At 38.0% G+C, this 126536-nt stretch overlaps 1 protein-coding gene across 2 annotated transcripts; it reads right to left on the reverse strand.

Moving 5' to 3' along the window:
- Positions 1–3870: 3870 nt before the first annotated feature.
- On the reverse strand, positions 3871–86303 carry FBLN1 (fibulin 1). Of its 2 annotated transcripts, XM_040564728.1 has the most exons (17): positions 85584–86286; positions 71292–71391; positions 63338–63473; positions 56637–56808; positions 54190–54249; positions 51829–51930; positions 50413–50550; positions 47934–48071; positions 45485–45628; positions 44434–44562; positions 43812–43937; positions 43113–43232; positions 42103–42234; positions 41434–41557; positions 28315–28457; positions 26188–26319; positions 3871–4718 (listed from the first exon to the last, which is right to left on the reverse strand). In XM_040564728.1, the coding sequence occupies exons 1-17, from the start codon at positions 85660–85662 to the stop codon at positions 4579–4581; spliced, it is 2115 nt and encodes a 704-aa protein (XP_040420662.1). In that variant the 5' UTR covers positions 85663–86286; the 3' UTR covers positions 3871–4578. The 2 variants fall into 2 exon arrangements, with proteins under 2 accessions (XP_040420662.1, XP_040420672.1); XM_040564738.1 differs by lacking the exons at positions 3871–4718; positions 26188–26319; positions 28315–28457 and adding an exon at positions 33494–33938 and having other exon boundaries at positions 85584–86303.
- Positions 86304–126536: the final 40233 nt, after the last annotated feature.

A 126536-nucleotide genomic window follows, 5' to 3' on the forward strand; every position in this document is an offset into this window, starting at 1 on the left:
CGCAAGGGGAGGTTTAGGTTGGATATTAGGAAGAACTTCTTTACTGAAAGGGTTGTTAGGCATTGGAATGGGCTGCCCAGGGAAGTGGTTGAGTCACCATCCCTGGAGGTCTTTAAAGGACATCTAGATTTAGAGCTTAGTGATATGGTTTAGTGGAGGACTTGTTAGTGTTAGGTCAGAGTTTGGACAAGGTGATCTTGGAGGTCTCTTCCAACCTAGACGATTCTGTGATTCTGTGATTCTATGCCATAGAAATACATGCATGCCAGGTGAAACCCATCAGGACAAATGCCAGGGACATCCCCGCAGGACACTTAGCATTCAACTTCACATGGAAGTAACTTAAAATATTTTTCTTTCTCAAAAGCCTTGTAGTGCTATTAACTGGTCACTCATGCCCGGTGAAACAAATTGTATTTAAACATCTTCTGATGCTCGCTTCTGGAAGGAGCTGTATTCAGAGGTATACCTACATATCAGCTGATTTAAGGCAGCCACTGCAGAACTGGTGGCTTTGTGCCACTCTTCAGAATTATATATTAACTGAATTCACTTTTCAGTGTGTATGCTTTTTTACCTGGCTTGATAGTCAATATTTTAGTATTGACTGTCATCTACATACACCTGCTACAGATCATTACAGAGTCACTGGATTAAATCTGGAAACAACTCTATTTTAATTCCTTTATACCAGCATGGATGTGAGAACACAACTGCACTGAACCTGCTTCCCTAAGAAGTGCCACAGTCTGCCACATGCTGGTGATGCTGATATGACTCAGTCTGCCAAAAATTCTTGTGCCATGTTTTTCACTCCACCCTGCATTGCACAAGGCAAGCCTTCTAACGGGGGATTTCACATAGGTCATGTTTGCAGCACTGATTGAATGCATGTGTTCAGTCCATGAAGCAGTCCTGAGCAGAATAGGCAAAATGGATGCTGTAATATTTTTCATGGGCCAAAAACAGGCGTAGTGTGATTTTGTGGCTGAGACAGGAACACATCAATGCTGCACTAGCTTGAAGTAATGCATATAGTCACAGTTATGACAAGCTATTTACCATGCTGCAGTGTTGCAGTCAGTCACCAATGGCTTCCAAGAGTTAACATACGTTAAAGTTAGGAAAGTTAATCTGGAATGACACACAGGATTTCTGTCCAGATCATGAAATAGCTTTTGTCATCACTACACCAGCTATTAGTACATGGAATGTACTGATTCAAGCATTATTATGAAACATGTTTGTTCTTCATTGCCAGTGTCCTTGGCTTTCATATCCTTTGTAAAAGGAATAAATATGCTAGGATTACATATACTATGATATTTTGCTTTCCCTATCTGCTAATAAATTACAGATCTATCAGGAAGTGATTTTTAAACTGAAGAAGAAAAAGTAGACTAGCCTATAAGCAAACTGACCTCAAATATTCCCATTTTGTTACTCATCATTTTATCTATTTGAATAAGACAAAGGCTGTGGCCCTGCTTTCAGGACCATCTATGTACACTGAATGCCTTCTCAGGCAAATCGTCCTAATCCCACTAGAAATAACTCTGAGGCAATTTTTTTCTGCCATAACACTTCTCCCAGAAGCAGCCCCTGTACCAGACTAAAAAGTCTTCCCATTTATGCAGGATGCCCAGCTCTGGGGAGAGGAACCTAACACCCGCTGCACTCCTGTTGGGAATCTGGTTAGCACCAGTGAATTTTTAAATGCTTTTGTCTCTCCGTATTCATATTGCATCAAATAAGACAGTTTATCAGGCAATTTTATTGTATGTAGTATCTGTACTTGTTTGTTATTACTAACAACACTCATTCTTTTAGTGGTGTGCGCTTGTTTTTCCAAGGCACGTGATATCATTCAGTGTATGACTGAGCAGATGACTCTTAAAAAGCAGACTAATGAACAATCGGCAGTGTATACTTGTTGTTTTCTGCTAAAAGCTCATTTACATGTGATTCTCAGAGTCTTCACAAGTAAAATGTTTTCAGTTTGTATCTAATCAATCCAAACAGAGAAGAGCATACGAAAAGCCCTCAAAGTGTGTGGATCTGTGATAATTTCTAAGAACGTTCTCCCACTGAAACAGTTTTCATGGTTTGCCAATGAAAACTACAAATAGTTTTATTTTGTCTCATTTCCAACACATTAAGATTTGTTGTTTTTTGTTTGTTTGTTTTTCTAAACCTGTTTTAAATGAGACAAATATTTAACCTAGTGTTATTTAATTTTTCTATCCTGTTTTTCTATGCTGGTCTATTAAAAGTTAGGACATGTCAGAGTGACCATGGCACTAAGCACTCACTCCATTTTTGATTATACACAAAACATAGAATCATCTGCTGGATGAAAGATCTCATAAGACATCAGGACTATTTAAAAAGCAATTCTCAAATGTTATTTGGAACAATGCAGGAAAACAATTTTCCAGGAGGTAGCAGTAATCATTTTTCTATCCTATTTTTACTCAAAAATGCAGACAGAAGAAGGGAAGAGGTGTACGTGTTGGGTGGTGTGTGGTTTCTCCTTTACAGGAAAAAAAAAAAAAGTAAATTATTTTGTTCATCAGATTGACCCTAAAATTAGATTTCTGTTGTCCCAAAGTTCTTTCCACTGCAACTAAATACCACTTACAGGGGAAATAAAGGATCACAAATTACAGTCTAGAAAATCAGATGGAAAGAGTTTTTATATTTTTGGTACTAGGGCTACCTAGTTTTCCTATACTGGCAAGAAAAAGAACTTGACAATTTAATGGGAATCTTCCATCCTCCTTTTCCTGTAGTCTGTTAGCATAACATAATAAAATATTGGCTTTTATTTCCAGTCTAAATCAAATCTACCTAGGCTATTAATCCCTGAAGTCAACAGTACCTCTTATAATTTGGAGATTTCCAAAATTTCCATGTCGAATGATGAAGGTCACCTGCTACAATGTATTGGCTTCACAGTATTTTTCTACTCAAATATGGTAAATATTTAGTGAAATCACATGGACTGTAGAGTCAGACACTGAAAAACACTTGAAACATTTTAAGCTGATATTCTAAAAACCAGGCTATGTATGGGTTTGGGATGCTCTGTAAGTGGGGAACCAAATACTGTCAAGAGGGTATTTTTTAGTTAACATTTAGTTATGAGAATGTGTTACCATAAAATCTTAATTTATAGAACGAGAAAGCTGAAGGCAAGGAATTTTCCCTGCCACAGAGAACTGCATGAAGAAGTCTGTATGTATACAGTAAAGTTGCTATGTCCTTTTATTTGCAATGGATCAGAGTGGATGGTCTTTTTTAGTCTAACTCAATGTCACTCAGGTCAATGGAAAGACTCCCTTTAGCTTCAGGGGCTTTTGTATAAAGGAAAGAAGCAAATGCCTAGTGCCACTAATGACCAAACTAGCAAACTATTTTGAGTGGGGAGTGCGTAATATACACATATAATTCATTTGCTTATAGGATATATATTTTTGTATATTATACTATTTTTTGTCTTAAGCAGAAGCTATAGCATACTTCTGATCTGGCTTTATTTCCTCGTATCTTAACAAACACAGCAAACAGAAACATAAAGCTATTTATTTTCTGTTCTGTACTAAAAAGATGCATTACTTTGATGCCCAAAAAATACATTAAAAAAATCATTTATTTGTGAGAGTTTCATTATCTTATTACATATGCCTTGGTTTGGTGCATAGGAAGTGTATAGCTTAACATGCTAATCTTATTACCAATTTTAAAAAGGTGTCAAGCTTTCCTCTACAATAGACGGGAGATACAGGTTTGAGTTTCCCATGTAATGCTGAATACAGATGAGCCTGGAATTTAAACAATATTCCTTACACTCATAACAGGTTAATTTCAGAGAGAGTTATTTGTTTAATTAGAATCAAACATAATTTTACAATCAAATAACAAGTACAAAAAATGAGTAATTTTTTAATATGTGCAACAGCTTGTTAGTCTCCTCCTATTTCTAATTTCTTTTGTACTTCCTATTGTAGCCATTACTGGATGGCGCTTTTTTTAAATATCAAGGCTAAACTTTTCAGAAATGATTAGTAATTATGGGTGCCTATTCAGAGTTATGTTACTGGAGCCTAAAAGTGAATATTCAGCACTTTCTGACAATCTAACTCCTTTAAGGTAACTCACATTGTGGTGAAATAACTAGCCCTTACCAAACTTCTTCCATCCAAAGATACCATATATTCATCCCAGTGAATTCTGACATATTTTGTTCCACATCCTCAGTCGCTTTGTTTATCAGGCCAAGGAGCAATAGTTAAGATCTGCCTAAACATTTAGAAAAGTTTTAAATTTCTCTAGGCAGTTGAACACTTTTACACACTACTTATTTATACACACAACTAAATCAGCTCACTTAATTTGCCCCACCCTATGTTTAATCAACATAATAGCTTGTTATTTGTCTTAAACTATAAAACAAATATTTAAAAATAAAACAAAAAAGAACCACTATTGGGTTTTACAAACAAGTATATGACATAATAGTTTGTGGTAATGACATAGGTTGGAGCAGCTTCCTTGTCTGGGATTTTAAAAGCTCTCTCAGAACCAGTACTCAGAGACAAAGATGTGAACATTGACAATATTACGATGAGATACCACCCCACCCATGACGTAGTTCATCTCCAGTTTCAGGATGGCATGGAAAGGTCCAACAATGGGCCGCACCTGGCGCACGACACCTGTTGGGATAGAAAGAGGTTGCTGACATTAATAAGAAAATCAAATAGTTTTGGATGAGCTATAGCCTGTTTCACTTCAGCAAGAGAAAAATTCCCTTTCATTTTCAGTATAGCTGAAGGAATGTTACTTTATCTATTGAATCAGTAAATAGCATGCAAGAAAGCTTGTGAAATAAAACTAGATATAACTTTTGAATCAAAATACCTTGCTGAAGATCTAGAAATAGCACTAAAATGCTGTTAATGTCAGGAAATTAGTATTTATTTATTTTTAACCCTTAATTCAGAGAAGCAAAGTCTGTAAGCTTTCTTCAGCCAGCATCCACATTGTCCTGAGGAGTACAACACCACCCACATCTGGGAATGCCATGCAATTTTTGGTATCGTGTTGTGAACCTCATTCCACTTGGAAAAGTAGAAATCAGTTGTAATGGTAATTACAATGGAACAATACAATCAACATGCTCTACGTAAACAACAGATGACACTAATTTGTAAATTGTTAGTGTCATATTGTTGGTGCAAAACTCCACAGGAAACACTGGAAATAAAAGCAGGCCAGTTTAATGAGGAAAGGGGGAGTATCACAGCATCATTCCACACATGGATGGTGGCTGCTTCCTCACCAACATCAGGGCTTGATAATAAGGAAGGAAGAAAGTGGTAAAGAAGAAGTGAACTGCATGTTTTAGAGCTCCAGTCCTTTGGGTTGTTTTACCCGGAGGAGCCCCTGTGCTGGCATGCAGCAGGAGAGGGACCACTGGGGCTGGGAGAGGTGGGGGCTCCACAGGGCCCGCAGGAGAGGTCCTCTCCAGCCAGGCCTTGTCCCACTCCCACACCCAGGCAGCAAGGCAGGCCAGGGGGCAACCAGCTTCAAACAAAAGTCCAGATCACCGGGCCAGTTCATGGTGATGACACAGGGCCAAAGTCAAGGCAGGGAGTCAACACATGGGTCAGAGTTGAGGACAAGAGGACCCATGGCTGTGATGAAGCTGAAGACCAGCAGGCACTGAAGCTGAAATGGGGCTCCTCAGCTCTGGGCAGGGTGTGGGGGAAGCCTGTCTGGGCCACAGAGACTTCAATAAGTCCTCGGGCTCTTGACAAGATGTGGCTAAAAAGAACAGCATTAAAACTTCAGACCTACACAAAAGAAAGTCAATGGGAATTTTGCCATGGACTCCAATAGGCTCAGGATCAAACTGTAAACACTTTCTCACTTCACATTCATTTTTGATGCCCAGTGTTATGAGAGTATGAAGCTACCAAATTGCTCACATTCAAAAGGGTGTATTTGAAAAGGCTGAAATCCCCGTGAACCCATAGTCAGCCAGCAAGCACAGGGAGTCTAGCTGAGATCTCCCTCCTTGGATGCTTCCTTCTGAGAACTGATGCGGCGTTTGATTCAGAAGGAAATACACAGTTTAAGAAAGGATTGTTTAAGACATATTCCTTCTGCATGCTGAGGGTTATGCTTCACAAGCAGGCAGCACACCAGTGTCTTTGTGGAGTCCCAGCCAAACTCCTGCAGCAGTCCCCTACAAACACATTCTCTTAAGATCTGTTGGGAGGGAGAAACATTTGCTTATTCAGGTTGTCAGCACCTTTTTCCAAGGCTGGGATGACATTAGGTTTGTCCTGTTTAAATACCAACTAATATCTTCAGCATGCAGTAAAATTGCAAACTTTTCACCACATTCACTTTGCTTGCCATATTCGATGAATACACTTTCTAAGCATTTTTTCCTCTGCAATTTATATGTACATGCATATACACACACATACACACATATATATATACTTTTATATGTATACATTTTTTAGTTTTCTTGGCCACTCTCCTGTACCTTATAAAAAATACCGGGCTTTGCAGACGATATATTGAAAAAGAAAAGCCTCACTTAAATTGCCCTCCCTTTAGGGTAGTGTTTAAAGCATTTTGCTAACAACACATCGCATTGTTGCAGGCACTGCTTTAACTGACAACCACGGAAACACACAGCATTGGAATCGCTCAGTACTGGCAAGTTGTTTAACCCACCCTGTTACGGTATCACGTAGTGATCACCAAGCCTCAGATGGCAAAGGTTGCTGGTTCCATTTAGCAATCTTTTTATAATGCTCTACATTTTCTTGCTCTACTCTGTCTAGAAGTGAGATTACAAATTGTGTTTTTTTTCTGATGTGATACAGTTCTACTCGGGCTGGTACAGCGTAAGCAGGTGTTACAGTGCAGCATTTATCCATACACTATTGACATAGCCTTCAAAGCAATTAGTAACTTTCTCATTCTTATTTGCATGCACTCTGCTAGTAGGAAAAAAAATGGAATTTCTATTGTGAAGGTGGAACAATTTTGTTTCATGGGGCAGTGTTTTTCTACCCAATTCTTTTTGCTGCAGTTTCAAAATCAAGCTTACTGCTCGTCTAGGAAGCAAATGCATGTTAAGACAGCTACATTGAAGCAATGAATTGAAGGAATGTGTAAGGAAACAAAATACTGTCACAATATTGATTTATGCAGTTTGTTCTGCCAATGTCCTAGATTGTCCTGAAATGAATTTCAAAACACCATTCCAGAAGGATTCTTTCCTCTCTCCTAATAAACAAATAGGATGATGCAGTCATATGGGTGTGTGCTACAGCATGTATATAAAGCTGCTGTTATTCTAAATGTGCAGCAATTTCCTCTTCTAATATGTTCAGAAATGATGTCAGGCATGCAGAAAAAGGAAGGAAGGAAGGAAGGAAGGAAGGAAGGAAGGAGGGAAGGAAGGAAGGAAGGAAGGAAGGAAGGAAGGAAGGAAGGAAGGAAGGAAGGAAGGAAGGAAGGGAGGGAAGAGGGGAGGAGGGGAGGAGGGAGGGAAGGAGGGAGAGAGGGAAGGAGGGAGGGAGGGAGGGAGGGAGGGAGGGAGGGAGGGAGGAAGGAAGGAAGGAAGGAAGGAAGGAAGGAAGGAAGGAAGGAAGGAAGGAAGGAAGGAAGAAAAACCCTGAAATGTTCTGTGGGACAAATGCATATGACAGGAACACATGATTTTCAGCTCTTCAAGACTGACTCATTGAGAGCTTCCAATTCTATATTTTTGGTGATGAATGCCAGAATGTAAAACCTGAGCTTTTTTTCTCAGCCAAACTCAAGGACAAACACAGATGGAAGCCATGCAACAACAAAGCTGCTCAGAGCCTGAAACCTGGCTGCATATTTATGTAGTTTCCAGTGATCCTGTTACAATGGTCCTAGGTCTCAGTAATGCCATTAAAGGTCACCTGCTGTAATGTGCCGCTGCCTTTTAATGCTACCTGTTCTTCTCTAATGCCTCTGATTCTCTAATGTCTTGTGCCACTTGTCAGATACTAGGGAGGCATAACTAGTCCAGACCCAGAAAAGGCCAGTAGTGCTTTGTGCCTTCTCTCACAAAAACAGGAGTTTTAAAGCATTTCACTCAGGCCCAGTACATGAAGTACGGCTGAATGAATCAGTGAGTATCTATAAAGCATTTAACAGAGGATCCATTTGAAGATGGCACATGTAATAAACCTGGATGTTTTTAAATGAAGTGGATTTTTCAGTTACTGCAACATTTGCATAAACATGCTGTTCTACTATGCCTTTTGTCAGATGAATGCTGGGTCCTGATTTGTGCTCCTTCAGCATTTTTAGCTGAACTTTAAGTACAAAAACATAACTTTATAGTAATAGGAAGGTTACAGCTTTTAAATGTACTGAAAAGAAAATCATCAGGAGTAGTCAGCACAATTTAACCGAGGGGAAGTCATGCTTGACCAGCTTGATAAGTTTCTATGGTGAAATGACTGGCCTGGTGGATGAGGGAAGAGCAGTATATATTGTCTACCTGGACGTCAGTAAAGCTTTTGATGCTGTCTTCCTTAGGAACCTCACAGAAAGCCCGTGAAGTATGGACTGGATGAGCAGACAGTGAGGTGGATTGAAAACTGACTGAATGGGCAGGCCCAGAGGGTGGTGATCAGTGGCCCAAAGTCCAGTTGGAGGCCAGTAATTAGCAAGGTACCCCAGGGGTCAATACTGGGCCAATAGGAACCTCATGAAGTTCAATAAGAAGAGCAACATCCTGCCCCCTGGGAGGAACAACCCCAGGCACTAGTACATGCTGGCAGCCGACCAGCTGGAAAGCAGCCAGGCAGGGAAAGACATGGAGGTCCTGGTAGACATCAAGTTGAACATGAGCCAGCAACGTGCCCCTGCTGCAAAGAAGGCCAATGGTATCCTGGGCTGCATTAAGCAAAGCATCGCCAGCAGGTCAAGGGAGGTGATCCCCTCTATCCAGCACTGCTGAGGCCACATAGATGAGGCTGTGACCAGGCCTGGGCTCCCCAGTACAGGATAGACATCGAGCTACTGGAGAGAGTCCAACATAGGGTCACAAAGATGATTAAGGGACTGAAGAATCTCTCCTACTAGGAAAGGCTGACTGATATGGGACTGTTCAGTCTTTTTTTTACCAGTCTAAAACCAAAGTAGCCAGATGGAGCCAGTCAGAGGTGACATGGGGATACCCGCAGAGGGGCATATGGTCCTGGATTACTGTAGCACTGCACACTATCCTATGAGTCATTCTCTGTAGAATGCCAGACAAATAATGGTGATGCTCATTAAGTGACCTGAAAACAGGGTGCTCTCAAGCATCAAGATCAGCTGGTGTTCTCTGGGAGCAAAGCTGCAGACTCTACAGTTGGTAAACAGGGTGAGTTTATTTAAGCGAGTTCACCCACACTTTTCCAACACAATTAGTTTTCAACTAGATTGGTGTTTTGCACAAAAAAAAAAAAAAAAAAAAAAAAAAAAAAAAAAAAACTTTGCCTATAGAAGAAAAAGATTATATATAAAACTGGGTAAATAACTGCTAATAAATGAACAAAACGGCTCTGATGATATGGGAATGGTGAAGGTTCAGGTGTGTTATTCAGTGCAGCCAATGGTATTGCAAAGTTTTCACAGCTAACATAGGTGGTCACTATATGTGCATGCACCTCCTGAGCTACATATAACATATACATATACTACTAGTACACCATTGTGCTTTTACAGACCAAACTATCATGGGATGCCACTGCTAATGTCTCTATGGCTCAATGACAAAAGTCAAAGGAGATTCTCACTGCTGCTGAATCCCATGTGCCATAAATCTTGAGTATCTGTCTACAGGCACACTTAAGAGAGTGCTGTTACACTCAAGTCTGATGTGCTGCTGTTGCTGTTTATCCTCTTCAGTTCAAAATCTGTGACCCAAACACAGACTCAACCTACAGAAAAGCCTAAATGCCACAGGCCAGGCAGATTATTTTCCATCAGCTCCAGCTTATTTGTTTTGCTTTTTTGTTAACTGAGCAGAGATGTTATTATCCATACCAAATCTGTTTGGGTATTTTCATGGTTTGCTGACCTTCTCCGTTTAGAAAACAACAATAAATCTTCTTTTTCTTGCTCACTTTGCCTGTATTGGAAATAGGATCTACACCAATCCTTTCCATCTGCTGACCTGTCTGAGCAACAACCTCAGCTTGAAATGCAGTATGTTTTTGGATGTCACAGTTATTTCTGCAGTGATTGTCTGACCATTGCCCAGAACTTCTAAAGCTCTGTAATTAACACATTGAGCTGTTCTCTTACTCTGTTTCTTCTCCTTTCATGTTGCATTTCAACCTTGTCTAAGGTAAAAGTATGTCACTTTTAATGAAGGTATTCTTCTTGCAAAGCGTCATATACAGTGAAGACATTAACCTAAATAATATGTAATATTTTTTTTTCAAGTGAAAATAACAATAACCAGTATCTTAGAGACACCATCACTGGATTACTGAGGCTCTGCTTATCAAAGAATACAGGATAAATAAGACAGCAAGGTTAATATTGTTAATCTTCCTAAGCCTTTCAGCAGAATTTCTATTATTGTAATCAGATGCCACAGGTATTCTTTGGCTTGTCCATACCCCCTTAAGATATCATTACGTTTTTCTGCTTTGAAATATGTGGCACCCTCAGGCAATTCACCTCTGTGTCTGGTTTCTGCTTGTATTTTTGCATTATGCAGCCAATTCGCTAATAAGCTCCATTTTGAACTCAGGAGAAGCACTTCTGTTTTGTTAGCACATTAACCCATTCTGGATGACAAGTCCCTGCAGTATCATGGATTAGTGTCTGGTTTCCAGAAATCCAGACTCCTGATTCTGATTTCTGTGCTAAGCTCACTGCCCAATATGCCAAAAGAGCACTTGCAATACTCTTTAAAATACTTCGTTTTAGAACTTTTTTTTTCACTGCTAACCACAAAATCTGCAGAAATTATGCGTGCACTGAATCTGGGTCATTGTGTTCCTTACACCACTTGCAGAACACTGCATTTGCATTTTCTCCAGAGAAAGTTCCTCTAGCAGGGATCTCCATACTTTGCCAGAAAGCAAAACAGAACCAGCGAGCATGAAGCTTATTTTCACATTGCCACTAGAAAGGGCTGTTTTAGGAGAGAATGCATCATGGTATGTTTTCTGTTCCAGAGGTGAAGGCTGAAAGATTTTCCATGGGGAAAGATTTGTGATTCTATTCAAATGTTTAAATCTGTAGCATCACAAGAACAGAGTACAGAAAGAAGTTGCACCCCTTTAAAAGTGTTGCTCCTCAAAAAGAAATTCTCAGATAAACTTTTAAGGACACTCACAAAATCAAGCAGAGAAGTGTTAGTGGGGGGGCAAGAGATCAGAAGCTGGAGGGAGAGGCACTAGGGACAGCTGATTACTGGGGAGCTGTACCTGATGACTGCTGGAAGAGGGGATGTGCTGAAGTAAACCTCTTGCCTTACCTGCTTATGCATATGCAGGCATATGTATCTGTGTATATATAATCAAAACTACTGCCAAATCAAAAGCTGTTCTTCCAAATAACCCGTGGGCTACGCTTAGGAATGTACATAAACACAGTTACCAAAAATGTGACCAATCCCCTCAACCACATTGCAAGCTTTGTATTAAGTAACAAGCACAAGACCTCTTTTCCTTTTACCATCTTCCCAAGCTTTTTCCCATACACAGGGTAACGGCTACATTGTTTTGTTCTGGTCATCACATGCCAAAGGATAGTGACAAAACTACCTTCTTTTTTTTTGTTTTTCTTTCCTCTTTGTGCTCATAACAAGCATACAGCCTCCTTTCTGTGATTCTTCTCAGGTGGCAAATTAACACAGAAATGCAGCTGTTTACTGTCGGTTGAACCCAACAACATTACCACATTTTCATTAAAACAAGACTTCACACTTGACATTATAGGCAACTACTAATTTAGCCAATTTTTCTGAGAATAAATGATTTATTCAGGAAAATTTGCTAATATATATATATTAAATGTAAATCTCTATAAACATTTATTTTATATATATAAATAAATAAAATAGTAGCAAAACAAACTATAATATAAATACATATATATAAATAAAATATATATTAAATATATATAACTATATATATATATATTTACATTGTTTACTTCTATGATTTGTGGTCAGCTAAAAACTGACCACAAACTGACTAAACTTTATATGGATTGTGTGGAATTACTGAGGGAGCATGAACTAGTGAAAAAAAGAACAATTCACTTTTCTGAATCATTATTCTACAGTGAACACATTAATCCAACCCTCAATGGAATGAAACACATCTTTTTTTGAGATCTATTTAAAAAGAAACAAAGTGTAAGAGTTATCTAAAATAAAAAGGATGGGATGTATATTTGAAATACCAAAGGCAGACAAACAAGTCTGAGCATATCTCATTGTTCACTTTTCCTTCAAAATAACCACTCACAGCTAGTATTTGTGTGTGTGTGTTTGCAACCTGTCCATGCATTATTAAAATTAACTTCCATGAAGCAGAAAATGAAACGACAGTCGAGAGTTAGTCTTCATTCACTCTACTGGAAGTGGAACTACTGACCATATTAAAAATATATTTATTTTTTGCATTAGTTAGAATAAAGTGCAATTTAGTATATGAAATATGATGTGAATTATTGTGTGGAATATGGTTCCATAAGAATGTTAATATCATCTGCTTTGTAAAACAGTCATAGATGGCAAAGGGTCTAAGGACTGAGGTAAGCTAAAGAATCTCATAAGATCCTCTTGGTAATTCTTATGTGTGATGATGTTTCTTTGTCCCTGCTGCACGGCCTGTTTCACTGGCTCCCTAGCTCTGAGATCCCCAGAAATTCCTAGTCAAGTATAAGCCAGCGAGGCAGGCAGGAGAGCATGGCTGAAAAGCTGAGCAGGGTATGAGGCTTAACAGGTGAGAGGTAGGAATACATACTAGGACTGAAAAATGTATAGCTTTCTCATGCAGAATGCATGGTGTTTTGGTAGCAATACACACATTTCTATTCCTGAGATTATCTGTGAGATAAATAAAATCCTGTGTAAGATGCTTAAGAGCACAAGCTAATTATTTTTTCCCCTATATTTCCTAATCCTCAGGGTACGAGTCTACAGATGTGATTGTAAGTGAAAGCTGAAGTCCATCACAATATGTGTCCCCTTTGAAAAAAATACAGTAAGGTTCTTCAAGAAAATATGCTATTATACGGTGAGAGTTAGTGCTATCACTTTTCTGAGCGAACGTTTGGGATGAGCTGCTAGTAACACCTATAAGAGAGAGTTTTCAATGATGCATAAAACACCTTACCATTTTTCCTCTACCTATTTTCCATGTGATTGAAATGGACACTTGGAACATTAAATGACTAATTTGGAAAAACTCAAGTACAAGAGAGAGAATGTGAAGAATACGGGAAATGAGAGCTGTCAAGCTGGAGCCTAACCTCAACTGAAACTCAGCTTACCTATTGGGCTTTATAAGAATTTCCAAATTATCTCAGCCTGTGTTCTGAAGTGCTACGTTTGGCTACTCCTAGATCTCTAACTCTTTTTTCCTCACAAAAACCCCTCTGGTCCTTTGTACAGACTTGTCAGAGATGAACAGCCCTAGCTGCCACGACACAACAGTCCCTTTTCTAAGGAATGGATCTTTTGAAATCACAAAAATAGCCTTTAAATAGTCTGCTAGCCTGTGTCAAGCCACAGGTGTATAAGATTAAATACATAGCCTCTCCCTTAATGTTAGAAAACTTATTTAAGCCCTTGTGGATGTTGCAGGAGTGAAGCAGAAAGGTTATCTCAGCCTCCTGGAACCTAAAGTCATTGCGTGGCTGTTAAAGGAAACTAGCCCCAAACATCTGTGAATTAGTGTTAATGTGCAATGAACAACTTCTTGTAGGGGAAAAGCACGCTTATGAGTTTCCCTTAAGCAATACAAGAACACTGATCTCCTCATGTTAATGCAAGATCCTGAACTATAATTTTAAATTTGCTTTTCTCCTCAAGGCCTCTTGCTTTATACTGCTGTCCAAGATTTTTGAAATTAAGAGAAACATCTCAGATGCATCCACGTATGACTCTAGTCATAGCTTCAAAAGAGATGTTCAGGCAATTAGGAAGTTTAGGGCTAAGGAAATGAACATTGCAGTGGCTATTTTAAAAGGCAGTGTTGATAGGATCATTCCAGAAATGAGCAAGAAAAAAACAGTCCAGCCATAAATAAATGCTTCCTTGGATCAAACCATAGACAGTGAGTTGCAGGTTAGGCTTGAATACCAGACTATATCAGTCTACAACATGTAAATACATATCTATAGTGTGAAGCCAAAACTATACAGCCAAATTGGTTTTTTGGCTCTGTAGACTTCATTTCAAAGTCATGTTGAGATCTGTAAGGAAAAAAAAAGTTATTTCTTATTCATTACAAATATGCAAACTTCATCAATAAGGTTGAAAACCAATTGACAGCCTGGTCACAAACAGAAAATAAATAGTTTAGGCTATATTATCCAGTTTGTTTGTTTTTCCGTCAAAATCTTTGGGGCTCTGCATAAGTTAAGGTATAATTAAATTCCTTTCCTAGAAGCATCTCTTTATTCCAAAAGGTTATGCCAAAGTAATGATTTTCAGTGCTTAAATTACTTCTGTCAACATAGTTACTACAATACTTACTGACCTATACCATGTCAGGGGAGAAGGCAAGTGAATCATCTGTCGGATAATTCGTTTACGTATCCAATCCTTGAAAATATAATGCTTTAAACATTGCACATTAGGGAATATCTTACTGCATTTGGTAGAGTAAAAACTGCAAAACATTTCCTTTCATAGCAATCCAGTCATGTCATGGTTTCAACATCACCACTATCAGAATCAAAGAGTAGCTGAGAATGGAAGGCACCTCTGAAGATTTTCTAGTACAAGTCTTTGCTCAAAGCACATTCACCTACAGCATGTTACTCTGGGCTGTATTCGGTCAGTTTTTGAATACTTCCAAGTATGGGGACTCCAAAACTCTGTGCAACTTGTTCCAGTGTTCAACCACCTTCACAGTAAAAAAAAAAAAAAAAAAAAAAAAAAAGCCTTTTTATCTTATGTTTAAGTGGAATTTGTTGTATTTCAGTTTGTGCCCTTTGACTCTTGCCATTTCACCCAACACCACTGAGAAGACTCTGGATCTATCTTCTTTATTGCTTACCACCACATCAATCAGATTCTCTACGAGCCTCCTCTTCTCCAGGCCAGACAGTTCCATTCCAGCTCTCAGCCTTTCCTCATATGGCAGATGCTCCAGTGCCTTAATCCTCTTCAGCACCTTCTCTTGGACTCTCTCTAATATGTCCATGTCTTTCTTGCACCAGGAAGCCCAGAACAGGACACAGCACTTCAGATGTGCCTTACTAGAGCGGAGGGGAAGGATCACCTCCTTCAACCTGCTGACAACAGGATTCTAATGCATCCCAGGAAGCCATTGGCTGCCTTTGGCTCATGATCAACTCTGTGTCCACCAGGACACACAGGTCTTTCTCACAGAGCTTTCCATCTGGTCAGCCTCCAGCATGTACTGGTGCATGGGGTTATTCCAGCCCAGGGGTAGGACTTTGCACTTCCCTTTGCTGAACTTCATGAGATTTCTGTCAGCCCATTTCCACAGCCTGACAAGGTCCCTCTGCATGGCAACCCAACCCTGTGGCCTATCAGCCACTCCTCACAGTTTTGTGTCCTCTTCAGACCTCTTAAGGAGCACTCTTGTCCCACCATCCAATTGATTAATGAAGATGTTAAACAGTATTGGCCCCAGTTATTGATCCCTCAGACACACCACTGGTAACTGGCTACCAGCTGGACTTTGTGTTGCTGAACGCAACCTTTCAAGCCTGGTGGTGCAGCTGTCTTTCAGATCACCTCATTGTCTACTTATCTAGTCCACACTACCTCAGGTTGCCTATGAGGATGTTAAAGGAGACAAGAGTTGAAAGCCTTACTAAAGACAAGATAAGCAACATGTACTCTTTTCCTCTCATGCATTAATCCAGTAATCTCTTCATAGACAGCAGGTTGTTAGGCATGATTTGCCCTTCATAAACCCTTGCTGACTTCTTCCAGTCACCTTCTTGTCCTTAATACGTTTGGAAATGTTTTCCAGGTGGACTTGCTCCACCTCCTTCCCAGGGATTAAGGTGACTGACCTGTGGTTTCACAGAACCTTCTTCTTGCCCTTCTCTTATAGAAGAGAAAGAGTGACATTTGCTCTCTTTCAGTCTTCAAGAATTTTCCTTGATCACCAAAGTCTTTCAAAGATAACTGAGAGTGGCTTCACAATGCCATCAGTTCCTTCAGCACTAGTAGCTGCAGCCCATCAACTCCCATGGACTTGTGTATGTCCAGTTAGTTTGAACATTCCCTAACTTAATCCTCCTTCAAAAACGGTGAGTTTTTCTTGATTCAGACCTTCCAGTTGTTCTGAGGGTCCTGGGACCCCTAAAAGTGAGTCTTATAATTAAAGAATAAGGCAAAGAAGGCACTGAATATTTAGGCTTTCTCCATGTCCTTTGTCACCAGGTCTTCTGCCCCATTCAGCAGGTGGCCCACATTTTTCCTAGTCTTCCTTTTGTTGTTGATGTACTTGTAGAAGCCCTGCTCGTTGCCCTTCACAGCAGGAGGCTGTGCCTCTATAGACAGTCTCACAGGCAGTATGTTCCTCCACTCCTCTCTAGTTCATGACTGTGCCTAAAGGCACAATCTAGCTGTCAAATTGCAGGTATTTCCCAGACCAACAGATGTCTGCTGACTTCAGATAGTTAATGCACACCTTAGATTCCTCCATCTTTCAAAAGCTTAACAGCCCTTTTTATTTTTTCTCTCTTTTTTTTTTTTTTCTTTTTGTGAAAGCTATCTATATTTCTCTCAATTATTTGTGACAATAACAATGTAGACTCCTGCTATGTGGTGCTCTATAGTTTCAGATATAACCTGCTTTATTAATAAGTGGCTGTTCTTTGGAAAATGAAATACTTCTTGGTAATCATCACTGCAGGCATCAAACCATATACAGAAAAATAGCTCTGAAGATATCATTAATCCTGGAACTGCCACACCTGACAAACATAAATATGGTTAAAGGATTCAGAAAACTCATTAATCAAAATACAAGTACTGAAAAAGATTTCCTCTTGCTTTGAAGTGTATAGCCCTCATAGCATTGTGAGTTAGACCTTCATTCAAGTTCGATGGTGAGCATTTCATAAAATAATAGATTTAGAGAATTAAGTTTAGAGTTGGATGTTAACAAGGTTTCCATGCTGATGCAGAACTGCTTCACAGGAGTGAAGCTATACAAATCTTTGCTGAAGTATCTGGAGCCAAGATTTTGAAAAACATGCTTTTCAAACCTTAACATTCCAGATCTTTATTCAATTTCCTAAGAAAATGGACTAATTTTCAACTGTTGAGCAAACAAGTGCTTATAAAATGCTTTAAAAGTGAGTTTGGACACATACAATTACACATACATAAGTCATATGACACTCATGGCAATTTCACTGTTGGTTTAAGGTGATCAAAAAATAGTGGTCCTGCTATATCCTCCACCCTGAAAAATAAAACAGAAGATTGCCATACAAGCTCTAATGCAGACAACAGGGAAAATGCTGAAGTGTTTTTTTTGGTTGTTTTTTCGTTTTTTCAGATGTGGAAAGGAGAAGATTTTCCTTTTGAGCATCAACAGAACTCCGGATCACCTAATACAACTCCAATACTCCCTATTATGGAACAGAAAGGCAATGGCAATTTAGGTACCAGAACAGTGAATATTGCACCAATGGCATAAACAGGACTCCTAATGACTCGAGTCCAGTTGGTGCAGTGTTCACTGTATCAGCATGTCATCTCCAGGTCCAGCAAAATGTCTATGTTCACAAATCAATTCAACATCTGCTACTTAACAGCAGAGCTCAGAGATATACCATATCAATTTCCAAGAGGTGTAAAGAAGGATCAGATGTAGGGCAAGACACCCTTCAGAAAAAGAGAGCAGTATAACTACGAGAGCTTGTGCCTGTGACCACAAGCAATGCCTGTTGCTCACGTATCTAACATGTTCATAGTATCTATTGATCACACTAATCATTTATAAAACATGTAAACACAAAGTTCTAATTTAAAGTCTGCCCGAATAATTGTGCCTAAATATAATAATTGTGTGTGTAATTGTGTCCAGGTACTCATGATCTCTGAACTTTTCACCGAGGGTACAGGTCATCATTTAGTTTAGCTAAAACTGTTTAAATCCACTTCTTTTTCAGCCTTTCGTTCCACCTCTGAAGAAAGGAAAAATGAAGAAGGAAACTACATCACAGGAGTTACGTTTCAGCAGGTACCTAAGGAAACAGGATCTTTTTGATTAGCCTTACTCAACAGATTAGAAATTTAGGATTCAATTTATTATAAATGTTATCCTTAAACCACTCAAAAAAGTTGAATTTCATTAACACTTGGGCTTCTCTAGAATGCTTTGATTGCTGAAATGCGTCAAATAAAAAGGCAATAAAGAGGCCTCATGGTATTAATACATTTTTGGCCAGAAACAAATGGTAAATATTTTCAAAGCTATTATCTGTCATGTTGGATCATAGGGAGCCTTGGTATTACGAAAGAATTAAAAACAACCTTTGATTTTACTGAGGTTTGGCTAGTTTACAAATACTATGATCTTTATTAAGGATACCAAATAACTTCAGAGAGATGTGCTCTTATCTTGGTTTGGCCAACTTGAAGTGCTTTTAGATCTCTGGCTTGCCTTCCAGCCAAACCTCGCAATGGGTTTTAATGTTGACAATGCTGCAAAATCACTCATGCCTAAAATGCAATAACTGTACTTGAAGTAGCCTCATTAAAAAATAGTTTCCACCATAGATATTTTAATCCTTCCTATTCCACCTCTGAGAATGCAACACGCTTTGCATACTATAAGAATCTTATGTATTACAAAAACAGGTGGAAAATCTTCCATGCTGAATGTGCAAAACATTCAAAATCACATATATCAGCTTTCTGATACTTTATTTCCACAATCCTATTTATGCAGGGTTTAGTGCCCATCACAGTAATACCTGAGTGCTTAACATACATACAGTTCCTCCATTTAGGGAGGGTGGCTGAGTTTACCCTACCTTGTCCCACTACCATGTTATTCAGTTTCAGCCAAGCTTTGATACAGTAGCATATCCATGACACCTGGGCAATTAATTACTGTAACCCTAAGCACTTCTTGGCAAAGAGCCACATTATGGCACCCAGCATAATATGGTTCTGTGATTCAATTTACCAAGGAAGAAAAAGTACCTAATCCTGAGGATTTGACATGAAAGCCTTTAGACAGCCGCTCAGTCATCACCTAGAGGCAACAGCTCTGCTGGTGTTGTTTGCAGAATTTCTGCTGAAGGAAGCTTTCTGAATCTTAATGTGTGTTAAACCCTGACTAAATTCTCAAAATAAGGCTGAAATAAGGGGTCATTTCACCACATTTGACCCTTTTAAAAATAAAGGCGTTCTTTTTAAGTGAGCCATGCATCTGTGCATCATACAGGGAAAGATTTACAATATGTTTCGAGTTTCTTACCTTCTGTCTTCAGCTTTTATAGGGTGTAGGCACTACTGCAGGAATGAGATGCCTGCTATCAACACACAAACTCAGGAGCAGCCGCAGAAGAAGCTGAATGAGTCACACATATTTCACACTTGGAGCTCCTCAGAAAAACAGGTCTCTGACTCCTGACTTCATGATACAGCTCACAAAACTTCCTCAGAGTTGCAGTATGATTTATTTGTCTGCTGGCTTTATGGAAACTGTAACCGAACATGGTGTGGATGAATGTTTTTGTAATAGTTACATCTTCCTACCCGAGGGGTGAAATGAATATTGATCAGGGAAGAAAATGTGATTAACTAGATACTTGCAATGTGATAGAGTGAAATCTGGCACTTGGAAGGTTATTTTGCTCAAGCATGAGACTCATTCTCACCAGAAAAGCACCTTCATTGTTTCTCAGATGCAAAATGAAAATTCACCTCCTGGTTTGCCTCCAGAAGAGCTCTTCAGCCTGACATTTTTTCTGGAAGGGAGGGAGAGCGTTGAGAGATTTGACTACAGCACAGTGCAGTCAGCAGCATCCCAAAAGGGCAGGTTCAGGCAATAAATCTAGGTTTCCCTTTACCACATGGCTTCTGGGCACCCTAGTCGCAAATGCGTAGCTACTAATTTCAACAGGGCAACCTGGCATAGAAAAAAAATCAAAAGATATCCTTCACTGAGGGGCTCCTCTTGTGAAAGGGGCAAGCCTGGCTGAAACCAGAACAAAGATACTGAAAGGGACTGTCTTTTTTAATGTAAGGCTGCAAGAGCCTGTCTAAAAACCTGCTGAATTATGTCACTGCTCTGTGTGCTCGCTGTAAATGACTGGACAACGTTGGTTTTGTATTGCCAGACACCATTGTTGTTTCATGCTAATGACATTATAGTCAGACAAAAGGTGGCTATTGTTGCTTGCTTTCTAGTAAGAGTATCCACAAGGGGAGATAACTAATGTGCTGAAATCCTCGCCCCTGCAAACAGTGGAGCTCTCTCGGGTGCCCCTGCTCTGCCTTTAGCCAGGCTCCATTTTAGCACAGAAAAGCAGCTGTAGGTGAACCGCTACTTTCAGCATCACTGCCACATGAGAAAGCCCAAATCAGTCTGAAGATCTCATTATGCTAAATGCTGTACAAATGCACAGTATGAGCCAGTCAGCTTCTGGCCCACAGGTAAAGAGACTAGAGAAACAGAGCATACAGGAGAATTGGAGAGAAATATGAAGGTACTTGCCCAGCACTGCAGAGTGGGCCCACCGACTAAGTTTAGAACATATCTTTTGCAACCCAGAGACTCCGAATTTAACATTAGGCCACACAAACGTGTGTGGCAGACTCTGAAAAGACTTTGCTGTGTCTGGGAATGGCCAGATTGCTTGCAAGTTATGGAACTATCCCTGTGCTAAGGGCAGGTTTGCCTAAAAGTCAAATAAGCCTTCAGTTTCCTTCTCCCACCCCCAACCAGTATAGGATCCTGCAAGCACAGTTTCTTTTGCCATCTGTTTTGGTTTACCTTCTGCTCATTTTTTAAAGTCTCTGTCCAGCCTCTGGAATATAGTAAATGATCATGATACCACAGTAAAAATAAGACTACTAATAAATCCGGCGTTGCAACAACAGCAGTTCAGACACTTTCTGTAATGGTTCAAAAGTAACATCATGAATTAATATGCATGGAAAAGAGCCTAGGAAGACAGCACAGAGCTAGTGGTGGAATCCTTGCAACTGTAACTGAAATCATTGCCACTTACAATGATTTCAGTTTTCTTTTCTTTCTGAGTGGCAGAAGAAGCATTTAAATGATAGGCACTATGATAAATTCAACTTCCTCAAATGATAACTTCAAGCAAACAATAAGTTATATACATACAGGGCACAACACAAACCCTAGATCTGTTTGGAAGATGAAAAACTAATTCATTAACAAAATGCATGAGTTATACCTGCTGCAACAGAATGATTTGAAAAATATGAATGCCTGTATATAACAATAGCAATGGAGAGCAGTAGTGCATATCTGTAAAATTATAAGTAACTGTGGATACCAACATATTCAAGCTCTGGCACAACACCCCTGAGAACCTCTACAGGTACAACTGAAATTTTCTAATTGTACTGGCTCTGGGTGTTTTTGCTAAGAATAGTATCATTCTGCTTCATAGGCAAGAAGAACATACACTTAAGTTAGTATCAAAAGTGATGGGGAAGATTTCAGTCTATCAGCACTACTTTTAGCTGTATTAAGAAATTTTAAAACCTTCCTGAAGCCTACCGGACTACGAGGTGGTATTACAGTCACCCAAGGAAATGAATGTGTAGCTGAGGGGGAAAATGTTTTATAGTACCTGATAATACCTTAGGCATTAATAGGACATCTTTGTACAGGTTGAAAATGCATTCTTCATTTTTCACTGACAGCTGGTTAAAGGAGGAATGCAGTGAAAAGTCTATAAAAGCTTTAAAAAAAAATGGATAGGTCTGCACTTCTGTTTTTCTCCCGCCTATGCTAATAAGTGATGTGCAGTTGTTAACCTTAAGTTGTATCTATTGGATTCAGTGACATCTTGGCCTGTGACCACACCAGGCAACAGAGTTTACACAACGTTTTGAACAATGGAAGCATGGAGTCCAGCATCTTTAATACAGTTGGGTAGAAATATCGGAGGCTCAGTTCTTTTTTTTCAGCTTGCATGAAGTCTACACACTGCCATTCCAGCAGGCTGGCTTTTGTTCCTTCTCTTCCATTGGAAGACTCTTTCCGTAGGGTGGCATTGTCAGTTTTTTGTAGTCTGTGCTTACTTCTTCTGGCTCCTCCATATCTGATACTGCTGGTCATTGATTCCCATTTGATGTATTTTCTTTCTTTGATTTTGCAGTACTGTCCTTGCCTCTTTCTGCTCCTACCTCAGTGGCTATTCCTTCTACATCTCCTTTGGGAGACCTTGTTCTTTCTTTTTCTAACCCTCCCCTGGGGCAGCTCTTTCCTCCACTGCTAGTGTTCTTTTTCCTTCCTCACAACCTGCTCCTAAACATCCTCATCTTTTTGTATGACCTCAGCTCCCATCTCCTCAGCACCACCAAAAAATCACAAACCAGGCTGACAGACATTCTCCATCCAACCCTACATACTTCTCAATTTCTCTAACATCTTCTCCTTGATGTCTCAGTGTCAGCTTAATGGGATAACAGCTAAAATTGATGAGCTGACTCTCCTCACTCCACGATTCTCTACCAATGCCTAAGTTCTCACTTTCCTTCTGAAACTCCATCTTTAACAGCTCCTCCTCTTCTCTAAACTGTTGCCAAAAGAAATCTGCTGCACCTTTTCACATTTTTTATGTTACACTTTTGAGAGCACCTTGTTCCTTTCCATTCACATAAGCACAGCCTAGGTGCAGTTCCTTCTTAAGCAGTCATCTCTCTCCTTGTTTGTGACAAACTAGCAAAAACATTCTAAAAATGAAAGACTTCTGTAAGAACATCTTCATAGTTGTTTTATCTGTCTTTTCTCCCACTCTTACCAGTGTTCCCTCCTTTCTTTGAATCCCCTCATTGGTTTCCTCTGTTCTAAAATCAAGTCAGAGTTTATTACACTCAGCTCTTTCAGTAAGATTAGTATATATTTGCCTGCTTTTTCCGTATGCTCTTATGCATTTCATCTCTCTCTGAGCTAGTTGATGTCTTTTCTTAAAAAAAAAATACTCCTGTAGAGGCTTTCTGTGTTTACTCTTGTAGAGAATGGTCACCTAATGGTGATCTAATTTCCATTAGCAGATAAAATAGCTTTGTTACACTGGCCTTTTCTCCTGAAATATTACAACAGAATATTAAACATGCTTATTAGTATTTTTACCCATGCATCTGTTTTATTATCAGCAGCAAAAAAAAAAGTCTTAAAAAGAGACTGAACAGATTCAAGAGGAATATATCCATAATGTGTCATTAGGCAGTCCAGATGTGTACTCCCAGAAGCATATAAACTGATGATTGCAGTAGTTGGACCATTATCTTTGGAGAACGATTCCACTATACCTGTCCGTTACTGGCCCATGTTGGACACTGGTTACTGGGCTACCTGGACATTTTCTCTGCTAGAGTTCTTATGTTACATCCCCACAGTTCTTATGTTCTTAAAATTTAATGGTACAACCAATAAATTTTTCTGATATCACCTACGTCCTTCCTCTCATTCCATCCCTATACAAGCCCTTCCCCCTTCTTTATAAAAGGGACTCACTTTGTGAATTCCTGTGGACTAGGATCCCATCTTACCTATTTGTCTTGAAAATTTCCCAGCATTTTTATGGGAACACCTAACATTCTGATTATTAATAAAAAGAAAAACGATATTATGATGGGAGCAGCAGAACTGCTGCTGGCAGAATTATTTGCAATCCTAATTTCACACATACAATGTGCTGTCCTGATCCCCTGCCCCTCCAGGTAATATCAGTTGGGTTTTTGTTTTGTTTTTCCTTTTCCAATTCTGCTGCAGGCAGTTTACTTTGCAACTTCCATCCATTAATCTGAAGGTACTTTTACATAAAGGAATTAATTAAGACTCTTACATACAAGAATTAATTAAGACAGTAGTAGGCATGTTTTATCATCTCCATGTTGCACATGGGGGAACTGAGGTCAAGAAACCATTGCCCAACTCTTTCACAGAGCTGGGAATGTACTTAGGCATATATCATATCCTTTCAACCTGGTACAGAAGAATATTCTTTCTCTCCTAACACTGTGAGGTATATATCCAGTTTACAAAGTAAAATACTATTGACAAGCAGTCCTATTATTCAAAATGGAAACGTTTCCCCCAGGCAAATGCCTTGGCCAGTCAAATTTTGAAACACATTCTTCTTTCTTATATTAGACAGAAAGAAGCACACAGCGTGAAAAGCAAACTAACTACTGTGGGATCTGATAACATTTATACTCTTTTAAAGAGTCAACCCAATACCTGAAATTTGTAATCTTATCATCCTGCTTTAACAGACTCTCCCTCTTTCTCAGCATTCACACGTATACTTCTGTTTGATAAAGAAAGAAATATAAACCTAATGACTTACGATTTTTATCTGTAGTTCATAAAAGCTTTGCACAGCTGACCCTATACGATCACGCTTCCGAAATGCAACAGTGCCACCTTCAGATCGCACTAAATATGGCTTCTTCACAAAACTAAGAAGCACAGCAACGATTTTTCTTTCCATCCAGACAAATCTTGCTAGGAAGCCCAAAAGCACATGTATAAATCTGAGCAGAACCTGCACATTCATGTCATGAAGCACAAGTCTTCACTGGCAACTGCGGTCCTTTATTTTCATAAATAAAATTTCAATAATATTATAAAATTTATATATTATTATATTATTTATTATATATATCATTATATATAATATATATTATATATATTATTATATTATATTATTATTATTATATACTATAAAATTTCAAAAATAAAATTTCATTAATAAAGAGCAATCAAATACTACTATATAATAAGCCAGACCCGGCATATTCATTCTCTGAGCATGAGAATCACAGAATATTCCCCTGCCACTGCACTAGTGATTCACATGGGGCAGAACAGCTGGGACCTGCTCCTGCTCTGTGACCTTCACATCATTTGCCAGCTACAAATGGGTATGTTGGGTCCCAGAGTGAGAGCCAAGCTACATTAAACACTGTAAATATATTTCTGTATGCACATATGTAATATACTAGGATACGATGGATTACATGCTGCTTCATACAGTATGCATTATATCCTGCCAAAGAGCCTTGCTCTGAAAGAAACCTACCAAAGGGTATGACCCCAGGTTGTGTTGCAGCCCCTCCCTCCTATGTGACGAGATGCAGGTCTAGCCGCATGACCCACATACACAGGTAAAACTCCTTTTTAAGTTTCTTCTAAACCACAGTGTGTGACAGATCCCTTTTATCCTCAACAGAAAGATATTTATTTAAAACTGAACAAGGCTGTCATTTAATATCAAAACAGGGAACAGACTCAGTAAATTAGTCTTGCTATAAAGATTTGATTATTATCCAAAAAATTGAAGCCATGCTGTTTAAACATGAAAGAACAGTTAATTAAATTTACAGCGTCTTTGTTGACAGACTACATATTTTATATTTGGTTTGATTATAATGGACAAACACCATAATTTTAAAGCTAAGCCATTTGCATTGGTAATTAGAGTTAATTCTGAAAAAAGTCAAAACGCTTCTCAAATTAAAGTTCGGCCTCTGGTGTTTTGAATTTAAAAAAAAACGTTGATGTAAGTTCAAATTAGGCATATTGGACTGGAGAGGGAGAATTTTAAATCAATAGAGGCTTGAAAATCAAGGTGTAAAAGAATTGCTCAATTTCTTTGACCTTGTTCTATAATACTATTGAGACAAGAAAGTGTACTGTAAGCAGAAAACTGTCTACTCACCCACTGTCATACCATCCATGTAACGCTTGATGATATCAAAGGAATCTCTTAAATTTCCTTCTGTTATGTCAAATATGATATCTGCCTGGTTGGCTGGATATGTAGGTGTGATGGCACGAAGAAAAATAATCTCTGCAAATAAAGGGTATCACAGAGTGTACTGAGAAGTAGTGAAAATATCACTGAAAAAAAACAAAACAAAACAAAACAACATCATTTGACCCAGAATGACTTGTCCTCAAAGCCAGTGGAGGACAAATACTCCCCTGCCTTTCCCTTGGACAGTTTGTCTTTTAGAACAGAAAGAAAGAACTTTTGCAAGAAGAGAACATTCAGATAGATTTATTTTCTCCTCCTGCAGCATCCAAGAAGCCCTGAAGCCAAAACACTGTTACTTTACAGTCCAGAAAGACCACTCAGAAATCAGTCAGACTTCTAGCATGTACATAGAAAGGACAACACTAAGTATTCACAGGGTAGGGAGTGGAGGGGGACGAAACAGATAGACCCTGAACTCTGATTCCCTTAGGCAGTTGCACGAATATTGACACTACAAATTGTAGAGTCCTTTTCAGTGTTGGAGGAGGGATTTAGGTTAGTTTTCAAGCTTCTTGTGAAGGAGGTAAGTATTATTATTCATATTATTATCCTTGCTCTACAGATGATGAAACTAAACCATGGAGCTGTAAGAATTCACCCAAGGCCATGCACTGAATTAAAGAACATCTTCTGGGCTCTGGTATTACTCTCAGATTGCTAAGCCTCATCTCTTTTTATTAAATCACGATGGACTAATGAGGGAACTGTTTGGGAAGCATCCTGGGCCAAATCCTTAGCTCTGCTGCCGGTACACCTGGTAAAGCTGACAGGGTGTGTATGGGAGTAAAAGTGGCTATGGGGCATTCCTCCATTCTCTGTGATGTAGGACCAGCTAAGGCCTGAAACAGGCCTGATGCAATTTACAGCAGCTCTATACATCCATGTTATTGGTGGCTAAATTGTTCCTATATGAACAACAGCTGGGATGCCTCTTGCCCTACTCCTTCAGCCTGGAAGGGGTTGAGAGTGACTGATAGAAAAATGAAGAGTCAGCTTTGGCTCTCATTTAGGACAGCTTCCTGAGGAAGCAAAGCTGAGACTCTGGATGGATCAGAAACAGAGATTTAAGATCTTTAAAAACTTTTCCAAAATAATCTTCCCACCCTCCCTCCTCTTCTTCTCTCCCTGTACCTTCATCATGAAATACGTTGCATTACAGAAGCTGAGGTGAAGGCAGTCATCCCACCTCTGGATATGTAGGCAATCCCCAGAGAAGGCACCAGAAAGTGAATACAAATGCCAAGTAGCAAAAATTGCCTCTCAATCTGTAAATTTATATGTGAACTAGGCAAAGTGAGGACTTGAAGTCTCACAGAGACTGCAGAGGCTGAAGAAGCTGAAGAAATACACAAAAATGTCCATCAAAGTGCACCATGTTGGGTTGGAAAACTCCCTTTGTACAACTGAGCAGCTGCTCACTATGATACCTAAAAGCTTTCTGGCCAGTCCTTCCCTTCCTTTATTTTATAGGAATTTCCCTTCTTTTATTTTATATTTTTAAAAGTAACACTATTTTTTCATAGGTCAAAAGTCAGCAAATCAGAGTACTAGATGTATAAATATATACTGTATTTTGTGATTTACGGCCTACATGGAGATAAAGGCCATACAATTGGAACAAGTCACTTGCCAATAGCAAGCAACAGACCATAAACAGATGAGAGAAATATAAAGAATACCTACTTCCTATAGCAAAATGTGCAAAAGAGGGAAGAGAGAAGTCATGGGGTACACTGTTATTATGTGAGTAAATGTAAAGGGGAATTTAGACTGAGTATTTCCTATTTCCTTATACTGGGAAGCTGTATGAGTTAGAGCTCAGACCTTTTTTTTTTTTTCTTTTTTTTTTTCCCATAAAATTAAAACTCCTAGATATTGAAGGTTTTAATTAAAGGAATAGTACACTGTAATTTTGAACTGTGCAAACATTTTACTGCACTGGTAGCTAGTCTGGCTTTAGGCAAGGATTTCCGGTGGAGGTTTTACATGTTGTAGTCTATTAAATGGAACAAGGAAGAAACCACTTACCTTCAGGTCTTGTAAATTCTCTGAACGTGGGTAGTGAAATGACAGTGTGGGAAATTGTGTGGACTGGATCCAACACACAGCTGACATCGTTTGGTCGACAAGACTTAATGCAACGGATAGTATCTGTCTTTTCAAGTCTGACACTAAGAGAAACAAGAGAGAGATGCATATATATCCTGAAAATAAATCACTTTGTGTTTTGCAGTCTGGGGAGCTAGAAACTGATATAAAACTGATATATAAACTGATATTTTACCTTAAAAAACTTAAGACAGACTTAAGTAGATCACCAGAACTGTTGGACCACAGAAAAATTTGGCTTGGCTAACAGTTGTTGTCAAAATCCCCTCAAACCCAACTTGTCAAGCCAGGCATGCAAAAATAGGGAGAATTGTAGTGCGTAGGATACCAAGTAAAGTCTCCTTACAAGTACAAACAGGACCAAAGGACTAGGCCCAGGTCCTCAGCTGCGGTGCCTTGTCATGGTCTCACCGACTTCAGAAGAGCTACACTTATTCACACAAGCCTCTTTGTATTCCACTTGATATCACTCATATAAAGCAGAAACAATTGTTTCCATTCTGGAAATCTGTCAGGAAGTGTCAGAAGGGCCCACTTTCTTTCACAATTTCCGGTGCAGCAAGAGTCAGAAAAGCCTCTTTTCAGTCTTTTTCACACACACACCCCTTTCCATCTAAACTGAGAAAACACAGAGGAATGGAAACTGGGGGAGGAAAACAGTTAACCACCTTATTTAAAACCTCAAAAGATTGAATTCTGAGTTTGGGGAAGTGGTAAGGGTCATTTCATATTCCATCTCAACCAGCTGCTCATTCGTCCTTGAAAGTCTATTAAAAGTTAAATGACTTCTTCTCACCCTTGTCCACCAGAGTGAATTTAAAGTCACTTACAGTTCAAGAACTTCACACAATACCCGGTCTGTGTTCATGAGAGATGAAAGGGCTGTGCTGGGACTTACAATGTGACTAAGCCCCACAAACGCTCTCAACTTTGACCTGCCCATTTCTTCATATTTCTAAGTGGAAGAAAGAAAAGACTGCAGTGTCAGAGGGAGGGAATTAAAAGATTAAAAGGAAGAAAAATTCACTGATTAAAAGGGAAAAAAAATGGAAGCTTTAGTTTGTAAGATACCTCTAGAAACAAATGGTTCTTACTCTTTTCAAAATGTGTTACCCAACTCCACACCTACAAGCTATCTTTTTTCAAATGTTCAAAGGAACTTTATGGCCCTATTAATAATAAATACATCAGTAACTTCTTATTATATGCTACCCACATTTGCTCATCAAAGAAAGCAAAGCCAAACATGCTGATATTGTATGAAGCTAAAGTAAGGATAAAAGAGAAAACATGAATCAACATTAAGGAAATCATGCTTCAACAGATGTGAACTGGCATAGTCTAAGGGAAGGCAATGTAGCTGGGTTAATTTACACCAGCTGAGTCTGGCTTGTTATTCTCATTCCATAGTTAATGCGTTCAGAGTGAAGCTAAAGAATGGAGATACAGGTCAGGAGAGATCTTTTACTTCTCACCTTCATCTAGATACAAAATTTCATGATTTCCTAGATATCTCATAGGAGACAGAACAGGACTTTCTGCTGAAATGCCTCACGCTGGTCATTTTAGAACAAATTAATTCTGTATATATGGACATAATAGTCTAACCTACGATAACAAATTCCACCCACTTATTTTAAACTCTAGATGCCAAGTTAAGAAAGGACTTCCAGCAAGCTGACTCTTGCATCTTTACAATAAGGATGAGCTAAATTACATAGACCACATCCAGTGTAAAATAGTCTATTTCAAAATGCATAACAAATAGAATTGAGGCAAAATGTGTATCAATCGTGTTTGTTTCTCTCTCTCCCTCTTTTTTTTCTCTACTGTTCATATGGGAGTTTAGTAGATGTTTACATATATACAGACGTACAAACAAAAGCTGAATCTTCCATCTGTGAGCTGCGGTCACAACAGCCAAGTCAGGTTGGTTTTACCTTCAATAACGTGTTTATGAATCCTGAAACACTTCTTTAAAAGTTCTTCTCTTTGCCTTATAGAATAGCAATGGCATCTTCTAAAGGTTTGAGGGACATCAATAATCAGTGGCTTGTGTAATTCGTTTTAGGCCTTCATGACTAATGAAGTAATGGTACAATATGTACAGTGCCCTAGATTTTCAAAGCTGTAGTTAGATAGAAAGATTTGTATGCAAAAACATTCTGGTGGGAGTGTCTTAAATGTTCAGTATGACTCTGCTTTTGTTCCTTCCTGGGAAGGAAAGGGAGCCTTACTTTCGACTTCAGCTGGAACATTTGACAAATACAAACATTTCTGAAATTCTCATCCAACAAAGTAATTAATTTGTTTATGATGAAGTCCTAAGTAAGATTTATGTTCAAAATTCTCCCTTCTGATTCACTGGAATAAAGCATTCTGACATGAATTAGGTACCTTGTGGATAGAAACAGGATCACCACGATCACAAGTGATCTGTGCTAGTTACTAACTAAAGCTAGTTTCTAGATTCAGTCAGCTTGTAACTAGATACATGACAAAATTTTGTGTCAGCTCTATTTCTTTACACTGCTTCTCTCCCCTCTTAAAAATCCCTCAATTTTTGTGTCTGTCCAAACACAAAATACACATTTTTTGTGTGTGTATTTGTGTACACAAAATGTACATTTTGCGTGTACTCTGTCCTCACCATTAAACTTGAGTTTGTGCTTTCATTTTCCACCGCCTGATTCTCTGATCTTTCTTTCGGTATCTCTACAAATTGTTTCAGGTTATCCAGAATGCAGTTAGTAACACTTTTCTCTACCATTGCTTTGACTGCACACCTTTAAACATCTTCTGGAACAATTTGTCAACCAGTATCCATTCCAAATTCTCCATAGTTACTATTAATGATGTGCTCTGCTTTCAACATACATCTTCCTTTATCCTTACACATCATCTTTGCATTTGATCTTTTAGCTAGCCGAGAACTTCCTTTTTGCCCACGTCCTCCAATTGTGGATACTATGATTGACAAAACTTTCTTCCTATGTGCTAAGAACTTTATTTACTCAAATTTTTCTTTGGAGCTGCCTCCTCTATCACAAATTGCAGTTTTGGAGTTGTTACCTCCTGCAGACTTTTTTTCTTTTATAAAAGAAGTAAATTAAGAAACAACTCAGTTGCACTGATTGGTTTGTACATAATGCTTTCCTGAATACATTTTTTTCTTTCTTTTTGGGTTCTGGTGACATTCATTGTCATATTCTCTGTTGGATTCAATAAGTAAGTTCTTTGGACCAGGATCTCTGATTTCATTTTCATTGGAAAGAACCATGCACATAAGTGGTGCTACATAATGACACATTCCCAAAAATTCCAGCTACACTACAGCATTGAAGCATCTAATACTGAGCTCTGTGCTGCTGAGTTACATGCTGAATGCAATAAAATGATAGAATATGGTAGAGTTTTTCAATATTGAGGGCCAAATTCTCACACTTCCTTCTTTTCCTGCCAAACAAATATATATTAATGCTCGCAAAAATGAAGTATATTTTTGAATCTTTGTCCTACTTAATTATGGCCTCATAATGAACTGGTAGCCAGAGGGCAGTTATATACAAGTATCTTCTGTGCCAGTAAGAAACCTCATTAGCTCAAGTCGAATGGGCTTGTGCTTTCAACATTTAAAGTGGGGACTCTATCCGTACTGGCAACTTCTGGCAGCCTTATAAGTATGCATCAACAGACTCATTAAACATTGGCATTCCTCTTGGGACTTGAACTCCTGTCAGCCAGCTGGGATAAACTTTGCCTTAGGGAACATGTAATACTCTGGCAGAGTGCTGCAATTGTCCCAGTCTAGTCCTTGGCTTACAACAAGCCCAAGAGCCCACAGCTTACAGCTAATAAAATAATTGTGTTCAGGTGACTAAGATTTGTGATCTTGGTTTAGATGGCTCCCAGTTTCTAACCTAGTACCTTGCCAGTGCTGTCTGTATTCACATAGGCAGGTGTTTTTAATATGTATTTTCACACGGATTATTCCTCACTCATCTGCGGACTGACTGTTCTGCCTGTGTAGAACAGAGATGTCTGAGCCCAGGATGGTGTCAAAGACCACTAATTTGTAGATCATACCTCTGCAACTGAGCTTTAAATATTTACCAATACAAGGATTGAAGAGTACAGTAAGTCCTCTTCCAGCTTGCGAAACAGAATAATTCCAAAGAAATTCCAGTTGTATAGTCTACATTGTTCTTGACATCATAGAAGTAAGGGAAGAAAGATTTGGATATTGGAATTCTAGCTGACAACTTTAAGGCCTGCTTCTTTGACAGGTGAAGTCTTTATAGTTGCATATTTATGAGGTTTGATATGGAAGTTAGAGAAAGAAAAGCATTATGAGACCAGTATCTTATTCAAATATTCCTGTAGACAATTCTCAGCCTGTGAAATAGACAGGAGCTCTCTGCTACTAACTGAGTGTTGTTAGGAGTCCATTGTTATTTTGCCATCATTAGCTATACAATTCCATGGAAATGTCACAGAAAAGAAGATGAAAAAATCTCTAGAACAAATTTTACAAAAAAGATTCTCTTTTATATCATCCTTGGAAGGTAGAAGTGCAATTTGCACCTGGTGTAAATCAGCACAGGCTCACTGGCTGTAACACAGCAGCAATGTAACTGGTGCAACTTGAGAATCTGGCTCCACATTTTCAGAGCAACTTGTGCACTGGTGCATCTCTGAGATGCCAAAGACCTAAGTTATGACATTTTGATAGACTTTGATTTTCAAAAAATGCATTTGCCACCCATGTGATGAAACTCTCTAATGATGTCTCAGCAAATTATGTATCTATCTTGTTTTGAAAATTTAGTCCTAAATATATGCAGCTGTGTATTATCAGATGAGACCAACTCCACTATTGTGTAAATCAAATTAATAGTTTTAGTCCTCAATATATTCAGATAATAACCTCTTGGACACCTACTTCTGCTTTTTATAATACACAGTATTATAAAATATATTGTGTGTATTGTGTGTATATCAGTACACACAAGGATCTCCCAAAATTGAGATGTTCAGTGATGGGGGAAGGTGGAAAACTGTAATGATGATGGCAAATAAAATGCAAGTGCAGCATGCAATAGATGAACTAAAACTTTATTAAAATTGGAGGAAAAAATAGCTACTCTCAAAAGAGAAAATGTAGCAACTTATGCCTTAAAGTTAGGGATCAAAGCTGTGCAGAGACAAAGACAAAAAGTTTGGCAATAAATGTGTTGATAGTTCCATGGCGGGTAAGTTGCATTTGAATTGTCAGAAGAAGGTCTCTGGGCTCTGTGATTTGCCGCTGCATGACCACAATGCCACTGTGGTTGTTCACTTTTTTTGTGGTGAAAAAACCCTCCTGGTTCCCGCTGATGATGGACAGCAGTATTTTATCCCCAGGGACAGCACTGGAAGGGCCCATGCGGAAAATGTCGGTGGGTACTTGAATGTTGGTAGGAAAAGAGAGGTGATAGTAGGTTATTCTCAGAGGTAGGCTCTGGCACTCCTTATTTTCATTACAAGGCAAGCGCTCACAGCGACTGCAAGAAAAGTGAGAACACAAGACAAGAGGAAGATTAGCGTACATTTAGCAAGCGTGACAGGATAGCAAGGGCAGTGGGGATGGGAAAAGATATGTTGACTTGCATACTGTATCCATTCTTCAGCCTGGCATCTCAGTAACATAGCAAATGGACATTTATTAAATAGGGGTGAACTTGTCTGCAGTCGGTGCTTTTGGAGGAGGGTTGCCATTTTCAGAAGTGTGTCAGATGTTGCCCTTTCTTTGCACGCACAGATGGATTGAGTCTGGCACCGCAGTGGTGAGTTTATCTGCATTTGAACAGCTAAGCTCTTCCTCAGGAGAACATCAGCTTTTTTGTTGTTGTTTAAGTTTTATTCTCTTGTTGACTGGACATATGTCCGAAAGATCCTAAGATCCTAAGTGGTTATTGAGTTCACTGTGTCCTAGTTGGGATGTCCTTTCAGAGTTGGATTTTAAAACTGAGCAAAGTATTCTGAAATGCATAGTGTAGGGTTAGAAGGAATTGGTATTTCTGAGAGAAGAGACAATATGGATACTGCACTATGTACATTCATCATCTGACAGCATTCAGAGGAACATAAAACTTGTTTCCAACACTGCCTGTATATTCAGGTTTATTTGCTTTAAAAAAAAATCTTCCTTCTTCTCATGTAGCAGAGTATTTTTCTGTGCCATGAAGAGAACCAACATAACACACATCTAAACAAGAACTGAAAAAAGATGCAACAGCCTGATGTCTCCAGCATGTCCTACACACTCGGTCCACCCTTACACAGGCTCAAATCACAGGAATGATGCTGGTGAGTGAGAAAAGTGTGGTCTGCTAATGGCTGTTTTCTTTCCTTATCACTAAGCACTGTATTCTAGCAACAAGTCCAGAGAACTGAAAAGATTAACTATGAAGGCTGAAAGTGAACAATGAACTTAGTCCCAATGTCAGCACTGGAAATCCTGATCTGTATGAAGAGAGCAATCTCATACCTTTCTGCTACTGAGAGAAGTAAAGTTTGTCTTGTACAATGCACATACCTGTGTATGCCGTATTTATGTCACAGCTAATAAAGAACATTGTAGTTTACCAACACAGTAATCAGGATCTGATACATCATGCTACCTGGTGGGTTTGAGAGGTGGTTACAAATTTGCATAAAAGGAAAGATTACATGAAGTTAGGATTAAAGATATGCCCAATTCACCACATTCAAGTTGGTATCTGAACACCCTCTCAGACAGATGCATGGAAGTGGAGGTAGACATGTCAACTTGAGCTGAATGTTGACTCTGCAAAATTTGGGGATGATCAGGTAAGGCATTTAGCTCCAAATTTGCCTCATGAGCAGCTATGAATCAATTAAAAGTATCTACAAGAGTCTCTGAACCCAGTAACAATATTCAATCCACAGGCTGAGATTTTGGAACCTAACCTATTTATTCATTTCTTCACAGAGAAATGCTCCAGCATGAAGGCATGGTTTGCTTCTTATTACCTCACAGTGTGGTAAGAAATCTGACTGCCCATTTCATTTATTTTATTTTGTCACATTAAGTTGAGCTCCTAACAGGAGTAGCTGGTACCAAAATTATACGCAAAATAATCATTTTCAATAAGAGTAGTTAAAAGCAACCTCAGTTCTTCAGTTAATGCATTTTGTGTTTTATGTTCTCTTCTAACACCACTTGCAAACCCAAAGTACAAAGCAATTCTTTGAAGATTTTAATGCATTCTTAATTTTATTCATGTGTGTAAAGATCACACACAAGTCTTCACAGGATGGTCGTCTAATTAAGTGTGGATATTCCTGGAATATTTTCAGGTATAGTGAGTTCTGCATTCTTTTCTGAAATGTCATCACTAACTCCCCTAAAGAGAATTCCTTAATTTTGTCAAAATAATGAAGCTACTTGGTTCTGTTGAAATCATGAAGCAAGCCAACACGTTAATATCTTAGTTGAAAATGCTTTCTCCATGTAATCTTTTCGGAAGCACAAATATGCTCATAAAAATGCCATGACTTAATTCTTTTATAAAAGTAAAACATGTTTTGTAATAACCAGATTTTTTTTTTTTTAAAGACCAAAAAACCCTCAAATCTCTCAACTTCCTAAGATTTGGAAAAGGACATTCTGTTGATTCAGAAAGTTATTTGTGGAGACAGATGTGCCTGTGGCTAGGAGTAAGAATTACTCAAAATTCATCATCTTTTATCTTATTCTTTGGTGGTGCACACTACACACTGCACACTTCACTATGGGTTTAGTTAATGTGTGCTAATTTTTCCATCAAATAACCACAAAGAAGAGAGAGCAAATATTATTGCTTTCAAGAGCCAGAATTCATTCTGGGGTCATGCACCATAAAGGCAGTAACAATGAGCATTTAAATCACGGTGTACTCTCTAGACCTTATTTAAATGCTACCAGTGGGAAGAAGAAAATCATATGGTAGGGGAATTCAGCAGCCGACTGGTAACGAATGAGTAGCCCAAGACCCTGGGTGCCACTGCAGCTCTGTGGCATCTCACGATGGATGAAGTGGCCGTGCAGCCACTGTGCCTGGCCACCACAATGCGTCGCTGTGGCCACAAGCATAGGGGAACCTGTGGGAGAAGGGGAGGGCTGGAGGAGGTATAGTGATGCTGCCAGAGAAATGCACACCGCTTGGCAGTGAGGGGGTTTTAGATGTATCTTAGCAGATCTCTGCAATGAAATGCGTGGGTTAGAAAAATAAGTGTATAGTGCTGTTGAATGCTTATTCCTGAATTAATTCCTGATTATTTTAGCTTACTGCTATTTAGCTCAATTATTCAATTTTAAGTTTTTTTTTGTTTTTGCTTTTGTTTTTTTACTTGGCTGAAATGCTGGCTTCAAGAAATTACTAGTAGTTTGAATTTTACATACCAAATACTGGTTACTCATAAAGGAAAATTAAACTATTAAAACAAAAAAGATATTATCTTAGAGAATAAATACATCTAACAGAAAATATTCGTCCCTCCTGTTAATTTCTGAGCCTGGTTTTCACATGGTACAGAGGCAATTCATTCAATTTTGCCAAAAGAAGTTGAATGGTTTACAACACTTTCTTATACACTGAAAGGAAAAGAACATTTTTTTTTCAGGATCTATGGTTTTGTAATTTACTTTATATAGGGAAACCATCTCAACTTGCTAAATGACAAACCAAGTATGATTACCAAACTTTACACATTTCTGAAATTCAATCCTGCAGATTTCCAGAGCTGGAACAATTTTCTGCACCGCCTACAATATACTCCACTACAAAGGCTTTCCCTTGATAGTGTGGATATATGCTCTGCATGTTCCTCCTATCTGGAGCTGAAAACTTTCAAAGAGCTTTAAGCCATAGAAGACACAGACCCATTTCCATTTTGCCCTCAGCATTGAGCCTTTATGTGCTATCCTATGCCCTAGCAGGGATGTATGGACCAGATGACCTCCAGGGGTCCCTTACAACCATAACCATTCTGTGATTCTGTGATCCTTGATTCATTCATCCATCTTTCCCAACTGGTCTCCTTCCTTGCTTACTGCCCTTCCTGCTCACTCAAACCTCTGGCATCAGGATCTTCAACAATGCGCCAATCCTCTTCTTCCTGCTCCATTCTCTCCCGGCTGACACTTGTTCCTCTCAGTTTCAGTCTCACAGTCCTAGTCCCAAAACATATACTCGTTTCCTCAGTATCTCTGTGCAGCCACCCCAAACTATTCCTTGCTCTGATGGTCTTCATCCAAACCTGGTATTAATCACCCTTTACCAGAAAGGTCCTGACCCTTTCCCCATCATAACCTGCACTGATTTCCATAGTTTATTTCATCTTTGTCTCTGAATTCTTTATACAAGTTTACTCTCCACCCCTCAAGCATCTCCTAGATTCATTTTCCTCACCTGCTCACACCTTCAGATCTGTCCGTCCCTACATTCAGCCTCCGCCCTAAGTATGCCTTTCCTTCTTACAGAGTTGGCTCTTCTCTCATCTGTGCTAGAAACACCTTTCATGAAGTCTGGGTTATCTTTAAAAGCACAAAAGAAAGAGGCTCTGGGACTGTCAGGGTCTGCAGTGCCAGGCCCAGGACAGGTAGTAGCTAAAATTACAGAGATCAGGCTTCTTTCCTGTGGCCATTTGTGGGAATGGGCTCAGACAGTCTGTGAAGTTGGTGCATGCACATTTTAGACTCCTTTAAGAGGCACATGTCTGCTAAATCGGAAGAGGATTGTTTGCTAATAAAACAGAAAGACATCTCTACTGACAAGAGGAATTAAATTGTGTTGAGAAGGATAGTCAAACACAGATTGACACAGAGGCTATGAAATCCTTATCACTGAAGGACTTTAAGCAAAAGTTAAACACCTTTCAGAAATACTCCAGGAAGTCCTGACACTCGCTTGACACACATGGGTAATTACCCATCCAGGTCCTCTTTTATAAGGTTTATGAAAAAGAGCTAGCTGCAATTTTGCAAAGATTTTTAACTTTAAAAGTTTCACAGAGTTTTGGTAAGGATGACAAAAAGTGCAAAAGTAATCCCCTAACAAATTTCAGATTTCTGCTCCAAAATCTGACAGCAAACTCTTCAACGAAAAAATAAATAAATTAATCAATGAAATTTCTTAAACACACAAACCAATGTATTCCTGCCTACCCTTGTTCTTGGAAATGAGTGAACTGCTTTGGCAGAAATTTACCAAAACTTGAGCCTGAATTAGACACCTGGCATGTACAATTTCAGACACTGGTTATGTTTTGGCAAAATTCTAAGCAGTTAAAAACAGGTTCTAATAATGAGAAACAACAGGCAACCTTAATAACATGCAGGCATGTCTAAAATACAAAAATATTTCCCAATCTAGCTCAAAGCAGCATATATTTCTGACACACCGCCATAACTGCTCTTTATCTTTTCTACTATTTTTCCTGGCTTAAATTTATATTACAAATGTTTGACTTCAGTGTTACAAAAAGAGAATTTATTTGTTATCCAATTTGATAACAAAAAGTGTTTGGCAAGGGCAGTGCAGCAAGTCCTATTGTGAGTAGCTGTAAATCATAATTATCCTTGGAAAAATACCAAGCCTATAGGCTTATGAGAAAAAAAATATATATACAGAATTTAAGCAAAATAGTTTAGACCATCAATAAAATTATTACATTAAGAACCAGACCATGCCAGGCACTTTGCTGGTCTTTGGGGATGTTTACACAGGGTGTTTGCTCATGAAGCTGAGAATATCTGTAAGCTGTTCTGAGCTTTCAGCCTATAGCATCTGACAATCCTGCAATTACCTCATCTAACAACAATCACCTCTGCTACAACCGCCATGCAAAAATCTCTGCTTTAAATTTATTAGGTAAGGAAGTTTCTGGATCACTGAGAGTGGTTGCCCGTACATAAGAATTTTAAGGAAAAATAAGAATGTACAAACTTGTATTGGTAGGACTGAGACTTATTAAATTATAGCTGTTCCAAAGAAAATTTGGGGTATAGGGTAAAAAGTTCTATGGTGCGTCAACTTGATGGGAATAGAAAACATGTTATCTTTCTTATGATAGGCCAAGTTGGTGAAACTGGAATGTGTTTTGAATAAAAAATAGAAGAAACCAGTATTTCTAATAAATAGGATGATATAAGAAGCCAGATATTTTAATTTTAGAGTCCTGGCACAAGGTTAGGTGAAAAAGTGATTTAATGTCATTATCGTGCAAGGGCTAACAAAGACATGCTAGCTATCAGTTATGATGGCTTATATATGCCAAAAATTATACAAGAATATTTAAATTAATTTGGATTAGAAAGGGCACTAAAGAACAATCTTAAGGAACTGTTCCCCGGTGGGAACAAAGTAACCCAAGACACACACCCTGATACTGGCATGCTGGTATAATAATAATAACTGGCTAAGTAGGAGAGTACCTATCTGCCCATTGAACTAACTTAGACATTTTGCAATACAGATAATTAACTTGTATTCTCTTTGGTTTATGCAAGCACATTTTTGACAATATATTTAGTAACTTTGTCTGAATCTGTCAAGAGGTGAAAGCCTAATAAATCCAAGATCATCACTCAAAGACTTAAAATAATTAGAACTTTACTGGGCAGCTACAGGATTTGTTTCTGATTCACAGCCTAATTATAGCCCTAGCACATCAGAAGAATCTCTCTATGAATCTGAGTTAGGCAGAGTAAGTCATTATAGAGCTCCAACAGCCCAGACAGAAAAACAATTCAGACATCCTATTACTTCCAAAAAAAATCCCTAACATCTCAAATAGCCATTACTTTCAACACATCCATAAAAATATAGAAAAGAAAGAAGATGAAATGGAATATGTGTTAACAGCTATTTTATAAAATGAATTTTTCAACTCTAGGATGTCCATAAGAATAAAAATCTGCTAATTCTGCTTTGTGGCCCATTGCAAATGAGGTGGGTTTTTTTTTGAATTAAGATAGATACAAATAACACATGATATTAAATAAACAATACATCTGCATTATGAGGCACTTCTTGTTTACTGATGAGATCAACATAACTTAAAATTTAATTACTATTGATGCATCTCAAAAGCGTATTTTATAAATATTTGTTTTTATACTATGAAATCCCTCCGCAGCATTCTGATCAAATACATCTGCTATACCACTTACATGTCATTTTACAGCTTAAGGTTTAAATGGAAACTAATCAACCCCCACAAAGTCCCTCTGAGGAAGCTGGAAGCACCAGCTTCATTCTACAGAGAAGGTACAGAGATGGTGGGTATATGAACACTGATTGTGAAGAGCAAAGTAGCAAGCTGATAACCAGTGTCATTTACCAGCTTTCCTCTCAAGCTGATGCATACACTTACCTGGGTATGAGATACACAGAGAGTACAGGAGTACAGGATGGCCATAAAGCCATAGGGCAAGTGGAAAAGCGGTCATCTGCATCAGCCATATAGCTATGCTACCAAAATTTTGAAATGGCTTCTAGCTAGCATTGCCAGCACCATAGGATGGGTGTAAATGAGCTGCCAGCTACCCCTCCTCCCCTATCTGTGTCTCATATTTTCAAGACCAGAATAGCTTTCTCTGACCTAGGTTAAGAGCCAACATAAGAGATAATTCTACCACTGGAGTATAATAGTAAGCAAAGGCTGAGTGTGACAGAAAAGTTAGAATTTTGAAGCTGAATGTAATCCCCCTAACAGGCTTGCTGCAAGGTAGCCAGAGAGAGAACATCAACATATGCTTCTAGAGAACATTATAATGCAAACCATTGCCACATGGCATCTTTTTAAAGGAATACCTTTTTATTTTAGACTGAAATACGACCACGAGAAAAGGACCAGACCTATGTGTGCAAAACTTGGGGTAGGCCTAACCAATAAAGTATGTATTTGCCAGAATCTGTTACATATTCAGTCAGCAGTGTGAGGAGAATATGCCACCAAAAAAACATTGTACCTTGAAAAGAAAGTACTTACGTATCTCCAGACTTGCGGTAATTTTCTGGACATTCCAAAGACAGACAGCGAAAGCCCCCCTGGATATTAAAGCAGGTCTCATTGAAAGAGCAGTTGTGGGTTTCTGCAACACACTCATCAATATCTGCCAAATGGAAAAAGGTGAGTGGGTTAAACACATGCCTTTCCTCTATTTGCAGGTGCCATATGATGAAAGTATCACCTTAGGTACCAGAGAATATATGGGGTGCAATTAAACATTATTACAGGATTAAGGAGAGCAGGAGAACAAAAAGGAAGAAAACTAACCCAACCAACAGGCAAGAACAAGAAAAGGAAGAGCAGCAGTGCCACTAAGTGGGCAAGACTTAAATATTTGCTGAAATGTCTACAGCATTATGGTATTTCCTTTTAACAGATAAACTAATTCATATAATTTCACAGTGGGAATCTTCATTAAGTTTGCTCAAATTCTTTAAGAGCAGTATAAAAACGTTACTGCATTCTATAGGCTGTAAAAGAAATTTCTATTGGATCCCGTTATTTATTATAAAAAATTGGTCTCTCCAGATTTCAAGCTGATACTGACTGTTTTACTTTTAGTGCTGCAGGACTATAAACACAAAACCTTTCTAGAACTTTTCAGAAGCCCACAATCCAGTTACATCTCCCTGAAGCCATTGAACGTACCTTGGCAGTTGCGTGCATTGGGTGCCAACCTGTAACCGGTGGAGGGACAAGTACACTGAAAGCTCCCAGGAATATTAATACATCGAAAGGAACAGATATGACCTCCAGTAGGTAAAGCACATTCATCAATATCTGCAAGAGGAAAACACCACTAATTTACTATGTCTGCAAGGCATTTTACTAAGTGCACATATATGGTGTTCATGCTGTGAGATTGAAACACTATTTCATGATTCTAACTAGTGGAAAAGGAAAACAATTATTGATTAGGGCCACAACTATCTAATGAAGGCTGTCAGGAATAAATGGAGGTATGAAGAAAATTAAAAGCAATCGAAGGGCCTAAGAAACAGTCTGCTTTTGTCTTATAAATGTGTAATAACACTGTAAATACAGTGACACATTATTGTAGTACTTTACTAAGGGGACAGAGAGGAATAGTATTACCCCTGTTTTAATAAAAAGGAAATTGTGATGTTTTGCCCAAGTTCTTACTGCGTATTAAGTCCTAGATATCATAGCTCAATTTCAAGATCTTGTCCACTGGGTCACACCCACATTCTCCTATTACTTGATCAAAGCCTACATACACATTAATTCAGAACCAGCCACAAAAGGAGGATATATACAATACCATGTAATAATATTGTATATTACGTATGTAACACACAAACATGTTTGTATGTTCACTTGCTGAAGACAAGAAATTCTGCTAGTTGCTCAGTAACAAAAATTTTTAAAAAGGCACATTTCTGACCAGTTAGGAAAGTATGTGAAGTTATAGTTCCATGTAAACAGCAAAGCTGACACCATACAATCAAGCAGAGATATTTCTAGACGAAGGCATGGGCGGGAGACTTTTATTAAGTACAGTTTCATAGTTTCACAGGAAAATACCAAACAGAATCAAATGTTAAAATGCATCTATTAAGAGTCTATTAAACTGTTTATGTATGTCATGGCATGAACAGAAAATGCTCAAATCCTTTATCTGCAAAGACAGTTCTTACCTTCACATGAAATCCCATCTATGTCACTAAGTTGAAAGCCACGGCGGCAGTAACACTGATAGGAGCCATACACATTGGCACACTCTTGACTACAGGGGCTGCTCTCACACTCATTTAAATCTGAAATGCAAAATTATACACCTGAAACCCCAATTTCTTGCTGTATTTGTCACTCCTGTTACAGGACTGAGGCTAAAGTTTGGTTTCTTTGTATTTTGTTTTTTTTAATAATTAAAAAAGGATGGTTTACATATTACTGAGTAAACTGGAAATAATGGGCTTTGGGTGTATTGTTCTCAAGAGGGTCTGGTAGTATAGGTTACTGTGTGCTATTATTTCCCACTATCCTTCAAGGTGCGTGACTTGGAGGGAGTCGTTAAGACCACACCTGCATCTTTATATTTGGATATCAGCAAAGCTGGTTGTGAAACCCTTGAATCTGATCTAGTCACATCACTTGAAAATGCGGTAAATACAGACACATACTCCTCAGCATGATCCAGCCAAAGGACAAAATATTGGAATTGTGGACTACAGCAGCCTTGATTAATCATAGCAGCATTCATGCTATCAAAGGGACAACATTGGGTTGATTTCTTGTACCAATCCAGAGCAGTCTTATGAGCTAAAATCAAACAGGAATAGCTAAACAGTGACAAGCTACATCTCACACTGTATACCTAATGCATATAGCCATACCTTCACATGACCTGCCATCAACTGAAAGTTTGAATCCCATGGTACAAGTGCAGTAGTAGGAACCAGGAGTATTCTCACACTTGTGAGCACAAAGACGGCCTGGATAGCGTCTGCATTCATTGATATCTGCAACAATAAACATAAAGAGATCTATATATTGGCTGGCTTCCTTGAAGTAGTACTCTGGACAGGACCATGGTTTTGAGTTTTATTTTTATCTTCCAGATTTAAAATTAGAGAGGGAAGGATTTACCCAAAATGCCCATTTAAAAAGTACCCTTGTGCATAACTGAATTAGCCAATCTAAAGAAGAAAGTCATTTTGATCTTCCAAAGGAATGTTTTGCTGTAGGTGCCTACAAAAAAAGTCACAGAAAACAATTACATGCACTCTCATAATCTTACCTTTTAGCAGGATAACAGATAACATGTCGACAATACTAATACAGCTTCCTTTGAAGTATCAGCACGTCTTTAGTACAGTATTAGATTTATACAAATAATACAGTAGTCAATTTTGTATTTAGATGAAAGGTTATGCAGAAAGCCATAACATTCTTTACACAGGCTCATTTTTTAAAATGCCATGGTTGGATTTACTTAAGTCGATAGGTACAACTTACCAACACAAGTTCTACTGATGACATCAAAAGAATAGCCAGATTTGCACTCACAGCGATAATTGCCTGGGGCATTTATACAAACATGTCCCTCGCCACATGGCTGATTGGAAGATAAGCATTCATCCAAATCTATAAAAAAAGGAAATGTGATTGTAAGTACACTTATGAGGATGCAAGCCGAGAGAAGAGCAACATGTTAACTCTTAGTTCAGATGCATATTTACGTGTCCCTTCTATCTGTAAAATAAAGTATAAATTCTTGCTGCCTTACAAGTGTTTTATGGGCTTTCTTTAGTGGTAGTTGTAAACTTTTGAAACAGAAAGTGAGACTTGGATCTAGCTCCTAGCTTCAACAAGATCAGAGTAATAATTGCAAAATTCTGAATGTAAAATTCTTACAGAACGAGGTATCTCTCATACATGTGCTGTAGATCTTGATGGGACTTGGGAAGGAAAAAAAAAACAAGAAATCAAGAAATCAGATAATCTTTGGAGGAAATTAGGTGCAAAACTATTTTATTATGGATATTCAATATTCATGGAACCTATTTCTTCACCTAAGGTAAGATGTCAGAAGACCACAGTCAGTTGTGCTTTGATAAACATTTACAATAATTAAAAATGCAGGCAAAATACCTCTCTTTGCAAAAGCTACCTTAGTTAAATGCCAGCCCACGGCATATCTGCCTTTCAACCTTATTTGAGTGTCTTCTGAGAGACATTATGTGGCAGGTGGTCCTTGCTTTATAACTATGTATTGGGGAGATTTTAGACCACACAGCATTGTTCCAGTATATTAGTATAGTCACAGACAATGCCGTTTTGAGGGGGGGCAATTGTCACTTCTGTTTTTCTTAGTGTTTTATGAGTAATTTGAAAGACAGAGAGGATCTTTGTCACTCTTCACTTTCTGTGACTGCCATGAGGGAAAGAACAGGATCAAGAACTGATTCTGGGAACAAGAGAAACTTAGGCAGAGCCCAAGAAACCAGTAAACATAAATGGTTCATTTTCCTTAAACTTTTTTTTTTCCTTCAGAACTGTTACTTACCTACACATCTCGTTCCATCTTCATTAAGATGATACCCTCGGCCACAGCTGGGTGAGATTCGCTGGCAGGTGTATGAACCATCAGTGTTAATGCATATCTGCCCAGCTGGACATGGCATGTTGTTGCTCAGGCATTCATTGATATCTACAAGAGTACAGTAAGTCAATGTAACAATCTGCTGTCTAATGATGTTTCAGGTAAGATGCTTTTCTTACATCCCTTGTGGTTTGAAAAGCTCTGCTCATGGGAGCACAAACATTTGTGTCATTTAGCTTCAACAATATTATGCCTCTGGGGTGAAGACTGGGAGAGGTACAAAAGGCCCAGATCCCATTCAAAAGCTGAGGAAATTGGCTATAGAATTTGTCTTTGTTTAAAGGCCTTTGCAAGTCATCCCCCCCGAGATGTACAAAGAGATGATGAAGAATTCAGTTTACCAGCTCAACCAGTTATGTTGCAGTCTATGCGTGAGGATTACAGCAAGTGAGATGTAGTAAGTCATATAGGTAGCAGTAGTCTGCATTTTTACAGAGAAAAAATGCTTCTCACAGGTATTCACCATGAATACCTTACCTCATCTCATAATAGGTTGTCCATGTAAACATTTAAGAACTTGAACAGCTCTTTTTGTGTGTGTGTGTATTCACTATGCATCCCTCTACCATCCATGAAATGTATGGGTTTTTTGTTTTTTACAAACTGGACATCGTATCATTTTGTGACACAGATTTTGCCTGGTTTAAAAAAAAAAAAAAAAAAAAAAAACAAACACCACACACACACAAGAATAAAAAATGAAAAGCAAAACCCCAGAATACGTAATGAGAAGAGACTAAGCTATATCAGAGTGTGATCTGGTACAGTTTATGTAACCAAGAAGGTAAGAAACTCGCTGTTACCCAAGGTTAGCAATGTGCTATTAGCTCGGAGAAAAGGAGTTTCAGAGTTAGGAATAAGTGACTATAGGTGATTCCAAAACTGCCTTCAACAACTGGAAATGTTAATATATCTAAGACCTGACAGTCTGTAGGAACAGTCACTGCTTGTGAATGTATGGACATGCATCCTAAAACCTTCAGCAATATCCAGTTTCATGTGCCTACTTCTCTGCCTCAAGTTTTCCTCCTTATCTCACTCGTACATGATCATTATTTTTCACAGTAGTACTGCTAACTGTCAAAGAGCTACTGCTTTCCAGTTGCTACAATAAAAAGCAAAGAATTGCTTTGTTGGAAAGACAGTAAAGCTTTCATACTCTTTCCCCCTCGATACCATATAAGGCAGCATTTGATTCACAGTTTGTAAAACCAGCTTGTGAAATTGTTTTGCCAATTATTTTGAGCAAGTTCATATAGGGGACATAACCATTACCACTGCAAATTGCTGTGGATTTACTAATGTCAGTGCAGACATGGTAACTTCTACAGCTGTGGACCTAGTGTTGGCTATGGCATATAAGTGTCTTCAAAGGGTTTGTTGTACACAACAACCAGCTCCCTTCATCTTGTTTGCAAAATTTTTGCAATTTTATTTTCAGCCTCAGTGTTTCCAGTATCAGATTTCAGCACTACAGCGTACAATATGGTCAGGAGAATGTGGGGCTGACAATGAGCTAGAATTGGCAGCTGCGGCTGCTCAGCCAGTTGCACAAGTTCAAAACACACCATGCCGCTGGGGGGAATTTAAAGTTAAGTTGAGACTTGAAAACACTACTCAGGGGAATAACTGATAGATTTGTAGGTCACATTAGACAATTCCATTTAGAGTATGCTGGAAACCAGTGATTCTAACATATTTACTGAAAGGTTTTAACTCTGTTTTGTAGGAGCCTCAAAGTAACTTGACAGGTCTTGGAAACAAGGCATTAGCACAACAGATTCTAAGCAGTCTTTAAAATAAAACTCCTCTCCACAGTGTATGATAATTAGTCCCTCATTCTCATACATAGTAATATTCTTCATAAACCACAGCTAAAGGTGGATAGGTCTAGCTAAAGGTGGACAGGTCTAGAAAGATATCTGTAGACCCTCTGCATACTAATATCGACAAAGTATGTTACAGAGGAAACCATAATTTACAGTTTTTTATACTAAGCTTTAGCTAAAACTTTTTGAATAGAGGGAGGTTAAAACATACCACTTTTCCCAGATTTTGTTTCAGATAAAATCTCTGAAGACTTAAGGAAAATGTTCAAATGCAGCCAAGTGCCATAAGTACCCAAACGTCATTAAAAATAGATATCTAGTATTTAAGTCTTATTTAGAGGTCTTTCATCTGTAAATCTTACCTGTGGGACCAACCCTGTCTTTAAAGAAGCAGAAAAAAGACATAGCAGAGCAATACATACATACATGAAGAATGACTTGAGAAGCTCAGAACTCACCCAGTGAAGTACAACTTAACTCCTAAGCATCACTAAAGTATTCACTGAGATAAGAGTATGTCTTACCAATACAGTTGCCTAGCGCATCTTGTATAAACCCATTCATGCACTGTAGCTTGGGTCGGCAACGGAAAGATCCTGGAGTATTCTGACAGATAAAATCGGGGGGGCAGTTATGAGTACCAGTCTCACATTCGTCAATATCTGGTACATCACAAAAAAAAATTGTTAGCAGGAGTTTGACAAACTTTTTCATCACATTTAAAACATAAGACAGTTTAAAATGTCAGACAGATTAATCCTCAGCATATTTTCATGCAATTCAGTGCAGTGAACCGGGATCAACCTGAACTGTTGCTTCAAACAGAATCTCAGTAAAAACATATATAGGCACGTATGTGTTTATTATGCTATTACATATTTAGTTCTCATAACTAAATGGTTCAAAATGACTACAAAGCATCTGAAGCACCATGTTCAGCAGTGTTCAGTCTTGATTCAGCACTGTGCTTATACATGGGCTTAACTTTGAAGTCAGTAGGACTTAATTACGTGTCCAACTGCATTTTTAATTTTAACCTTAGATCCAAAGTAGACATTGTTCATTTCTTTCAAAAGTGAATTAATTAACCTTGACTCTCATCTATATAAAGGTCTCTTTGCATTATTCTGCTTTAAAAATGCATACAAATATTATTTATGTGCACTTTAATATTCCATTCTACTGCATTACAGGAAATAAATATTTGTGAATAAATTATGATTCAGACAAAGCAGACAAGGGCTAACAAGGTTTCATCCATGAACGTAACCTAGTCCACATAAAAGTGACTAAAATTTTATGTTCACCACCTCACAATGGGAAGAAATCTCCTAAAACTATTAAAATGCAGAAACTTCCTAGCTATAGCATACCTTGGCTTTCCCATCTATGCTATGGACACAACAGTAGAGACAACTGCTTATCCCTAACGGTTGTGAGATTCTGAAAATGATTGTGGGGCCTACTTTAAGTTTAGTATGGGTTTTACATTGTTACAATTAATTGTTTTAAATCAGCAGGGTTTTATATGCTGCACAACTCAGTAACCAGACAAGTATTTTCCATGTCATTTGCAAGGCATTTAAAAATCATACATGAAGATTATTCATTTTCTATTTTCATCACTATTAACATAATGTTAATAATTAACTTCACTACCATATCTTATCCAGATAAGAAATTTCTAAAGCTAATGGCATGCGTAATTTAATGACTGTATTCCCATTTTTCCACCAGAGAAATATTGTTAATACTTGCTGGTAAACTATTTGTGGGCCTAAAATTGATGTCATTCAAATCAGCATGAATTTTACTTCAAAGGGAGCAAAGTTGGACCACAATACTTTCAAAAAACATCATCCGTATATTCTAGGGGTTTTGTGCTGTAGTTTGTTTATCAGCTTTTTCTTTTTCATTGTTTTTTTTCCTCCAATCTATTGTTCATCACTGATTACTCTGTGAAATAAAACCCTACACAGAATTTTGTCTGAGTTCACTTACTCAATGGAATGAAATTACAGCCTGTTTTTAAACAATTCTAGGCTCTGGGGGAACAGACCTTTTCGTAGTGGAAACCAATTCTACATCATATGGTGTTTGCTGCCAATTTATCTTTGCAAAGGTAGCATGTCAGGTGCAGCTATGGATACATGTAACAGCATACTCTGAGCTAGATGCAACATGAAATCATTAATTTCTTTAGTTTTAAAAAAAAAAAAAGACTATTACCCTTGTGTTCAAACACAGGTAGTCGGCAGCACTGGTTTTAACCTTTTTTTACTTTTACATCCTCAAGAATGTTGTGATTAAGAAGTGAATCCCACTGTAATGAATTTAATCCTCCTGAAGACAAAGGCTTACTTTTTCTTTCTTTTTTTTTTTTTTTCAAGATGCATCTATCTTAGCATTTTCAAATTGAACTACCTGGTCATTTCACTTACCACTTTGCATTTAGAGATGTGTAAACTTGATTCTTTGAGATGAAAATAAACCATCAGTTATGTGCCAGGAGCAGGACTTTGGCACTCCACTCATTAAGAGCGACCAGTTCACAAGACAAGACTAGAACTAGCCAGAAGTAAACACCTAAAAAATGCATACAGTGTGAGTGTGGGTTCTTCAAAATCATCTGCTTCAGTCTGCAGGTCAGCTCTTGTCACATAGCACAACTTGACAATGTATAAAAAACACAGCTCTCTCTTCTGGAAGTCTTACCATAGTCCACAGGCAGCCTGTATTTGGTATTTGCAAGGTGACAGGTGGAAAACTACTGTCCCAGAAGAACTAGAGCTGTCTGTGTGTCCCTGTGTGACTACGGCTTACACACATATTTCCCAAAACATAAACAGAGCAAGACATGATGATGGTTTAATGTTTGTTTGTTTTGGTAGTGTGTTTTTGTTGTTGTTGTTGTTGCTGGGTTTTGGTTTTTTGTTTGCTGTTTTGTTTTTCTTTTTAAAAATGTAAATCTGGAAGATTTCAGTTTCTCTGCCCAGGACATACCTTTACAACGACTGTCATCAGTTAGTTCATAACCAGTTCCACAGCTCGTGTCCCGCTGACAGCGAAAGGATCCTAATGTATTGACACAGGTTTGTCCAATCCCACAGCTGTGTGTACCAGTGATACACTCATTAATATCTGGAATATGTAAAGGGAGGGAGGGGATAGGGGTTGGAGAAAGAAAGAACAAAAAAGAGTAAATAAAAACCACAAAACTACTGGCGAGAGCTGAGATCAAAGGCTATCTGTGGGCACACCTCCAACCACTGATTATTTTGGGCATCAGGTTACAAAGAATGGTGTAGGTTTGTCCTCACACTCCCAAAATGTGACTACTCCTCTCTGTTCTTAGAGTGTTAGATGTTTTGACTAAAAGGACTAACAACTGCTGATTCACCGTACTTAAGAACAGAAGGAAGTTGTACCAAGTGCAAGCAAAGGACCAACGATCACCTGACTGGGTCTAGTAGCAGATGATTATAACTATAGTGACTTATTGAATGCAGCAAACTTTCAGAAACGTTTCTCTTGCTCTGGATCCCACCCACATATGGCTTAAGGACTCCTCAGGCCACAGGCTGCAACTTTCTACTTTCTAGCTACTAATAGACGTTTGTGAATTTTTCATCTTTGTCTTGAATCCATAAGAGTATTTGGCATCCACACGTGTCATATGTAAGTTTTTTCTTTTTATATTTCACATTAGGCTAGTGTTAATCTGACCAATCATCAGTGTCTGTTTTATATTCTGAAGTTTGTATCACAGCTACTCACCTAGACCCCCTTTTCAGTCAATGAGAGAAAAAGGCACTTCTGATGAGTAACACTTTTCATCCTAGAATAGCTACTCAAAATATGTGAGGTGAACTGTGCCCTGGAAGTGCTTGTTTTTCTTAACCAAGAAAAAAAAAAAAAAAAAAGGTGCCTTGGCTGACTAGCTCAGAAGCAGATGTCCACGTTATATACGTCTGAAGTCAAGCGTGATGAGCTCTATCCCAGCCCATTTCATCTGATGCCCATTTAGTTTTTGTACTGGGAGAAAATGAACAATTCTTCCCTCTTGACTATTCCCAGGCCACTAATGATACACACAACTTTCAACCTTTCTGTCAGTTGTGTCCTAAACAAGCTGAAGAATCTTACTCTATTTCATCTGTCTTATCAATTATTATCTACTACTCAGTTATCATCTACTACTAAAATAGAACACAGGTATTTTATATTGGCTTTGCTCACAAGGAAAAGCTAAAGATCTACTGTGTCTTCTTTTTAAGATTTCACCTCCTTTCATTGCTGATATAAACATATTCTGATCTCTTCTGACTGAATCTTTTTTTCTTTTTTTTTTTTTAACCTATTCTTGCTCTTTTGAAATAAGGGTGTTGATTATCGAGGTAATGATTTTAGTTCTTTTACCTTCACAGTTGACACCATCTGGTTGAAGTTGATACCCAACAAAGCAGGAGCAGACATAACTGGATCCTGTGTCTCTGCACTGCTGAGAGCAGGGACCACCACCTAATTGGATATTTTAAGAAGTCTTATAAAATTAGGAGGCTCTTCACAGGGACTGAAACAAATCAAAAATTTACAGGATGCTTGCTGATTTATTTAGAAAACCAAATAACTAAATACACACATATTAGAAGAAGGAAAGGGCACTAGAAGCATTTGCAATTATTGATTTTTTTTTCAGCACTAAAAATGAATACAAGGAGGAAGTAAATTAAACAGTTGCTCATAAACCCATCATTGTTACAATGTGAAGGGAAAATGCTAGGAGCTCAGAAACCTCGTCAGATTTTGCCTGATAAGTTATAACTTTGTATGATTACTACTATACAATAGGGAATAGAAGAGGCATTACCACAAGTTAATGAAACATTTTCACTATTAGCTGCATTTGGCTTTATTTTCAGCCTTTAAATATTAGAACCATACTCCTGAATTAGCTACGACACATCCTCTTTCCTATTCAGCAGGCAGGAAACATGAAAGGGAAAAGAGAGTATTGTATGTGACAACAGGTTTAGAGAACATAAAAGACTTAAAACATACTACGGGGATACTAAAGATCTAGTGAAGTGTGTACAGGAATCACAAAGGACATGGAAGAGAGCTGGGATTGTTCTGGCGACAGAAAGAGAGGACACTAAGAAATTTACACAAAATTTGGCTCATCATGAAGAAAACATTTTTTCTGATCTCGTTCAGAAATAAATCCATATTAGAAGTTTTTAATATTCTTACAACAGAGAAAAGGTTAGATACTTACAACTGTTTGTTTTAAGAATATTGATATTCTTAGTACAAACAGATTCTATCTTTTTCTGTTTTTCAGGAGAACGTCTGGATAGGCATTAAACAAAAGGCTTGAGATAAGCACTATCAATGTGGGCAAATGCAGCTATTATAACTAAAACTTTCAAGTGAATTAAAGAAAAACGTTTTTTAAATTATCACAGTTTCTAGTGAGAACAGGGCCATTAATACAAAACAGAAATTTTGGTCTTCAGACACAGTACTGGCAAAGGCAATGACATTACAAGGAACAATAACTTTGAGGTTGAGATGGACAGTTACTGCTTTCTGAACCTCCGCTAATAATGTGAACTCCTGTCAGCCAAAGTAAAACCTATCATGGAAGTGCTGGAAGAACAGAATTTATTTCCTCATATACCATGAAGGTGCTCTAGAGCAAAGTGTTGCAAGTTCCACTGCACAGGAAATTTAAGCTTCCCCTGGTAAAGATTGGAAAATCACAAGTAATTTTAACTTGCCAAGTTTATCAGAAAATATATTGCAGACAGAAACTCTAGTTTGTAATTAGTCACACCAATCCATCTCCTGAAGACATATGATTAAATGACAAATGCAACAACTGATTACATAAAGAAATAATGCTAGGAAAATATGTAACATGGTGTTTTTTTTATTGTGATCTCTTGTAATTAGCAGCTGGAGACAGCGGCTAGAGACAGTTTTGGCTTTGTTAGAGCCCATGTTGGCTTTTGGTTAGAGCCACTGTTTGGCTAATGACCTTAGTACATGTTTTAAACCTCTCTAGAGTGTAACAGCAATACAACATGCATCACAGTAAATCATCTCGCAACTGGAATAGAAGTCCATTAAATTGATTTTAGCCTAAATACATTACTTAGTTCTGAAATGCTTGTAGAAAATAATAAATCACTGCTATTGTAAGTTTATAGACATGTAAATCACACATGACAAGCAGTAAATCAGAACACTTAGCAGAATAATATCCCAACAACACATTCTTCCCAGGAGGCAGAACAGTCTGACTAATGAGGACACTAGCTGCTTTTCTTCCTTTCCTTTTTTTTTTTTTCAGGTGATGCATCTCAAAAGGAAACAAGTTCCATTTCATATCCAATCACTCTGATCATCCAAAGAGGAGAATAAAGGAATACACATATTTAACAGAGACTCCATTGATTCTGAAGAATCCAGAGTACTCCATGGGTTCAGCGAGTAACACATCTGAGGTGTTATCAACTAGAAGTTAAATAAAAGTTAAATGTATAGTCTAAGCTTCAGCTGGGTAAGTTTAATACCACCATGGCAGACAATGCCTTCCTTTAAGAACAACTGAGACATCACATAATGGCCTACTATTTCATCTTCATTCTGTTCTTTTTACCCTTAACTAGCCTAGGCAAAAGGTTTGGGCTAATCGCTAGATCTAAGCCTAGTTAACTTTTATTGGAGACAATCACAAAAGAGTTGGCTAACAGGACTAGTCACCTGACTTACCTCTGCAGCCATCATGCAGATAAGGATCTTCTTGGTCTAGTTCCTCCTTTGAAATTTCAACTAAACAGAGTAGAGAGAGACATTAGAGGAGAAACACTTTTCTTCTCACAGTAAAAGGCTGCCTGCTTGGGATGCGATTCAGACCAGTTTTGGATACAACAGGACAAAATTAAAGAGCATTATTTACATATTTTGCAGCTATTTCATGCTTAAATTTGACATTCAAATGCACGTGCCCATGAGGCATTTTCCATCTCACTGATTCAATATGAAATTCATGCTGCGATCATAGATTACATATGGGCTGAGATTTTCAAATGCAGGTTCTTACCATTAGGCTTTTAACCAGAGCTTAACCTGATTTTCATAATACATGTTGTTGAGACATGCTTGGTTTCCACTGACTTTATAGTAGCTTGGGGTACTCACAGTTTTAATGAAAATCAGATTAACCTCAGTTATTTATTTAGACTTCATTCCAAAAAACTCCACACCCAACTTTTGGGCACCTAATTATAGCATTCTTTCAAATATGCTTCATGATCAGCAGTACTTCTGCTGCATACATGTGTTATGAGAGTCCTTTATCTCTATATGGAGGGCATAAAAGAGCTGAATACATCTACTGACTGAATCTACTCCTTAGCCAGAGAACTAGCTAATGGACTTTTCCAGTCTTCACCACTCTGAACACTTCAGAAACGGTAGGCTGGTAGTGAGATGTATAAAAACACAATCTCAAAATACTCTGGTTATTGAGCAGGAATCTTAGCGCCATTGCAGTACTCATCCGTATGCCTTTCAACCAATGGTCACTTAAAAGCAAATACTTGGTCATGGATCTGGAAGCAAATCTGTGAGCAGTGGCACAAGGTTGGGTTGGACACAGACCTCTCAAGCCATAAGGATACATTTTGGTCATGCAGAAGCTGTTGAAAACAGTTTGCTCAAGTCTTGTCTGACTTTGTAGAGGACTCTGGGGATGCAGTTACCCAAGACTCCTCTTTATGTGACCAAGAAAGCATCATACATGGAGTCTGCCTTACTCTCTGCAGCAGAACACCTTGTGTGTCTTGCTACTGCGCAATACAAACACAAGGTACTAGTCTAAGAAGCTGCCATACAAAACGGAGACTGACCTCCTCTTCATGACTAGGGAAGGTGCTGTTCAAGTATTCTTTGCTCTACCTTCCTACAGGTAATCTTTGTTGTTAATAAGGCTATCTGACATATGTCCAACCACATGGTTTTTTCTTAGTTCAATGGTGAGAACTTTGTCCTGACCTGCTTGCTGACATCTTGCATTAATGGTCATTGTGAATGCCACTTGCCCATAGAGGTAAGTGGAGAAATACTGTACATTGTGCTTGTAATTCTGGATTGACATACTTCTCACGTCACACAGATATTTTTAAGTCTGCAAATTCTTGGTATTAACACAGTAGTCTAGGTGCAAAGTATCTACTGCTGTAGTCATTTCAGTCAGAGCGAATGGACAAGGGCAATTCCGCTGCTGTGACAGCAGTACACAAAGAAATCGGCAAGCCATTTCTAAAGGTTACTTGATAAGGGTGTACAGTGACATACGCCAGTTTTCAGAGACCTGAAACAAATCCGCTAACACACTGGCTCAATCACACAAGCTCAAGTTTTTGTGGTGGGGTTTAAGTGGTTGATTAGGGTGATGTTTTTAAAATCTGCCACTGGTCATCTTCAAGCCAGAGTGCATGTTTTCAGTGCTCAACAGCCCATGAAGGAGGGAGGCAACATTCTACAGCATGACTTTTCTGCAGTTTCAGTTCAGTCTGTTAAATGAAAGATGAAAAAAGAAAAAACAGGTCTGTAAGTGTCAGTACGTCCACACTCACTCTCTTCAGCTCTGTGGACTAGGTATGGAGAAGTGTGTCATGAGCTGCTGCTGTCCAGATCTCCCTCTCATCTGACAACATCGAAGTAAATGCAGAGACACAATGTTGCCCAGAAATGTTCAGTTCTCCTAGATAGACTAAGCATTTCAAATCTGTAGGCATTTGTCTCACACAAAAGGCAACATTTGAATTCTGCATAGCTAGCAAATGCCATCTGGCTTTCAAATCCAATTAAAAGAACCAATAAAAATAAAATTAAAAATTAATACCTTATACTCAGTTTCTAAGATAAGGAACATTAGTGGCTGAAATAACTGTCTTACAGTTAAGTTCTGATACAAGGAACTGAGTGACCACTATTTAGCTCTTTTAATCTCTTGTGATATACATTTCAGCCATCACTAGCAAAAAAAAAAAAAGAAAAGAAAAAAAAAGAGGGTCAATATACATGTACATTAAATTACTCAAAGGAGGTCTCAAGTTAGAGGAATTGCAACAGGATTTGTTTAAAGTACAAGCGCTCCTTGTACCCCATATCATTTCCTGTCTCAATCTTTTATAGTTTGCAAGGTAAAATACCCGGTTCCTTTTTAGGAGCATCATCACTGATGGACACATCAGTGCCTTCTTGCCCCTTCACACAACAAGCTCTGAAGACAATTCCACATTGGTATCCTATCTTCAGGTTGGGTTCACAACTCTGTCCTTGAACTTGGGCAGTCTTTCCCAGCAAACAACAGTAACAACATTTCTGTTAAAAAAAAATAAAAATAAAAGTCACATTTTAGTCCCAGACAAATCAGTGCAAGTTTTCTCAGTAGTTTCAATAGTGTTATCTCACCTTGGCAAACTGCTGGAAATTTTTCCTGCAAACTCTTTCAGAGCTTCTGGTATACTTAGGCTCAGTTATTTTAATCTATAGTTGAGTTCAGTGGGCTATAGATCTGGCCTACACAGAGCCACACCTGATACCCAAATCTAGTTCTCCTAACTATTGTGTATGTTGAATGTGTGTGCACAAATATACCAATATGATGATGTGGAGGACCAGAATGTAGGAAGGAGCTATGTATATGGAATGACAAGGCTCCAAGCCTTCACACCCCAGTTTTGAACAGCAGTGAACAGCAGGAACTCTTTAACACCTCTGCATCCCTTTTGTGTCCAGATCATTAAACTGAGGCATAATCAATAAAGTGCATGATTCAGTTTACAATTAAACTGCCTACCCAACTTCCCCCCCAAAAAAATACCCTTCTCAAAACTAACAAACAAGCAAGCAAATATAATTAATCCAAAGCTAGTGTTAACAGGTCATAAAGAGAAGCTTTTCTGCTCTGGAGAACAGACCACATGGTTAAGCATTATTTAAAAGCACCACAGTCCTGACATGGCTTCCAGCAATAAAATACGACCCACACCCTCTAGACATGCTGAACTGCAGCCCAGGGATACACCACAGAAGTGAACACATAAATTAATCCTGTAGAGGTTTCCTTTAATTTTTAATTAAGCAGAGCAGACGGAATAAAAAACAACTAAACATTGAATTAAATTTCTGTAATTTGGCACTTTAAGCACCTCACTTACTGAAAAGGAGGTAACCATTACATTTCTTTCACTACTTTGAAACTACCTATATTCTCAAGTTTTCCCATATAGGGCATTATACATATGTTTCTCTTGCTATATGGCAGTAAAAGATTCTTTTAAAGCCTAAAGCAGCATGAAAGTAAAATAATAAAGCATTTTTTCCTCATTTCTTCATTCTTTTTTTCTTTGAAGCATTCTGAATGAAGTCCATGCTGTAGACAAGCATGCTATTTTGTATTATTTTGTATTTACTTCTTTTATATACTCAGCCAAATCCCTCCCCTGCTGCAGAATGCTGTATGGCAGACACTCTTCCCTCCTGGCCAGTACTGGGGTCTTCCTTTCATGCCCGCCATAATGCTAAGATGCGCATTTTCCCTTATTAGCTACTGTTTGACTGGACAGTTCCTCACTACCTTTTTATTATTTTGTTCTCCAACTACATCTGTACAGTGGCAGATGCTCTGGTTTTATCACTAACATGTCTGGGATATTTCCATCTTTTCTGGATTTAAAAATAAAGACTTGATGATCTCTTTCAGGAATTGCCACATTTCTGAGGATTTATTTTGTCTAACATCTTCCTGAGGCACCCTTCTCGAAGTTTTTAACATCTGTCTATAATTTTGGTGGATTTCCAATTCTCACAAACATAAATTCCAGACAGAAATCAAAACTGAGCTGAAGATTCATTGGTTGACTTAAGCTTGTGTATTTTTGATAACCAAATGTTTAGTTACTGAGTACAGCTGATTGATGCCTTGCCAAACTGTCATAGTATATGCTTTTGGATATCCACACTGGCTTCTGCTGTTAGGCATATTAACTGACTCACATCTACTTTGTCTTGTCACATGATGCTCAAATTGGGAGTTAGAGTTTCCCTCGATGTTTTTGTAGAGAGTGATCATTAATTCTGCTGTTCTTGAAGTGCTGAATAACCTTATGTTCTTTATCACCTCCAGGCTGAGTCAGAACTTAAAGAAAAATCTGTCTCCAGCTAATGTAAATCTTCAGTATTGAGCCTGCTAAATTTTGCAATGTCCATGAGAAACTGTATCCCCATTTAACATAACTGTATGCATTGAACCATTTGTTCAAGCCTGTATTTATTTTAATTGTGCATGATCCATCTTGATTTAACACTTTGATAATGATGATAACTTATGTTGATATATCACTGGAAAAATGATTCAGAGATGAAAAGCGTCAAACGTTTTCTTAACTGATGTTTAGCGTAACTGTTTTTTATGGTAATTGACCCTAAAAGATTCTGTACTGGCAGTCCTAAAGCCTAAGATTTCCTGTTCAACTATAGAAATAAGATGGAGAAGCTGGTGGATGGCCTTATACTCAGAGCACACTCAGGACTCTATATACCTGCATACTGCTCTGCATCTTATTTGTGAACTTGGAAAGTTGCTTATTCTCCTTTTCTCTCAGTTCTTCCACTGTGGAATGGTAATAATATAACAGTGATATGTCTGGTTTAACTGATGTTCGCAGAGCACTCTGGCATTGAGACACAAGGCACTATGTCATTATAACCATCACTACCCTGGTAAGATTAATCTCAGTATATTCTTTTTCACACTAATTCTTTCCAGGATTATTAGCCTATTCTGAAGGACTCTTACCCTTCAGTTTGGAATGCAGTCTAAACTCTATATTAGTTCAGTTCTCAATGTGTTTGCAGCCATTTTCCAGAGGCTGCCAGCTGCCTCGAAGCATATTATGATGACCATTCGCCCATTTGCTAAAACCACTGCTGCCTTCATGGATGGTACTACTTAGGTACCAAGTGGTTATTACACACTTTCACTGCCTCCAAGTCTTTGTTTCTTAAGCAGTCCTGATAATAATCTGCAAGATTTTTCCTTTGCTTCTCCCCTGTTATTAGCAAAGGTCTATGCAGCATCAAAGCCATGGCTTGATCTTCACTCTAGCATTGGACCAGATGACTTCAAGAGGTCCCTTCCAACCTTAATCTTTCTGTGATTCTGTGACAGAACGCTCTGTGGCCCTCATCCAATCCAGAGATCTTTTCACTGCTCCTATTCCTTGCCTTCTCACAGAAAGGAATAAAGATGGGAGCACAAGCACATACTTCAATGTCATACAGTTACTTCAAAAATAAGCATTTACTATACTGTCCCGATAGCTGAAGTTGACTGCCTTGAGTGAAAAATCACTGGTGTCTAACAAAATGAAAATGAAGTTTATATATACACACACATGCACACATTTCAGTCCAGCAATAGTTAGTTACATGCAAGAAGTCTGGAAATTTATGTTTCATATGATTAGGAAGCATTTGAAATTGCTGTTGTTTATAAGCTCTGTTAATTAGTTACATTTAATAATAATTCTTTATTATTTATGTCACCATTTAAGTTACCAAAGCTTGAAAAGTAAACCATGTACTAACATTGGTTTTGTATGTCTGTCCACAAGAGGTCTCTCACTTGCTGAAATCCAGACTAATCAGTAAATGCTATGAAAAATGGACTGAGAAAAATACAAGCAACTCAGAGGAATTTTGCGTAACTTTTGAAGAGCTAAACAAAAATTAAAACAATGCTCAGCAGGCCTAAGTAATAAAACTTTTATGATCAACTAATATATACAAACAAAATATTCTTGACAAAATTTGAGAGAGAAGGCCATATCTTAATCTTTGGAAAAAGAAAACATCTAGGACAAATTTTGGGAAGATATCCAAGCACCTTAAAGAAGGTCAGATTTGTACAAATTTCTCCCCTTTTGCAGAGCTGCACAGGTAGAAGCTTTTGTAACACCATGTCTAAATCTCTTGTATCAGCAACAAATCCTGAATTTGTTGTCTTTTGAGGAAGATTTTAAAGATTAATGAATAATTTTGCATTCATTTTTTTCAAGGCAAAAAAAGCTAAAATTCCCAGAAACTGAAGGAGTAGAATTATGTCCATCATTACCTATGCCTGCAGCCTAAAAGTGTAAAAGCTGAGGCAACTGTTTTCATAACATGGACTTTTTATCTTCTTTCCAATTGCATTTTTTGGATTCAAAAGAAAATTAGCTGTCTCACTTACTCCATTAATCCTCATAAATGAGATACTAAACCCCTCTTTCTGCTTCCTTGAAGGAGACAAAGAAGATCCAAAAGATTTCCTGTGCTATTTAAGCTAAACTGAAATAGACCAACCTAAGCAAAGTGAGATCCAAGCCCATGTGAGGTGGGCTTGATACGAAGTTAGTTTACCACAGCAGGGCACAATCACCAACTATATTGTATGCCTCCAGGTCATCACATTCAAAATGTTACCAGCAAAAGAAACAATGAATTGTTCACTGATACTAGATCGTAAATCATCTATGTCCATCATGGATCAAGGAGATCATTTACAATAGTACTAGTACAGCTACCCATGTGTATCTAAGTGTTGAATATTCCTATTAGAGAGCAGTGGGGCAGAATGTGGCTCATAAAGGTTAAATAGCACTGACAATGTTTATACTAGTAAATTAAACAGGGACAGAATATGGGCTCTAGCATTGTCCCGCAGTCATCTCCACTGTTTAAATAACAGCAAGCTGTAATGGCCATTAACATCCTCTCAGACAACACTGAAGTATATTTGGGGGTTAGCACAGGCCAGAGAGTGTTCCCAACAGCCCTCATGCATGTGTTTTGCAGGGGAAAGATGCCAGTTACGTGACACGAGCTATGCTGAGTCATTTATTCTCAGGGCTAGAGATCAAGCCCCAGTCCATTTTATTTAATAATACAGCTGTCATCATGAAAACCTGCCATCTTTAAAGAAGCCTGGCCATTTCAAAAAACATCACTAACTTCTCCCTTATACTGACAAGCCCACATATGGAAACACCAATCCATTGATGGGAAAGTGTGTTTCCTTGAACAGTTGCATTCTGTTTTAGAGTTGTGCCTTGGCATGTATTTAAAACAGTGCTGCAATTATAAACACGTCTCTAGTAGCAAGCACTTGAATCACCAGAGTACTTGCCATCACAATCTGTGTTCATCTGTTCCTAGCCCCTCAGCGTACTGACACAGAGTGCTAAATAATTTTTTTCTTACCATATCCAAGTAGGGGCAACAGGCTTTCTAAGGGTACAAGAACCTCCATGCCAGGAGGCAGGATGTATCCTACACATGGTCAAGAAGTGAGAGATATCCCATCAGTGGTTCCATCATCCCGTGCTCTACCATAGAGAAGAAATCATGCTACACATGCAAACAAGTTTGTGACAACCCAACATCTAGCTCAACAGATGTGTCACCTTTCTTCTAGTCACAGTGAGAATGTGAATTACTTCACGTCCCCAGCATGGAATCACAGAATGGTTTGGGTTGGGAGGGACCTTAAAGACCATTTAATTCCTACCACCCTGCCATGGGCAGGGACACCTTCCACTAGACCAGGTTGCTCAAAGCCCCATCCAACCTGGCCTTCAACACTTCCACAGATGGGGCATCCACAGCTTCTCTGGGCAACCCAGACTCACCACCTTCACAGTAAAGAATTTCTTCCTTATACCTAATCGAAATCTACCCTCTTTTAGTTTAAAGCCTTGTCCTGGCACTACACTCTGTGACAAGAGACCCTCCCCAGCTTTCCTGTAGGCCCCCTTTAGGTACTGGAAGGCAACTATAAGGTCTCCCTGGAGCCTTCTCTTCTCCAGGCTGAACAATCCCAACTGCCTCATCCTGTCATCATAGGAGAGGTGCCTTTGACCATCCTTGTGGCCTTCCTCTGGACTCATTCTAATAAGTCCATGACTCATTCTAATAGGTACATGGGCATCAGTGGGGTCTTACTGCCAGAAATATGATCAATCTGGCATTTTAGAGAGCAATTCAACTCGTGAGTTGGACATTGTCTGCCATCCTCTATATAATACTATTTTTTTAATTCTCTTGTATCTTCATCACCACTGAAAGAGATCTGTAATAGGACCAGAACTGTCCATGACTGGGGGTCATGTTCAAAGTCATGATCTTACTAGTGGAACTTTCTTCCAAAAACACTCTGCAGGGTAGTAAGACTATGCTCACTTTCAAGAAAGGAGAGAAAGACAAGAATAAAGATGGAGGGCAGGGAACAGACTAACTAAAGATGCCACTGATAGGCATATTTATTCTAATATCAAACCCTGTTATCACAAGCTTATAAATGTATCAAATTGTAAATCAAAGTCATGTCAACTAAGGACATGCACACTAATTGGAATTATAAGTACACTGCAAGGATTAACTTCAATCCTACCCCTTTGGACCACCAATACTGAAAACCACCAAGTTTGACCTTAGGCCATGAAGCTCTAATGAAAGCTGAGGACTGAATCAAGACTGAGTTTCTCACCCATCCCTTCCTACATTGTGTTGATGTATTCTCTTCATGCAAAAGTAGTTTCCTAGCCAATTACCCATTTGAGACTTTCCACCCTTTTGCATTTACCATCTGTCTTTTTTAAAATGTAATGAAACAGACTGCTTCACTCAAAGCAGGACTGTTCTCTTAAAGAAGCACAAAGCGGACAGTCAGCAGGGACAAGATGCGTAGGTGGGGAAGAACTGTTTATGTGCATCAGGACTGAGTAAGGTGACCTTCAAGGTCAACCCTTAATACGAATCTGGACAGCCATTTCTTAGCAGATGAATAGACTTAGCTCTGAGATCTCACCTTAAAGTATTCAGCTTCGCAGGTGGAATTTTCACCAGTATGTGAGTCACACTCTTCACGCACATTGGCAAATTCGATCCCATCTGAACAGTAGTGCTCCTCCAACTTGCTGCGGCAGCACTGTACCTGAGTCATGCTGATAAGAGGGTGGAAGCAATGGGTTAAGAATGTCATAAATAGGTCAAGAAAAGATAATGCAGCAGGTTTTGACAATGTGCGCTATTACAAGCCTCTGAGAAAGAGGTTCCTATAGACATACATTTTACTTAAAAAGTAAAGATATTCTTCAGACGTGGACAGAAACTCTGGGTGACATGTTTAATACTGTTAAGGTGGTATGTTTAAGACAAACTGTCTGTCCACCTTGCAGTCTCTCACAACAAATTTTGAAGTAAATGGATAACTTCAATCACATTTGACACTGGGCACTATCTCTAGGACGCTGCATTCTTGTAAGCTTTATCACAACTGGTGGCTGAACAGAGGATGGTAGGAACCCAATCAATGCTCCTACTATAGAAAGGAGAAGTCAGGCCCTGGACATTGTGAGAGCCTGCAATCCTGAGACCACTCTATCCCAGCGCCTGCTTCCCCTTGCTCAAACAAGTACAACACACTGAAGGCAGCTCAGAGCCCTGTGGGAGAACTGGACATACATGGAGAATTGAAAGTATCAAGGAAAGTCACAGTAAGAAACAGAGTGTCCTGCAAGAAAGTGGTGAAGAAAGACAATGGAGAAGGAAACTAAGCTTTGTTAGTTCCACTGCTCATAGAATCATTTTATCCCCGTTTCAGTGAATGAATTGAAAACACTATCTCTAACTCCTTCCTATGGAAAAAAAAATCTGAGTGAGGAGGCTTTAAAGCCTTCCACTCCTGTCATTACTTCCACTCAAGGAGATGTCTCCCCTCTCTCCACTCTTTTCTTATGTGCAACTGTTGACTAGCATTGTGGGTGGATCTTGCAGCTTAAAGCTCTTCCACCACTACCTCCTGTAAGAAACACTGGGGAACAGGAAAAGAAGTTAAAGAAGAGAAACAAATCAGATTACACATACAAGTATATAAACATATCCATCTGTTTTCTGATAATGCTGTGCCACTGAGAATAAAGTTCCATGAGTTGCTAGGGAGAAAGGAAACTATCCAAAAGGTAATCCAAGCTGATAAATTAGATTTCTAGTACAACCAAGGCACTTAAAAGGCATGCCCAGCTATGTTAAAGCTCTACAAGAAATGTTCAGATGGACCCTATAAATGCACTTTTATACCCACTGGCTTGGGAAACCTTACAACATCTTACAGACCAACAATGTTGAATACATTATCTTCACTGTTAACAATATTCACCATCTTTCTTTCCCCTCAACCCTGTTAACTTCAACTCATGAGAAAAATCTTTTCAAGGGTTACTAGAAATACATAAGATTATGTATAGATACATAGTAAGCCAATACCTTTTACTCTTAAAAATTCTTTTTTCACACTGTCAGAAATTTTGGAGGTAGAAGGAAAAGAGTTTAGCTGCACTACTGAACCGCATGCTTCTCCTGTTGTCATCTGCAAGAATTAGATTCCTGTGAATCACTCCTAAAGGAGTTTCACTGCTCTTGATGACCACAGGATGAGCTTTTAGCTCCCAGGGGTTATAAGGGAGCCACTCTGTGGCCAAGCCATCCAGTCCAGCCCACTAAAAGCAGGGGACACACAGGGCTCAGATTCTGCTTCCCTGTGCATACCGGTGATGCAAGGATATCAAGCTACATTCCTGAAGATTCACGATTCCTATTTACTGGATTTTGTAATGGTCTGACTGTGCAGTTCTCACTTGGACAAAAACAGCTACAGGATTTCAATGCATAGGAACAAAAACTAGGTTAAGTTCATGAACAACTTATTCAAAAATAGACTCTAAAGTCATAGCTAGAAGTTATGCCCAGGACAGTAACTTTACTTGGCAGAATATATGAAGTTTTTAATATTTGATATAGTTCAATTTTGGAAGAATATGTAGGTTTTTTGTTGCTGAGATTCCCTCTGAAGCAGAGTTTCCATTCCCTGCCCAGCTCTGGGGTGGTCTGCCTGTCAGGACTCTGGAAGCCTGTGAAACCTGAACTTCAAGCCCAAGAGTGTGAGAGCTGAGACTTTCCAGCTCCTTTAGCCCTCCAAGTCCTGTTGAGGATAGGGATATTAGCCATGGATAAACAAACAAACAAACAAACAGAAGCAGTTTTTCAGTAGATCTGTTTGATTTCCAGTGTGGCTTTTTTTTTTTTTTTTTCCCAAATACAAGTCATCTCTTTGAAATCCCAGACAAATTGGCAATTCCAACCAAAACAAGTAAGTTTCTCAAAATGTTTCCCACAGCTGTATTCATCATGTGGCCCACCCCAACTGTAACAAGGAATTAAACATCAATTGAATGGAAATTCTAGATTAAAATACCATTTGTTCATTCTCAGAACAACAACGATAAAATCACACTTTGTTGCCCAAATCCTATAGTGAAATTGCATTGGTAGCAAATATTGCTTGAGACTGTAAGCACTTGAATGACTATAATAGAGGAAGAAATCCTTTAAAAATGGTAGAGAAAAATGCTACAGGAATCTGTACAGTACTGATCTCACAGTTGTACTTTAGTGTGCCCAGTTGACCACCCTTTTCCCTTTGCACACTGGCTCCCATGCATGTCTCTATAGCATGTCACCAGAAGCAATTTAGACTACAAGACATTTGAGATTAAGATTATCCCTCCCTACCTGTTCAAAATTATGTGTCCCCTTAGATTAGACCCTAATATAATCCATACTCACTTTCTGCTTCATAGCAGAGTAAAGGAGCCATCTCTAATGCTAATAGGACATCAAGATTTGTCTCTTCTTGTAATACCTTTTAACTCTTCCTGAGTAATTTCTCTAAAAAGAGAGAAATTTAAAGCAAAAACAGGAAAGTACTTATTTAACTACTCCTAGTAAATAAAAAAAGCCAAAGGCTACTTCATCCTCATGTGCCATATTCTGTTTTTCAGTTAAAACAGTGTAACAGAACTTTACTGAACTAAATACTTATAATATGTATTTACAATATGGCTGAAATATTACTAGGATTAAAAATAGTAAGTATGGGATATCTAGGAGCAGGTAGCCTCATAACTGACATTCACTCAGGATATTTGAGCTAAAATAATTCATTTTCTGGTCTTTGAAAGATGGATTTTATTCATGGGTCACTAACAGACAGAAATCGCTCAGACCTTTAAAAATACTTATTTTTTGTTGTAGATGCTCTTTTAAAATTCAAATTATTTCATTACTACATAATTTGATTATAAATCAAGTTAAGAAATTGTTTTTCATATTTTCACTTTTACTTTCTGTTAAAAGTTAACAAATTTTAAGCTATACGTCCATTTACCTCCACAATCCTTTCATCTTTCCTAAATCACTCCTAAAATAGTACAGATTTCCTAATCACCTATATTTCCTTTCATTTTACCTTTATTATAATTATCCTTCCTAGAGGGTACACTCCTGAAACAGCAAGGATTTCCTAATCACCTATTTTTCCTTTTATTTCTTTCCATAAAAACATTAAAACTTAACTTTGCTTTGAAAACAATTTTTCCTTTTTTATTTCACCCTAATTTAGACAATAAAACCCCTTCACTATCCCCTGCCTTTCTCCTGCTTATTAGCCTGTCTTCAAACTATACAGGTACTATTCATGTGCATAATGGAAGGCCTTTGACAAAATATATTAGAAATAAACTAAACTAACAAAAAAAGGCATGATTCCACTCCAGAATTATTTCGCCAAGACAAGCTGCCTCTTCCACCCTTGGACCTTTCAGTTCAAAATTTAACATGCAACACAAGGGAACTCAGGAAAATGAAGAGCAAGAGCAAGACCTGGTATTATGACTGATACAACATGGCAAGTGAAAATACTAATGTGCCACAACAATTAAAACCATATATTTGATCATATATTGTAAATCAGCAAGGGACTCAAGTAAAAATTAGTGATTTTATAATCTTCAAAGTTAATCAGCTGCAACCCATATCCAAACTGTAGTTTACTTGATAAAAGTTTTCTTAAAGGAAAGAGGTAAATTTATATTGATGCCATATTTTACATACAGAAACAGTACTGTTAACTTTGTGGCAGAGAAAGGACTGACTGGTTTTATTCATGAGGTGAAGTTAGCAAGTTATCCTAAATGAGTGGCAATAAAACCCTGACAATATAGCACAGTGTTCTTCTGTCCCTCTGACTGTGAAGCCAAAAATGGCTGGGAGGCACACTTAGCAAGCTATAGAGAAGAGATAATAACTAAAGAATACAAATGCTCCAAAAATAACTTTAAAGATCTTTTTCAGACACAAAACTGTGATAACTTTCATGTCCAAAGCCGCAGGCTCTTCCAGGCATACAATGCCATAAATCAATAAATGTCTATCAGCAGTTAAACATCTGGTTCCTATCCCTCCAAACGCTCTTGTCGTACTACCTCCTTGTGTTCCCATCTTGAGTCTGCATTCAAGGACTGCTACTTGTCTGCTTGGGAACATGGATCACCTTTTTGCTCTGTTTTGGCAGAGCACCTAGCAGAGTGTTGTGTACCTTCTTCTTCTACACATTCCTGCAACACTAATAATGAATAATGTTATTCCAAATGTAATTCCAAAAGGACTACACAATGCTAAAGACATGCAATTCTCATATGGAGATATGCTATTTCTGGCCCAGGAACTAAGTTCACTTGCTAAGAGCTCTGGGCAGGGGAACCTCTACATTTTGAAAGGGAGAAGATTTATTGGACAGGTCAAGTTTCAAAAATAAATGGCAGCTGTTTCCTGCTGCTGTGAGTTTGACCATGTCACAAGAAAATGGATGAATGGGCAAAAAGCTGCTGTTATAGCAGCCAAATATATAATTCATTAAAACCCTACACTCACATTTTCTGAGTCATGAAGTCATGAAGGCATATATAACAATACTGTTACTTTCCAGAGTGATAATGCAATTAGCAATATGCATTTGTGGGTCAAGCAACCACAATAAGAGATTGCAGACATGACTGGACATTACCGGGAACCTTGCTTCAACTTAAATGAAACCCAGTAACAGCAGCCAAGTATACCTTATGAATTCACGTGAACTTCGGACTGACAGCTGGCTCACCTTCGTTGTAGGTCAAGAAAGCAAATATATCTGCAGTCTCAAGTGTCCCATATTCACTAAGTTATGCTGACACAGATGTTAAGTTCCTCAATAACCACAAGGGAATTTGGGGGCTGTATCCTGAAGAGACACCAAAACCCAGAACCTTCCGCCTGTTTCTAAGAAGCACAGCAGATGCTAGAATGGTAGTACTTGCACGGAAACCCTTCCTGATTCCTATGAATGCACTTTAAATAGTTGGAATCAGGTCAAGTGGTTTCACTTTAATTCAGTATGGCAGCTTATTCCTCATACAAATAAAAGAAAGGGTGATTTAAAAAGCAAAAGAAAACTCTAGGAGTGGGCCTACTTTGAGGGAAGGACTGAATCTGAGATGCCATTATATTTTAAATCCTAAACAAAGGATTCAAAAACTGCATGCAATGTCTGCCAGAACACGTACTCACACACAGCCTGTTCTGTGTTGCATGGTCTTTGCAATGTAACTATGCAAAATCACTTTTACTTTAGTAACTTCATCTCTTCACTTCACAATGTATTTTTCCCTTGCCTTCAACTGCTAACCTTGTGAACCCAAGCTGAAACATTGTGCTGGTTTGCGCATGCAGGGCAAAGCAACCAACCTCTGGCATAATTTATGGCCCAAGAGGCCATAGTTTTTTAAACATGTTTTTGTTTTGTTTTTTCAGACTGTTTGTCCAACACCATGCTGCACTAGATAGTCAGAAGACCCCAGCTGTGGTTTACACAACCAAATAAATGACAGACATCACACATCCTGGCCCCCAGGAGCTCCTGTTGTGTAGGTGTCTAAAGAGGAAGCAACCTTTGAAATCTGAAGCTTTTTTTTGAAATCTGTAATAAATAAGTCATCCTGTGCCATGTTCTCCTCCTAGACCTCAGCAGATGTAATAAATCTGGTTTTGGTTTCACTCACGTTTCTGTGCAATAGGAATGAATGTGCAAAATCAATGTTGTTAACCAAGTGTTCTTGCAAAATGAATCATGCTCCCTCACTGATCATTCTGGCTACGGTTATACCAGTAATTAGCAATACAATTTGGCTCTTACTTTTGTGTCTGAAATAGCATCATAAAGTGATTCTGCTGTATCTTTCATGGATATGCCAGTTAGCAACCATAACTGGAGTAAAATAATATTGCCATTAAAGAAAGTAGTCAAAGTTGCCAATTTTACTGAGTCATTTTTTAGCATGGAGCCAAGCTTCAGGGGGAGCTATGTTTATTTATGCTACAGTTATGAATAGATGCAACTGAATATATCCACTTTATTTCTGTCTATTTCTGAGTGCTCATGCCTCTCACAGAATGCTTGAGTTTACCCATTTCTGATTTACCATTATATCACTATAATTTACTTAGTTAGATACCAATTATGCTCAAAACTTAGATGAAGTATTAATAAGCTTTTTTTCAGTTTTCCTAAAAAGTCCTAAAGACTCTCTAAAACAGCAAACTTTGAAAGAATAAATTACAGTTACAGCAGAATCACAATTCACATTAATCAAATTATCATTAAATCATACAGATTCTTGCTCCCAGATTGTTCAAAAAAATGGGTTCCTGTTTTTCTCGCCTGTTTCGTCTGTAACTCTTCTGACTCTTCAAGTATTTCCTAAATTGGGATTTAAGCCCTATCTGTCAATTCTTCTGCGTAAGAGACTGCCTTTGATGCCAATACAAATGCAAAAGTCAGAAAACATGAACAGACTTGACTGCAAGACAAATTTTTTCCTTAATAATCATCAGTCCAACATTTCTACAATTACTAAGATTAAATCACTTTGCAATCCACTTGAGAAGATAGAGGTGGGCAATGCAATGTGCTTTAAATGGAGAGATGTAAAGTCCTCTGTGAAGCTACGCCTCAAACTACCAACCACAAATCACTAGCTCCACAAATAAAATTAACAAGCTTATTTAATGGCAAAGATAACACAGGCTATCACTGAGAGAAAAAATATGAATGTCTCTAAATCTGTAAGAGATTCAGTATAACCAAAATACTACTGTGCTACTAATTTTAACATTTAACTTCATTATTTCATTTGCTAGATAGCAAAAAAGAAATTAGTATCACATTAAATTTCAGTTGAATTAAGAAATTAAGTATTAACTAAAGGTTACTATGTTATACAAATACATTTGACAGAAGTAGGATGCCCTAAGTAACTAGCAATCTTGTGAGTTAAGCTTTAAGCTCTCCAATCCCGAAACACAACTAAGAACTGCAGACAATTACCCACGTGGCACCACACAGAATAAACAGTTTTGAAAGGCTGTTTTACATACATAGATATGTATGCATGCAATCTATATATTATTCAAAATGTTATTCATGTACATGATCTGCTGTGTTTCTTGAAAAATTTTTACTCAAGAATTTCAACCTGGGCTAGATTCTCAGTCAGTATCAACTGAAGATGTTCTGCTGACATTAGCATAGCCATGCTGAGATACATGGAATGTAGGCTGAGTCCAAGCCCTGCAAGCAGAGTACAGTGAAAAACCTGACTAAGAGACACAGCATACATCAAACAAGTTAGAGCTGAGTGACTCTGCACAAGACCAATAGCAGAAATTTAAAAGACCTAATGGAGTTAAATTTGGTCTTCAGGTTTCTCTAAGGTTAGATATGGATTTAGAAAATTTTGTTTTAAGAGCTAGGTGTTTCATACCTGCCATTCCCTCTGTTTTACATGAAAATAAAAATCACAGTATAATAAATAAAATACATAATCATATACCTGCATTCTCTGGACTCGGAAATTAATGGTAGAGAAGTACATATTCTGTTTTTGTTTGCCCATTCAATACCCTTGTCACAGCATTCTTCCATTGAAAGATCTGCAGAAGTGAGGAAAGAAAAACACAATATATTTAATACAACCTTAGTAAATGGCATTGCATCTGCCTATTAGAAGAAAAAGAGAAAGTTCATTCTGCCCTCCCTCATCTACACACAGAACAGTGCTCCCATCCATGGCCAAATGAGGCATCCATTAACGCCTTGCAACCAGCCCAAGTACTCGAGTTACTCTGTGAAGCAAACTGGAACTTCCCCTATCCTTCCAAATAAAGACACATACCAAGAACTTCTGCAGAAAACAGTTCAGACAGAGTCATGCATAATAAAGGATTATGTCCAATTGCATTCCTTTATTTTCAATGGTGGCAGTAGCAATAAGGAACCTCCAAAATCCTGAAGAAGATAAGATAAATCAAATAACTGACTGATATGAGAGACAGATGAATCTCATTATAAGTAAATTTACAGAACTATTTTTTCCTGAGGTTATTATCTAATTAATGTTTCACTCACAAGTGAAATGTCTGTAAATGCAAAAGTATTGTACAGAGAGACAGAAAGCTATATAGTATTTTGATCACTTAATATATGAAAGAAAAATTATATAGATACCAATTGCTACCAACCCTGAAACTCAGAGGAAAAGCATACTTAAGATAATTATTTGTACAGAGTATGATTTTTGTAGAAATCTCTAATTGAAGGAAACTAAATACTGTTAATGAGCTGACAATCACTACAGGTTTGCTTCATATTCCAAGTGCAAAAGTTCACTGCACAGCAGGTGTATCAGAACTTGGAATAAAACATGAGTCATATTTTCCTATTAATTATCTTGCAGTCCAGATACTGAACAGCTCCTTGTATAACAAACACGCAATCTTTGTTTCATCTGTTTTTGACTGATTGACCTCACGGGTTGCACCCAGGAGTGCTGAGGGAGCTGGCTGATGTCATTGCAAGGCTACTGTCAATTAACTTCGAGAGGTCATAGTGACTGAAAAAAGCTTCTGAAGAACAGGAGAACAAATGTCCACCCTAGCTTCAAAAAGGGTGGGAGAGAACATCTGGGGAACTACAGGTGTCTGTCAGTGTCCTCTCACTGCCTGGAAAGATGATGGAGAAAATCCTCCTGGAAACTGGTTCTGAACACGAGGACAAGAAAGTGATCAGAAGAAGTCAGGTGGGATTTATGAAGTGGAAATCATGCTTAGACAACCTCTGAGCCTTCCACAATGAGGCGACTAGACTGGTGGATGAGGGGAGAGCAACGGATGCTGTTTACCTTGACTTCACCATGTCTTTTGATACTGTCTCCCGTAACATCCTCTTAAACAAAGTGACAGTGTACAGGTTAGGTAAGTGGACAGTGAAGTGGATTGAAAACTGGCTGAACAGCCAGGCCCTGAGCATTGTGGTGAAGTAGCACAAAGTCCATTTGTGGGCAAATCACTAGTGGTGTACCTCAGGGCTCAATACTGGTTCCAGTACTGTTTAACATCTTCATCAATGATCTGGACACTGTGAAAGAGTGCACCTTCAGTCAGTCCAAAAATGATACAATACTGGGAGCAGTGGCTGATGCACCAGACAATTGTTCTGTCATCCAGTGGGACCTCAACAGGCTGGAGAGCTGGACAGCGAGGAACTTCATGAAATTCAACAAATGGAAATGCAAGTACTGCGTCTGGAGAAAAATAGTCCCCTGGCAGCAGTACACACTGAGGGCTAACAGGCCAGAAAGCAGCTCTGTAAAGAAGGACCTGAGTGTCCTGGTGGACACCAAGCTGAACATACGCCAATGACCACCATGACCACCAGTGCATCTGTGGCAAAGACAGCCAACAACATCTTGGGCTGCATTAGGCAGAGCACCACCAGCAGGTCCAGGGAGGTGATCCTTCTCCTTTATCCAGCACTGGTGAGGCCTCGCCTGGAGTACTGTGGCCAGTCCTGGGCTCCCCAGTTCAAGAGAGAGATTGACTTACTGGAGCGAGTTCAGTGCAGGGCCATGAGGATGACTGATATACTGGAGTATCTTGTATTTGGGGAGGCTGAGAGGGCTGGGACTGTTAGCCTGAAGAAAGCTCGGGGGGGAGGGGAATGGTGGTGTTCTGATCAATGTATATAATAAATACCTGACATGAAGAAGAGGGACAAATGAAGTTTCACCTCAACACAAGAAAGCACTGTAAGAGCTACTGTAGTAAAGTAGCACAGTAAAAGCTACTGTAAGAGCGTTCAAACACTGGGTGATCTCAAGAGGTCCCTTCCAACCTACATGACTGATTCTGTGGCTCATTCCTTAATGAAAAAATAAGTAAGACCTTTCCATCTGGACATCTTGGTGCTGCACAGAGGAAGGCAAATCTCATTTAATTATTTTTGAGAGAGAGGCTGAAGTAAAGAAGGATGAAATGATTTGCCCAAATTACACAGTTAGCTGGTGGCATTAACAGGGAACGTACATCAGGTAATTCCCACACACCTCTCTCCACTGGATCATTAAATGCCTCACATGATTCCCTCATTCTTAGCTTTGCTCCACACATATCTAAAAGGTACAAAATTCAATAAGCAGCAGCATTATATTCAAGACTACCCATCTTCACCAATGACTTCCTGCAGTCTGGTAAGGGCAAGCATCCATCTCCTCTGGTTCTCCCTGCCCAGTTACAACGCTATTGTTCCCTAGGTTCTTCTGCTGAGTGTTACAGCCTCCCTCCACCTGTCCATGTATCCACATCCTAACCTATTGCAATCAAAATAAGTGGAAATATTATTTAACCTGTTCATGACCACATTTATTCTGACACAGACCACAAGGAACTTATAGGAGTACCTCAACTGGTAGATCTTCATACATGGAGCAATAAAGAGCAGCCGAAAGCAATTAGAGAAGATAAGCCTCCCCAGTATCACAGTTGCTTGCAGAGAACAACCTTTATTCCTGACTAGTGATGATAATCCAACAATTCAAAGCAAAAGGGAAAAAAGTTTAATAAGATTTTGGATGCATCAATCATCTAAATGTTGGTACCCTTAAGGCATTTACCAGCTCTACTGTGCAAAGCTCTTGACTACTGAGCACGTTTCTGGCTATCCCTTTTTAGGAGAGATTAAATCAAAATGGAAAACATATTAAGAAAAGCTAGGAGGATGGTCAGGAGAAAAAAAGCCCTGTTATATGAGGAGAGGCTGGAAGAAGTAGACCATTTTAAGCCTAGATAAGTAGAGCTTGCAAAAGGATGTGGTTCCCCATCAACAAATATTATAGCAGTAAACAATAATCAGAATTATGGGATCAAGTAAAAAATCATTATATTTCCAAATGGAATTACATTAAATGTTAGTTTATTACAGAGCTCTGTACTCAATGACCCAGGTCATCCTTCTAGTCTTACTTATATACCCAAAATATTGGTCAAAACTCTGTCATCCTGAAGTCAAGGCAGCGTTTCTTTTGAATTCCTCAGTGTGTCCAGAATTCATGCCAGTGTCTGAAAGCTAATTGTAGCTTATAATGACACAGAGAAAATCTGTCTTGTAAATAAATATCTCCCTGTGGTAAAAGACTTGCATTTGTGTCTGATCTGTTCTTTGGGAATAGGGACCCTGTCTGGTGCTCTCTGTTTGCCAGCGTACTGCTAACAAACTTTTAATGCATCAAATCTCATACAATGTGTTACAAATAACTGTGTTTTTTAGTGCTGTTGTCTGCAATTAATCCTATCCGTGTTGAAAAATGATGCACAGTTAACTAAAGTGTAGAGCTGGCTGCAGGTTTCTGCAGGGCTTTATACAAATGGGTCTTTAGCCAAGTTCCTCCCCAGAAGGACAATCCCTGGCTCTGGACACTGATTCTTCCCTCCCAGCTCTGGCAACACACCTCTACTCCAACCAAATAACTCAAGAATTCAAAGCAGGCCAAGCTAAGCAACCTCGTCTGTAGGAGTGTATCCAGACAAAGAAGGATTTCGGATAGATTGTTGAGGGAGAACTGTGGTCCAGGCTCTTTTTTTTTGTGACATCACAATTCATATCCTCCAAAGATCCTGCCAAAACTCTTTTGAGAATAGAGGGAAGCAAAAAACAAGCAGTAAAAAAAGGACTCCACCCTCAAAGCCATTCTTCTAAAACATAACAATAAAAGAGCGAAAAACATTTTCTCTAGCTTTGCAGTTTGTCTTTTAAAAATGGTCATTTGTGGACCAAGCTCTACCCTTTCAAAAATCTCTGAAAGTATTTGCCTCATACTTCCAGGTTCAACTCGTGACTGCACTGGAATTTATTCTAACCTTCTGGCATTAAGAGTTGTTAATGATTATTTTGAAAGAGGATACACTTATCGTCTTGTAACTGTATTTTTCGAGTACTGTGGATTGAACCGTACATGTGCATATTCATGTGGCTCCCAGGTGGAAATCTTTGCGCAAGCAGTTCATATTGAGGCTATTCGTGCCTTCTTGCACCCTCTTCAGGGGAACCAACAGCATGGGGCAGCCATGGCTTGTTCTCAGTTCTCATAACCACAAGCTCATCATAGGGAGCATCTGGAAAGGAGGTAGTGGAAAGCAGACAACAGGAACTATCCCAACAACATCTCAGAGAATCTCACTCACCGCATAAAAAAAATGATGGTTCTTTTTTGTCCAAATGTAACCATGCAGCTTTTACTGGCAGTTGACTGACTGGCTTGTGGCACCTCTCAGTGTTGGAATGCCAGAGATGTTCAAGTACAAATTACAGTATTGCTTTTCTGAACCTGGTGCCCCTTCAAACTGTTTTGCCAAGTGCATAATGTTTCATCCAAGTCAGCCAGAGAAGTCTCAGGCATCTGAGAGACAAAACATTTCTGGGAAAGGCTGATGATATTGCCTGTGTTCAGATGAAATATGCACCTCTATTTGGAGCGAAGAACCCTACAGAAAAGTTGTAACATGCAGGAATACACTGTGTGGTCCATTTTGTATGCTTGTGATGCAATCGTTCAGCTTTTTGATATCATGAGACACAAAGATATGAAGATAAACCCACGATCTGTTAAGATGGTAACATTTACCTTTCACAGATATAGGGATTTTGCAGGCTAATTTGCTGATTCAGGACAAAATTCAAGCCTACTTTGGATAAAATCAAATGCAGCTTCATCACGGCCTTATCCCTGTAAAAAAATACGTGCAGCAGGGCATCCAAGAGAACTTGAGTTGTGAAAATTGTACATGCTAGTATGGCAACAGCTAGGATCCCTGTCATGACGTTAAAGAGGTATGTGCAGTATTCTGACAGAAGTTTCAGGAGTCCTCTTCAGGGAAGAGTACAGTAGAAACACAGCTGGAACTCAGGTCTCTATTTTTAGGAAAGCTGTCATCAATAAGACTTATCAGATAAGAAGCGATTAAGGGCCACAACTTAAAATGTTTTGTGCACATGATGCATTCATATGCTAGCTATGAACTATGCTGACACAGACAAAAAGTGTGTGCATATGGTAGTTTTAAAAAAGGTTGATTTCTAATCTTAACAGGACTGCCATACTGTGGAGGAGTTCAAAGCAAGAAATGTGGTCAAAATCTGTATAACTTTAGACTTATATGATGTAATAATTGCTTATTCAGCTGCTACAGTGAATATTTTTTGCAGAAGAAAGATAAGCTTTAGAATGTTATCCAAAAGCATGATTCCTGGAATGAGAAACCCTGAATTGCTTCTGGGAATCGTGCAAAAAGCAAGCAAGAGTAAAAGGGAATGGACAATTTTCATGATACTAGCTTTCCAGACCAGTCAAAAAGGGTCAGATTTTTTAAATAACACTGTAATAGCAGCTATTCTGTACAGCTGCACTGCTGATGGAAAAGCTCATGTACAACCCAGGATTAGATAGCTGTTCATTACACAGTGCTGATCTATGGAACAGTTATAAAACTGTTACCACTAATTATAATATCAAACCAAAGCTACACCTCAGTAACAATAGGCTTATCAAGCTAGTGGTAGCAAAGCTTTCCAGCTCTTCAGAACAAGTGATGTGACCGTCATATTCATTACCTTCCCTGTCACATAACCAGCTGTAGTTGGGAATACATTGGGAAGTAAATCCAGGTCAAGGTCCCAACTCCTTACTAAGGCATTTTCAATCTTTTAAGCACATTAACTAACCTTGTAAAATGTGGTGCAGATCTTGCCCTTTACTCAATTTATTCTGTAAGAGACTCAGCACTATGGAATGCAAGAAAACAGAACGTGATTATCACTTCTCAGCATGTGCAGATATGATACAGACAGCAGATGGACTCTGTGAAAGCTCAGCGCTAGTCCAACATGTTTCAGTAACAGTATGTCATCCGGAATTTCTGGAACTCAAGCTTACAACAGACATGCATTGGTTTAGGTTACCAATAAGAAAAATATTTTTTACTTTTACAGTGTACCTTCCTGAGGAAACCTTTCTTTTCTCGTTAAGAAAAAATTCTCTTACCACTGGTGCTCATCCATCTAACTGCCAGCTGAAAAAAAAATGCAAGTCTATGTACAGAATTTGATCCTCAAAATGACAAGATGACAATCTGTATTATTCAGGGCTACATTCCTTGTCTTCTGACCTCCCTTTGCATCTGTACTCTTCCGACAGACACAGAGAAACAGCATATCCCCTTGGCCAAGGCTTTACTGTGCTTTGGGTTCAGGGCAGACAGGCTGTGCTTGACCTGGTCTGCCACTGCCAATACCAATTACTCCTGAAACTATGACACCTGGCTAATACTAGGTCAACAAGCCAGCTGCCTTTGGAGCAGAGGTGGCAGTCAAGTGCTGGCATCTGGGATTTGTAGTCTTGATTTTTTGGCTGTCCTTATAACAAATTGTAGAAACGCTCTTTCTGGCAATGAAAACACACTCTGGACAGCCATATACGGCATCAAATAAGACAGAGACATGTTTACACAAGGGGAGCTAGCCGACTTGAAAGGTCTAACTGATAACAGAGTAACATGACAACTACTGCCTTGTTGCATCCTGAACTTGAGTGTAAACCTAGGGATTAGGCACAGAATAAAGGGTAGAGGAGACCTGAAACTATGAAGCAGACATCCACACAACAGAAAATCTGGCCTCACAAGTCCCTGAAACGAATGCTTTGAATTAAGAGCAATGGAGTGATGCATACCATCCTCAGCATGACATGGTGTATTTGCTGGATCTCTTCAGACTAAAGTTGGAATTAAGATTCCCTTCCTCCTTTTCACATGTAGAGAAAGAAATAACGTGAATGCTTTTCCTCCTCCCAAAGAATCTTCTCTACAGCTCTGTGAGAGACATATCAAGCCCTTCTGGCAAAAATATGAGCGGGTAGAGAAAGGAGTGAGTTGGGGGTTTAAAGGAGAAACCGGGAGTAAAATTTGTTCTGGAAATGAAACACCCAGCGAAACAGAGCAAGTTGGTGTCGATGAGAAGTACCCTACAGCGCAGTTCTTGTTTAGCTTGACCACACATCACATTTGCCAATGTACCGATCAGGTAAGAGGAAAAGACAGAGCCAAACTGCTACATTATTAACGTTTGGATAGAAAGATATTTTCAGTCCTTCCACTATGTTGTTCTTACAGGTTCCCTTATGAATCTACCAGCTTGAACTTCATAATGTACGTGTGACACCTGAAGCCAAGATGTCCTCCCCATGAGAGCACAAGCCAGGAGCCAGTGCATCTGAGGCAGTCTGCAAGACTGTCTCCATCACTCACTGGCTCTCTCCAGTACTGCTCCAGGCTGCTCTGGGAGTTCTGATGACAACAGTGTCTCTCTTCCAGGAAGGGAGGGGATATTTAATCATTATGGACTGACAAATAATCACCCACAGTTCATATGCTGCTAAGAAACATGATGCTCTCTGCAAAGACCCTTAAAGGATTTCAGCCTCTACCTTCTGATGCATTCTCAGCTGAGTGTGATTATTTCAGGATAGCTGACATTGCTAAGAAAACCCAGTTGGCATACTAACAAAAGTAGCAGCACCCTAAAGGAAATGCCCGGTATGTTAGTCTGTTTAGTGGTTGGTTTTAAAACAGCCAACATTTTACTGGAAATTTCCTTAGCTCTGGAGAACACTCATTTATTGGGAATGTGGCTCTGGTAGTACCAGCAGTGGCCATCACACAATTAGGGGGATTTTTCAGATATGGCCAAACCTCAATTTATGAGGTGTCTGCTTGCAGTCTATAAAAGAAGCTATTAAAATTGTTGATGGTGGCAGCTGGTGATGAGGTAGCTGATGTGTTTGGTGATAAGGACAAGCCTAAGGGAGGCAATGCTATAATGCAACATGCCTTATTTCCTCTGGCAGGGAAAGTAACTGCTTTAAGTGTGGGTTTTTTATATTGCCTAAGGTCTAATAAAAAAATCGTTCAAAAAAGGGAGGCAATTGGCTACTCAAAAATTACAAAAGGCTCCACCTTTTGCAGGAAAACCATAAGGTATCCTATATGCACATCAAAAAACCATAGAAAATAGGGATGAAGGAGCCCTCAAGATTATCTTGTCCTACCTACTACTCTCAGGCAGAACTGATAAAATGTGATCAGTTCTAGGCAAATTTCTATTTAGTTGTTCATAACAATAGCAAGTGAGACTGCTTCCACAACCTTTCTATGCAATGTGCTTGTATTTCAAATGTCCTTACTGGCAGATAACTTTTACTACTATATTACCTTACTGTCCACTGCAAAAGACCATTTAAACCCACTGTTTCCATTACTACCTCAAATAGACAGGCTCTTACAGACCTCAACCATCTTCTGGGTAGCTGAAGCCTGAAAGTTCACCCAGATGTCTTCTCTGTGAACAAATTACCTTGAATTTTTTCATCATGCAAATAATGAAATTACTTCACACAAGTTGATAATCCTAAGGCATACTTTTTCTTTCTCATTTAGGAACAAATTATCTTCTCTTGATTTCTCCTTTCAAATCTTCAGAAAATATGTCACTGAGAAGTTTTATATAATGTGTTATAATTCATTTATTAGTAGTCCTGTTCACTTGTTTAAAGCCATGATCATGGTATGTACTGTAGTATATGACAGTCTTTAGATAGACCTCAAATAACTTTGGATCAAGTGCAAACATACACATACATTTAAATTAAAGCAACTGAAATAGGAAGGATATGAAAACATAACTGAGCAATGCGTCTCAGAGTGTAAAACACATTTATGCTCAAGCACTCCTGTAATTTGTCATGTAAAATGGTTGCAGGAAAATCAGTTTCATACTGGGATCTCTCTATTTTCATCTCACCAGAAAATCAGCAATAATAATAATGTTTTTATATACTGCTTAAGTGAGATATATCTACTCTGTAAGCATTGTTATTGCAAATAAAAGATAAAGACAGACAATGATAAAAGATTCTAATATTGTACTGCTGCTATATTTAAAGAATAGTCTGGAAAGACTATATAGATGGGCACATCTATACAGCACAATGAGACAAGGTTCAAGCAGCTAATAAACTTGGAAAGAACCTTTAGGCTTTACAAAGTAGGAACAAAATAAAGATTCATTTCTCCTATATATTTATATAGCAATGATTTAGGAAAAGTTCTCTTTTGGAGACATTTCTAAAACTCTGTCTTACATTAGATTTTCCTCATTATTCAAACTCTCTCTATATATATTGAGCTGCAAATTGATATCTACCTCTTCCAGGTTTTCTTCCAAAGTATTGACATTAGAAGTACTCAGTACTCTGAGCCTGGAGCTCAGTCAGTGCTACAACCTTCAAAGCTAGAAGGCAGTAATATTTCAAACGGTTGTAGTGCTGGTAGCATTTGCATGATGTATCATTCCAGTGCTTAGCAAATACTAGGAAATGTCCTAAGAAACCTCAAATATATCAGTCAAAGTATTTCTATATCCCCACACTTACTTTGGCATTTCTTTAGGTATTGCTTTCTCTATTACTAAGCTCAAGGTCTCAACCCAGATTTTGACAGTACTAAAGTGAACCCTTTAGCAAAGAATGCTTTATATGCTTGTGCAGCATGGGTTGTTTGCGGATGCTACCGTAATTCAGAAAATAGTACGACTCCAACGTACTTCCTGTACTTGTGTGGAAAATACCCAAACCTTCATCAACTCTTCTAGAAGGAAAATTAAAAACAAATTGGAATAATTGAAATGAACTCAAATGAAAATTCCTGAGAATTTAGAAATTCTTATTCAGTTCCTTTGTAAGATCCAACAGCACATACTTGAAATCTGGAGGGCAATTTCTCAAAACCTTTAAGAAGTCTAAAGTAGGCTATGCTAAGCACAAAGCAGAGACAGGGGACGCGTAAGTGCTGGGAAGAAAAAAAAAGTGTTTAAAAAAAATGTAAAAAGTGAAGGTGAAAAGCTTCATTAACTGCATTAGCTGAAGATGTGCCAGTGTATTGAGCAAAGCATTAGCACTGGAGATTGTTGTATCCTGTCAAACAGAGAAGAATTTCAACACAACTCTTACTGAAGCGTCCCAGTATCTTGCCAAGAGATGATTTCAGCAGGACAAGAATCATCACCCTGTCTGATAAACAGGCAGGTCACTGTCACAATTTTTCCTTTATTGTATGCACTCTCCCTGTCACTGTAAACTAACCAGTACATCACCTTTGTAGGCACTCCTGTGACTATTCCTTCCCCAGCTACCTGACACTACCCTGAATGTTTCTAAATTGATTTTTACTTACAAAATATTATGCCCAGGAATTCTTTACATTCTTCTAGGGCTCTTCACTGATCTGTATCAATGTTTCCTCTCCTTCATATTCTGTCTTTTTGCTTCATATGTCCCCTTCCAACATTTTTGTTCTTGCTCCTGTTGACTCCTTCATATACTTTTTTTTTTGAACATTTTCTGGACAACGTTTCTGTTATTTCTTACCCTGCAGAGTCTTCTCAGTCTTCTGGCTCCACTAATACATTTTATCTTGGAACAGTGTTATTCACTCTCCCAGTTTTATTACCTGTAATGACTCAACTAATAAAATCTCAGCTTCTGACCTACTTCCTTCCATCTAATTTACATGTACATACATGTGCTTGACTTTTCCCGAGTGCTTTACAGAAATGTTTGTCTATTCCAGCTAAAAAGATCAGCTAATTTTTTTTCTTCCTTAACTTTATTCATTTTCCTTATTCACTGTTAGCCATCACTTTTGGCTAACTGTATTCATAAACTTTTGTTCATTTACCTTTTTCATACTAAACCATTCTATCCCACCAAGAAAATTGTCACCCATGCCATGATTTTTTAATTCAGATTTCAACTCTCTCTTTCTTGACCTTCTCCATCTCATCCCCTTGTACTCTTTACACGTATTCTCTACAACTAGTAGACCTATAATCTGCTTACTGAATTGATTTTGCCACCTACTTCTTATGGTCTAACCGTAACTCCTGAAATCAAATTTATATTCTTTTATGGTCCCAGGTAACTATTTCTGTGAAGTTCTGGAAGAGCTATGACCCATCCTTCATTTCAGAAAATGTTAATAAAAATATTGTTGAACTTAAGTTGGTCTTAAGGCAACTATTTATTAAAAATGTGTAGAGTTGGTATGAAACTTGCAGAATGGGCTGAAGCGCTACAATAAATAAATAAATTTTGAAAATCCATTGACCTGCTATCAGATTTTGCCTGAAATCTGACAGAATAGTATAAATATGCTGCAGTAACTTGATAAGTTAGTTCATGAATTTTCATCTTGGATTTCACTAACATGTCTGCTTTCAATTACACAGATGAAAAAACAAGAGTTTAACATTTTGCTCTTCCCCTGATTGCAATAAAATGTCATGCCAGAAAGTGGACTATTAAAAGGAAATTCAAGTGAAAACTAATTTAGAGATAGCACTCATGTTTCAGAATTAGACTTTTTGTTGGTATGTGATTTTTAGGGAGATATTATCTATGATAGCAGGCAAGAAAGAACAAACCTAGCCTTTTCTAAGTCCTACCTCCACCCATATACTTGTTATAAATTTACTTCTATAAAAGCGCATGTAAAAGCCATGGTCTTAAAATAAAACTCATTCCACACACTCAGTGGAACATTTTCTTTTATTACAAACTATAAGCTCACCCTGAATAGCCATGTTTCCAGATGTTTAGTGAGTTAAACTGTCTGTGTCTGTAGTACCAAAACATGCCAAAGACACAGCTAGAGGATGAACTGTTCACACACTGACTGGACATAATGATGTGAGCAATCCAGCTTTTTCAGCAGAGACGGTAGTTTATACCAAGGCAAAAGTTTTTGTAACAAGAATGCAATGTTTACAGGAAAATCAAGTTGTGTTATACAGCCTAGCAGGTTTTTAAGATCCTTACTCTTGCAAAGAATGACATGCATAACTATCGTCACGTGCATTGGGCAGTTCCCCTTAATCCAGACTCTTCTTTTTTCAGAACGAGGACTACTGATTAATAGATACTGATGATTCACTAGTAAGGAAAAGCAATTAGAAAACTGACAGAAACAAGCTTAAGAGGAAGTTGTATTTCAGAAATATGTTGCTATAGCAACTTAGCAATTGTATCTTTAAAGCCCTCCAGAGATCATCTTCACCCCAAACCCCTTGATACTAAGTGCACAGAGGAATCCAGACTCTGCCCCAAAGAGCATACACTTGAATAACATGAATTCACCATGTAGTTTCTTTATTGGCCTGCAAAACACAGATGGCCTCGTGAAATAATGCAGAAAAGTTATCTTACAGCAACTACGATTGCTAGTAATTACTAAAGCATATTCACATTCTCAAAAAATATTTAACCTCAGCAGTCTACTCTTCAAGAAGTAGTGTCCTAGAAAAGGTTTCTTATCTGCTTTTAAACATCCAAATCTAATTTTATCCAAGTTACTGTTTTCAAAATTCTAAGGATGCAGAAATTCACAGTGAAATTAGAGTATTGATCTTTATTTGAGACTAGAGACCTAACGTACCTTTTATCACCAAATTTGTCTACACTTTGTGATAACAACCTTTGAAAACTTGAACTTATCTAATTACTTAGTTTTTCTAAAAAGTAGTGCACTAGTTAAGGCTAAAGGTACACTGCATTACAAAGTAAAGTTATTTAGTGTTTCACAATAATGCTGAAAATTACTATGTCCCTTCAGTGCATCACAGTCACAAATTTGCTGATGTACCCTGTTGTCTGAAAGAAAGTAGGCGCTATCCTGGGATTTTAGCACTAAACATTGCTTTCTTAAGCTTCTTTATTCTGTTCCTCCTTTTTTTAAAAGAAGCGGCTAACACCTCTGTGTCAAAAGCAAAATATCTGTGACAAGTGCTCTGCAAAATACAAAAATATAAGAGCTAAAATACTGCAACGATAAGAAATAATTTACTTCACTGGCTTTTGTCTGCGGCTGTTAGACCAATGCCAGGGACCATATGTTTGTAAACGCTTGCCTGGGGAATGGCATGGCCAAGCCTCAACTCGCAAAGGCCCCCTTTGGTGCTCCTCTAGCAGAAAGTCACTTAGCTGCGGGCTAGGATAAATTCACCGTCACCACATGAAAAGCAGCTTCTTTGCTGAATCTTATCAGTTATGTTTTCATTGGATTACTCTGCTGACTTAAATGAATATCCTCCGTTTATATAGTTTTAAGAGAATGCGGAAAAAGTGCATAATCTAGAAAGAGAAGCACGGCTTGGATCCAGAGCCCTACTTTCACAAGCACCCCCACCACACAATATCATTCATAAATACTTCAGTATTTAAAAGGCCCGTATGCTTTGCTTCGCTATGCCTCCTGCTGCAGCGCGGTTCCACACTCTTGATCCCACTTTTCTTTGTGGGGCACACAGTGTGCCCCGAAGCCAGCGGACCGGACCAGCCCCCTCTCCCGAGGCTGGCTTCAGGGCACCGCCATCTCGGAGGGAGCCCGGCGTTTCAGGGGTCCCTGAACGGGCCGGGCCGGGCCGGGCCGGGCCGGGGAACTGTGAGGAACCGAGAGCCGCAGCCCGGCCACCCCGGCAGGCACCCTCCACAGCTTGGGCAGCGGAGCCGGTGCACGCCCCGCCTTTCTGCTCCCTCACCCTCGTGGCAGCGGCGGGGCTTCAAAGCCTGCCCGGAGACACCCGGGGGGGGGTGGGTACGGTGGTCCCCGCCGCCCCCTTCCCTGAGCCTTCTCGCCCCGCAGGGCCGCTCCGGGGGTCACCTCACAGATAGACAGACAGCCCTTACCTTGGCCGCGGAGCGCGGGCGGCAGCAGCGCCAGGAGCAGGAGCAGCCGCAGCGGCCGGGCCCCGCCGAGGTTGTCCATCGGCCGCCGGCGGGAGCACTGGCACCGAGCGGGGGCGGGGGGGGGCTCGGCGATCCTGGGGCGGCGGCGAGGTTCCCTGCTTTTCTCTCGCTCTTGCTGCTTGTTTCTGTTGTTATCCCAGCCGCCCGAGACCGGTTGGGAAGGAGCTCGCAGGAACCCCCCGCTTGGTGGGCTTTACAAAGATTTAATTCACCGCCTGCCCGGTTAATTGCACAGCCTGCAAGTGCTCGGCAGAGGAGAGCAGCGCTGCGGCTTGGAGGCAGGGACCCTATTGCTTCTGATACCCCTACTCTCTCCCCGCCACCCCCACACACGCTGTAAAAGTGACTCCCTTCGGCTCGGAAAACTTTGCAGATCGTCAGCGTGAACCTAGGGACGGCGTGACTGATTCTGCGAGGGAGAAATGCAGCAAATTCCCTCGGTGCCAAGTAGGAGAAAGCCACAAACAAAAAGCAAAGCGAAGCAAAAACAAAACAAAAGAAGCCACCTAGCAGGGAAGGCAAGGTTCAACCTCTGGAGAGATTTCCAACCCCCCTTTCGTGGTCTTTCCACCGATTTTACTCCACGATAACTTTTTTTTTTTTTTTCCTATGAAGAGGGTTTTAAAAAGGGGAGGTATTCTAGAATATTTCGATGAAATTAACTGGAAAAAAACTTCCCTTCTTTCCTCCCCCTCCTTGTAAAGAAACAGGATGAGAATTTCTACCCAAATGAGGCAGTCAGCTCTGCTCTGTCGACCCCCTCCCTTCTTTTTTTTTTTTTTTTTTTTTTTTTTTTTTTTTTTTTACCCCTTATCTTATTTAAACAGGAACACAAACACTGATAGTGGTCAAAGGAAGAGCTGGTTTGAAAGGACCCAGTTGGCTATGTTGTTGCCAAGATCTTTCAGATAATGTGGGCAATAATATTTGCAGGCAAATGCGTGTGGAAACAACTGGGGAGTTCATCACCCCTCTACACTTTGCCCTAAGTTTTACTCAGAAGAGCAGTTGAAAGCTACTTTATATTTACTTGGTCGTTGTGCCACAGGGACCCTGACTGGACTGTTTGTGTTGTAACCCCTCTATAACAATGTTAGAGTATCCCTCCTCAAAACGTCTAACTGGAGGGAAAAAAAAAAAAAAAAGGATTTAAGACACTAAGAGTTGAAAGCATGCATTTTTTCCTGCACCTGATTACTTGTTCTTTCCTTTCCTTACACAAGAACAGAAAAATGGCCATATGCCCATGATCCAACTAGCCAAGAGCTTGCTTTTGGCAATGATCATAAGTGGTCACCAGAGGAAGGGTAAGACCAAGGCAAGCATGTGATGTTATCCTCCCAGCCTCCGGCTGCTTTGAGTTTAGAGCATTTCCTGTGTGGAATGCAGTTTCTGTGTACTTAGTAGCCCTCAATGAGTTTCTATTCCAGGTATTTATCCAGTGTCCCCATGAGTTCTTGTAATCCTTTATCATCCAATATATCCTTTGGGAGCAGGTTTTGTAGCTCTGCCACTGACTGGCCAGAGGGCTGTTTCTTTTTGTTACTCAGCTACCTTCTTACAGCACCTCCTAACTGCTGCAGGAAGAGACACCAAAGAACTAGCCTTATCCACTCTCTTAGTGCCATGATCTTATTTTGCCAGGTCAGCTTTTTGACGGATGTTTCCTTTTTTTTTTTTTTCCCCGTTTTATTGGGAGGGGGCAATTGGAAAAAGGGAAGAATGGAGGACTGACTTTATTTGGGTGTATTTTTTACTTCCATTCCTTACACACAACTGTCTATATCTCTCTTCTTTAAACACCCTGTTTTTAAGTTTAACATCAGTTATAGCGACACTTTCACAGTGTTTCATCACAACCTCCACACTACAGTTTTTTACACGTCAGACAGCTGCAGGAGGCAAGTGACAAAGATGACACCTTGTTTGTACCAGCTTACTGAACCTGTGGCATCTCATCTGTGGAATCCCTGGATTGAGTTCCATTGTGGCTTATTTCACTTTAAACCCACTCCTAATTGATTAAAGGTGAATAGAAAGAAGTTCACCCGTTTAACTAAATCACTGTAAAGTCACACATAATAGCTTGTCCACACATGGACTTACTCTGATTAACACCATGTGTGGACATGATTAATCTATAGTAAAAATTCCTCCTTCCTGCTTAGTTTGCCACCACAAGCTGTTTACCAGAAATGAGGCAAACTCAAGTAACAGTTTTAAGAAATATTTCTAGAAACCGTCACAGCTATAGTTATCTCAAGATCTGGTAATAGTTTTTTGTTGGTTTTGTTGTTATTGGTGGTTCTTTTGCATAATATTAATGCACACTTCTCGTATAAATTGGGACTCTCACCTACAATCAGATTCGGTGGCCTGGAGTACATGTGATTCTAATTACTGACTCCAAGCTTTGTAATAAGCTAAACTGTGCACTTAGGGCTCAGTTCAAAGCTCCTGGAAGTCAATGGAAAGTAAAGGCTCGTGAGAGGGAACATTTTGCATAACCACATTTTTTCTTACATCTGTTTGCAAAGGCCCTGTAATCCTTTGTGTAGCTTTTAAAACAAACAAATTCTTTAATGAGGATTTTATTTTTACTTCAGAAGAATAAAAATCATTTGCAGAAGCTCAGATTAATGAGTAATGACAGCGTAACAAATCATTGCGCAAGTCATTTCCAAGGGTCTTGTTGAGAGTAGATACACACAAGTGGACTCACAAAGAATTTTGAATTACTCTAACAAACCCATTACCATCTACGGCAGCAGGTTCACAGTTCTTTCTTTATTTGTCTACTTACTTTCATGGGAATAGCAATTCTTGAAATGGCCTGAATAAGCCTATGTAAGGACATCAAATTCTGCCTGGCGAACAAAGCTGCCTTATTGTCCCAGCTGTTGTACTTCCTAGCCTTTCTGGGTTACTGCAGCTCCCAGATCCTGCCTTTTTTGTTGTTGTTGTTGTTTTCCTCCACCCATCTGTCCCAGAAGTTGAGCAAAACAGAGGGAAAGGAAATTGCTTTATCTTCCCTGTTTTGAAGAAGGATATTGCAAGGAAGAAAATAGATACACCTGGAAATGAAATCTATCTGTAGTTACTGAAGGGAAACTCATTGGCCCCTATAGCAAAAACTGAAGCCATGTTTTGTCTCTCGTTAAGGAAATGTGCCATACTGAAGATGCATTAAAAGGCCTCTTTTCTCTTCTGAAGAAAAATATTACTCCATTCACTGCTATGGGTGCACAAGGATTAAGAAAAGCCCATGGAGATCTTACCATCTCTCAATATTAAAAAAAGACCTCAAACTCTACAGTAAGCAAATCCATAGCTATTGGAGTACAAATGAGTCACTCAGCTTAGCTCCAAATATTAGTATATGCAAAGTACAGCTGGCACTCAGCTTCTTTCCTAGAGAAAACACTACCAGAAACTTTTCTGACTTAAAAAATAATTAGAATAATAAGGAAGATATTCTATTTGCAACACAAGGAAACAACAGTGTCACATAATCATTTCAATATTGGAAAGTTTGGAAATTTATTGTTTTTAACATCTTAATATTGGAAACTGATTTTTAAGGCTTGTGGAAACCATTCTGACTCTCTTATCTGTCCTGAAAAGGCAGAAAATTTTCTGACTAAACTAGAACACACCTTATACAATAAACTACATCAGAGTTTTCAGAGACGGGTGCACCACAATCCTTAGTTATTTTTTGAAACTATTAATGACATCACAGATGACCATTTCTTGCTTATTTTGAGTCTAAAGCAATCTAGTTTAGTTCTAAATAGATCTGTGGGCTCATACTTACAGGGAAGTTACTGTTTGTTTGTACTGTGCTTTGTGTATCTTCAGTGACCATCAAGGCAATTTAGGGTAATGTAGCCTGTGGACACTTTGTATGCACCTTCCATTATCCTTGCTAGGGATTAGCTTGGAATAAAATCTCCTTTTTGATAAATCAGTTTGTACCCCAAGCCACAGGCTTATCTTTGTTCTCAAATGCAGAACTACTGACTATCCACACCAAAGAGACATTGGCCTGAATCATGCCAGGCCATAGATGAGGAATGGAAGATGGGAGGACTGAGAGCCTGCTATGTTCTCTAATATGTATGAAATTATGCCTCCAAGTCTAGTCAAGAAGGCTAGCCTAGCCACCATCTTATATCCCATCTGGTTTATGACAGCATCCTGAAGCTAAGCTGGTTTGGGACTCTTTCCAGAATAATTACAATGTCAGATGAAATTTATAACCATCCTAAATTTGAACTGCTCTTTATATAAATATATAGATATGTATATATACATGTATATAAAATAATGTGGATGCCAATAGTTCAAGTCACTTATTCTCTGTGGGCAGCAATACAGATGCTTGTATCCAAACTAGGAAACGTAGCTGTTCTCTATGGCTCAAATACATAAGGACTGTTAGAAGAGCTTAGTTAATAGAGCTTTCCTTGCACAGAAGAACCCTTTCACTGCGAGATTGATCTCTGAACATTTTTTCCTCTTTGCATGGATTAGCTTGTGAATACCAAGGTAGAATTCAACTTTTTGTTGTTGTTGTTTAATATTCCAGACTGAGACTCATAACCCTGAGACCTTTTTGACATCACTGATTCTAACTACTTTGAGTTTTTACCCATTTTTGAGTTTGTATCCATTTTGTAAGTGTTGCCTATGTTTTGTTTTCTTTTCTGACTGATTAGGAAAAAAAAAAAATCTATCTTGGACACTCCAGAGACACAATGGTTTTCTATTAATATGTATAGGGTCTGCTTCTAAGACAAAGAGGAGTTTATTGGGGGATAAAGGAATGCTTTGGTGATCCATGTCATATCCCTTGTGGCATTACTTGTAGAATTTAGGGATAAGTCAGTCTGACATTCATGAGGTATTTCCTGCCTCTCCTCCTAGAGTTGCATCCTTGCAGTCTCTCAGATCTCCCCCTTCCCATAAATTTCCTTTCCCCTTCTAGACTCTGTCATGTCACTGCAGGCAGAGCTAGTCTTCTTTGTGAACAGTCAAGGCACTTTCCAGGACCTCAGGCCTAGGAAGGTGAGGCTCCATTTACATAAGATGGAGAGCAGTGTGAGTCATGCACATATGGCTTGGAGGGAGGGGACAATGGTATTGCCTTAGACTCTGCCTGGAGCCTCCACAAATCTAACAACAGCAGGGATCAGTCATTATTTTTGCTGCAGTCTCTCAGGGGGTGACTCTTAAAGTTGCCCATCAGCATCTGTGCCAGTGGTTAGTTTCAATGTTCAAACAGAAATAAGATCTCATTATAAAGGGCGGGGAAAAGCTATCAATAAAGTAAATGGCTATTCTGGCAAAAGGCCATTCTGGCAAAAGGCCATTTCCCTTCCTGACATCTCTGATAAATCTGAGCTCCATCCCTGTCAAACAAAAATAATATCCAAGTATGTGACCAAATGATCTTTGGGAAAGAGCAAATATACAAAAGAGAATACAAGGCATTTCAGGTTTGCATAAATAAAATTCCAGAGTCTACTGTATTTAACAGCTCGACATCGAGGGCATACAGTTTTCTATAACATTTCCTCATGGTCACTTAAAACCTAGTTCATTCAGGGCTGTTTCATTATTGTTTTATTAATTTGCTCCATTATTTACAAATGTTTTTGCTTAAGTCTAATAGGAAAAGAAGCCATCCTATCCATCTGCAAACAATCCCAGTCTTGCCAGAAAACTTTTGTCATACCTCTCAGCAGAGACTGAAATTTAAACTCAGTATAATGTAAGCAGCAAGTCAGCAGAAAAGAGCTGATAAAGCTCTACAGTAAATTTATGTATATTGGGTTTCTTCCTTTCCCTCAGCCTCACATACAGCCTCTGTTTCTTTTCCTCAGCCTTGGTTTCTTTAATAGAGGTTCCCAAACTTTATTTACTCATGTACCACTCTTCTAGACTTTACAGACTTGGGCAGTAATATCTTTGTCCTAGGAACCCAAGATCTTCCTTGGTGGCCTGATTCTATAAACACATGTTAATAATATTATACACAAGGAGTGAGGGTTGCATTTAGCCAATGCTTGCACAATTCTGAGTGGTGGCTATGAGAGGACACCTTAATACGAATTAATTTAAAAGTTATTGTAGTGCAGCAAACTGTTTGGAAAGAAAATACTATAAATTTACCATATTTTCTGGCTTGGTTCTTCAGAAACTGACATCTGGGATATGCAAAGTTGGTGGACACTGTCTCTTAATCAGAAGGCCGGCTGGATCAGAATACCTTTGGACTGCCGAAAAAGTAAAAATAAATAGATTAGATCTATAAAATGAACCCTAATGGGTTAAATCATTCCATGCTACATGTGTCCTGTGGCTACCAGGTCTCAGGTTAGACATTTTGATTTGTATACACTACATCACTAGCCACAGCCTACGTAGATGAGGAGGTCGGCTCACAGTTGGAGCACAACTGTAGTTTACTTTTGGTTTTGCATAAAAATGGAGTTTTCTGTCTGTAAGGGACTACTCTCATGTTCCCTTAGATCCTTGCTGAGCTCTGGAAGCAGAGCTAGCAACAGATGTGAGGTTCCATTTAAAAACAAGCTCTAACCAACCACCCCTGTGCTATCCATTTATTCCAACAAGCTGCTTCCTCTCACTCTCTGCTTAGTTCTTTCAGCTGTGATCTCACAAGTGTTCTTAGACCTAGTCATACAGTTTGGAACTGGCTCAATGACATATTCCTACTAGAGGAAAGAATAGTCCCCAGCTGCATGAAAAGAGGATGTGACAGCAGCAACTTGCACCAAAGTGAAGAGCTGAAAAACCATACTCAAAAAACGACCCCCCACATCCTGCAAGCCCCAACTGTTCAGGATTTAATTATCTGGAAGAAATGTGGCCTGCTAAACAGCACATTTGAGCAGCCTTTAAAAGATGTTATGCTTCCAGCTCTCTTCTTGGCTTATAAGACATCTTTTGGTAAAATACTTTACCTTTCTGTGCCTCATTTTATCTATAAGAGTAACCCGATTTGTAAAATGTTTTGAGCTCCACAAAATTCAACAAGCTGCATAACAGTTAGCTGTTACAAACTAGCAACCTTGAGCCATTAAGTTCACATGAATATGATATAAAGCAATTTAGGCCAATTTTAACTTAACTTTTATTTCCCCTATTTAAAGGCAGCATCTTATACAGTTCTCTGTGTTAGAATAATATTAGTGCTCAGAATAGCTCTCATATTCTTTCCTCTAAACATAGAAATCTACAGACAGCCAAATTTCCAGCTGAATAGCAGATACATACATTTACTTGGATAGTTATTCCATAATTTGTACTTCTGAAACGCTCCACAAACATACAGGCCAGGCATTATGACAATCTAACTTATGCATGTAAGTCATAGCTTCATTACAAGTCAGAAAATGGGATTCTTCTAAGATTTTAGATTCTCTGTTAAGTAGGTGTCATTAGGCATGCGTTTAAGGGTAATATAAATTGTCTTAGCTGTTATAAAGCAGATAGCTAGTTAGAAAGGCATTTGGAGAATCATTAACATGAAACCATAAAAAGAAGTTTCTTTATTTGCAGCTTTCACTTTTATCTTCAGTTTATGCAATATACTGTATTTAATAGCTCTGCTGAAGACGAATGAAATCTTGGCTCTAAGGAAATCATTGGCAACATTCCCACTGATTTCAGTGGGGCCAATACTGCTGTTAATTCTTTCCTACAAGGAAAATCAAGATTGCCTAAGAAATTGACCTGCCTCTGTTAAGACTAAGATCCAGCCTGCTTACAATTTGAAGTGACCTTTTACAATTACTAAGGCTGTTATTCTTGAGAATTTGCCAAATCCTTAAAACAAAACTAGCATCATAAATTTTCCCCAAAGTTTTGCCCTGGACTAAAACATACCTCTCACTTTATAAATGAAAGCACCTATGCAGACATATCTTCCAATGGTATCACTGACAGTTTTTCTTGTATAGAAATTTTAAGAAATTATTCTCACTTTCAGAAAAAAAATAATCATGTTTGTTAAATGAACACTGATGAAATGTTTTGCCCTCAGGTCTGACATTTCACTGTAAACACACTAGAATATACAAAATTTGGTGAAACAAATATAAAAAAGTAACGTTATTTTGTACGTCCTGAAACTATCAGAACTAAGGATGATTTAAATATGTGTTTACATCAGACTAATCATTACTTTGCTGTACTTGGTATGTTTCAGCTTGTTTGTTCCCATCAAAATATAAAGAAGACTTTGTGATCTGAAAAAAAAAAAAACAAAAAACAAACAAACAAACAAAAAAAACCCTTAAACTTCTAGGACATGCATGCACAAAGATACAGAGATAACAGTTCCACACCTTCCACTAAGGTCTCATCAGATCTACTTCAGTAATCTACTCAAGTTTCTACACATATTTAGATATTTCTTATAATGTGCCTTGTACCTCAGATCTGTTCCACCTAGCAGCAGCAATACCAAAAGCCAATACTGTTTTGTTTGTTTCATTTACCAAAGCCAGGGCATTAATATCAATCACAATATAACCTTATACCGCATATTCTGCTACTGAGCTATACTTTACAATCACGACTGGTTTGGTGGCATTATGTTTTATAAGATGTAGTGTGCACAACTTATTCCTGTCCACTCCTTGACTACTACACAAAGATTGAAAACCACATCACCAGATAACAAGAAACTCTGCATTCAACACGTGAAAGAAAATACAGTAGCATTGTCGTATGGCAACAAAAACCCTAAAAATCTAACCATGAAGATTCTCTATCATGATACATCTTCCATTTTTAAGGGGCTTTGCTAAATACACTGAATTCAGATACTTGTTAGTGGTCACTGAATAAAATCTCTGTGTCCCCTTATCAGTCCTTCCAGCTGCTTAGATGCATTTTTCTTTTGAACTCTGGAAAAATTTCCTGTGGATGTTAAAGTGTTGCTGTTCTCTTCCTAGGTGAAAGAAATGTGACTGTTTGCCCCAAACCAGCAAAGCTAAAAATAGATTTAAGTTTGCAAATAACTGTCACTGAAGTAAATTGTAATATTCCTACTGGAGTAGTGTAGGACTTGTTCCCATGAGATGTCATGTAGTCTGATTTCAATATAGCAAAACACTTAATACTTTTTTAATAGTGTTATTAATTTCAGTGGGATTACTCACACACCTGAATTTATGTATGCCCTTAAATTCTTTACTAAACTGGGTTATATAAAGTGTCCTAAACAGAAAAGCTCAGTCATGCTTTTCATTTTCTAATATATATGCTGGGAACCGTTGTCTTTCACTACTATTTCTCAAGTGCTATTTAAAAATTAGCATTTGCAAGGCTCCATCATGGGTCAAAATAATCTTTTCCATGTACACACTACTCATACCTCCTTCTGTATTTACTGACCATTTGCACAATTTGAAGTCCTTTTGACTTCATTTGGTGTTACAGTGATCTATTTCATTTTTTTTAGAAAAGCCATCCTTACTAGAAATGTCTGTATGATCTCTCCTGTTTTCCTGTACATTTTCTAGTAAAAAATTCTTGCTGGAGCTGAGCTCCTGATGTTTAACTCAATTTTGGAGAAAAGGACATGAATAATAATGTCAGCATTGCTTTTATGTCTAAAAGTGACCTTAGATTTTGAAAAGGTGTTAACCGAACAGTCTGTTTCTCTGATATTCTGTGTTTTTTTTCTACTATGAAGAGGACAATGATGTTCTCCTTTTTAAAGAGCTAGCCAGCTTGTCATTTAATTTTTCTTCATTAATGACTTTCTTGGAGATCAGACGCAAGAACATGCTTGTATTTCAAGAAAGTACATCCCATATTATCTTTAACCTACATGGTACAGCTAACTACAGGAGTGAACACACAGGGGCTTTCATTTGGGCTTCGAGGAAATACACAGGTTGCTAGTTTTTACTTAATACCATGCTGTCACACCATCGTGACTATTGCTCATGGTTACACATGGAGGAATCACTCCCTTATCTTATTACACAGACATTAGCTGTATACAGCTAGAGTATCTGGTGGGATCCCATTTGTGAGACAGACCTCTAGATATTGTCTTGATAAAAATAGTAACTAATAGTAGTAATAACAGTATAAGTGATCTCAATAAATAACAAGGAAAAAAAATTTTTTGATGGTAGCCTACAGAATTCCTTTCATCTTTTCTCCCTTCCTACATTCCTACATGGCTCCTCCTTATGAAATATACTTACTATTTGCCTTAGATGCCAGTTAAAATACTTAGGCTTTAAGCTGTCAAAGTTGTTAACAGCTTCTCATCAGACTGGGAGCTTTTAAGATGGAAGATTAACTAGATACGTTTCTTGTTTGAAAGACATGACTGCTCTTAGAAGCAGAGCCAGGCTGGACATGAAACTTTAATGTGACCTTATACAAGCCTCACTATTTATGCTGGCAGGTAAGCGAGGCCAAAAAAGTACTCATCGGAAAGATTTTAGCAGCTTTAGCAGCATTAATACTGCTTTCAGCATGGGTTCTTTGGGGCTTATTGTGAGTATTCACAGTATTTTCTAGATGTTTTCCTTGGGTCTTAAGTTCTGTATGGCCCTTAAGTCCAGACATATAATAATGGGGGAATCTAAAAGTAATTTTTTCTAAAATTAGAAACGATTATTTTTTTTTTTACTAAGAAACTTTCTCTAGAAGCTATATATCATATCTATGTACAACCACCTATGAAGCTTTCATTTAGAAATATTGCCAAAAAATGACAAATTATTTGTATATTTCAGCCATCTTAGGTTGTTGCTATCATTTTAAATATTTCCTAGTTGATATTCTTTGATTTTTTGGGGTTTTGTTTTCTTTTTTTTTATTTTTTATTTGCAGTCATTTTGATGAATGCTTTGGCTGTCACAGAACCATCGTACACTAATAAACTCTCTTAAAAGTTCCTTTGTTCTGCCCAGAGTAACGTAAAAGGGTTTTGTTTACAATCTCTTTCTTATTTACAGTCACAGCTGAGCAACATATATAGCAGCATGGAGCAATTTAAGTTACACATTACGACTACGAGGTCCTTACACAGCTTGAGAACCTGAGTACACACATAATAATTTCTGTCTGTCCATCTCTGTTCTATGTGACACTGTTCAAAATTTTATTTTTTTTTTTAGAGAAAATAGCCAATGTGAGTTTGTCTGGCTCAGATTTTACATAGTTTGTACTACTTTGGCATTGCACACCCAGGTTGTACTTTATTTGGAAGCATTTTCATGGTGCTCCTCTCTGTATTGCAGTGGACTCAAAAATATAATGTATAGCTGTTTTCCATTGTACATAGGAAATGGAACTCTTAGTTATCATAAGTACAGGGTACATGTTTTCTGAAACATCAAAAAAAAATTACTTAAATTATCATTACAAAAATGCAAAGCTTGAGCATATATTTGTTTGTGTATTTATGTATGTATGCACGCAATTTTACACTGGCCTGGTTTTTGGTTCAACTTATCCACAGTTCCAGTGGAAAGAGATGGGAGGTTAATGTTCAGTGTCTCTCAAAATGAAGAATTCTTATTTAAAAAAATCACTTACACATTTCAGTAAGTTAGATGTTTTTGCCTAAGGACTCCTGCACTCAGCCATAATTTCAGCAGAAGACTGCACAAATACTCTAAAAAGTCATCCATGGCATGAAGAAAAATGGAAGCGGTATCCTAACTAGCAATGCAAGAGTAGTAAAAATATATGTATGTCAAGATTCTCAACTGTGTAAATCGCCATGGCTCCACTCATTTCAACTGAACTGTGACAATTTACAACACAAGAGGATTTGCAACTCTTATAAAAATAAGGAAGTATAGTATCCTACCTCTTTCTGTATTTCTATTTGTAGCATAGGCAGTTTCATAGTGTTTCTTCAAAGACACTCCAGTTCATCTCTGGGAAAAAAAAGAAAGAAAAAAAAAGAAAAAGAGAAAAAAAAAAAGGCTTTTCAGAAATCCTAACTAAAATATTGAAACTTAGACTTGGAAAAATATCAATTACCATCTGACCTTTAACGCATTATGGACTACACTTAGCTGTAACGCTTAAAGATATTCTGATGTTGCTTGTAAAAATCATATATAGGACTTGGATTTAAAGTTCCTTCTGTTATTACATTTCCCATCTCCTTTTTTATGTCTTCTTTTTTCAGAGTCAAAAATTCTTAAAGCCTCTACTTTAAATGAAGAAAATCTGGTCCCAGATGTCACTAATTGGTAACAGGTTAGCAGAGAGATTTAGGCAGAGATGCCTGAAGTTACAATTCATCATGTGGGATCTGACAACAGCCTGTTTCACTAGGCTCTTTCATTTAGTTTGCATGACAATAAGCTTTACCTAGTCCATGCAAAGTATACATTTAAGTAGGAAAATTACATTAATACAGATCTTTCTAAATGTTATCAATATTTGCAATATGCTATATACCACGTTAACATCTCTTTTCTATTCATAGGTTTTGTATATGCACAGACTGAGAAAGAAAGCTGTTAATCAAAGTAGTTTGTTTCTCATATCAAGCAACCTGTTTCTTAGCTTTTGATATTTAAAAAATAAATTTAAATTGAAAGAGTTAAATGTCTTTCTATAGATCATTAGATAAAGAACATTTTAAAATGTATTTTCTGTAATAAACAAGATATTTGGGGAGGTACGGAAGAGTAGGAGTCATGGTTAGTTATGATGTAGACCTGGTTTTGCTGTTGAAATCAGCAGGAAGTTTACTGTTAATTTCAATGACTGAAGGACCAAGGTAACTACGTTACTGATCCACTAACTGAATCAACACAAATACTTACTGCCCACAGAGTTAGAATAGACCATACTCAATTTGAAATTTAGTCTTTAAAAAAAATTAAAGCATCTAGTTACAAATAATCAAGAGAGTTTTGTACATTTACCTGCAAGCTTGGTCCAAAGTCCACTGAAGTCAACCAACAACTCTTTCAATGAAGTTTTTATCAGGCTTACTGTCTGATAATTAGCTAATTATGTAAGATACTTGTGCACAATTAAAAACATTGATTTAGTATTTATAGTTTGTTTGTTTGTTTTGTTTTTCTACAGTACAATATAACAATATAATTGAACAGATAAAGTCTGGCATACTCCAAATGGCAGTGTTTTGTGAGCCTTATTATCCACCGTTCCCATGTCTCATGTTATTAGCACCGGTGATAATTGCAAGACAGAATAATAGTGGTTTTTTTCTTTCATTTTCTTTGCTTTGTCTCAAATAACTACGTAAGCATTCAGGCAAGAGTTAGGACCATTGAAGGCCATTGACTTCATGGGAAACAGGAACCAATCCAACTTAGATGAAACATTTTATGTTGTGGAGATTACTTTGGCCATACTCTGACCATCTAAGAAAATGAAAACTAGCAGGCAATTGGCCTCTACTCATACAATAATCAACCATGTGTTTGTTATTCTTGGATGTCATTTATTAATGTGTAAAATGTACTCTTAATTCCATGGTCTTATGAATATTAAGATCTGTATTTGCATACTGCAATTGAGATGCATTTGTTCTGTAAATAAAGGTTTTTAATAGTGAGATCCTGTTTTATTCTTCATGATCATTTTTATTGCTGTATCCTTATATCATTATAATCATTCTGATATGCAGTGCTAGACAGTCTGACTCCCTTTGCCATTAAACTGTCTTGTGGACATAGTGTCATGTATTGTAGGAGCCAGATGGACACTGGGCATTGAGGAAGGTGTAATTCCTTGGGAAGACTAAGCCTCAGGAGAAGGGAAGATGGAACTTAGAAGTGAATTTCAACAAAAACTGGGTTTTTCACCTAAAATTTTCAGTTAATTAGCAACTGGCAGCTACAGCTGAATTCTAGCATGGAGTCACTTCCTGTTCTTTTAAAAGGATTCTTTAGATTTTCAGTTCATTTAATCCTTGGTTTGCTTAAAGGATTCGTATAAAGTCTCTGAATAGAAGAGTTCAAAAGGCTAAATAATGCAGATGAAAAGGAGAGAAGCAAACTGCCTTCTTGTAACAATTGCATGAACCAGAAAATAAAGGCTGCAAGAAAGTTTTCAACCAGTTTGTCTTACAGGATATTTCATGACCTCAAAGGATGTGTTCAGAGCATATTTTCAAGCTCAGAATGTCTTGTCTTCAACATTTAGTGAGGAAAGCAATCAGCATCCGCCCTAGACAATGGCAGGAATGGCAACTTTGACTGGTAGAGGGAATCACAGAGTCGCAGAATCATAGAGGGAAGAGAAGGAAGATGGCAGGTAAACCCCGTACCTGCCCCGTATTACCTTACGTAACTTACGCACCAGACTGGGACAGAAGCAGGCACAGCCTTAATTGTTTTCAATGCATGCAACAATCTTTCATGAAGACTTAAAGCAGATTCTCATGACACAAAGTGCTGAGGGGACAACACTGCAAACAAAGTGCAGTATATTTTATCCCTCACAAACTGCAGCAGGCAAAGACCCATATATGCTACTCCAGTTCCCTCAGATTGTAAATATCTCCAAGCAACGTGACCAAACATTGGAAATATATGAAGTAGAGCTGCTTGAAGGAATACCTCACCATATCTAGCACAATCAGAGGCTTATGCTTTATAACTAGTAATTCAGGTATACAAAGGGATAGAACCAACTTCTTTGGCCGCACCACAATTCACGGCCTTCCCTTCCAGCTCAGTGACTGTTTGTCTCAAGTCTATAAGGATCCAGCAGGTCCCTACCTGAGGACCTATCAGAAGCAGAACGTGATTGTATCATGGGATGTGTAGGGGGCAGAATGAAAAATGTTGGAAGCAAATGTATGAATGCTATTTCTGTTTTTATGATGCGTATTGTGTGCTCAAAGCATTACTGCTAGTTATAATTTGTACATTAAATTCATTATGGAAATTAAATATAAACAGTGAGATCCTTACGAGAATGAAAATCCACCTTGTAGCATTTTTGCAATGCTTCACTCTTTTAGGAGCACTAAAAGAGTCCAGGTAGATGATGTCAGTTGTTCATTTCCTGTCCACCAATGCTATAACCCCACCATAGAAAGCCACCAGATTTGTCAGGCATGATCTACCCTTGGTGGAGCCATGTTGGCTGTCACCAATTACCTCCCTATTTTCTATGTGCCTTAGCACAGTTTCCAGGAGGATCTACTCCATGATCTTGCCAGGCACAGAGGTAAGACTGATTGGTCTGTAGTTCCCTGGGTCTTCCTTTTTTCCCTTTTTAAAAATAAGGGAAGAAAAAAGACTGTAACATCCTGAAGTAATTTAAAAGCAACTCTTTTTGTGCATGCTGTGTCTCCTTTCAAACAGCCAGTTCATCTTCCCAGTGAGATACAGGAAAAATAAATCTATTACATTTTGCCTATATTACTACAGATTTCATGTAATCATAGAATGGGTTGGGTTGGAAAGAGCCTTAAAGACCACTTAGTTCCAAACCCCCCTGCCCTGAGCAGGGACACCTCCCACTAGACCAGGTTGCCCAAAGCCCCAACCAATCTGGCCTTAAACGCTTCCAGGGATGGGGCATCCACAGCTTCTCTGGGCAACCTGTTCTAGAACCTCACCACCCTCACAGTAAAAAAATTCTAATATCTAACCTAAATCTTTCCTTTTTTAGTTTAAAACCATTACTCCTTGTCCTATCACTACAATTCCCAAAAAAGCATCCCTCCCCAGCTTTCCTGTAGGACCCCTTTAAGTATTGTAAGGCCTCTATAAGAAGTATCTGCTCTCCCTGGAGCCTTCTCTTCTCCAGGCTGAATGACCCCAACTCTCTCAGCCTGTCTTCACAGGAGAGGGGCTCCAGCCCTCTGATCATCCTTGTGGCCCTCCTCTGGACTCATTCTAATAGGTCCATGTCCTTCTTGTGCCAGGGCTCCAGAGCTGAACGCAGGGCTCCATGAGAGCAGAGCGGAGGGGGAGAATCACATTCCTTGCCTTGCTGACCGCACTTCTTTTGATGTAGCCCAGGATATGGTTGGCTTTCTGGGCTGCAAGCGCACATTGCCACCTCATGTTGAACTTCTCATCCACCAACACCCCCAGGTCCTTCTCCTCAGAGCTGCACTCAATTCATTCTCTGCCCAGCTGGTATTTATGCTTGGGATTGCCCTGGACAAAATGCCAGACCTTGCACGTGGCACTATTGAACTTTATGAGGTTTGAATGGACCCACCTCTCAAGCCTGTGAAGGTCCCTCTGTATGGGAACCCCTCCCTCCAGCATGTTGACCACACCATGCAGGTTGGTGTCATTGGCAAACTTGCTGAGGGTACACTCACTTTCACTGTCCATGTCACCAACAAAGATGCTAAACAGCACCAGTCCCAATACTGACCCCTGAGGAACACCACTCATCCCCACTTGGATATTGGACCGCAACTCTTTGAGTGCAACCATCCAGCCAATTCCTTACCCACCAAGCGGTCCATCCACCAAATACATGTCTTTCCAGTTTAGAGACAAGGATATCATGGGGGACAGTGCCAAATGTTTTGCACACGTCCAGGTAGATGATGTCAGTTGTTCATTTCCTGTCCACTAATGCTATAACCCCACCATAGAAAGCCACCAGATTTGTCAGGCATGATCTACCCTTGGTGGAGCCATGTTGGCTGTCACCAATTACCTCCCTATTTTCTATGTGCCTTAGCACAGTTTCCAGGAGGATCTACTCCATGATCTTGCCAGGCACAGAGGTAAGACTGATTGGTCTGTAGTTCCCTGGGTCTTCCTTTTTTCCCTTTTTAAAAATAGGTATTATGTTTCCCTTCTTCCATTCAGTGAGAACTTCACTGGACTGCCACAACTTCTCAAATATGATGGATAATGGCTTAGCAACTACGTCTGCCAGTTCCCTCAGGACCTGTGGATGTATCTCATCAGGTCCCATGGACTTGTGCTTAGACTTAAGGAACTTAGGTTCCTTAGATGGTCTCAAACCTGAACTTCTCCTACCCTGGGTGGTTCATCATTCTCCCAGTCCCTGACTTTGCCTTCTGGGGCCCAGGCTATGTGGCTGGAGCTCTTGTTGGCGAAGACTGAGGCAAAAAAGTCATTTAGTACCTTGGCCTTCTCTGTATCATGGGTGATCAGGTCTCCCATTTCCTTCTGGAGAGGGCCCAATTTCCCTAGTCTTCTTTTTATCACCAATGTACCTATAGAGTCCTTTCTTGTTGCCCTTGATGTTCCTAGCCAAATTTAATTCTAATAGGGCTTTGGCTTTCCTAACCTGATCTCTGCTGCTTATATTTGCCTATATGAAACTCTCTGATGTACTAAGAGCAATTTTTTAATGTGAGAAAGACAATATAGCAGATGCTTTTTGGCAATTTGCCTGGATCCAGACACATATTATCTGCTGGTAAAACAGAAATTGTTTGGTTATATTGAAAGTGGCATACATTACTTTAAGAAATAAATCTCCAATGCAGCAAGGAATTTAAACATAAGCATAACTTTTTAAGCACTTGAGTAATGCTCTTAGTTGATCACAACAACTCTTGTTTATTGTAACAAACTGCATTAAGCATCTTCCTGAATGAATGCCCACTATACAGGAACTGATGCACTCTGTCTTATGATTCAAGTAATATGCTAAAGTATTAAAAATGCTAGATGCCATCAAGTAAATTGGCTAATGAAATTATTTGTTAGAGCCAGAGAAAGAAAAAAAAATCAAAAGAACAACACTATGATCTACATTTTTTGTATTTTAGGCTTGACTCTTGGACACACAGAAAATGGTAGCAAAATTCTTAGTGAGTTTTCCCTCCTTCATTCAAAACATGAGAAATACTATTTCTTATTCCAACTCAAGAATTTTCTGAAGTTTTGCACTTTATTATTTCCTAGATGTGTAGACCAAGAAACAGGCTGTTGTCTACTACCTCATATTGTTACACTGCACATGAATCTGACATTAAGAATTAATGTGCTGCCCTTACAGAAAATTATGATTATTGAGAATCAATATACACTGCAAGCAACAAATAATATAAGCAAATGCATTATTGTAGTGAACAAATTCCTAATTTTATCAGAAATCTTGTACTAGATTGCTAGGTATACTAGATATATGTATTCATTTTCTGATCGGTCAGAAACAGTCTTAGGTGGAATTCAGAGTGCTGGTGTGATAACTAAAAGACTTATTTAAGTATGAACTGAAGCATGCTAATGATGGGCAGTGTGGTAGCATCTGGATAGACAATGAATTACGAGATTTTTCTTGACTCACTATTTAGCCCTTCGTTAGTAGATTTATGCTAATATAACAATATTATTTTCAAAGTCCTAAACCTGTATAAATCTCATGAAGTTGAATTAAAAAAAGTGTTAATTGCTATAAGAGCATTAAGCTGAAGTTGATAATGTAAAATATACTCTTCTGAAATCCCTGGAATTCATTAAAAATGTTATGCACTGTAGCTGTGGTGGACTGAATGTTAATCTAATGCATATGCTTTGGGAATGTCCATTCATACGTAAAATCTCAGATGAAATAGTTGAAAACATTAATATAATCCTGGACAGCAATATTCTTCTAGACCTTAAATTGATTAGTTTGAGGTTTTAAGAAATATATACATTAAGGAACCACATAATTTTTTGTTGAGTCTTAGCTGAACAAAGAAAAACAGTTGATTCTTCAAAAAAAGACATTCTAAAGAGTTACACATTCTGAAGTGTCATAAAAGCCTTAGTGAATCAGCAAATGCAGAGAGCACTATTCTGCTTGAATGAACAACAGAGCACATTTATGGAACAGTCATGTTTCCTGGAAAATCATTATTAAGATCAGATTGGTTTTGAGCTCTTTGTTTTGTTTTTTCTCTTTCTAGGCTTTGGGGATGAAAACTTAAAACAGAAACATGAGTTCCTACTCACCCTGTATTGAATGTACAGCAGCTTAATAGTCTTAGAGAGTAAGAAAAGAGATGAACACCTAATTAAAGTACAGAAGTCAACATAATTTAACTGGAATCATAGTTTTCTAATATTCCTTGTATGCTATTTTATGCCCCAGTTTTCAAGGACATCAGATACAATGAAGTATCTAAACGTACTGCAGTTCAGTCAGATTTGGAATCCAGGCTCCCTGGCTTTTCTAAAAATATCAACTCTAAGTTCTTTCTTTGATATCTGTACAGCCTAGTAACACAGAATACTGAATGCCTATTGATCTCTTGTTAGGTAATTTTTGTCTTTATTGTTTTTAAAAAAGAAACACGTTATTTGCACTTCAAATATTCTGAGCATGAGCGCTCAGCATCTGGAGCTGAGAAGAAGTTTGTCTGTAGATTCAAAACAAGGGTCCATTTAACCTAGCATCATTTTTCTAATGGTAGCCATAAGTGGATACTCAGAGAAGAGCAAGAGAAGCAGCAGAGCAGACTTGCCTTTCCCTTTAATAGTGCCTCAGCCTCCAATTATATTCAGGCCACAACATTTCCTGAGCTTAATTGAGTTTTTCTATTTAATAATCTTCAGTGGGTTTCTCTTCTAAGTGCTTGTCCACTCTCCACCAAGATACACATAAATTTAGAGCATAGATAATGCTTAGGTGACTTAGGCTGTTTCATTTGATGGACCTTAGTTCTTGTATGACAAGAGACAGTGAACAGCTGATCCCCATAGACTATATCCATGAAACTTAGGATTCTGTAGATCTCTGTCATCAGCCCTCTAAGTCACCCTTTTTCCAAATTAAAAATGTCTTGCCTCCTAATCCATCCCTTCAGTAGAAACTGATCCATACCTACAAAATCTTTTTTGCCTTCTCTGAACCTTTTTCCAGTTTTGATATACTCCTTCCTAAGATCAAGGGATCAGAACTTGCACAGTATTCAAAACATGGTTGAACTACAGATGCACAGGGTGGCATAATGGTGTTCTGTTTTGTTTTCAGTCCTGGAAATGCCTAACAGTTGATTTATTTTTTTGAATGTCATTGAGCAATGAATCAATGTTTTCATGAAGCTACAGATCATAACCTCAGAATCTCGCTCTTGAGTGGTTACAGCTGGTTCAGTTTTACATACAACTCTAGAGCTGTTTTCACCATGTGTATCACTTCACATCTATCTACACTGAATTTCAACTCCCATTTTATTACCCTATTTATAAGTTCTTTACAGTTTTCTCTTCTCCTTTATACTTTGAATAACTACTTACCTTGAATAATGAGTATCTTTCACAAACTTTTCCCCCTCACTGTTCACCTCCACTTCCAGGTTATTTGTATGTATGTTGAATACAGTAGATCCTAGCACAGACTACCGTTGAACTTTACCAGTGACCAATGTCTGTTGTAAAATTGACTTTGTACTCTTATCCTCCTTATTTGATATTTAGTTAACTATTTAGCTATTCAAGGATCATATTCTTTGTTCTATGGCTGATTGATTTCCTTAAAAGCTTTCAGTGAGGATTTCATTAAATGCCATTGTCCACAAATATATTGATCCTCTGAAAGATCACTCTGAGCTCTGCTAAAGCAGGGCTTAGAAGCCGTACTGAGTCTCTTAGGTAGATCACATTTAGTCAGGTTTCCACTAATTTTCCACATAGAACTTGAAGCAATTTACAAATGCTAATAAATTAATTAATTTCCAAAAGCAACAGGTAATGTTTTTACAAATATGGAAGGGAGGAGGATGGCAATAAGGCAAAGAAAGAAAGCCAGTGACTTTAAGGAGAGTCAGAGGATGCATCTTTGGCATGCTTCTGCTGGCCCAAGGTATAAATGATGGGGTAATACCTTATTATCCTGCTAGATCGACAGGACAATAATTATGGTTCAGAAAATCTGAAAATCCTTCTTGCTGTCTTGACACTTGAGGAACACAAGTTGACTTATGGGCCACACTAGTTGTAAATTAGCACCGTTGTGCTAATGCTGAGCTCAGCAAGTAGCTCAGCAAAGCTACGCTTAAATTACACAAAGCTCCTCATCTATGTTTAGGCTGCCTAGTCTGAAGGGGAGAAAACCAGTATGTTGCACCTTTTACTTCTGTATGTCAGATCCTAAAGTTAAGAAAGAAGTAGAATGTCTTGGTGCATTTAACTTCTTTGCATAGATGTGCAGCTGAATTGTTATCTTCTAAACTTCCATACAGGTTCAAGAAAACATTGAGAGAGATTTTGTTATTCAGCGAGTGAGGTTCTCAAAGCAAAAGCTGTCATTCTGTGCTTCTGAAACCTACATACGCAGCTCAAACAGAACACAATAACATCTTCCAAAGCAGAGAAATGGTTCTACTGATCTTCAGTCTGTTAGCAGTTTTGCTATAGCTTTAGCAATGGCCATAGCCATGCTATTTATACAGTTTTTATGGTGTTAAAATATTAGACTTCTTACTATGCAAAAGCAGCTGAAGCTATATTGATATACATCAATCAAATTGGTGTACCACTATTATACCCTTCACTCTGGGAATACTGATTGGCTTTTACTTTGTCAGAATGTACTACTCTGCAAGTCAAAATCACAGGTTTTACAACAAATATACAATTAAATTAATCATTCTTTTTCTTTAATTAATAAGAAGGGAAAGAAATAAACAATTAATTATGAAAACCTAGAAACCTGGAAAGCTATAGCTGTCTGGGAAGCAAGCTCATATAGCTATTACTTGAACCATTCTTAGCCAAACAAAAGGTTAGTTAAAATACATACGAAAAATCTTCAAAGAAAAATAGAGCACTTCACTATGAATCTTTTTCTTCCTTCAGATGGAATGTGATTAAAAAATAACTGTGCTAACTAAAGTTACTTTTTAAAAGTGATACCCACAGCCAGTGTTCTACAGCCAGATGTACTACCATCTAACTTCTATATATCTCAGTGTCTCAAAACCCCTAGAAATCTCATTCTGAACAGACATATTCACTATAAAGTGAATTTAGGAGGTGTACAAGGACAACCAGCAGTAGTGGAGCTGCCACAGATTAGTGTCCTGGGGGTGGACAACAGCTTAACATACACAGAAAAGACTGATTTCAGTTTATCTTATTTTAACGAAGACTACTTTACTACAGATCTTCTGCAAAAATGAACTGATGCAGGAGGCAAGGAGTAAGGGACGTGAGTTTGTGAAGATGTGTTTTTCATGTTTTTTGGTAATAACCAGTCTGATCAGCACTCAAGTGTGGAAACCATATGGTACACTTCACAAACATTCTGAAAATACTGCTGTGAAAACTATTTAAGACAGCAGGGAGCATGTTACAATTACAGCATTCTTACTGAATGCTTCATCAGCATGGACGAAAGAGGTAGCTATAGCAACAAGATGAAAATCAGAATATTTTAGGGGCAATTGCTGGGTCTTTGGCAATGGAAGCTGCGCATGTGAGCAGAGAATTTTTTGCCCTTTAGTGGTTGTAATAATAACAGATGTTACAATTATATATGACTATATAGAAAAAGTAAGGGAGTGGTAAAACTTCCAATGTACTGTAATTGCTTTAGATTGTAATGAGTTGTGGGTTTGATTTCTTTGAATGGCATCTCAGATAAAAAGCATTTTTAGCAAGAGAAGAATCTTCTTAATAGTGTTTTTAAAGTTCAGAATCCCATTGGAAATCCCTCTGTTCTCTATACGAACACTTGAACTCCAGGTATGAATACTGCATCCCAGTATCAGATAACAGTTGTTCTCTAGACCATAGAAAACTCAGCTATAAAAATCTAACCCATAGGTAAGTGACCATGAATTGCCTTGGTAAATAATGGCAAATTCCCAATGTGAACTGATGCTTCCCTGGGTACGCTTGGGTTGTGTCACATTTTAGGGAACTAGTGAAAGGTGACAACGTACCGGATTGGTGTATTTGCACATTGGCAAATTTGAAAATTTTTTTTTTTTTTTTTTTTTTTTTTTAAACCTTGGCACATTAGAATTCCCTACCTGCCACTTATTATTGCTCTATGTTACTCCAACTGCATTCCTGCTAGTTCCTTTTGCATTCAACTCTCCTGCTTGATTTCTAGCTGGACTGGCATAATCTTCATAGATAAAAAGTCTTCTAGGGCAAACATGAAAGGCTAAAAACTAAAAAGCAGGAAAAAAATGAGGTTAGATTGCCTAAATTACTTTTCAGAAAACTAAATTAAATTACTCTTTTGTTTTCCTAATGTAGTTACACTTCTGTCTCTTCTACGTTCCTCAATTTTTGCAGCCTAGACCAGATTCAATAAACAAATTAATGTCCAAAAGACAATTAACTTCAATTAAGACCTGTGATGACAGGTACTCGGATAAAGAAGGATCCCATCTGATCCCAGTTTCCTACTTAATTAGATACCAGAGAATTCTTACCTGAGCAAATTAAAGCAATGGGAAACCAAACTAAGAATCAATCTTTGTATATTACTCAGAACTGGCTTACGTATTGCATGCCTCGATAATTATCCAAATGAACTGGAGGTCATGCTTTGCAATTATATTGTATGTAGCTGACATACGGATTCTCCCTTGTTCCACTGAATGTCACATTGATATTTAGAAGAAAAGATGTTTAGATACACAGACGAAAATTTTAACTGAAAAACTTTTTTTTTTTTTGAAATTTCACTTTAATCACAGTCAACTCTCTTTTCTCTTCCAAACTTCCACTTCCTTTCTTGTTTTCTTCTCATCATTTTTCCTGGACACTAAGTAAATATTAAGACAAGTCACGCTAAAATGTCAAAACTAACACTTGATTCCTGATCTTTTTTTTTTTTCCCTTATCACTATTTGAAGTAGATGTTTAAAAAGATACAAACTCCATTTGAAGTGTTTCTTGTGGCTGAAGAAATTATTTTTTTTCCCTCCCCATGTAATTTTTTGGGGGATGAATACAGCTGCAGACTTTTCTTCAACAAGACCCGTAAAATAATTTTTTGTAAAAGAAAAGAACTTGTTACTTATATTCAGATTTATGGAAACTTTTCAAGAAAACCTTTCCAATTAAATCAAATATCATTGAAAATGCCTAAGGAGCACCGACTTATCAGGGGGGCCATCCAGATAAACTGATGCAGAGAATAGCTGTATATACTTTACTCCATAGAGACCTGTAATTACATTCTGTATTCTTCTTATTCTCACTTGCTAAACTTTGCCTGGTTAGAATATCATATTGTCTATCTGATTGCACCTGACAACTATGAGGAGTGCAGCCTTCTGCCATTCCCCATATGTTAATATGCCATATTAACTTTTCTGCATTGGAAACTTACAAACTTTTTCACAGTGATTTGCTGAATATCTTCACAAAGAAAGCTCTGAATGCTGCTACAACTTCTTATGTTATTTCCTTTTTATTTTTATTTTTTATTTTTATTTTATTTATTTATTTATTTAATAAAAGAGCCAGGAAATGAAGTCACAGAATTACAGAATGCTTAAATTTGGAAAGGACCAAGAGGTCATCTTGTCCAACCCCCTTCTCAAAACAGGGTCACCTAGAACCTTTGTATAACTCAAAGGAGGGAGACTCCACAACCTCTTGACAACCTGTTTTCAACTTGGTTATCCTTGTGGGAATAAATTCCAACATACAAAAGGCCAGCCCCATTCAAAAGTGGTACTGTGTGCTATTTTATAATAAAGTATTAATGTTTATGCAAAAGCAGAAAAGCTAAAACTAAAAATTAATGTTGGCACTCAAGTAAACCATCACAAGAATACACTGTTCATTCTACTTTGTATCTACTCAAATATTCATAATTACTAACACAGAGTCTTTTCTCAACTGAACAATTTCAGTCTTTGTTTGTTCTCTGTAAAATGAATGCGAAGATAATTCTACATATTTGCACCATCATATCCTTTGATAAAATTATAAGCATTCATCAGAAAATAAAGGTACCAAAGGCATCAAGATCCCACTACTGACTTGAATGATTTTGGATGAGGACATTTAACCACTTTAAACTAAGACTCATGATGTCTGTTCAATATACACCTCTCTTACAAGACAGATCTCAGTTTAATCAGGTGAATAAACTTGTATATTGATGCAGCACAACAGCTATTGTACATATCTTTTCTCTAGATGTTCTGGAAAACACAGCTGAAAGTTCAAAACACAACTATACTTTCTATAAAGAATAAAAATACAGAAGACTTCTGTGGTATCTAATTTGTGCCCAACTTACTCAGGCCTGAAGCTTCAGCATTCAAATCTTTTTCTCTTGCACATAGTCCTAATTCAGATCACAGTACGACAGTGATATGAAGCAAAATGATCAGAATTTGATTATTCTGTGCATCTAGGATCTCACATTTTAGCATATTAAAGCTATTAACATGGCTCCATTCTACAGATAAACAATAGTTTCTAGACACAACAACAGTTTTTGTTTGCATAAATGCTTTTCACTGAAACTGAACAGCATTTGAAAACCATACATTCTTTGTTTAATGTTACTTGCCAAGAATGAGAACAACATTTGGGCTACAAGCTTAGTGACATCATTGCTGAAGAATGAAATGACTTTCCCATCTACTTTTAAAAAAACGGATGCTACATAATGGTTAAAAAAGGTAATCTTCATTATCTGTTTATAGTATGTAAATTTCTAATAATTTATGTTTTCTAGTGGATACTTCTATTTTTAGAGGTCAAACAGATCACGCAGAAGATAGGGCTCATAATTTCTTTTTTGTCTGTGGGCATTAAAGAAAAAAGAAAAACAAGACTACCATCACAAAACTGTTAGTTAGAGAAAAAGGCAAAAACAAACTACCTATTCGATCAGACCAGTGATTCATCTCTTGTAAAGTTCTGCCTTTGACAGTAATTTGTGCTATTTATTTCAGGGAAAAGTACAAGAAAGACAAAATAGACACCTTTGAAAGAATCTTCCCATAGTTGTATTATCTTCTACCATTTAACTATTGGTTTCTGAGTCGGTAAAACAAATGCATAATATCTCAAAGCATGAATGGTTACATTACCTTGAATGAAACTATACGTGTTCTTAACATACTTTAGTGATTTATCAGATGGTTGTCTTAATAATTAGCTTAAACTTTGACACACAACTGTTTACACAATAATTTTCACATCATACCCAAAGCAGTTCCATAGGTTCTCATTAACCATATAAACAAATGATTTTAGATTTTATTAAACTGTCTTAAAGATTCTATTTCATCACTATACGTGATGAAACTGCTTTCAAACATTTCCTTCTACAATTTTAAATGCATTGCCTTCCAATTTCATTATCTACCATGTTATCTGAGAATAAATAGAATGGCCCATTCACTTTTTCTATGTTCTCAGCTGTGCTATCTGTGGAAAGCTTGAATGACTGGAGACTCCTGAGCTAGCCCAAACTAGGACTAATTTAGATTGCAATTCTGTATGAATGTAGATGCTCTACTTTCAAGACTCGCTGCATTTCAGAAGCAGTTGGTGTCCCAGTTCTCTGCAATATCTTTATGGATGATCTGGATGAGTGGATCGAGTGCACCCTCAGTAAGTTTGCAGATGACACCAAGTTAGGTGTGTGTGTCAATCTGCTCGAGGGTAGGAAGGCTCTGCAGGAGGATCTGGATAGGCTGGACTGATGGGCTGAGGTCAACTGTATGAAGTTCAACAAGGCCAAGTGCCAAGTCCTGCACCTGGGGCACAACAACCCCAAGCAGGGCTACAGCCTGGGAGATGAGTGGTTGGAAAGCTGCCTGGCAGAGAAGGACCTGGGAGTATTGGTTGATAGTCGGTTCAATATGAGCCAGCAGTGTGCTCAGGTGGCCAAGAAAGCCAACAGCATCCTGGCTTGTATCAGAAACAGTGTGGCCAGCAGGACTAGGGAAGTGATTGTCCCCCTGTACTCGGCTCTGGTGAGGCCGCACCTCAAGTACTGTGTTCAGTTTTGGGCCCCTCACTACAAGAAGGACATGGAGGTGCTCAAGTGAGTCCAGAGAAGGGCAACGAAGCTGGTGAGGGGTCTGGAGAACAAGTCTTACGAGGAGTGGCTGAGGGAGCTGGGACTGTTCAGCCTGGAGAAGAGGAGGCTCAGGGGCGACCTTATCGCTCTCTACAGGTACCTTAAAGGAGGCTGTAGCGAGGTGGAGGTTGGTCTATTCTCCCACGTGCCTGGTGACAGGACGAGGGGGAATGGGCTAAAGCTGCACCAGGGGAGGTTTAGGTTAGATTTTCGGAAAAACTCCTTTACTGAAAGGGTTGTTAGGCATTGGAATGGGCTGCCCAGGGAAGTGGTTGAGTCACCATCCCTGGAGGTCTTTAAAAGAAGTTTATATGCAGAGCTTAGTGATATGGTTTAGTGGAGGACTTGTTAGTGTTAGGTCAGAGTTTGGACTAGGTGATCTTGGAGGTCTCTTCCAACCTAGACGATTCTGTGATTCTGTTATCACATGGCAGAGGGCAGGTAAGAAAGGTCCTCACAAACCTGATACCCACAGAGAACTACAGAAGTAGTAACTCAGAATAATATGAGACCAGCAATGGCTCAATGTGTGTGTGTATTAGCTGAGATTTTCAAGCCTATAAGTTGCCTGATACAACTTGAAGCCCATTATACCTATCAATTTCTCAATTATTTTTGTACCTTTCTAAAGTGACATACAATCTTTAGTATATTTAACCTGCTATAGTCAGCTCTTCTGCTTCAGTTGTCTTTATCATTTGATACAACAATCTTATGAAAGTAGTGCTGTGCAGCCGCCTCTTTAAATTTCAAGTGAGCACAGAAAGTAAGAGTAGGTCTAATTTGTTTTTCTCTACACTATCATTCTCATTTTTCATGCTAGAAATATAAGAGGAGAAAGCTTAAAGAATGTTCTTGTGGTCAGACATGAAATGTGTGGAAGACCAAGTATATACAATCATGGTCTCCCTTGTTCTAAGCCATTGTACGAAACTATTTTTTAAGATTCAAATTTATTTTTTTTTCCTCCTTTCTCATCTCCAAAATCCCTCCCTCTCTCTCCTTCCTCTTTTAATTTTTTTGAGGGGGTACAATCAGAGCCAAGCATAATGTATTGGACTGTATGCTACTGAGTTACAAGACTCATTAAACTATTGTTTGGATGGGGGGGAAGAGGGCAGTATCAAACAGTAGCTATAAACTTTCCCCCATCTGTCTGTACTCATCTTCAGGTGTTTTTGTTTTTTGTTGTTTTGTTGTTTTTTTTTTTTTTACTTCCAGTGGTTGCAATTTCTAATTTATAGTTTTCATTATTATTTTTAGGATGCATTCATTACCTTTCAATGGGTTTAAAGTATTATCATGCTGCTTATTGACTTTAACAGCAAAGCGTTCTAAAATAGTTACTATTATACAATATTACTTCATAACGCATCTTAACATTTTCAGAGATGTGGACTAGGGAATGTATAATATTTATGCTATGTTCACGGGTTAACATGAGTTGCTAGTTTTCTGTAGAAATAACACTTGCACAATCACATTACCCAGATTGCCCCTCTTGTGTCCCTGCTCTCTCTTCACAGTAACATTGAATCTCTTGCCAGTTTCAACCAAAATAAGAGGAAAATTTGCAAATATAGATTCCTTTGAATTTCACAAGTTTGGCTTAGAGAAAGTGGGAAAAAACAAAGTTAATGGCCTCATTTAGGGAAAGGATGCAGCAGAGGCTCAACACTTCTGCTGAAGCTAGCTAGTCAGCACACCTGTAGTATCACAGAATGGTTTGTGTTGGAAGGGACTTTAAAAATCATATAATTCCACCTCCATTGATATGGGCAAGGACACCTCCCACTAGACCAGGTTGCTCAAAGCTCTATCCAACCTGGCCTTGAGCACTTCCATGTGGGCATCCACAACTTCTCCAGGCAACCTCACCACCAGTAAAGAACTTTTGAATATTTAATCTAAATCTACCCTCTTTTAGTTTAAAACCATTCCCCCTTGTCCTATCACTACATGCCCTTACAAAGCATCCCTCCCCAGCTTTCTTGTAGGCACCCTTCAGGTAGTGGAAGAGCTCTGTAGCTCTGAACAAATCATATAATTTGTGGTTAAGTGACATGGGAGGGAGACTGAGAATTTTATTACAAATATGAATTATTGTATTATAAGTTTAAATACCACTACTTCATTTATCCACGAAGTATTTTCTATAACTGCGTCATAATACCTCAATACCATAGGTCTCATATGGTAGAGATCTATGATACAAACTCATTTTTAAGTAGAAAGGCTAGCATCACTCAAATACCTTGTCTTGACATTTACTCTTAGCAGAGTATCAGCAATCTAGTATTTAGTCCTAGAGTAGTTAGTTACACACTATGAAATTTTCCAGCAAACTGAAACATTGGAATTAATACACATAATGCAACTGAACAAAAATTTAAATTCATAGTAAGGCAGATCAATAAACCCTGTGACAATGATTATTATACAGGAAACTTTAACAGCCCATCTTATTAACAAATAATACTAGAATAACTAGAGAGAAGTTATTTGCTAAGCTGGCCACACTTCATACACTTTTGCTGTTCATTAGCTTTTTCTAATAAGCTGACATTTTGTATTGATCAAGGAGAGTATAATACTCTTCTAGTGCGTAGTAGGGCACTGATGAAGGAGACAAAGGCCTTTCTTTTTCCCCAGGCCTTTGGGATGTTGAGCCTTAGATTATTATCTTCAGGGCATATAGGTTATATCTGACAGAAATGCAAAATATGTTTTCCTTAGCGTAAGGCATATTTCCAGAAGAAAAAAATATCTGTACTATTACTTTAAAGCCTTTTCAGCCTTTCTCACGTCTAACAGAGGCTTTTTTCTTTCTCCCTCCACTCTGATACATTTCCTCAAACTGAATTATTTCACAGTTCTGCAGCACATTTATAGACAGGCTAAATTTAAAACTAGGGCTGTCTTCCAGACTTCAGATGGGAAAGAAAATTGCAAGTCAGAATAATACTGATGAGAGTTCTTCTCTTTTTCTATCCTAAGGATACTTAATTTTTTGCTTAATTTGTTCCAACATGAAATGTAACCTGAAATACATGCCCATTGTTTGCTTGTGTTCTTCCATCTCTATTGTAAGCTAGATAACGGATGCAGAAATAAATTTGAAGATTTCTGTTTAACCTCTCAAAAAAAGTATCTAGACTGCAAGAGGAGCAACCTTCCCAAATGTCCTTCTGTGTCAATTGAGCCTGTACAGAATATGTAATTTCTCATCAAACTGGCAGGTATAATCAACTAAATCAGGAATGAGCAAGGAAGGGAGTGTAGTACGTGTGTGGCAAAACCTTAAATCTTTGCAAAATACTAATTAATCAATGCACTTTGTAAACTATTCCTTGGTCAGAATAACAGGGGCAAACTTATTTCAGAGAGAAAGAGAAGTTACAGAAAGTGTAGCCTTGCATTATCTCAACCGCGGTACATGCTGCTTCTCATGTTTTCAGAGAGTGGTCTGTAGCTGTACAGGTTTTCACTTTCACATGATGCCTGCAACCAGCAAGATCCGTATCACACCTGGAACCTCAGTGAACTCTATTTTCTTTATAAATTTGTCTCAAGAGGCTCAAAAGTGCAAAGTATTGGTTATTAGTTTCATAACTTGCTCATTTTCATACTGCCATCCTTTACAGTTCCTGCCTTTTTCCACCAATATTATTGATTTTTGTTATTATTTTCAATTCTGTTTCTTGGTTAGATATCTCAAAGCATAAAGGATTCTAGTAAGCTACTGTAAAATCTGTTTTCCTTTAAGACAAACCTTCTTGGCACTAACCCCTGCATCAATGAAATTGTCCTAAGACCCTACAGAAAACTATAGTTATTTTATATGAGATGCTAACAATGTTTTTTCCTAGTACTGACTGACAAGTAGTAATGAAAAAAAATGCTGTTTTTTCCATTTGTTGACAGTTGCTGGTTTTTGTCATTAGTTAGTTGTCATTAGCTGTAACTAACTTCACATAGTATGTTAATATTTTTCAGGAAACGTAAGTCCTTCATCTATACCTTTCCTGTCTGCATACAACTTTGCTAGCCAACTTATGTGCAGCAAGTACTTTTTAAAATGAGAACAGAGCTTCTTGAGCTTATAGATGAAGGTATTCATAATGTCACAAACTTTTCCCTACTAACATTAGCACTCATGTTAATTTAGTGGCTCTTTGAAAGCTTTATAGAGATTTTTTCCATCTACTTTTCATTTTAAACGTTTAAAAAAAAAAGATTTGTGCATTTTTATTGTACTACCATTTCTTGATGGTTTGGATCTATCTCCTTTTCTTTCCAGAGCTTAACATGTAAACTGATTTCTTCCAGAGCCTATGTTACAAACTCTCCGCTCTATTTCAGTCTTTATCTTTTCATGTTTCTTTTCCATCATTAGATATGTCCAATTTAATAAATGAAGTTCTACTAATGCTGTCTTCTCCCTTTAATTTGTATAAAACATACCTAGTGAAGGCACTATGTAGAACTTGGAAGGCAGGGAGGGAAGGGAAGAGGAAAACAGAAAAACAAGGAGAGATACTGAATGGAACTCTGGTTCCACTCAGGGGTTAAGTTTTCATATATTATAAACCTTTCATACATACATATGTATACACCACTAGAGCTCATTTGTTTGAGCCATACATGACTAATGCTCTTAGTTTTGTAAGAATTTTTATACATCCTACTAAGGCCTCAAAATAGAACAGCCAAGAGCCTTGAGACCCTTCCTTAATGCAGTTCATAGAAGAAATAAGCCCTTTCCCAGCTCTGCACCACCTGTGTAACACTTGGCTAGCCTTGGCAGAATCTCTCATTCTCTAGTCATTGAAGCTTTCAATGAAAAACACTTTTCTTTGTAGAAAAAAAAAAAAAAAAAAAAGCTTATGATCTCTGTCAGAATGAAGCCCAGTCATTTTTCATTTATTTAAAGTCAGCAGGAGCTAAACAGATGGCTTTGAAAATTGCACTTTCATTTATATTTATTTATGTATATTCATCTACATGCAGACATTACATTCTCATACATATATACTGGTAGGCAATTTCAGTAATCCTGAGTCCGCAGATTTAGGACTCAGAACTGAGCTGGATTTGGGTCTCTACAGATATAGGGAGATCAGAATCTCCCAAGAATTCATAACTCAAACATCTCAGTGTTTGAAACTAAATTAGCCCAGCAAAAGCATGAACCTGGGAACTGACAGTAGCTCCTTCTGCATGTGATAAGGCAGATAGCATTTTCCAGCTAGATGGTTTGTGGAGGCTGGTCACTGAGTAACAAACAGGTAAAACAATCAAAGTCCAACTACTATAAGAAACTTCAAAGTAACATAACATACTCGTCACATACTACATTATTAAACTGTTCACCCTTTTTACTGTTTTGTCACCCACTTTTTTACTTATTTACTCATTCATCCTGTGCCAGAGCAGTGTTGCTGGTTTCAAGTATTCTATCCAATTTTCCTAACACCTGTTTTAATATCTCATCACGTAATTGCCAGTTATAACAATAAAACAGGAAATAATAATTTAATATTACCAAGGAAATCTTTTGTTTTAAAAATATTTAACATCTTTATGCAGTTGGCTATCCCTTTTGGTCAATTTCTCCCCCATATGCAGTATTTCCCAATCATAACTTCCTTTCTAGAATTTTCAATTAAGGATGTAGTACGAACTAAGATGTATTGATGGAACAACAATCAGAAAATTTAATAAAGCTTAAAGCTGAGTAATTTTCATTTTTATATACTGGCTCACAAATAGATAGCTAGTACTTACAGTAGTCTTTCTTTTTAAAACATATTTCGAGCACCACCACAATGACAGGAAATATTCTCTTGGGAAAGCCAGAGCACATATTAGACTGCTGCTTTGTTTCAAGCTCATATAAAAATGCATCAGGATCCTCAATACTTGCATTCTCCTTTTTTATTGAAAAATGTCATAATTAGATCAAGTATTATTACAAAATAATTACTTCAAGCAATGCCTATTCAACTTCTCTAAGGATAGAAAGAAGAGGGCTATTAGTCTTTGGAGTTTAACTTAAGATTTTTTTGCTGTGCTAACTGCAATTGTGCTATTTCTACTATGACGTCTAGAGGCAGCTGTTTATTTTCTGTGGTTTCTTCTACAGACAAAATTTTTGTGGTTTCTTCTGTGAAGAATTAGGATTGCTAATATGAAGACACAGGAATTAGATTTGTCAAGGTCAAAGTTCACTATAATTTTGCTAAACATCTGTGAGTTCGAGCATCCATAGAAAGAAAACTTCAGATAACAATGTCCTCCTCTCCTGACTATCAAATTCTTATGCAAATACTTCACTCTCTATTTACCAGTAAAGTATCTAATGTATATTTTTCTAGAACAGGGACATATCTATATTATGGCACTCACTTTTCATGACGAGTCTCTTGTATACATTTTAACCAATTCTCCTGGCTGGTAGTTAATCAAGAAGAACCATTGCTTTAAACTGCAGTAATGAATAGCTTTCTGAAGCTAACTCTGTAAAATGCAGGTAATAAATACAATCAGTAAGGCATCTGCCTGCCCAGTGCAGTCACACTTAATAGCTTTTGTAACAAAGCTTAAAGAAAAGAACACAGTATCTTTCAAGAAATACTTAAACCAACAGAAAGTATGCATAAGTCCTACAGAAAATTATTCAGATTCATGCAGAAAAAGGTACAAAAATGTCTTTAACAACAGAAACTTACAGAATAGTGATAATGTAGTTGAAATTAATAAAAAAAATAACCTAAAGCAAACCTTAAACGTTGAACAGTTTCCTATATAAATAAATCTCTGCTTTCAAAAAAATATATAATACTGATCACACTTCATACTTCCTTTATATTTTCAGCTTGCGAGTAGAATGTCCACTAGATAGTTAATTTCTCCTGGTTCTGTGTGCTGCCGTTTGAGAAGTGTTTCACTCCATTAATAGTTGCAACATCGTACGATTGAAATAACACACAAAGTTTACTGGAACAGACTTAACATTAAATTTATCCCTAATTCATATAGAATATTTCCTTGCTTGAAGAATTTGAAGTACATTTTTATTTTATTAGAGGGCTGGGAACAAACACAGTATTCTCAGGAAATAAGTGTCAGGTATGTGAAAGAATAAAGAACAGTATAATTAAAGTAAAAAACAGTAAATAAAGAACAGCACAATTAAAGTAGGAAAAGCAGAACTGACTTGGCTTCCCCCATTAAGTGCTTTCATTTGTTTATTAACATTACTAAAGTAACAGTAGATAAGAAGAAAGTACTACCAACATTTCTAAACTAAAAGCTGCAAATTAAACTCAACTTTGTCCTTACAGTTGGAAAACCAGGAAGTGCAAGTAAATTTAGACTATCCATTCAAAACCTGATTTTTTTTTCCAGTATCAAAATCAATACACCTGCTTGTCTATGAATAACGTTTGCCTTGATTAGTTAATCAAATGTGTGATTAATATAAAATAGGTTTCTACATTGCCAAATTTTGAGGCTAATGGCCTTTGTGAATTGAATTGCATACTAAATGCTACCTTCAGTTTAACACAAGGAGCCAAAAACTGGATATGAGACTGTACTCTACTTTCTTTTGAAAAAAATAAACCTCATGATCCTCACACAAATATGAAACAGAATAGAAGGTCACATAATTGTTACTTTTTCACTTTCTATAATAAATCTTCAGTATTTGAAATGGCTACATTAACAAGAGTTGAAACCTCTTTAATGTCACTAACTTCAGTCTTCACTACTTGCTTATGCAACTTGCCAAAATAACAGCAGCAATTAGCCAATACTGAGAAGTGAACTCTTGCAAATCTGTATTAGTATACCGACTTCACACATGAATGTTTGCAGTCTATCAGGAGACGTTTCTTCTGTTTTTGCAGAAATTAATTACCTGTGATGATATAAAGAGAATTTATTTTACCCAATGAAATAATAAATTTACTAGTGTAATATGCTTAATTCTGATTGGTTCAATTCAGAGGTTAATTTTACTCAAGTCAATAGATGAAAAATACTGATGAAAAAGTTTAATGAGGCATCAAATTTGAGGCATCAAATTTGTTATCAAATTTGATAACACTAAGAAATTATTTCATAAGTCTGTTTACTCCTGTGGATTTTTGGTGTTCTGTTTGGACTTTTTTTGAATGAAAACCATGATTTGTTTCTCAACATGTTTTTCTTCGGTAGGTGATATGCAAACACATTAATGTTAATAGAAGTATTACATCTTATTTTGAAGCTATCCTTCATTTACTGTCATGTTTAATTGCACTAAATTGTGATACTAGGTTGACCAAAAAAAGAGTTGAACCTTGCCTATTCTGATCCTAACCCCACTAATACCTGAAAGACTATTAGAATCTTTTTCTGGGTTTTATAAACTGGGGAAAGAGATGATACTACATTATCACAGCTTAGTACCTCAGCCAAATATTCATGTAAAATAGCAAATAAAACAGCAGAGTTACTTTTTCTTGAACTTTTAATTAATGGACAAAACTGAAAAAATCCTGCATTCTTGGAAGAAAATGTTCTCATGTCAATGGACAGTTTAAGAGGAGTTTTTTTTGTTTGTTTCATTTATGTTTATAGTGATACTGAGTGATGGGGAGACAAAATGGTAGGTGAACTTCACTACAAAGAACTCTTAACTGACATATAGGGGAACGTGGGAGGAGAGAGGAAAGCAACAAAACCAAAAATATATTAATTTTGGTGGCCTTGAACTAGCCACTATCACTGAGAAAAAGACCTCTGAGTTACAGAATAGAGTTCTATGAAAATGCTTCTCAGTGATCAACAATGGCCAAGAAAACAAAAGAGAGGTTAGGAACTACTACGGAAAATAGGGAATAAAACAGAAAATGTCACTGACACAATCTTCTGACCCCACATTTCAAAAAGGCTATGTTGTAAAATTTGAAAAAGTACAGTAACGGGAAACAAGGGCTGAGAAATCCATGGAATAGCCTTTTAAAGAGGAATAACTGAACGAACTAGGGATTCTTCAGCCTTGAAAAAGGGAAAGTTAAACTGTGATATAGCAGGGATCTTAAAAAAATGTAGATAATACTTTAGAAAGATGAAGAAGAGTTGTTTCCTGTATTTTGATAAAAAATTATCAAGCGTGAAATGATGCTAGAAGATGTCAGGTTCAAAAACAAACTGAAAAAGGTGCTGAGTCAGCAACAAGACATCCTAGATGCTAAATTTATGTGGATTCAAGAAGTGCAAGACTGCTGTCACAATTACTAGATGTAATGACATCACCTATGTCTTTGGATGTCCCTGAGAAATCTTGCTGGAAGCTGGCTGGAATCTAATATTCCTGCCATCAGAGAGGATGATTGCTTAGTGGATGCTTGTTCTGCTGCATTTCTTAGTCCTTCTTTTGGGAAATGGAAGAAAGGTAGACATACACAGAATTTCAAACACTTATTTGCTCTTTCCTATCATTTCAAAGCCGTAACTATGCATTTTGCACTACATTACAAATAGCCAGATACACTGAAAAATACACTTTGTTTACATATAATTAGCTAGCTCATGTTGCAATGAAACACAAAAAGATTTATACCAATACAGTTTATAAGTACTATTAAAAAGGTAAATTGAGCAATACATAAATGGGTCTATGTGCAGTGTTTGCACTGCTGTAACACAGATTTGAAATCAACAATGTTAAATGTTTCACAATAGTAGCTTTATACCATCTGTTAAACACACATATACCAAGACAGCATAATCCTGTGTATTTAAGCAATTATACTATATTGGCATAATGCACTATTAGTATACCGTAACTCTATCCATACTAAGGGCTGTTCCAACCAAACTATACTGGTAAAAAATTGAAATGTCTAAATCAGAAGACCACCAGTACATAGACACTAAAGAGCTTTGAACTGATTCAAGACATTGATTGCCATGAGAATCTTCTATAGTGAGAATTTGCTTGGGTCAGATCTTCACTTGAGATTTAGGACAGAGAAAGTCCCCGCAGCACGGAGAGACAACATTATTTCTGTTTTCTTTTCCTGAAAATAATCACCCTTATTCAGCTCAACAAAATCATGGACACTTTGCATGTATATTCTATCAATACCACTTCACCTTTTTACCTGCATGTTTATATTCATCTGTAGATCCAACTTTTTTCTTTACTACATTAATCCTGTTTATAGCAAAACTAAATGCAAATAGAGTATTTCACAATGAGCAAAACTGTATTACAAGGCATAGTGACCTGCACGTTAAATTTAATACTTGCCTTTGCAGCATAGAAATTAAATATCAACATTGTTATATGTGATGTTCAATACAATGCTTAATGCCAATGTTATAAAAGTATAACCTTGGAAAATTAAAAGCAAGTAGATATCGTTAAAAGGATACCACAGACATAACTCAGGAAGAGGAGCTGGAACTAGATGATCTTTAACATGCCCCCCAACCCAGCCATTCTATGATTCTAAAGTAGATGAGAGAACGACTAGACCAGACAAGGAATAATCTAGTCCTGGCAGTATAAGCTGCACAAATTCTGCTTGCACCAACATCCATAAATTTAATAGTGTTAGAATATTTTTTTTTCCAAAAGAAAAAAAAGAAGTCTCTATACAAAGATCAATCTCATGTTAGTGATCCCTTCAAAGAAGGAAAAAAAAAGTTAACCTATAACATAGTATCGACATCCAAAGAAATTTAAAGTTTAGTAAGAAAATGCCTGTAACATGTAACTTATTCCACCCAGGACTACTGAAGAGAAAAACTTTTGTGCATACATTGTATGATATTATTAAAAATATCAGTGTACAAAAATCTGAAGAAAAAAACAAAATATTGGACTCAATTCAACCATTGTAAATTGTTTTTTAAGCTTTAAATACATACCTTTTCCCAGATTATTAATTTAAAGTATCAGTAGTGCAGAAAACTGTGATACAAGAAAAATTTTAAATACAAATGTAAACGTGACAGGAACTAATCACCATTTTCCTCCCTGAAATCAAATCCTAGTGCCTACTCTTTACCCTAATTACTTCAGTGATGCTCCATGAAGATCATTTAAACGTGTGGATGATTCTGTAGTACCAGCATCTAATTAAATAGGCTAGTCGTAAGGACAATAATAGGAACTGAACAGTGTTAGGAATGTCTTATTTAGTACTTGGGTGTTTTTAAAAAGTAAAACAAAACAAAACAAAACAAAAAACCAACAAGGTGGCTGCTAGCCCTCTACTTCCAACAGCTGTGATTTTTTTAAATTTATTTATTAAACTTAGTTCAACTAGCTATCTGTATCCTCATATGGAAGATACTGTCTTTTACACTGCTGTATTTCTAATAAATATCTATAAATATCAAAAGAAAAGATAGTCTCAGTAATGGAAATCAACAAACATTATCAAACAGTTCCTACAATTAATTGATGCTCTTTTAATACACCTTGTCTATTTCTTTCAATATTCAGCAGTAAAATCTATGAGAATGACATTTCAAAAGCACTTTTAAAGCCTTCAGCTAATGGCTGAATACAACAGTCAATGTCTTGTCATACAGCCACACAAGTTAAGGTATTACAGTACTTTGACACTTTACTATCACTTACTCAGGTGAGATAAGCCAACTGAAAATGTGTTTCACTTTGGTAAAAATAAAGCAAATTTGTATAAAATATCAGCAATTATTAATTACTTCACATTAAGCATGTTCTCTACAATTCAATTGTGCCTCTTCTTTTTAAGATCTAAAATAAATTTAACTTTTTGTATTCTGAAACAGATAGAATGCAGCATATTTTTTCTTGCAAATATGATTGATGATACTAAAAGTTTGCTGGGAAATTTAAGGATGTCTGATCCTACCCAATTATTGAATTGTCCTCTTGAATTTCTATGTAAAGGCTTATTCACAGTAAAACTGAGAAGTGTATCCTTTTTGTAACTTCAAATAGTTTTCAAAAGTTTCAAACTAACTTCAAAGATCTTTCAAGAAAGCCAGTAGGTAAATACTTTTTACGGTCGTAAAGGCTGTAGACACCTACTCACAGAAGTTGAACAAATGAAGACGACAACATCATGAACTTTTCAATGCTTCTTTATTCATTTTTCTGTCAGGTAACTAAAACTTAAGTAAGCGGGGGAAAAAAGGAAGAAAAAAAGAAAAGAGTCAGAGCCTGAAATATTCAACACAGATCAAGAAAAAACTTTAGTTAAATGAAAGCTATTGTTTTGTCCTCCCACCCCATTTGGTGGCCTTTGTATTTTAAGACAACCAGACCAACTCCCTAGTTTGATAACTTAATACACTACAGTACTTGATAATAATACAAGGATAGCCAGCCATGTCTGAAACCCAGCCTGACAAATGAATTTTCAAATGCTGTCATATTAGCATCTCTTGGACACACCATTCCTTTTTAATTCTTTTAAGTCAATCTCATCATTAACAGTGCAGTGTGTTCCCCCTCAGATTTATCTACCAACTTTCCTGAATAGCACATTTTCAGTTCCTGTTTTCTAGCCACACCCCTTTTCTGTCTCGTTTCTATCTATATCACAATTAGTTTCAGTTCTTTTAATAAACTAACATGAGGACATTTCTTCTTGCTACGGGTTATTGTGTACTGAGATATTTCTTTACTCATTTTCATGTTATACTTAGAGAGGTGAAAGAAAATCAACTACCTAGTGGGATTGAACATAACAGACTTTTCCCAACTTCTGTTATTATATGATTTAAAACAGTAAATAGTCGTATTAGCCTGATCCCATGGGGCCACAATTTCAGCTAAGCAAATAGACCTGTTTGAGTACAGTCCTTTCAAGGAATGCTTCCTTAAACATCTCAAAATCCTTCTAATACTATCTACCTTGAGAACCTTGCTTTCTTCAGTATTTTCACAGATGAAAGTTTATCTCTGCCTCAGTTTCTTTAAACATCTTTCCTAATTAGCATGCTGGAGTCATCTTCAACCTGTTTCACCAGAATTTGAAGTTATCACTTATCTTGATATAAAGAAGAATCAGTGGACTCTGTGCCAATATCATCAGGATGCTTCTACCCCAAATTTACATCCCAGATTCTTGCAAACTACACATACTTATTTCAAGACTAACTCTCATAAACAGCCTCTATTTTTATTTAGAACACACAATCTCTTAAAGGTCTTAAATGTTTATCTGAATATCTGTCTGTCTTTCATTCTTCCTGCTACTTTAGATCATTGACTTCTAACTCTCTTTCCAGTCTTTTGCACATCATCTCTTTCCCTCATGGATTTCATTTTTTTGGATATTTGCATATCCATTTATCTTATGTAGTTACTTACCTTGCATCTCCATATATTCTTCCCCTGTGTTTCACTTCCCCATTTTTCAAATACCAGTGCCTGGCTCTTCAATCAGTAAGTCAATTCTTTAACCATAAGGCAAACAAACTGTTTCCGTGAATTACCCTACACACAGAGAACTTTTACTCCTTGGTTTTGTTTGGTGCGTGCCTACTTCCCCCACCTTTCATCACATCTTTAAGCTCTCCCTACATTTTCCCTTACAAGCACATTGCCGTTTAGTTTTCTCCATTGTATCTAATGAGTGATGGTGTATGTAGAAATACTTTCCCCCACTTACTGTAATTCATTACATTTCTGTGACATGCCTCACTGCTATGATCACCTAGGTAAATATACACATTTTTTCTTCTTGTTTCTGCTATTCAGGATCACCTTATCCTCTGCACTTCTGATCACCATGTCCATTTCTTCCTCATTTCTTTTTTTTTCCAATTTAAAAAACAAAACAAAAAAAGCCCTACAACTTTCTACCTAAGCCATCTTTCTTC

This window comes from Cygnus olor, chromosome 1, assembly GCF_009769625.2.
Source record: "Cygnus olor isolate bCygOlo1 chromosome 1, bCygOlo1.pri.v2, whole genome shotgun sequence".
Taxonomy (NCBI): domain Eukaryota; kingdom Metazoa; phylum Chordata; class Aves; order Anseriformes; family Anatidae; genus Cygnus; species Cygnus olor.

Bases quoted from the DNA above. Each gene is read 5' to 3' on its own strand.
- FBLN1 (XM_040564728.1), bottom strand. From the start codon at position 85,662: ATGGACAACCTCGGCGGGGCCCGGCCGCTGCGGCTGCTCCTGCTCCTG. The intron at 54,250-56,636 runs GTATTTTACCTT...TACTCTGTTTAG, and splicing joins TGCTCCTAAAAAGGAACCGG to TTGAAATTTCAAAGGAGGAA. The intron at 26,320-28,314 runs GTAAGTGGTTTC...CTTTATTTGCAG, and splicing joins AGAATTTACAAGACCTGAAG to AGATTATTTTTCTTCGTGCC.